Genomic DNA, 144,179 nt, shown 5'->3' with positions numbered 1-144,179 from the left:
TCGAAAACCTATGAAAGTGGTCTTAAGTCAGAAATTTGGAAAGTGGCGTATAGATCAAAATAGCACTCAGCCGATGATATGTCAACGCAAACTTATAAATGAACAGAACTCCTCCCTACATATAGTTCTGTTGCAATTATCATTTTCCATTTTGCTTTTTATCAACCGCATTGCATAGAATAAGGGAGGTTATGTGAGCTTTCGGTAGGAACGCACTTCTCCATAGTAGGGAAGCGTGAATAAACTATTTTTAGAAAGGTGTCAGTCTGTTTGTCTGTATGTGCTTGCGTTTGAGATAGACGCGTATTGAGATTCGGCTGAACTGATTTTCATGAAATTTTATATGTGAGTTTTTACATTTTTACCGACCGTATTGTGTAAACAAAAGGTAGGTTATGTGATGGCAACAAATTTTGCATATCGAGTTTTCGGTGGGAACGTACTTCTCCATAGTAGGGAAGTGTAAATAAACTATTTTTAGCAACCTGTCGGTCTGTCGGTCTGTCGGTCTGTCCGTCTGTCGGTCTGTCGGTCTGTGTGTGCACGCGTGTATCTCAAGTTCGGCTGAACCGATTTTGATGAAATTTTATATGTAAGTTTGTTTCCACCATGGCACGGATCGATCAACTTTTGGTATATATCAGGCCTCGGGAACTGCACTCTTTAGCGGGCCTGTTTTACATTTTTGAACATTTTGAAGAAAATATTCAACCGATTTACTTGAAATTTTATATATAAGCTCAGCTCGACCGTCCGCACAAATTCGTATGTTTTGGAAGAAATCAGGCATCGGCAACTAGACGTTTTCTACGGGCCAAATATACATTTTTGTGTATATAAAGAGAAATAATCAACCGATTTCATTGAAATTTAATATATGAACTCTTCGTATTAAAACAATGAACATATAAATTTTTTTGAAAGATCAGGGCTCGAAAACGGATTTGCGGGCCGATTTTACATTTTTCACCATTTTGAAGAAAGTATTCAACCGATTTACTTGAAATTTCATATATAAGCTTTGCTCGATCATACGCAAAATTCCTAACTTTTGGAAGAAATCAGGCATCAGCTACTGGGCGTTTACTACGGGCCAAATATAAATTTTTGCGTATATAAAGAGAAATAATCAACCGATTTCATTGAAATTTAATATATGAATTCCCCGTATTAAAACAATGAACATGTAAATTTTTTAGAAAGATCAGGCATCGGCAACTAGACGTTTACTACGGGCCAAACATACACTTTTGTGTATATAAAGAGAAATAATCAACCGATTTCATTGAAATTTAATATATGAATTCCTCATATTAAAGCAATGAACATATAACTTTTTTGGAAAGATCAGGGCTCGAGAACTGATTTGCGGGCCGATTTTACATTTTTCACCATATCCACAGAACAAATTGATGGAATTTCTTGAAATTTGATATTTGAGTTCTGGTTGTTACCGAAACTAACTGGCGAGCATTTCAGGGAATTCGGGTAGCACAAAGCGAAACTCTACTAAGAGCCAAATTTACATTTTTCTAAGTATGTTAACTATAAGCTTACTAATGTCCTAAAAATTGGAAAGAAGTATTTAACAGACATTTTTATAATATTCTGTAACACTTTCATTTAACTAGACAATACACAATGCGGTCGGTTATGTGCTGACCACATCAGATTTTTTACCATATCTACGGAACGGATTAATGAAATTCCCTCAAATTTGATATTTCAGCTCTGGTTGTTACCGAAGCGAATTACCGAGCTTTTCAGGCAATTCGGGAGGTGCAAAGCTAAATTCCACTAAATGTCAAATTAACACTATTCTAGGTATGTTAACTTAAAGCTTGCTACCTTCTTCAAAATTGAAAGAAAGTGTTAAAATGAATTTACATAACCTTTTTCAGCATTTTCGCTAAACTGGCTAATATAAATTGTGGTCAATTATATGCTTACGACATCAGGCTTTTTTATTAATAATTGTTGCAAAGTACGATATTATAACATGTTGGTAAGATTTAAATTGAAAACAGAACAAGAGAGCTTCCATATGCAAAATACTGACGTTTGATTTTCCCGGATTATATAGAATATAACGTACATATGACGAGTATTTTACTTCGATAAAAATGTATTTTACAGAGCGTTAGTATATTTGTACGACATGACATACAGAACTGCAACAACTTTGTAAAATTTAAGTTCATGTTCATATAAAATTGTTGCTCATCGATTGATTACTGTTGGTATACGAATGCCATTTTTTATATTTTGCCAATTAACAACTTTTTACCTAATCTAATTTTTAATTTTCTTTTCTTCATTAAATTGTATATTTATGCACATAATTTTAACATGATGACAACGTATCAGTCTATGCTCAAGAGTGAGAGTTTAAATAAACTAGAATATATTTTCTGCAATAAAGTGCTAGTTAATAAATTTTATTTTCTAAAGTGCAGCATAAAAATGCTATGTTTTTAATGATGTAGTAAAGTTTTTTAAAAATTAACACTTACACAGAACTTTCAATTGAAATTTTTAAAGAAACGTCAAAGTATGTTAATACATATTGTAAAAATTGTATTCCAAAATGTATCAAAAGCTTTAGCAGTTCTTTTTACAGTGTAAGGGTATTGAAAGCTCTTAGACGGTACTACAATCGTATTAATACCGTACTTAAACTTTTTATAAAGCATTATTGAAGTCACGGTATATATACATATAAATTTACATTTTTCTATTATAATTTACATTTTATAAAGTATTTATATGTCGTTTATATCATTATATTGGTATTTTTATAATAAAATTAGGGAACAAAAAGTTTTCTCAATGTAAATCTGAAAATCTGGATGTCCAGCATCCTGCTAGTCCCCAAAAGAGATGTCTCGCCATCTCTTTTGGGGCCTAGCAGGTAGTCTGCGGCTGTTTGGATTGCTTGTCATGACCCAAAGTATATCTACTAATAAGTAGTTCGACTTTCCGTTTACATCACACTAATTCAATCACTCACCAATATTTGTATGCAAATATACAATATATAAGCATTTTTGGGAGAGGGAAAGAGTACGCAATAGATGTCTACCTGTTTTTTTATAATGTATTTTTAAAAGCGGGAGTTATTTATTTTCCCCTATATAAAGTATAGAAAAAAATATTAAGAATTTTAAAGGCGGGAGTTTTATTTTTGTAACTTATATAGCGAAGCGGAAAAAAAGTGTTTAAAAGAATTTATTATAATTTATATAATATAATTTTGAAATATAATAAAAATAAATTTTAAAAAGGCGTATAATATTTAAAAAAAAATTTAAATAGTTGTGAAAAAAAAAAAATTTTCAGTTTTTAGCACAAAAAAAGTGCTTATTAGTTTCACTCTGTCCGTCCGTCCGTCTGTCCGTGTGTCTGTTAACAAAACTTCCACACCCTTGAAGGTAGAAACCTGAAATTTTATATGTACATAGATCTTTACTAGAAACTCATTTCCGCAGAACAAAATTTTTACTTATCTCTTCCCCTCTAGAAGTTATACCCCCCCAAAACCCTAAAAATGCTATTTTTTAACTATTTAGTGCAGTGAAACCATAAGCATTTTTGAAATTTTGCAAACGCAGAAAGGCAGTGGCTTTCTTCCCCTGGCGCGGTGTACTATAGTTAAACTTTAGAAAAACAAAATGGACGTTCAAATTTACCGTTATCTAAAGTTCGTTTTTTCCAAATTTTTGATGTTGTTTTTTTTCTAGACCCCAGCCTGTAGAAGCTTGAAATTTTAGGGGCTTTTAGACATTAACAAATGCTTCATTTCTTTAGGAGAAAAATTTTTTTCCATCTCCACCCCCTCTCAAGTTATTGCCTCTTGAAATGTGTAAAATTTGAATTTTTGACACCCTATATTTTCGAAACCGCAAGCTTTTTCAAATTTCTATAAGTGCAAAAAGCTAACGGTAAATTCCATGACATTAAAAAATATAATTATTTTTCTTAACTCACGCAATTAACCCTTAAAATCGAGCATTATATTAACCCCACTTTATATTAATTTTTGCTTTATTTCAAAGACTGCATAAATCGTTCATCCTAAATATATCCAATCCTAAAAATAGTTTCGCTTATGATTGAAGATAATTTTAATAGTGTGGTGGATATACGTAGACTGGAATAACAGCATTGTCACTTGTTGAAAGGAAAAGTGCTACAACACAATCCATTGGTTTGATTCAACTATTGTATATACCCGTATTGTATATACAATAGGTAGGTTATGTGATGGCAACAAATTTTGCATATCGAGTTTTCGGTGGGAATGCACTTCTCCAGGGAAGTGTAAGTATACTATTTTTAGCAACCTGTCGGTCCGTCGGTCTGTCGGTCTGTGTGTGGACGTGTGTATCTCGAGTTTTACTGAACCGATTTTGATGAAATTTTATATGTAAGTTTATTTCGACCATGGCATGGATTGATCAACTTTAAGAATATATCAGGTCTCGGGAACTGCACTTTTTAGCAGGACTGCACTCTTCGCTTATATCGCGGAACCTCCTAACTTTTGGAAGAAATCAGGCGTCAGCATTCTCTTTATATACATTTTTGCGTATATAAAGAGAAATAATCAACCGATTTCATTGAAATTTAATATTTGAATTATTCGTATTAAAACAATGAATATATAAATTGTTTGGAAAGATCAGGGCTCGAAAACTGATCTGCGGGCCGATTTTACATTTTGCACCATATCTACGGAACGAATTGATGGAATTTCTTGAAATTTCATATTTGAGTTCTGGTTGTTGCCGAAACTAACTGGCGAGCATGTCAGGGAAATCGGGTAGCACAAAGCAAAATTCTACTAAGAGCCAAATTTACATTTTTCTAGGTATGTTAACTATAAGCTTACTAATGTCCTAAAAATTGGAAAGAAATATTTAACAGACATTTATAATATTCTGTAACACTTTCACTTAACTAGACAATACACATTGCGGTCGGTTATGTGCTGACCACATCAGATTTTTTATGTTGTATATGGCAATATTTGTTCTGTTTCTTACTACCTTATACTCGTTATATGATATTTGCTAACGCTTGAATTTTAAATATGCTTCGAGTATATTTGTTTTTAATTTATTCCAGGCATTATTTACATAATCTTCATTGTCTATTTGTTTGTTTGTATTTTTGAGTTGATTCTGGTTTGGTATAAATATTTTGTATACGGATTTGCAAATGATTCTGTGTCAAACTTTTCAAGAATTTGGCTGATTTGGTTAACTCCAGCTTGAAATTTAAAGTTCAGCTTCATCAAGATTATGATCAGTTCCCACATTTGCTGATGATAAGACTCTTACATCAATTATTTTGGTCGGGCGAATATTGATGTGTAATGGGTTATATCTGCATTTTGTATGTCAGGGTATGCACGAATTTTTTTAATTTTCCACAATCTTAGAAAAAGTTTCAAACTCTTAGAATACAAGCTCTTACATACAAGTTCTTAAAAAAAGTTATAGGGAAATATGCGATTTCACTAAGGTGTTTAACTATGGTTTAACAACCAGAAAATTCGATATAGAGTATCACCCAGGGATTAAATACATTTAAATACAGATATGTTATGTTGGACATACCGGTTACAACAAATTAATTTATTAGTGAAAGACTTGAATTATATTATAATCAAATTATTTAAATTATAATAAATATATATGTATTTATTTATAGTATAATTTTCTATATGGATTATAGTATGATTTTATCAAACATTGTACATAATAATAGTTTTATTGCAATATTTGATATATTGATGTTTTATGCCTTTCAAGGAAAAGTCGAAAAAATTTTCTTAAAAATTTAAATTTAGGACATCAACACATAATAAATGTAGGTATAATTTTAAAACGAGAAAAAATAGAGTTCACCATGTCAACTTTGTGATACCCGTACGAATTTGTTATCTTATGTGCGAATAAGTGACTATGAGACAGACTATGACTTTAAGTTGTCGTATTACCATACTAATTTATGCAAAATTTCAGTACCGTGTTTTCAATATTTTCTGATATAAGCAAACTACTATTAAAGTTATGTGGCACTTACCAGAAGGAGCCAAGCGATTTCAACGACTCTTATAAAATACATTGGTCCTACTAATACATTCCCTTGTGTTGAATTTCAATACCACGACTTTTATAGTTTCTAAGATATAGTCATCTACCCGAACCAGTACCCTGATCATACCCAATTTAAATAGGATCCTGGCGTTTACTATAATAAATCATTTGTAAAAATTTGGTGAATTTAGCTCAATTAGTTTTTGAGTTATCGTTAGGACGGACGAACAGAAGGACGGGCGGACAGACAAAGCTAGATCGACTCAGAATTCGACGCTGATCAAAAGCATAAACTTGAGCACATATCTCAGACCATTATTTCCTAGCCTTACAACCGGTAAGGCAAATTTAGTATACCCTTCGAACATAAGTTCGTACGGCTATAAAAAGCTTGTTTCTTTATATATTTTTTGTTAACTTATTATGTTAGTTTTTATGAATGCATTTTTAAAATAAAAACGTACTTTTTAAAATGTTTTTTTTACTTGTTTTATTTATATTTATTCATTGCTTTCGTATAAAATATACAAATAAACATCCAACATTTTCCAAGCAAAATGTAACCTAAATTACATGATGATAATTTGCAATTATCATCAGTAAAGTTAAAATTAGAGATTTTAGCTTAAAGGATGATAATTGCAAATGCATTTCAAGCTGAAATAGTTTAGTCAAATTACCTAAGACCTGGAATTAAAAACTCATCTGGTAAGATGCTAAAATCATGCCTTCTCACAGTTCTGTTAAATTATTATCTGAGCCCATTCGGAAAGTATTTCATGAAAGTAAACAAAACTTTAATTCTATAATTATGTATATAATTGTGAGATCTTTTTTTTCATTTTATGAAATAAAAAGAAAGGTATTGTATACACGTTGTTTTGTTAAAAAAATTGTAATAAAACATACATATTTACATATAAATTAAATTTATTTATGTAGATACACGTCTGCGGACATAATACTTTTAGAAATAGCACATTTTTATACTAATTTAAATTGGCCGATAAAAGTTAACTGATTTCCCTGCATGTTCTACAAAATTCTAGCGATTACAAGAACAAGGATGAAAAAAAATTATGTCTAACTATACAATATTAATTTAATAAATGTTATTAACCAAATAGAAAATTAAATACAACCAACATTAAGATTAGGCTACAACAATTACTTAAATACATAGTAACACATAGTAACTAAAAATATTTTGATATAATTCACACTCCGAAAGACATTCACACCACTTGTTACTCTCACAAAATACTCCTTTCATACATGCCTTATATTAGAAGATTATCATCAAAAAACCAAAATTCAGTCAAATAACAGTAATATAATGTATAAAGTATAGTAGTAAGTAAAGTACGATGGCAAATATAATTTACACTGCCTTTTATATACATATCAACATATTATTATTTTCTTTTTATACAAATACGTATTTATCCATTTCTTGTTGTTTTCTTTGTTTTTTTATTCCTTTATTCGCACTTTATATGTATATTTTCCGAGTAGACATTTTTGTCTTGTTTCAACATAAACGAAAGTTCGTCTAATAATACAAAATTAGTACTCGTACCTACAACAAACCTCAACTTTATTTTGCATTGTTGAACCAATTTTTAAACCAATTTTGTTTAAAATTTGAAGTACAAAAAATTTTTGTGTATATAGCATAGCTATAATATGTATATGTAATAATCCTATTAAACTTTGATAATAAAATCCCCCAAGGAAAATTTTTAATGAAAAACTGAGAGCAAACCTTCTAAAAAAATGGAAAAAAGCTCAAATTTAGATTTTCTCTCGAGATAATAAAATTTTTAAAAAGAAGAGCAGAAAAAAATTAGTTTTTTAACTACTTGTTTGAGAGGTTTTTACACATTTAAAACAAAAAATAAAAATTACAATATTCAATATTTACGTGTATACATTATATTAACATACATACATATTCATGAATTTTAGCATTGTACCGAAAAATTTTCCCAATAACTTCGAAAGTGATTGGATATTTTTCAAATGAAGAACGTAAGTAAAAGAAATCATACCGGTGGTTAAATAAATTAATCGATATTTAATGCTATTTTATTCCTAGGTTTGAAAACTATCTTGTTAATTTTTTCCATTTAAATTTTTTTTAAACATGTCGAGTAACATGTCAAGTAACATGTCGATTCTAATATTACTAAAAATATAGCAGAAACTTTCAATTTGAATATATTTTCTTGAAATGCGTTCAAATTTGTAAATTTTATATTTTTTTAAATCTTCAATAAAATTATATTGCACTTGAGTTTATATAAAGTAGCAACTTTAAAAAAAAATTGGATGTTATCGATTTATTTACATTTCAGTGGGGTTGTACTTATTAGTTTCCACAATAAAACTTTTTCTGGTTTTCGTCGACAATTTTTATTAATTTTCCACAAAATTTTACATTTACATTTTATACTATACACAGGAGTATCTTCACTTTAATTGATGCGTATAAACGTAACACCAAGAAGAAAGTAGTTGCATCTCTATAAGTGATATGTATATATTTTTCGTGAGTATTCAGGAATCTGGAGAGCTAACATGAAAGCGGCAAGATTATGCAATTTGAAATGGTTGCTAAGATAATTTTACTTCATTGAGATCGGTTTTGCAAATGAGTGAAATTTGTCCATGTGAGTGTCCTGATAAAAACTTTGAAAACATTGAACAAATATATGGTCATAGTTTATTCATACCGTTGTAAAGGATCTTGTAAATTTGTAAAACAGTTTTTCTCAAACGAGTTTTTTTAAAATCAGTCCCGCAAGGTGAGAAATCATAATACAAATTTAATTAAATACTGTTACACGTTATATTATTAAAGACAACTTTAGTGAAACGTTTTAACATGTGAGAAAATTAAACCAATTAACCGGCGTATTTGTACAAAAGCTCATAAACTTTTTATCTTCAAGGTCTTTTATGGGTCAGTTCAGTTGATGTCAGTTGATGGGTATTTTAATTTTGGCAACAACCAAAATTTACCTTTTTATTTGAAAACTCATTCCATCTTTATAAAAATAATAATTTTCTGCAACCCAATCCTTCACAATTTAGGGATGGAATGAATTAATTTGTTCTTCTCACAATACATAAATCCATAAAATAAATCTTACGAGACTTACTTAAATTAATATATTATCAAATAAGTAACTAATTATTAGAAAAAATCATTGGCTTGAGATGGATGTTGAACTAAAGTAGTTCATTGTACATATTAAATTAAAAATTTTATTTTATATGTAGAACAGTTATGTACAATAGTTGTAGAGCTCGTCAATTACTTTTTGAAATTTGCAGAAAACTCATGGCCTTTTCACTGATATCTCAAATGATTGTATTTGGTCACTTTCAATTAGAAACTTGGAGAACTCTTCCGAACACGAAAAGTTCCAAAGCAAAAGTTATATAGGACTCCCCAAATTAAATTCTATCAAATGGCTATTATTTCAAGTTTCTTGCTTCTTAAGTTTACTCTTGTTAGACTGCTTATACGGTATTCTGAATAGGAAAAATAGACGAAACTAGGAAAGTAATATTTTATTAATAAGTAAGTATATTGAACATTTATTTACTAAGCATATTATTAAATACGGCTAACATTTGTCATGACTTTTTTTTTCTTAAGTGGTGTCTATAATATATAAGAGTTTTACTGAGAAGAAGGATGCATTTTACAAGAGTTAACGTTAGTAATACGAACAATGTCACTAAAAGTATATGAATTTATTGAAAATTACAGAGACAATATATAGTGATTTACCAAATAATTACTTATATAAAACATCATTTCAAACAAAATTTTTCGAACAGATAGCAGTTACAAATTCTAATTTATAATTTTACAAATTTAAAAGGTAGCTTCTTTTATAAAAGAATTTTAATTAGGGCAAATTTTCGAATTGTTTAGAATTCTAATGCCTTTTATTTACATGAAATAAATTTGCGAGCTTAAAAAATTGTTTAATTTGTACTTAAAAAAACTTTTTCCGAAATATATTTTTGTAATGCTTTAGAAAATTGATAAGTTGGTGTTGATTTTCATACTTAAACTGTGCAAAAAAAAGCTTTTTTAAAAAAAATAAATTGGTAAAGTTAATTTTTAAAAATTTAATATAAAATGTTTAGCTTAATAAAAATACAAAAATATGTTAAAAAAATAAATTCGGAACTTATACTAATCAATATAATTAATATTAACGGTAATTAATATTTTAATTTTTAGTGTTATATATAATAATTTTATTTAAATATTTAAAGTTGTATGTGCTTCCTCGTGTTACGTATACTGAAGGTATACCGGATAGGATACACTCAGGATACATTCAGTATACGTATACGAAGTAGTACACGATCAGCAACAACCTGTATAAAACCTGTAGATAAATGTGTTTTTTTTTGTGAAATTGTGAATATAAATTTAGTAAAATAAATTAATAAAGTGTATTTGCCTTACCTGAAATTGTTTAAATAAAAACCATATTTGAATCGCTTTTTTGTTTTTGAAATGGCAGGATGCAGTGCTTGTATCACATATAGTATTTATAAGATATTAAAAAAAATTTTTAATCTATAGTGACGAGAATCAAGAAGAATGCATTCTTAATTTTTTATTTATAAATTATATTATACAGTTATTTATTATATAGTTTTTATATTTATATAAATTAGGAACACACATGTTTTATGTATAATAACAGAGTAACAAAATGGTGCAAATATGTACATAATGTACAAATATAAACATACATTTAAAAATTTTATTATATTTATTTAATACATACATTAAACATATATATGAGTGGTTTATTATCGTATAAAATTTTCATTTTTTTTTTAATTTTGTTTTATATATTTCATGAAAATTTACTTACCACATTTTTTTACCCTTTTTTAATAGTTTTTGCATGTTTGCCTACCTTTCTTGGTTTTGGATCAAAAATTCTGTATGCCACTAACAATTCTTTTAAAAAGCGTTTTTAGAATGTTTTATGTGTATAACGGTTAATATTGTATCTATAATATATTTGAGTGATGATACTATTTCTGTTAATTCTTTCATATACACACTATCTTTTAAACCTAATCTTTTATTTAACATTTCCGGAGAGCAGACGACAGGGCACACGGATTATATCTTTTGTTTTAATAAAACAAAATGAAAAACAAGATAGACATTTTTTTATTCAACGATTCATTTCTTCGGCCTTGTTATCCTTGCTTGGTATCTTGGAGCATAGCTCTACGGCACTAAATAACGTATATGTATGTATTACAATATAGTTAGTTTTTATACACACATTTATTAGAACACAATATTACAAAGCATTTTGTATAAAATTAAATATACGAAAAATGGGAACGGACATATACGCCGTATATTGTATCTATTTCATGGCAACATGTGCTGCAAAGCACAATAAGCGAATTATTTTGTTTTTTTTTTACTTTTCCTTTTTGTCTTTTAATAATAAACTTTAGTTTTATAAAACAGCAGAGTGTTTATGTAGATGCATAAATGTACACATACATATATATGCATATACACACATATGTATATCTATAAATTTGTTATTATATTTATGTACACATATTTTGTTAAAGGCTAGCATGTAAACGAGTTTATGTGCTTTATACAAATTGTCTCGTTCTGATATTTGAAAATTTAGCACTGTATAGCATAGATATACATATAAGATTGTATTTAATATGTAAGTATCACATTAAATATTTGCAAAAAGCTATTAATATTATATTAAATACCAAATCTAATATTCATTCTATTGCCATGAGAACTCATAATTAAGTGTACAAAAATACATATACTTTTATGTGGATACCTACACATGTGAAATATAAATTTAGCTACAGTCCTACTGTATGACAACATTAAGAGCACGTAAAAGTATCGATATCATTTTGATAAAAGTTAAAATCTATAAAATATATATTTTTCAAGGCTAATGTTCAAAGTATTATTTTTAAAAAAATTTGAGGGAAATATTTGCTTTAGATTTTTAAAAACTTCCTCATTAGTTGTTCTATAATTATTATTCAGTAACTATCAAAAAAGTTTATTTTACGATGAGACATTTAAAGTTTTGATATTTTAATAATTAAAGACATTCAAAGTAGATGGAATAAGAATGAAAGCAAAATGAAGAAACATTAACCATGGAACAAGAAAACTATAAGCATACACCTTTTTAGAAAAATTCTAGTTGCTCGCATGCAAATACTGAAATTACAAATTAATGTAACGCATATAAATATGATTATTAAAAATTTTATCACACTTTGCAGCATCTTTACAAGTAATTCAAAATTTACAAAATGCGAGTACGAAAAGCATACCAACACACAAACCAAAACCTTTTTTTTTCTTAAATTTCCATTTATATTGCTTGTTGAGAAAATTGGAAACATTGCGCATGATCCAATTAACGTTATATTTACTTTGCAATTGGAAATTATAAATTTTTGGATGTAATTTGTTTTAATAATGTACGGTGGAAAAAAATAGATTTTTTTTCCTAAATATTTTCTTTGTTTTTTTTGTAGCCGATTTTTTGGTTACTTTTAAAATTTAATATGAAATTTAAATGAGTTTTATACAACAAATTAAAGGGGAATTGGATATCATACATTGAAAGTATCGTATTTAAAACCTCTCTTTATTAATTGACTAAACAGAATTAACGTATGTACATCATTCCTAACATTTATCTTTTTCATTAAGGCATAAGTATTATAAATATTTAAATTGTAAGTTCTTTAAAAGTTAAAATAAAGGATTTCATTATACAAAATATGAAATAGCATAAAAAACGTGTCTGCTTCTTTGCAAATTTTGCTCGAAATTTTTGTTTGTAATTTACATTTTTAAATATATTCAATTTCAAAATAAAATTGAAATTTTGATTAATAAGTATTTTATATATATACATATATATATATATATATATATATATATACATGTATATATATATATATATATATTAAATATGCAAATGAACGTGGTATTATCGCCATTGTGCAAAAAATATTGAAATTTTAGAACCATTTTGTAGCTGAATTCTTTAAAATGGATTTGGTATAAAAAAATCAATAATATAAAAAGTAGTTAATATCAGAAATATTGGGGTCATTACTCTTGAAATCGAATGTGACGTATTTTTATTATTACTGAGTTTTCTATCTGTACTATGGTATTCCCTTTTAGATAAGATAAAAAAGATAATAATGCTTGTTCTCGCCTTGTGAATAATGAATATCCAAATTTTTTTTTATCTTTTTGTTATTTTATTGTGAATTTACACATTTCTTTTCTGCTTATATTGTAGATGTATGTGTTCATTCATGATTTATAGCTGTTATACAGAATATTTTATTCTCGGTTTCGCAGCAGTAACTAAATAAATATACATCTATATGTAGTTATTCACAATCTTACGTTTTAACCTATGAATTACTTATTTCGATGTAGAAGGATACGTCCATATGAACATGTATATAGTAGATAAAAAAAGGGAAACAAAAATAAATCAAAAAATAAAAAATATATAAAATAAAAAGAGCTGTACATCATTTTTTGAACTTTTTTTCTGTTTTTTTACTTATATATTTTTAAAAGAAAAGAATAATGAGGCAAAAATATTACAGACATTTTTGTGTTACATCTGGTAGTTATATTACCCCTTCTAATATGTTTTTCATTGAATAAGGTTATGGTTATATTAGAAAATAAAACAAAAATATAATATTTTCGCAAACATAACTTGAAAAAATCAAAAATAATGCAGAATTTTTATAGTTTTTAGCTGTAGCTTGTTAATATTTTTAAAATACTCTAATACTCTAACTTCACTATTTTGCATGTTAAATTAAAGGCTACCCAAAGTTGATTAAATGGTGTAATAATTCACTGAGGTTTTAAAGTATATTTGAACTCTGACTAAAAATAACAATTGCTAATGTTTAATTTTGTAAACTAGGGAGATATACTCATTAATGTATCTATTTTGAAAAATAAAGAACATATAAAACAAAACAAAATTTTAAAGTTTTACAACTATTTAATTATAGATTGCATCAGATAAATCAAATTTATAACATTTTAATAAGTATAAAAACTACAAACATAAACAAAACTAAAATATTTTTAATATAAAATTTCCAAAAATTACCTTTTGCTTATCCAATATATTGACTTTGCACAAATATATAGAATATGGTGGTTTTACAAAATCTCCCAGACAAAACTCTCTCAAAATGCGTCTAGAATAAAAATAGTATACATATGAAAAAATGCAATTTTTAATATAAAAATTTCAACTTTTAATACTTTATCGTTAATTCGATTGTTTCTATAACCTTAATTTCAAAACACATATGTATGTGCTTATTCATAAAAATGGAGTTACACATAGCAAATAAAACAAAATTCATAAAAATTGTAAAAGCATAAAGTATACAAAGTTTATATAATACAAATATAATTTTTTATTGGTTTAATTTATTAGTTAAAATGTAAGAGTAGCGTAAGTTAATATAACAAAAAGTATTTATTGCAATACAAAATGAATTCGGCAAAAATTAATTTAAAATTTTTTTTTTGCCATATAATCAACGTACTTTAAGTACAAGATTTTAAATCTTATGCGTTTTGTACATAATTTCTCATTTAATACGATAATATAAATTTATATAAAAAAACTCACATTTATAAAAATACAATTTTTTATGCATATGTATATACATGCGTGTGTATATTTATATACATATGTAGTTTAGTCAAAAAAATTAATATTGCAAGCACATATTTTTAAAGTTCTAATAAAAAATTATGGTAAAATATTAGTAAATTAATACTTAAAATTAGTAAATATATATTTTATAAGATTTATTAATTATTCAATTTTTTATTATAAAACTTTTCATGTGTTAGATAACTTTTGTTAATTTTTAAAATATTAATTTTCAAATAAATCAAAATACTTGTGAAAAAAAAAGTTTTTTTTTTTCTCTTTCCTTCTTTTATTTTGGAATAAATGATGTTTTCGTATCAACGTTTGTCGACGCTTTGATGTTTGTTCGTCATGTCGCATACGAATTTTCATATATTTTTCATTTTTCATTGTACATTCACAATAAGATGAAGGTGTATATGTTTAGAGCATAAAATATTTGCTTGAAACATTCATATAAATACGATAAATGTATTAAGACCAAAAGTATTTAATAGAGAAATATAAATATGTAGCAGTGTACAAATACGAATCTAAATATGTCCACACATATGAAATTCATAAATTATATGAAATCTTTACATTGCAGTACACATAAGTAAAGTTTTTCATGTATATGAATAAGTGTTTTATGGAAAGGTTTTTCCTTTTTTGAACCACCACAATCATAGTAAAGATTATACAAGTTATAATATGTACGATGAAAAATATGTTTCCATATCCGAATTAAACACTACAGTTTCAATAAAAGGAAATTTGTTCATTGTAATTGTGTATAAAATACAGCATTTGGCATTTTATAATACTATAACATCATTTTTATTCTTTCAAGTTACATTTAAACAAAAAAGTTCATAATTATACGAATAAAACTGTCGGTGTTTATTATGCGAAGAAACAAGATACCGAAATTTCTAAAAGCTTTATTAAAAGGGAAATTTTTAGAACCTTCTGATATGAACTGGAATACACATATTATGTGTTTTAATTAAACGGTCTGAGTGTCATGAAAAAATAAAACGCTTTTTTAGGCAGTTTTATACTGCGGTGTATAATTTGTTATTTTAAAAGCTTTTTCTCATTTTTTTTCAAAAAAATTCTTTATCAATTATAAAGATTTAAGAAATATGGTAAGTAAAACATGATTAACTTATTTTTTTAATTATTTACATATGTAAATATTATATTGCACGCCATATTTACTCCGAGGCTAAATATTAATTAATATATGTTCCAATTAATTAAAACACAAATTATTTTATTTCAACTTTTTAACAAAAAAAATTTTTCTAATTACAATGTGAATTAAAAAAAAGGAGACATTTAATTTGCATTTAACTTTTTCTTCGTTTTCATACTAGATATAATTGATATTACGAAAAACCATAGAACAAAATATATACATACATACAAACACTCATACTTATAATATCTTTTAAAAACCCCTTTTATTTTAAATATTATGGTCTTCAAACGCTCAAACGTGTTAAATTTTCTTGATTTTCATCTCCATTTTACCGTTTTCATACACATTTTTCTTTTATTTTGCGTTCCAAATTTTGCAAAACGAATAGATATACAAATAAACGTAAGCAGAAGATGAGATGTGTGTACATTGTGCAATGCGATGTGTTGTGTTTGTTTGTCAAGGCCTGAGGGGTGTGAAACGACTAAATGATAAAAAATAAATACACAAATAAAGTTAAATATATAGTAAATTAAATAACAATTGAAGTAGAGAGACCTAACTTTAATGAAAAATGAAACAATATTCTCACTCTCAGTTTTTATCCCAACATAAAACAAATTATTACTCGTTTTTGTTTTTAAAATTCACAATTGTTCTCTCGTTCATTAGAAGAGAATCATATTGTTAGAATGAAACATAGTTATGGCGATCATAAAATAGTTTTTATTCTTTCTAATATATTAACAAAATTAAATGCCGACTCTTTTGATTACAGACATGAGTATAAAAATATATTTTATTTCAATATTAAATGCTTTTAAAATTATAGAGGGCGTGTCAAATTATTGATACACAAAAACAATATTATAAGAAAAATTTGTTTTTCTTTTTTTTCGTTTGAGAGAAAAAGATAAATATAGTTTATTCATATTGAAATGACTGAAAGAGATGCGAAAGTCTATAAAAAATGGTTTCACCTAAAGAAAGGCAATATTTTGAAAATTTGTTTGTTGGGTAAATCAAACCACCAACAATGATTCAATCTTCCATGTTCGCATATTTGACAATAAGATATTTATCTACATATAATACTTCTGAAACCATTTTGAGAGCAAAGGAAAGAGATAACAATTGAGATTTTTGTTTTTCTATATTTGATTAATTATCCTCTCTTTTGATTCTAAGCATAAAAATATTTACATTATTGTGCATGTATGTATGTATATATACAAAAATTTATAAATAGATCTTATTGTTTTTTAATGTTAAGAGTTTCAATAACAATTTCAAAAATATAATTTTATTGTAATTATTAATTAAATATATTTTTATTCTTTTACAAATTGATTTTTTGTTAAGCACAAGAATAATTTTGTTACTAATTATTGAACAAAACGTACATATGCATGTTGTATAAATAATTAAACTACAAATCAGAATAAGTAGTTTTAAAATGTCTAAATGAATTGGTTGTAATCGATTTTTGATTAAGCGCATAATTTATTTTAATAATAGATACAATAAATATATGTATACCACCTCAACCTAATTTACTATTTTAGAACTGCATATTTTAGGAGAAAAATCCGTCGGTAGTAGGAAGTATTTGAGAGAAAAATCATTTTAACCATTTGATTTGAAAATGTGGTGACTTTCCGTCGTAATATTGTTACAAAAACTTTAACCGAATTAAAAACTAAATTTTGATTAACTTTCAATTGTTGTTGACATTATTGAAAAATAACTGGTGTCATTAAAAATTTAGAACCTGATTAAAAAATTTTTAGCCTTGTTTGCATTGAATATAATATTTTTTCAAATATTTCTAACTTTCTGATTATTGCTTATAAAATTTATATATGTGCATATAAATAAACTTTCATGAAATGTTTAATCAAAATTGATTTATATGAATATAAAAAACCATGAATGACAATTAGGTTTGCAAGTGCAATTATTATTATTTAAACTAGAAATCGCTAGTTAAAAAAATTTACTTTTTTCAGCTTATACTTAGTTTGTTTTAGTATAGTTGCTTTACAGTGACTTTTAAAGTCGCAAAGAAAATTCACAAAGTTCGTATTAGATTAAATAATAAAATTTTCAGATCAATGTCTAAATTTTATATTGCAACACAACCTGATTTTAGTTTTTAACTATACCAAAAGAAATTAAAAAGTAACTTAACAAATATTTTATTTTTATTAAGAAGTACTATAGTAATTAAATGCATGAAAGTTACAGAATTTTCAATAAAATTTTATTGCAAATTTATTGCATATCTTATTTTAAGATTAACGCATATATATCACTATGCGTATATCCTTATGCATGTTTAAATTATGAGAAATGTTAAGAAATGTACATATATGAAGATTTATTGTTGCGTAAGTGTATTGAAATTGTTTTATATTACAAATACATGTAACATGGCTAAACTAAGGTTAAGGCTGATATGTCTAAGGTTACGATTAGGATACATCTACAACAAAAAATTATTTAAAACAGCTGCAATAAAAGAAGAGATTTAGGAAAATCATGCCATAGTTATTATTAATTTTTCCAAATATTATACTGACTTCATCTTAGGTTTAAAATTAAAAATTTTAAGTTACTTATTACATAATTGATCAAGTTTTGTTCCATATGAAGTTAAATGCAAATTTCGAAAACTAAAATTTTTAAGATTTTTCTAATATTAAAATTTTTCAATCAAACCAGAAAAAAATGTTGAAATTTCATGACTCACAATAAACTTCTTAATAATATTCTAGAAAACTCTAACTACTTAATAAAACAGAAGCAACAACCAAGTAAATTTCGTTAAAGAAAATTTAAAACATTATAAAGAAATTAATTTTTTATTAAACATTTTACTAATTCTTTGAGTTCATAAGAGTTATTATTGCTATTCATAAATTAAAGTATTAATTATAATGGGAAGAATTAATTTTAAGTTAATTAATGTAAGAAAAATTTTAATTTCATATATTTTTCAAAAAAGCATTAAACATAGAATTCAAATATCTAAATTAATAAGTGCTGACAAGTTTCGCTGTGCGACTGTTAAATTGCGTATTGCACTATATCCTAGCGCTTATCTTAATGCACCGTTACATCTGAATCTATCAAAGTTATAATCTACTTTATAAAGACAACCAAAAAACAATATTTTCCCTTTAAAAGTTTTTACCTATAATCGGTTGGGGCAGAGGTCTGTGGTTTAAAAATATCTTTTTCTTGTGAGTAAAAATCTGCACACTGCCAATATGTAAACGCATTGCTATATATGGAACACCCTTTATATAAAAATATTAAGTCAGAAAAATAGTACAAACGCGCCAATAAAACAATAGTTATTCACGACCTTCAGAATTAATAAATTATTTTATAAAAAAATCTAATTGTTGTGCCATTAAATGAGTTTTACAAGATTTGAATTTCTCGTCTACAAGTCTTTGTATGGATAACGTGGATAATGTACGGAACTCTATTTTTTATTTAGAAACTTTGATTTTTAATAATTGTTTCCTTAAGTCGTCTGTTATTAAGATATTGATTAAACATAATGTATTAGTCACAAATAAAGCCCTACTATACTAATTCTAATAACATTTCAATATACTTTTTTAATCAGTTTATAATATTTTTGGTTGTGATAAAATTATTTATCCGCGTGTATTAACATCATTAAATAAATATAATAAATATAAAATATGAAACATTATGGACATTTTCAAAAAATAAATAAAATTTGAATAATATTTAGAAAATTATGAAGAAATGTAAAAATAAATAAAAATATGTCAAACAATAATTTAATGTAATTCAAATAATTCAGTTCAGAATAAATGTTATCGAACATTTCATTTGAAATAAAGTTGATTTTTGTGATACTTTTCAAAAAAAATTGAAAATATTTGTTGTACAATTATAACTTTTTTTGGCCAAATATTAGCAACACTTTGGTTTAGAATTATAATATAATTCTATATTATATATTATATATTATTATGTAGCAAAAAAATAAGATATTCAAATTTAATCGAAATTTTATTCTGAACATTACATACATATGTATTTGTTATCTTGAAAACTATTATATTTTTATATAAATTTTTAATTAGAGTCAAGCTACAAAATTTGTTTTTATATATACATAAATTTGTTTTTTATAAACAGATACTTTCTATTGAATATTATGTACATTTCCAATTTGAAATATGGTAGAAAATTTATATAAAAATCATTAGTCTCTGAAAATAGTTAACTAAAATTATAATTGTAAAAGTAGATCTTAAGATTATACATATTCTGCACATATGATGAATAATATCTCGTTAAAGTTCAACACTGCAATATATTAGATAGCAATGTCTGAGTAGTTAAATTTAACATTATATGAAAATTATTCACATAATAAACAACAATATCAGTGTTGAATGCATTGAAACTACAAAATTCAAATATAAAGTTTATATACGATATTTTTGAAAATAGATTGGAAGTTAGCTTTAAATGTATGAAAAAATACAGCAACAGAAAAAATATTACATGTAAAAAAGCTGATCTTATATGACTATTATAAATTTTTGCATTATTGTTGTAGACAATCGGTCAGTAACAGTTTAAATATAAATTTTATAACTTTATGTATTGAATGTATTTTTACTTTTTAATCTAAAGAATAAATTTCAGTAATGAATTCAAAAGTTTATATCGAATATTTTTATTTACATTCTTGTTTTTGCTTTTTTTAACAATTATAAAATTTTTGTAATATTATTAAATTTTTTTTTTTCATAACATTCTTTTTATTGTATTTATGTTCTTTTCTTTGGTCTTCAGAAGAAATCAAAAATTTAAAAGATGAGGAACGAAAGCACTTTGTGTTGTTTTTTTACTGTTTTTGCAAGAAAAAAAAGGAGCGTACCAGGACGTATAAATTTCAACATTTTATAACCTTCTATTTTGAATTAAGACGAAGAAAGAACGAAAAGAAAAGAGGATAATTTATTATCGCAAAGAAAAATCGATTTTTATGTTTCATTTTCATGTTTCAATTCAACTCGCCTTTTGTTGCTATCATCACTGATATCCTCTTTACATATGTATATACATAATATAAAGTATAATTAGGTACAAAGTTATATTTATTTATTTACTAACGAAAATAATAGTAAAAACCTAGATATCTATTTGAAAAAAATTCAGCCGTATCAAGTAAAATCATTAAAATATTTTTTATTCGTAAAATTTTCACTTTAAACAAAAGCATAAGTATATTACGAGTAACATATACATACATAAAATAACAAATAAGTATTACTAAAAGAACATTCATAGTTATTATTTCAAGCCAAAGGTTAGGAAAGAAACATAAACATAAAAAGTTTGTAATTGAACGTTTCTTGAAACATAAGCCATAACTATAACAAACAATTATAATTGTAATAGACTAATAACTCGTAATCGAAGCAAACAGCGAAAACAGTAATAAAATCGGAGTAAACCGACAGCAATAAGGAGCTGTATTTAAAAATGAAAATTATTACAAATAATTTTTAATCGCTTTTCATGACTGAATTAGTGCACCCATAGCATTAAAATTATTTCTGTCAAAACCTTTGGTTTTTAGTCACTTGAAATTATGAATTCAATTTCTCTATTTTGTTATACGATAGTTCTCGACTTTTTTCTTGAGGATAGTCCCCATATATCTTAAATATTCTCTAACTTTTGAATTCTCAATATTCTCTGACAATAGTCAAACAAGTTGATATTCGTTCTCATAGAAACAAAATCTAACAAGTTTGATATACTCCACAAATCAATCTTTTCAGGGATGCTGTAAAATTGATTGTATTTCTAAAATTATATATTTTCTAAAAATTATATATTTTCTAATTAAATATTTTCTAAAATAGTCTTTATTAAAATACTATTTCAATCAAATGTGAATTATATTACTTAAAATTAGTGAAAATAAAGACAGACGTTTCAGTTCCAAAAATTCGAATGAAATTATCGGGCTGGATAAAACTAGAAAAATAAAGGAAAAATTAGATTTTTTCAAAAATTAGTTTATTTGGCATTTCGAAAATCAAATAATATGTTGATTTTAGATTTGGATTAGCTATTACTTTTAAAAATTCTCGATAAGTAAAAATTTCGTGAAAATGCCTTAAAATCTAATGGCATATGCTAAAGTACTGATAACATAATCTAATACATATACAATGTACATATGAAATATATAACATATGTATAAAATAGTGTTGACGACTTTGCTTCATTGAATGGAAATATAATGAAAATTTGATGTGTAAACATCCAATCTAATCAAGTAAAGTCGTATGAAAAAAATTGAGCTTTGTGCAATTCTCATCAAACTTTTTGAGAGAAATAAAAGATAAATTGGCGAGAATAGTTTTTTTTTATTTCATAACGTCTAAAAAAATTATTTAAATTCTCTAAGACTATTTCGTAATGTATGTATAAAGAAGTACAATAAGGAAGTACAACGCAATAAATGTAATAAATGTAAAACCAAAAGTTTTAAAAAAAATTTAAATTTCAATATCACGGAATTCAAAAATTATTAGTAAAGTAATAAAAATTATTTGAATTAAAAATTGAGCAGGTAGATATGTATAAAAAAATTAAATTTTGTAAATGATAACGTAAAATTTGTATGCATATCAAACTTAACAAAAATTTATATTATTTTTTTTTTTATTTTTTTAACATCAAAAGTATTAATATTATGGAGATGAAAGAAATAATAGGAAAGTTTTAGTCTTTAAGAGCGCGGTGATCAGCTGTTTACTGTGGAATACTGTGATATTTTTAAAGTTTTTTTATATGATGTGGTTGAAAATGGCTCAAAAAATTGCAAGTGGCAGAAAATATCTTGATTACATATATGATATACTCGTATATGGACATAAATTCGATGAAAACTATATGTTTACATTTTACCTTATTAACTTTTGCGTTGATTCAAATTATTTTTCCTTTGGTTATTAATTATTTTTTTTGCTTCAAATTTAAATTATTTACGTTTTCTTAAATTATTTATTTTTCACTTATTTTTAATTATCACACAAATCACTCTATACTTTGCTATGTATTATGGATATGCTCCGATATGGATAAAAAAATTAAATTTGACACAAGACTTGATCAAATAATGCTTTTCGTGTAAACAGAATTTCTCATGCATTTTCATAGTTGTCAAATTTAATCGTCAAACTCTTCTCAATGTGTAAATGTTGTTTAAGACTACGTATGTATTGTATAGTTGACGTAATCAATAGCAATTACAATACCTTAAAGTGAAATATAGGCAATATGTTTCCAGAGTTAAATCGTTTACACTGTTATTATACAATTTGACGAAATAAGACGTATCATATATTCGATATGATATAATATATGTAAGTGTTTTTGAAATAATTTTACTAAATATTTTTCTTATGTATTATATGTAATCAATTTGGAACTTTAAATAACGCTTTTTGATATATTTACATGACATGTATAAAATAAACTGTATATAAATATTTTATTCCACTATATCTTCATATTAAATTTACGTTATATAAAAGTTAACAATAATTTTTATGAGAACTTAAGTGTCTTTTTATTTAGTTTAAAATCTTTTACTAATAATAAATTTTTGGGAAAAAATTTCTGAAAGTTTTCCTTTTTTTTACTATGTTAATCAGTTTTTCTGTTTGTCATTTTTTTATTATGTGCATATACAATATGTTACACACGCTATAAACAATACAGAAATTGGAGTCAAATTAAAATTTTTCTTGACAAACTTACGTACATATGTATCTGTGTTCGTACATTCTTATATGTGGGAAGTAAGGTGCTTGTATGAAATGATTAAGCTTTCAAAATGAATGAATAACAACAATTTATAAAAGTGAAATCAATGTATTTATGTCTTATTTCCAAATATTTAAATTAAATTTTAACTTAGCGAATTTAAACTTAGCGAATATGAATAATGTGAAAGTACAATATTGTCTAACCATGTTGTCTTTTAATATAAAATTACTAAAAAAAATTTCCAAACCTCTAGTGGTTGTTATTGGGCAGCTTTTTTTTTTCTTTTAATTAAGGTTATTAAAATTTGTTTCCAGGTCCTTAAAGAATATGTTTGAAGAAAGTTCATTGTTTAACGATTTTGAAACATCTAATGTCTTTCTGGATACTGAGAAACAAATAAAAAATCAGACCTTTAAAATATTAACAATGGTATATTTGACAGATGAGAATGCGAATTAAACATATATCCGCATATATATTTATATTATTTGCGCCATATACTTTGAACTTTTAATAAGATGATTTGTTTTAGCATGTAATTTCAAACTAAATTTTTATTGTGACCGCAGTGTAAACATTTCGTATATAATTTATTTTATTTTGTTGTACTGTGAGACAATCAAAACTTATTATAATCTTTCAAATTTATTTTCAGGCACTCAAAACGTATATCTTTCTAATAATATAATCTTTCGTATAATCTTTCAAATTTATTTTTAATCAAAAACCATAATGTCATTGATATAATGGGAAAATATGTGCATATGTATATATATGTATGTATGTTTGTACATATTTTAAATGTAAAATTTGTAACATTTCACTACATGTACATATATTATATTCTATTTATATTTTGAATTTATTTAAAATAAAACACAAAATCTCAAAATGAGTGCCTATTAACATGTAATATGTACACGTCTATACATATTTATGTTCATATCAATACTGTGCTCGCATACAAAGTGCAGTTCGAGTAACTGCTTTGTGGAAAGAAAGGGTTGGTTACCAGATAAACTAGATGTCATGGAATATGTAAGAGTGAATTGATTTTTTTTTCTATATATTCTATACATACGTATACAATATCATATTTTAGTTTAAATGTAAGAGATACATACAATATTTTTACATTTAATATGGACATAAACCTAAGGTTATTATTTAAAAAAAATATGTGATACCAAGTTATCTTTTTGTTTGTGACTTTATTTTTATTTTTCACTTTGTAAAAACAAAAATGTTTTTTGATGATGCCAGTATATTTTAAATTTGTACCCAAAGTATATAATATACATACATCTAATTACACATAATATGCAATATCCATACATAATTATATATATATATATATATGGATTCGATTCAACGTAAATTCATCTGTTCATGACGTGTATAGGTAGTATTATATTTTTAAATATGCAAGTATGTAAACATGAGACATACAAAATTTATAAAATTTGGCCTTTAAAGTTAAAAAGATAATTGCGGAAAGAAAGGGTTTTTTTCTGTCGTAAAAACAGCAGCATGATTGTACAGCATAAATGTATGTATATAAATATGACCAAGAGCAGATTTTGCTCAGCTCCGTAAATTTTATTATTGTATTATTATTATTATTTTTTTTTCAGTTCTTCTTTTCTTCCAAAGGGTAGTTACTTTATGATTTTTTTCGAACCATATTAAAATTTTATTGTTCATACTGTTCTGAAAAATATATTTAGTAAATATATCCCAGAGTAATTCTGTAGAATTTTTTATGCTCAGTTTTGTTCTTTTAAAAATATTTAACCTTCTAAAAAAATTCAAAAAGGGTTTTCAATGTTGTATAATTTTGATTTAAAACTTTAAATTCTTCTTGTTTTGGAATAAATAGCGAGTGAACAGAAATTGCATAAAAATGCAAATATATATTAAACACGAACAGAAAAAAAACTAAAAACTATGAAAGAAAAGAAATTGCGATTTACAAAAAATTTAAAATGTTCAAGTAAATCGTCCTTGATGGTGTATCTCTTTAGTTACAGATAATCAACAAATAACTCTGAATTCAGGTAGATTTTTTTTTATAAGAATTACTATTTACAAAGTGTAATACTAAAAACTGCTTATTACACCTTGCGGTGTCAACACAATTTCCTTTGATTTTAAAAGAGAAAAACTATGTTATAAAATTTTTTAAGATTTTAATTTACAATTCATTTATTATATAATTTACAATATACAAAAAGGTTCATAAAAATGAATTACTTGTTATTAGTATTTATTTTAATTTAAAGTAAATGAAAAAGCACTTACAATTCCTTAAGGGATAAGAATATGCATTCAAAGAAATTCGAACAATATTAATAACAAAGTGTGTGAAATATGTGTAATTGAATTTATTTTTTCAAGAAAATTCTGCTCGTTACAGTGTTCAAAAATTGTACTTATTGAAAAGAATTCTTAACAAAATCATATTAAAATACATGATACGTTTTCTGTTTGAGATTAGGTAGGTGGAAGGAGATATCATTGAATTTTTGCAAAATAACTTTATAAATTTTTTTTAATAATTTAGTAAAAAGTGTGAATAACCTGGAAAAGAGTTGTGAATATTCGTATAAAATTTGTTAAGTTTGAAAAAAACCGAAAAAACTTTAATTTTAAATTGAAAATATTGAAAGTGATTTATAAAAAAGTTACCTTATATCGTACTAATTCAGTAAATGTTTAAGAAACTATAGCAATTTAAATCGTAATCATAATTATAATAACTTTTGGTTTAATTATTGCTTTTAACTACCAAATATTAAAACATAACATTAATATGAGTAATAATCCAAAACAGTAACGTAAATTTGTTAAAATGTGTCAGTGAAATGTATTAATGTGTATGTACATATATAAATTTGTAGCTTTAATTTTTATCATTTGAATCCTGAATATTTTCTATTATTATTATTAATTATTTATTTCTCGTTCTAACAAGAAAACATCTAAAATTTCTACCATGCAATTTATAAATCTTTTTTTTGTGTTATAAAAACAAAAAACTAAAAAATTAGTTATAAAAACATACGAAATTAAAAAACATCTATATTGAAAACTGTGATGTAATATGAAATTCATTCTGGCAAATTGTGGAAAAAATTCACGATTTAACACATTTCTTTATTTAATTTCTGAATGCTTATTGTAGTTATACATAGTATGATATAAATATACGTTGACATTTACGTACTATACGTTGATATTTACAATATACTTACTTATTTGTGAATTATGCAGAATATAAATTTACATATTAGACAATATTTTATTACAATAAAAGTATGCGTTTATTTTTTATACATTGTTATAAAAATTGAAAATTGAAATTTGGTTCTGTTGACTATTTCGCAAACAAATCGTTAACTATCAATAAATTGATAAATGTTATTATATATGTATGTTACGAGTAATATAATAAATAATTGAATATTAATTGTAGCGCCAAGTGAGTTTAGTTTTCAGAGGAAGAAAAATGGGGAAAAAACAATAAGTTTCGAATAAATCAACACAAAAATAAACATCAATAGTTTTTTTTATAATAGGTCATTTCTTAATCTAATAATAAATTAAATGTAATGCAACACTGAAAACTGATATCTTATAATCTCATATCTAAATTGCTTTTTTAATTATGGTTTTTGAAATTTCTTCACAAAAGCACGTTTTTCAATTTATATTTTACTTCAACATTCAAATCGAATATAAATTTAGTAATGAATTCATAGGGTGCTTATGAAGTTTCAAAATTAATTTGATGAAATGTTATAAATACTTTTGTACTACAGTTTAGAATTTCACAAAAATTTTGATTAATAAATTAATATTTCAATTAAGAGATTCTTACATTCATACAATAATGTCGAAAGTATATTTTCATTAATTTCAAATTATTATTATTTGTGTTACAAATGTACTTATGTATTTAAAAATACATTCCAAGCAATTGTTATAAAAATTAAAAAAAGCTTTTTTTTCTAGAAATTGATGGAGAATACTTCTTAATTGCGTTACCTTTGGTAAAGTAGCCAAAAAATACTTTATTTATAGAAATATTTAGTAGCTCATTAAAAAATGAAGTCTTTATTAACATTTTTAAAAAGATTTGATTGAAATTTGCATTATATTTTATTTGCAATTTTTCCAATAATTATAAATTTTATATCATATTATTTTGTACTACAATATTAATCATATGTTTAGATATTATTGAAAAACAAATTGAAATTATAAATTACATTGAAATTACAAATTATATGAAATTGAAATTACAAATTGAAGTCTTTTGGACAAATTTCTATCAATTACCCTTCTTAGAATTTTTTATTCTTTGCACTTTTCTATTCAAAATATGATCAAAATGCATAATATTTTATTATACGGAAATGTGTTTGCTTCTCAATTGTTATTAATTAGTGATATATGGATATATACATTGTAATGAAAACACAGCCAATGTAAAAATAAAAATTCACGATATGTAATGTCATTGATAATAGAAAACAAATATTATGTAATCAGCGAAAAATATAATGCTACGCAAATATCATATGTACACACATTTATACGTTTATGCCTTTTTAAAACTTAAGAATAAAAATGAATCGTTTGGTTTGATTGGTTATTCAAAAATCTATGCGTAAGACTCTTTAGTCACGTTAAGTATCAATTTTTAGTGTTAATCATTAAGCGATCATAATTGCAAAAAATATCAATGCCATATATTAATTTATTAATTGTTGTATGTGTATTTTGTACCGTGATCTATTTTTCTTTTAAAATATAACCCAAACTCTTTAAGAGTAGACACAAGACATAAATTTGAAAGGTAAGTTCCAATATTTGGAAAAATTACTGAAACCTACTTATGTAATCCTTAAGTTACATTCGAAAAATAAAGTTTATGCAACACGTGCTTCCATTATTTACTGACAGCTAAACATGCATTTTAATTGCTTCCTGCAAATTGTTCTGAATGCATGAAGTGAATATTTCAATTTTTTTTCAATTTCACTATTTTATAACACAATAAAGAAACGACAACACGTTTCTACTTCAACAAAAGCGTACATTATTTTTTGGGTATTTTTTGATATATTTTGCTTATTCTAATAATAACACTGAGAAAAAATTTATGAACTATCATATTTTAACGTATTGTTTGATATATTTTGCATATTCTAATAATAACACTGAGAAAAAAATTATAAACTATCACAATATTGAGTAAATTGAATATTTTTCAATTCAAAAGGTAACATTTGAAAAACTGTGTACATATATAATTAAATAACTAGGTCACCTTAAAATTGGTCATTTAAACTAAATAAATATTTTTTGTTTTCAAAATTAATTGCCTTGTAAATTTCAATCAATAATTTTTTTTTATCGCAGACTAATGAAATTCATCTTTTGCGGGTCTAAAGCTTTTCTTAACATGTAGTACAAAAAAAGTACACTGTATAGAAATTATGGGTGAAAAAATTCACGACTTAATAAAAAATTTAAACATGAAACAAAAAGTATAATTAATAAAATTTATCTTAAAACAAGTTTTTTTGATGAAATTCTCAAATTATTTGGAATTTGGGGCAAATTATCTTCACACTGCTTATCAATTGTTTTGCTAAATTCGTGTGTTGAACCATCCACAGACTCAGCGAATTAGAAATTCAAATCAGAGTTATATTACACTGTGCGACTGAGGACGTGGCTGTCTGAGATCATGATTCGAAACAACTAACTCATAAAGGCCTGTGCTGGGACTCTTTTGTGAAATCGGTTTGAGTTCCGGAACTTGACAGATCGACTTGACAGTCGCAACTTTGAGAAAAATCAATGGAAAATAGGCACGCGTTTTTTGAAAGGGCATTCCCGAATTCGAAGAAATTTAGATCTGAAACACAAGGGCCCTGGCAGGTTCTATGACGTAACCGAGAACATACCCAAATTATTCAACACAATTGAGGAGATATTTTAGTTCCAATAAATAGATTCTCTAAACTTATTAAAAAATCTTTACATATTTGAAAACGTGACGAATTACTTAAAAACGAGTTTCTTTTTTTAATCGAAGTGTGTTATTAATGTATAACATACTGTAATAATTTATTAATATTTTTTTAATTACTCCTAGGACCCTGTAGCATTTCTTATTTCATTGAATACCATGCATAAGTACATTTTTCTACATTAACAATTGTGTTCATAAAGTAAAATAATAATGTTTTTTTTTTATGTAGCCTTTCTTAAATTTTTCTCTTGATTTATATAATCTTTGCAAGACCATTAAAAATACAAGATTAATTTGCAATAAAAATATGTTTATTTGGCGCTATTAAATTTGATAGCTGAAGTTATGTAAATTGAATTGTGAAACGAAAATCAAAATAAAAGCAAACATAAAACAATTCAAGATTACTAATGAATTTTTTAGTTTATTTAATTTTTAATGTACGTAAATTAAAATACAAATGTGTGTCTAGGTGTATATTTATTTTATGTACCCAGAACTCGAAATTATTATACATTTCAAGATAATACTACTTGTATGAACAAACCGTATTTGGTTACTAATGAACAAAAAAGATTAAATTTTTTTTTGTATTTAATTTGTCTGACGTTTTTATTTATATTATTTATGATTTTATGTATCATTATAAATTAATAAAATTTGCAATTTGCGCTCAATGTGATATTCAAAGAAAATTCAATTTAATTTAATATTTTGGTACACACAAAGTTTATTTTACTAAAATTTTTATTTTATTGGGTTTTCAGTGTTTTATAAATAAGGATGAAAAGGAATTTGAGGTAAAGAATAGAGAAATTCATCATATATAAAGGTAGTTATGTGTGTATGCTTAATGAAAGAAGTAAGAGGACTGAAATCTGCAAAAACCAAATTGAATGGTATGCATGTATTTATGAAAATAGATATAAAAATAATTTTTTATAGAATTTGATTGAATACTGCAAATATAAAAAGGGCCTACGTTTAAGCAGGTTGAAAAAATAATTGACGCAGAATATTAATTTAGACAAAACCGCAAGTGAGCGCAGAGCACGCAAATGCAAATTAAAGTTCTTTGTTCGAATATGAAATCAAGACTCTAGTCAGATATATTGCAAACTTTCGAACTACGAAACCGTAAACCCCATAAATTTGTCACAGCTCAACGGTATCTAAACAACGACAAAAAAAATTTAATAGAAATTCCTTGAATAATGAAAATGACAATCATTATCGAATTAAATTGAAATTATTGGTTTTTTTCGAACTTTTAATCAAATCAAAAAATTCTAGGAAAGTTTTAACGATATGAGTATGACTGCGTTTACACTACTTTTATCAGTTTTTTTTTAACAAATTCAAATGAAAATTTATGTTGTAATTTTGGAGAAAATACTCTAAGAAACTTTTTGTGAAATTGAGCTACAAAAGCAGCATTCTCACGCAAGTGTTATGCTTAGAAATATCTAAATAAATCATTAACAATTTCTAATTTTTAGTAATATTTAATAAATGTTCGAGTGGTTAATGTACTTGCCAAATGAAATTGCTCTTTTTTAATCGTCAATGATGCTTGTACAAAAGAAGTACAATTCAAACTTTAATGTCGCATAAAGCTAATGGCTAACGTACAGCGGCCTGGTTAACAGAACGCAATCTGCTTTAACATGGTCGGCTATTAATTGATTTATTGCAGATATTGAAGACAAGCTTTATAACTTTTGAATATAAAAATACCAATAATCATGTTTAAATGAATATAAAACGTGATTGCGCTCCAAAAAAAAATAAATATTGAAAACATAATCATTTGAAATGAAACTACATGCGATAGAACTTAATTTAATTCTACTAGATGTGTCTTTTAAGTAAAAACAAAAAGTTGTGCACAGCCAAACTAATTAGCAATTTTAGCCTCCAATTTTGCTAAAAATATGCCTAAATTCCAATTAAAAATAAAAGATTAATAAGTCTGTCTGAAAGACGGCTTCTTGTTAAATTATATTATAAGATTCATAGACTTTTAAAATTCTTTTTCAAATAGAATAATCTCAATTTTATTGCGAATTACAAATACAATTATTTACTAATATTTTTGAGTCTTTTTTCTGAGTTTATTATTTGATTTTAAACAAAAGGCAGACTTGAAAGTCCTAAGACTTGAAAATGAATCAAAACCGATTTACTATACAAACATTAGAAATGTGGAAATTTTAGATATAAATATTTTTGTTACAGGTACGTACTTACTCCTCACTATGCATACAAAAATATTTTTCTTTGATTTCGATGTTATACCTCAATGTAATATCCTCACTGTTTTTTCTTATTTAATGCATAACCACAAAATTTACCAATTGAAATATCTATCCTATATTTTATATTTCACTATCTTACACTCCATTTTATAGTTTTAGATTTATTTTCTTCTTTGTTCTTCACATCAATGGCCTTCAAATAATGACCCATTTAAGGTCTTTCATTTGTAATGTCACCTTCTAATGCTCTTTATCTTGCATTGTCATATCTCATTGAAAGATTTTCATATGGAATACATAATTTATTTCAACAATAGATATTTTAAATGGTTGCTTATATGTTAGTTTATAAGATGTATCTACTCGTATATATACATAATGCATGTGGTAGTACGTATTAGAATATATGGAATATTAAAAAGATCATATGTTTTACTTAATATTAAAATATGCAAGAAATGCAGAAAAAGAGGTGTATTGAAATAAAGTATTTATTTTTATTGTCAGAAAACTAAATATAAAAGAAGAAAATTTTTATAGGGCTATTGCTCTTTTGCTTTTGCTTGTGATTCTATTTTCATTAGGAGTTTGTTTTGATAACAGACAGGGTCTGTTTGACAGTTTTTAATATTATAAAGAAGTTCACAGTAAATTCTTTTTTTGCAATGGAAGTATTATTCTACTCATTTTGCATGCTTTATACGTAAATGACAGTCATTCTATATTTAGCAGTTTTTATTGATGACGAACCTTCCCTAGATAAAAAAGAAAATTTTGCATTTTAAAATTTTTGGATTTTAATTTAAATTTACTGGGTTTGTTTACAAAACTACTTTTCTAAGATAAAAAAAAATTGATTTTTATTTAAAAATTTTAACATAGTATAGATCCTTGCTAGATACTTATATCCAGAAGCAAAATTTTCTTGCCTTTCCCGTTCTATATGTTATACATCCTGAAAGTTCGAACAAACTTATTCTACCTCTTTCTCATTCGAAAGTACTGTTTCTTATTTTTACCGACCGCAATGCAAAATAAAGGTACATGAAAATGATGACGGATTTAATTTTATTTGTCCTGACAAATTATTACCTGTGCACTTACTCTTCAAATAAGATATGTAATAGAACAAGCATTATGTTATTCAACAAAATATCGAGCTTAAAAGTATTACTGGTTTTTTGTTTATTCCTATTCGCTATATTTAAATTCTATGATAACTTTTTGATCACATTTAGTAAAGTATTTATTGATGCTTCTATATTAACAATCCTTTTCTTATATTATGCTTGCAAATTATGTTACAATAAAGAAAAGTTGTTTTGAAAACAATATCAATGCTGTAATTTTTTGAAAGCTGAAATATAAAATGGTACAACCCAAAGAAGAAAGGCTAAAATAGTTCAATATTTAGTTGATTTGAATCAAACAATTATATTATTTCATATTTGCAATACTATATCATAAATTGTATATATAAAGTCCAATCAAAGAAGTGAAAGCTTTTTGCTTCGTAATAAACTTTGTAACAAGAAATTATGCATTATAAATTTAAAAAAATGTATTTTATTCGATAGAAAACAGCCCGCGAAAAAGTCGAGTAAAAAAAATTTATAGGCATGCTTAACAATTTAAGTGATGATGATTGAATGATTAGATTCGAAAACATGAAGCGGTACCCTGGTACAGGGGTTTAAAAATTAAAATAGTTTTTTATATAAGGTATGAATGTTAAAAGATAAAAAATTAAAAAAAAATGAATATTATTTCTTGTGCCTATTAAATATTATACCTTTTCGTTAACTGAGACAACACAGTTGTTAAACATGGCAACTGAATAAAAGTAATTGAGCTTCTGGAGATTACCTCAATAATATGACGTTATCATAAAAACATGTTCAACAAAATTTTTCAGACCCTTTGTAACAAGAGGGATCTTAATGTCACATCATATTCACATTAAGTCGAATTTTTCAAAGAACTGTTATTGTTTAAGGAAAAAATCACGAAATAGGTGTGCATTTACTTCCTAATATATAGTTTGCAAATATTTCACTAATATGTATTATTTTAAAATTATTATAACTTAATATAATAATTTATATAAATATTTTAAAATTATTATAACTTAATTTTTTGTCACTAGTATAGTACATATTTATTTAAATTTTAAAATTGAAAGCAGTGTTCAGTTATTTTGAATATCCTATACCTTATGAATTAGAGATCTTTTTATTTTTCTTTACGAAAATTGTTGTTTTGTAACTTTCAACTGATTCAAGAAAACAGAAACGATTTTTCGCTTTGCACATCATTCTTCCGCACATCTTATCTAATTGAAATTTTTTTTCATAGCAACCTATATGACAATAAACAAAATTATTCCCAACGTATATTTAAATAATATATCTCCAAAAAAAAAACCTATGTACATATACATATATTTCATGGGAAAGCATGTAAATTTTTGTGACTTTTTTACAGACATTTTATTTAATCTTTTTCATGTTATACCAACAGTTTAAACCAGGTAACTTTTAAATAACTAAAATAAGGTAAATACGAGTATCAAATCGTTTTAAATATTTTGAAAATGCTAATAACGAAAAATGAAATCGGTCACCTATACTATATAAGTGAAATATAATCTTTTATCATTGAAAATAAGTAATTTTCAACCAAATAAAGAAAATGACGGAAATTCTAAAAGCACCTATGTTTCTTTATACCTTGTTTCCTGTTTTGCATCAGACAACCATTAAAGAACCACAAAATTTATTTATTTGGTTTAAAAAATTCGTTACATATTGTCAAATTTTTATAAGTGAGGGTTTACTGAATTCATACAGTATTTAAGCGTATCAAAAACCAGTATTACCCCAATAAACACTTTAGTTTAAGCCTCACATTTTACAGGCATTCTTCTTGAAAATCGTGATATACACTTTTAAGTACACTTTCAAAAATGAACTGCTGCTTTAGCTGAGATTTTAGGATTTTTATGCATATTAACTAGTTTTTCTAATATTATAATATATCCCATATTATTTCACAGCTTATGTAATTAAAAAATCGTGATTACTTCTGAGTTTACATAATTAATAAGAAAAAGTTGCGATAGGGTAAAAATTTTTAGCTTTTTCATTTATTGTTTTTTTTTTCTTAACACTAATTGTTTACTAATGTACATTGTCAAATTATGTGACATATCGTATTATGTGAACATTTTAACCGAACCAGTTAAGTGTAAAACTTTGGCTCTTTGAAGATTTACATCAAGGATCCGGGATGTAGCATAGCTATTTTTTACACAGTTAACTCCAAATATTATTAAACGTCAGAAAGTGTCTGTCTGAAGTACCAATTAAAGGTAGAACATAATGTGCCAAAGTTATTTTCATAATATTTCTGGGTTATTTAATTGTAACCAACTGAAAAATTCGTGTTATAGAGCAAGAACGAAAAACACGAGTTTTAATTTTTTATTTAAAAATTAAGCTGATAATAAATTTTTGAAAAACTTTTTAATGTCTGATTTGCGAAAGACGTAATTATAAAAAAATACGATCAATGGTTACATAATGAAACCCTCCAAGATATTGAATATCTGTCCCAAACAAATAAGATTTATTAACGGAATGAAATAAGAAGAAGTAACAACTGAAAAAGAAGTAAATGAAGAGTACTTATATAATTTCCAGTTAAAATTTTATTTTGGCACTTAATTGCATAAATAATATTTCCTATTTTATACAGAATGAACCTGTAACGTGGTATAATCACCCGAGGGCAGAAAGATAAGAAAATTTTAGAAAAAAAATTACTCCATTGGGAGGAGGGAGCGGGCTCGAATGAATTTTTAACCCCCAAAATCCTACTTTAAAGTTTTTGGTTTCCACAAAAAAGAACTCAAAATAATTGAAATAATGAAAAAAAAAATTGAATACGGTAAATTTTTGAGTAATTGGTCAAGTTGTGAAGAATTTGACATTTTTAGCACTTTTTCTAAACATTTTTGAAATTTTGATGAGTCTGTTTTCAAAACTTCTACACCTTTGAATATAGAAACCTGAAATTTTATATGTACATTGATCTTTACTAGAAACTAATTTTCGTAGAACATAATTTTACCTATCTCTTCCCCTCTAAAAGTTATGCCCCCCAAAAACCCTAAAAATGCCATTTTTTAACTATTTACTGTAGTAGAACCAGATGCATTTTTCAAATTTTACAAACGCAGAAAAGCAATGGGTAGCTTCTTCAATCACGGCATACTTCAACTTCAAGAAAACAAAATGGCCGTTAAATTTTACCGTTACATAACATCCGTTTTTTTTCAAATTTTTTATGTTGTTTTTCTTCTAGACCGCAGGTTGTGGGAGCCTGAAATTTTAGTTTCTTTTAGGCACTAACAAATGGTTCATTTCGTTTGAAGAAAACTTTTTTCCATCTACACCCCCTCTCAACTTATCGCCTCTTGAAATTTGTAAAATTTGAATATTTGCCGCCATATATTCTCGAAACCGCAAGCTTGTTCAAATTTCTATAAACGCAGAAAGCTAACGGTATATTCCATGACATTAAAAATATAATTATTTTTCTTAACTCACACAATTAACCCTTAAAATCGAGCATTATGTGAACTCCGCTTTAAATTTTGTTTTATTTCAAAAACTGCATAAACTGTTCATCCTAAATATTTACAATCCTAGAAATAGTTTCGTATATGAATGGAAATAGTTTTAATAGTGTGGTAGGTATACATCGATTGTTTTTCAAAGCAGTATTTTTAGTTGCTGAAGGGAAAAGTACCATAATACAAACCATTAGTTTGACCCAACTTTATTTTAATTTGTTTCCTCAATAACTTTTTAAGTAATGCCTCAAATGACACACTGTTTTTTTTAATAAAGAATTACTTTACAGGTTTCCATTGCATATTAATTTTTAAATATTAAAAACCATCGACATCAACAAACAAAATGGAAATGTATCTTTTATGCGCCATTTATAATAATGTAGGGTGTTTTTTCGTATGACGACTTATATACTGACAAACTAGTTTTTACCTTAATAAATATTTCTTTCAATACACCCTTTTAATGCATCCAATTAACAATTAATTGCAATTAGCTGCATGAAATGACCATATCCCACATTTTTTTACAAAATTTAATCATATTATGGTTATAAGATAGATTCACATCTTACGTAATTCTCAAGCAGGGTTAAAACTTTTTAATTAAATTAAACTAGAGTGATTTTTGGGTTTCTTTATGCAATTTTTGGGCATTTTTCCAAAATCGGTATTTGTGATTTTTATTCTGTGTTATTGAGTATTCAAACGTTAATATATGAAACGGCATTTATAAATTCTGTCAGGTTGTTTAGGTGCATTAAACTAAATCTACTAAGGGGCTCAGCCAAAGATTATTGGCACAAAAGCTGTTTCTTAAAAAAAAAATAAAAAATAAAAAAATAAATTGTTTTGTTTTTATTGGGTTAAATGAGGAGAACTTCAAAAAATTTTGGCATTGGGCAATATTATGTCCGGAATACCTCTTAAGCCCTCATAATTCATTATCAAATTCCCCAAATACAACTTTTTTCAAAAAATCCTGATCAAGAGTATTTTGCCTGGTCTGAGAAAGTTTTCTATGAGACTCCGACCTAATGACCTATGACTAATATCATTAGTCTTCGATTGTCTCCAAAACTTTAACATGTTCTTCTTCTACCTTTAATAATTCTTGCTTCAAAAATAGGCTGTTGTGGTGAAAATCTTTTTTATTAAATTATTTTAGTATTTTTAATACAAAATTTTTGTTTCTTTGTATTATTAGTCAGACGTACTGTGTTGATGGATTATATGCATGTACGCAGAAAATCAACCTCAAAAACTGTAAAAAAATAATTTTGTACATGCACAAACTAAAAACACATAATGAACAAAAAAGACATCGTGGAAGAATTTTGTTTTAATACAGGTGTTACCAATCTTCGAAAGACAAAGATAGGCAGATTATATTATCAGACAATAGCGGAGGTGTCCAAGCCAAGCCAAAACGCACTCTTTTTTTTACTTAAAGAGCTTGAGAAAGTCGTTTTATTAACGTTTATTGAGTTTTCATACGGAGCTCTTCATACGTCTCATTCTTTTATTTGTGTACTTTTAAATAACGTATAGGGTTGGGATACCTACTTGGTGCAGGTTTGTGTTTAAAGAATCTGGCTGGTAGACGTAATTTTGGCATGGCTAATAGGCGTAACTTTTAACACAATTAGCCCAACTTCCTTTGGTCTTTGTTTTAGATTCTTCATTATTTCATATGGTGCCCTTAAATAAGCTAATACTACATCCTCTTGAATGATAACTAAGATGAGTTTTCTATAAACTAGTACATCTAAATCATTTTCTAAGTGTGTATCACATATCAAACATATTTTTTGGGAAATTTTTTGTTTTAAGCAAATTGTACAAATCATGTTTTCTACTTAAAACTCGAGCACAGTTCCACATAGTAATTCATATTTTATTTATTGATATATCTTGCATCGTTTGCATTATTGTCAGTTTCTTTAGTTTTCGGTAATTTTGGATGCTACTTTTGAGTCTGTAACTCCATTTCTTATTTTTTGACATTGAAATATTAATTCTTTTAGGGGAATTCTCATGATTACTCGTGTCGTATTAGCTACTAAAAAGCCTTTACAAATACAAGTAAACATCATGCTCACAAGGTGGGTGATAGGTTTGTAACCATTTCTTTAATTGGCTTTTTCAATTTATTTTCATATGTATTTGGCTTTTTTTATAGTTTAACCAATAGTATTTTTAACGGGTCATTACATAGTAAGGTTTTACCTTGACATTAATATCTTCGTCTCTGAAGATCTCTATCAATTTTGTGTAATTGATTGTGTTACTCGCTATTAATCGATAAGATTTTTTAAGTTTGACTTTTTCTTTTATGAAGATCTCTTTGCTGTGTTGTTCTCTACTTCCAACATTTCTTCATTTCTGGTGAATTTCTGTTTTTTTTTTTTGTTGAAGTTTCTTTTAGCAATTAAAATACAATTAGTTTCTCTTAAATATTCTTTTTCAACTATTTCGCACACCATATCATCAATTTTGTTATTCTCGGTGCTATTCAAAACTATATTCTGATGTCTTAAAAATCTTAAATTTTCTGAATACTGTTTGCTGATTTCATTTTGTATGTTTTGGAAATCGCTTAAACGTGAATTGATTTTGTTTTACTATTTTGATGTATGGATCAGTATGTTTGTAATTTTTTAGTCTTCCTAATTTTTTTAATTTGTTTATTTTAATATTGTTTAATATCTACACTATAAAATGATAGCAAAGATGATAAGTATGTTATGTGTAATCAAATATTTTTAGTTAATTATTATCTGCTACGGACATTTAAATAAATTTAAGACCTTTTCTTTATAACAGAAATTCAACAAAAAAAAAACCATATCGAGCAGAAAATCAAACTCTGTAGAAGCTATTTTAAGCTTCATATAAATTCACTGTCCGTTCTATTTTACGATATCAATAATAATTACGCTTTTTATGGAAATTTTTTTATTCAATTTTATTATCACAAAAAGAAATAAAATCACGTCAATTACCATTTTATAGGGATTTTTATGTAGTTTCTCACGGTTTAACGACTACCATTAAATGTAGATTTTATTATGTGTATACAAGTACGGCTGCATATCTTAACGTGTTTGACTGCATATTTTTTATACCTACACCAATAAACACAGCTATTCATAGATTATATTATACCTACAATGTCTAAATTATAATTTTTGTATCACTAAAAATTATAAAGAAATTGTCTATGCTTGTATATTTTTATTGAGCAACTTAATGAATAGTATATAAGGAACCATAATTATACTTAAATAATAAATAAAAATATAATAAACAAAATAGTCCATATATTCATAATATAAAATACAAGTCATGAAAAGATTTTAAATATGCTATTATTTCTATTGAACTATTGAATAATATGCAAACAGTATGAGATAACTTTTAATTACGAGTAGAGGTTTATCGTAGAATAATGTAAATAAAATCAAAAAACAAATTCACGAAAATAATAGTTCTAAAGGAAAATAGGCACATGTGCATTAAATTTAAAAATGGTCGTTTTATTACATTTCAATGTACATATTGCTATTCGAATAAAATTGTTTTTGTTATAAAGTGGAATTAATATATAAAAAAGAACGTATATTTTAGAATATACGCAAGCATTGCCGCTTTAACATTGCTTTGATACATTGGCGGTTCTTTTTCATATTTTATAAAATAATTTTCCTTATAAATCTTTTGCAGAATGAAGAGAAATGAAATTTAAAATGTCTTTTATGTTGAAAAAACCTTCTACATTTTTGCTTATTTTTGTATGACTTTTGACATACACACTTTGTCAAAGCTGACTTTCTTTCTCAAAACTCATTTTCTTTCACGGAAATTCTATAGAATAAAGATATCAAAATACATCTCTGCTTATGAAAATTGCTATTACACCTTTGAAGTCCTTTTTATACTTTTATACTTTTTATATTTGTCATCGCTGTAGGAATATTTGAAAAACCGTTTCTCGAGTAAGTTGTATTTTACGGTAAAATCGAAAGTAAGTTTTTAATGCTTTTTTTTGCCAACCGCATTGCATACAATAAGGAAGGTGATGGGATAGCGTAAATAAACTATTTTTAGAGTGATGACCTGTCGGTCTGTGTGTAAACATGTATCTGAAGTTCGACTAAACCTTTTGATGAAAATTTTTATATGGATTAACTTCGGCTATGGAACGGATTGATAAATTTTTGGGATTGTCAGACCTCTGGAATTAAACCATTTTTTGGGCTGATTTTAAATTTTTGATCATTTTTTAGAAAGTCTTCAGCCGATTAGCTTGAAGTTTTAAATATAAGCTTCGTCTAACTTTGAAATTTAAAGGGAGTTGTTATTTTCAACATCTTGCAAAGTTTTCGCTAAATTATACAATACATCTTGCGGTGGTTATTTTCTGACATCAGACTTTTTTTATGTCCAAGCATATGTCATTTTTTTGCGGCACAATGGAAGGATACCAAATGCTTGGACATAATTTTTTGACTAATGATATTTTGTGAAATCATAGTCCACACATTAACAAAATACATTTAAACGTGACGGTTCTGGAGTATAACAAAACGAAAGAAGAAAATTTAAAATATATGATAAATAGTAGGACTTTATATTTTCCTTCTGAATAGGAATAACAAAAATTTTTTTAATTTCTGTTCTCCTTGTGTGTTTTCCTGCAATTTTAATGTCAAAAAATTTAAACCGCGCATTTTTCTATGTTATAGCATTTTGAGTCAAATAAATTTAAAGAAGAATAGAAAGATATTTTATCAGTTATTTTTATTCTCTTTAATTTATTATTCTATTTTATTCTTTTTAGTTTTTATATTACATGCTATATCTATAATTAGATGTCTATCCAAACATACTCCAGCTATAGAAAAACACAAGCACAATATGAAAAAGCATAAAAATCAAATATGAATAAACTAAAATGTTCTGATTTTTTTTAGACTTTAAAAATGAAAATCAAAACCATGTCGACATATAAGCATTAAAGAGACTTGTCTTAAAATTTTACAGTTTTCTAAAATGGACGAGCAATACTTTCAAAAAAGAGTAATGCGTTGAATTACAAGAAATATTAGAATTCATCAAAGAAATGTTTTAGGAGATTGCCACCATTATTCTATACTGTCATTAATACTTGCACTTCTCTAGCTATCGTGTCAAATTTTCTTGTGAAACTCATATGCATTTGTGAAAATAATGTCCATTATATGTCTGAAAAATTTTAAAGCTAATTATGATAATCTTCTAGGATGACTTTACTCTAATTTGAAAGATGGCCGATTTTTTCTTACATTCAAGTAAAAAATGAGCAAACAAATTTTCTATAAAATATTCCTATTTACATTTAATTAAAATTTTATTAAGCATTTTAGCACATTTTAGCAAAGAGTATCAAAGAAAAAGTTGAAAATATTCTGAATAATGTAAAAATTTTGATTTTAAATTTTACGACCTTTAATATTAAGGTTTTTCATACAATGGTAACACTTTTAAAATCAATTCAATTGAACCCATGCACTTTCAAAATTATGTTACTTAACGTAATGGGGTGGACTTTTTAAGAATTTATTATTTTTACCGACCGCATTGCTTATACAACAGGTGATAGCGATGGCAACAAATTTTGCATATCGAGTTATCGGTGGAACGCACTTCTCCATAGCATGGAAGTGGAATAAACTATTTCGAGCAACCTGTCGGTCCGCGGTCTGTTTGTTAGCGTTTGCACGCGCTCAAGTTCGGCTGAACCGATTTTGGTGAAATTTATTTAAACCTCTTAACTTTTGGAAGAAATGATGTGTCAGCAACTGAACGTTTACTATTTGATATTTGAGAATTCGGATAGCACAAAGCCAAATTAACATTTTTCTAGGTATGTTGACTTACTAATGCCCTAAAAATTAGAAAGAAATATTTAATAATTTCGTGTTGATTCTGTAACACTTTCACTTAACTAGACAATACACATTGCGGTTGGTTATGTGCTGACCACATCAATTTTTTTTTTGAAAGTTGTTCTAACATTCAAAACTCTTGCCAGATGATTTGAATTGATTGCCCTTTCATTAAGTGGATTAATTGTCCTTAGTTTTTATTCAAATTTTGAAATCATAATAATAATAAGTGATAATAAGAGTAATATTTAAATTAAGATGAATAATAGGTCGTCTTAGTATAAAACTTGAAAAAACTTTAAAAAGAGAAAAAAATGACGTCACTTGTCGCAAAAAAGTTTGATATAAAAAGAAAATCAAACCAGACGGAAAACTTAAAAAACTTTCAAGAACTTTATAAATATAATAATAAACTTTAAATTTCAAAATATTTTTCCAACATAAAGAGTACATACAGAAAGAAAAACATATGTTTTTGCATGTTTATGATTCTAAAAATTTTTAAAACACTAAATTTTGCTTCACAAAACTTGAAAAAACTTTAAATATTGAGAAAACGATGACGTAATTTTTTTTCCTTATTTTTTCTCAAAAAATATTATACTAAACACTTTGCATGCTAAAATTTTATGAAGTTTTTTCAGGTGAAAAAAAACTTTCTTATACTAGCAGACCTAATATTAACTATAAGGAAAAAGAATCTTCTTTAAGAAAAAAAATTTGAAAAAAAGTGTTTATTAGTTTCACTCTTTATTTTATACACACTTAATTTTATACACAAGTAGATATTCAGAAAAAACTTATTTCCGTAAAAGAAAATTTTTACCTACCCTTTTTAAACATTATGAAGTCTAAAGTAACAGCCTTTTAATGTCCAAAAATTGCCATTTTTTGACTATTTATTGTGACACAACCACAAACATTTTCGAAATTCTTCAATCACAGAAAGATAATGGCTTGTTTTCTATCTTGGTATAATATACTTGATCTTTAAAAACAAAATTCCCATTATAATTACCCGTTATCTGAAATTCGTTCTTTTCAAGTTTTTGATACCGTTTTTCTTCTATACTGCAACATGTTGGAGCATAAAATTAGCAGCTTTTAGATATTAACAAATAGTTTATTTCGTTAGAAGAAAATTTTTCGCTACATCCATCTCTTCTGAAGTTATTGCCTCTCGAAATGTGTAAAATTTGAAATTTCGGCACCTTATATATCAGGAACCGCAAGATTTTCAAAATTTATGTAAATGCAAAAAGTGAATGGTAAATTCCGTGCCACCAAAAAATTTAACTATTTCACTTAACCCACACAACTAACCCTTGAATTCGAGCATTATACTAACTCCTCTTTAAATTTTTTTTGCTTTATTTCAAAGATTGCATACTTTGATAAATTTTTGAAATTCTTTGGTATATGAATGAAAGTAATATTAATAATGTTATATAGTTAAAAGTGCTTTTAAAAATAATCTTATGGCTAGCTTGTTTTTAAAAGCAGTATTTTCACTTGTTGAAGGGAAAACTGCTACTTTACACACCATTGGTTTGATTTAACTTTATTTAGTTTGTTCCTTCTTTATTCTTATTCTTCTGAATAATTTTCTTTAATTTGCCAGAATATCAAAACATTTTCCACTTCAACACGTGTTTATTTTTATTCTGAAATAACTAATAAAATTGAACCTGATAATGAAATCGCCTGATAACTTCCTTAGATTTTTTTGAACGCATATAGATACTCTCTCACGTCAAACTAAAAATAATTTCTGCAAAAAATCATAATTCTTCTTCTACGCATGTCCTCTCAAACTGCATCCTTAACCCAATTACACAAATACAAAGATAAAACCACAATGAAAAATTTCACCAACGTTGAATTTTTTTAATAATGAACAAGGATATTTCGTCCATATCATAGTAGTATGCACATAACTATGTATACACGTATAACATGTTTCATATTGTTGAAAATATTGTATCTAAAATGAGACATAAAATGTATTAAAGCATAAGCAAGAAATATAATATAATGAATATAAGAGCAAGGAAGATAGTAATATTGAAAATATTTCTGATTAGAATCTTCCTTTTTTACATTTTCATCTTGTTGAACTGAAACTTTTTACAATAAAAAACAGATGTCGCTATCGAGTTATTTTGATTAAGTGTGTATTTCTACACGTAAAGCAACAAAAAACTGAAATTTTACGAAATAAATCGAATTTTGCTGCTTTTATAGAGCTTAAATTTTGTTTTCATATTAAATTACACATCTTCAAAAATCTAATTGGACACCAGAAATTCTTCATTTCCCAAAATAAGTTTTAAGAATCTTTTTCTATATGTAATTTTATAAGCAAACTGCACGCAATAAAATTCAAGGAAAAAGAATTCTTTCTAAAATTTAGAAAGTTTTTGATACTTTAAAACTAAAAAAATAAGGAAGAGAAAATTTAAGAAAATGAAAAACAAATCGTAATATTTATTTTTGGTCATAAAAAGGGAATTTCAATATTACAAGGAACGCATTAAAGTAGACTCTTATGATGATCGTAAAATTTTTATAGCATTTTAATGGTCACTGCTTACAGCGCGCGATTGAACATTTTTTCATCTGAACTTATAGTTAAATTTCATTGAAAATAAAATTTGTTGAAAAAAAGAATGTGTATATCATAAGAGGAAAGAAAATTGCTGTGCTAGTTTTTTGGTATAAGAATATTAAAATAATTTTAATTTATCTATCGTTATACACACATATAAGCTATAATATGAGCCATTCTATATTGTACTTATATATAATTTTTTGTAAAAATATCATACATTTAATATTTATTAAATATTTTCGCAATTAAATTCTGAAATAGGTATGTGTGGACACACATACGTCATCAGTTAAATAGGATTCTAAACAAATTTTTTATGAAAATTTAATATAGATTTACACAAAAGAAAATAATGATATTATAAAGAAATTAATATTTTCAAAAAATAATCAATAAGGAATCAATTAGGAACTTTAAAGAAATAAGGAATTTAATAGATTCAAAACATAATCAGTAATACCAAAAACGACTGGAATAGTAAGTGGGACTGGTTATTTAGAATAATCAAGTATATTCAAGAAGGAAAAATAAGTGTGTTGACTTTCATAGTTGTAAAAAATGTAATTTATTTTTCCTTACTAATGACAAAATAAATGAACATAATATAATACATATCCATATTGTATTATTATTGTATAAGCTAGATATAAAAACTTAGAAATGCTAAATTCATTTTTATTAGCTTTCCAATGTTTTTCAAAATGTTTCTTACCTTTACATACACATATATTAGGTATAATGTATAAAAATCAACTCAAAAATTTTATATATAAGTCGTGTTTATTAAAAGACATTATAATTAGTAATGTGAAAAAATATTGATTAAATATTTTACTTTTTATATAACTTACTTTCTTTTTAATTTGAATATTTTTTCAGGTGCTTTTTATGCTTCAACTAATTAAAGTACGTTTGAATTTCGTTATCTTCAACTAAATATTGCATATTGGATAAAATAATTACGTCTAAAAACTAAACTATGTTCGAGAAATTATTCTATTACCTTTAAATGTAATTATACTTTAAGTTATTTGGCAATAAATATAGTCGCACAGAACAAAGTTATGAATAAATTATTAATATGGACCATAATTACGATTTCGTGAATCAAAAGAAGATGAAAAAAAATGAAAGGAATCACAAAAATAAGGTGCGTTACTTCACAATTAAAAATTAAAATAAATTTCACAATTCACAGATTTAACAATTATGCATTTAAGTACATACATATGTATATATAACATATTTTAGGTAAATTTGATGCCGTTTATAAAAAATAAGACGCTGGTGAAACACCAAGAATTTTGTTAAAAATCTGCAATATGCATGGAAACTACAAATTTAAGAAAATGAAAAAATCAAATTATTTTCAATTCAATATAAAAATTTATAATAAAATAGGCCTCTCTTGCCTCTATAAATAATAATTTGCACCAGTAGCTACTTTCTTTTTTGTTTTTTTTTTATATTCACAATGTTTTATATAATGATAAATTTTTGTTTAATCTTTTATAAATATATCAACCTGATAAGTATAAATTAAGAATAAAAATAATAGTTATAAGTAAATATATATAGGAACATTTGTAGTATATATATGAACATACACAAAATGTACTTTTATATTTTGTATGATCTTAAAAAATATCAAAAAATGGACCTGAAGGCTATTAAATTTACATACCTATTTTATTAAAAATATTTTTTTTGTTTGATATTTGAGAAATTCTAAATTTAATTTTATAAAAATATCATATATTTTTAATTATATTTTATTAAAAGTTTTAAAATTTAAATAATTTATTCATTTATGTTTTAAATTAATAGCATAATTGAGGTTTACCCACTTTATGAAAAATAATGTATGCCGATAAAGCAAGCAAGGAATAATTTCTTTAAAAAAATATTGTAAATAAAAAATTTTTATAAAATTTTTGAGCTATGTATAAATAAAGCACATACTTTTTTGATAATGTTATACAAATTAAATAATATATTTGCATAAAATTTGTAAATAAAGTATTAACCCTCTTTAAAATACATAAATAATATTTTCCATAATATTTAAAATCATATTATACAGAAAATTATTAATTTAAGACGAAAAATAAAATCTTAAAATGTGGAACAGCCTTAAAAAATTAAATGTATGTATTATTAATATTTTTGCTATAAATGTAATTAAATTTAATCCAATGTGGCAATTATTTACAAAATAAGTAAGCAGAAAGTATGTATTAACATAATATTTATATATACATATATACATACATAAACACATATAACTTATAAAAGTACGAGAGAAATCAAAAAATATGTATGTAAAAACAATAAAACGAATATATCTACCTTAAAATTAAAAATCAAAACAAAAATAAGTCCGCAACAATTTCTATTCCTTAACGCATACGTTAAAAAATAAATTTGCTACTTAGCTAAAATATAAAATATAAAATAAAATAAACGAGAAATATTATGAAAATTAAACAAGAAATAAACAAAAAATATAACAAAAATAGCATCAAGTAAAATATTCATACATTCCCATACAATGAAAATGAATGAAACTAAAATAAAATTGATGAGTACCAAAATAGGCGTGGATTACACATAAAACGGGTTTTAGGTGTAAATATAAAGAACAACCAACAATTAAATTATATCAAACTATAGACATTATTTTAGTATACACATTATTCCAATAATTTTAACGATAGAAAGAGACAAAATCACATCATTTAATGGCTGTTAGTATATGCTTTGTTCCTGTCATTGCTGCAATCATGGAACCAAAATCAACCATAAAAATGAAAAAACAAAACAAAAAAATAACTCAAATGCTATTACCTACACATTTATATAATCATAAAAAGCAAAGAGTATATTCCATTATAGCATATACGCATCTTTACAGAGATTCATTCACTACATGTAAAAATAATTTTATGAAACAAAGAGCAAAAAAAAACAAGAAAAAGAAAAACTTTAAGGCCAGAACAAAACGTGAAATAAAATACAAGTAATGAATAAAAAAGAATATAAAGTACATAATCGCTAAACATTGAAAAGGATATACGTAGGACACTTTAAAATAGATATAATAACGCGATAAAAAGAGATGAAATGATTATTATACATACTTTTCTATTAAAGATTTTATTATTTTTAGTGTGAGAAAAGCTTTTCTCTAATTTTTATTCCATTGTTTTTTTCTCGTAGTCCTTTCTCTCAAAATTTTTACCTTTTGAAATTTTCATTTTTAGTAGCAATCAAGCAAATATTAAAAACATCTATCACCCATACATATTTGTTCATACTCAAATAATACTATTATAAATTGTAAATACTGAGGATTTTTAGAAAAACATTTTTTTTTAATTTTTTATTTATCTGACAGTTTTATTTGTATTAATTTAATACTCCTACTTAAATTTTATGGGCAAATACATATAAATATGTACATATATACATAGGTAATCAAAAAAATCCTGTTTCAATTAATTTTTTTCAATGAAATTTGAAATAAAATGTTAATCAAAATATTGCAAATTTAATAAAAAAACATTTTTATCTACCTAGATTTTTTATTAATAGTAAATTTATCATGAGGTTTTGCATGTAATTTTGTAATAATTTATGTTCTTATAAATGTCCATTAAATAGTATAGTACATATTGTTTTATTTAACTTTAAAAAAAATATTTGACGAATTGTTTGTTGCTTTGATTTCAGATAAAGAGAGAGGTCATGCGTTATCATTTAATTTTTTTCTTTTGTAGATTGTGTTGTCTTGTCACATACAAAGCTCACGTTTCTTTTGAAAAAGTTCCAAAAATATTTACAACCACAATGAAAATGCACTTTTATTTTCTCTCATTTGCTCATTCTCGAATCCGAAGAAACGTATTTCATACTTTTATACACATATTAACATACATTTCCAAATATATATGCATGATAATTTTTACAAGTCCAATACTAACCTATTTACAAACTTAGTTTCTTTTGTACACCACTTTCAAAAAATTATTTTTTAAGGTAAATATGGTAGATACATTATAACAAATTACTATATGAACGAGTAATTGCGGAAAAGTTTACTCTATATCAAGCTCTATATATTATTCATCTCAATGTCATAGCTTTAGAGTACATAAAATTAACGAGAGAATAAAAATTATAGATAATACTAAAGAATAATATTCTACGACCGAAGAGTATTTTTCACACAATGAAAATAATAAAAAAAGTAACTTTCATTCTATATTTGTGGAGTTTATCATTATGTTATTTGCACCGATACTTTTGTACTATTATTATTAAATTGAAGCTAAAAAAATTCTTTCAATAGTAATATTATGTTGTAAATGAAAAGGATTATAGGAAGGTATTTAGAGGGGTTTTCTTTTTATTTCTTGTATTTTCTCCCATAATTTTTGTGTTTGTTTTTTTTTCCCCTGTTGTATTAAGTTTTTTTTTAACATAGAAGATAATATGTTCTATACTGTTATTGCATATATAAAAAAAAAAACAATAAAAAAGAAGCAGACGATAACAGCGGTGGAGCAAAGTTATAATTTGGAAACTAAACTGACGGAAATAATGTTTGTGTTACGTTTATATTATAAGGTAAAACGAATACCCATATGAGTAAGCGTGACAGAACGATACAATTTTGATAGACGCTAAAACAAAATATACTGATATATTAACGATTTTCGGCGTGTGGATTATATATTATTAAAAGTAATTTCTATAGTCTTTAGTTTTATTTTTATATTTATATTTATGTGTTTTTATACTTGTAATATCATTTGCGTTTATGATGTGAAATATTATTTCAAATATTTTATTTTAATTCTTTGTTCTCCTTTTTTTTAATTAGATCTTTTTTTCGTTTACTACAGATAATATAATTATAAATAAATACAACGCATACAGACATGATGTATGTGTACTTCATATTTATATGCACAAACATACCTACATATATGGAAAAAATACAATAAAAAATTATAGTTTTAATTCTGAGATGCTACTAATTGCTGTTTGGTGTTTTATTTTTTTTACCTAACATTTAACCAATATTTATATTTTATTATAATTCGGTTGTTTAATTTAATTTTAATCAATTATCTAATTAAATTAACATTAACATTTTAAATAATTACAATTTCATCTAAATTACATACGTATTGGTTTACGTTCAATATTGTGTTACTTACAATAACAGTTCTGGTGAGTCGTAAACCTTTTATAGAATTATAAAATAGTGTTTTCCACATTGTTTTCAAAACATATAATTCTATCACCTTTAAAAGTAATTTTAGTAATAGTTACGCAATTGAATTTGAATATACATATTTTATTTATGTATTATAATATTCTTTACATGATTTCAATAACACTTTGTAAATTTATATAGTAAGTCTAAGTAGTAAGTACTATACAAATAATTTTTAAAAATAGAACTAATCTTATAATTTGGAAATATACTGACGTAAATGTTAATAAATCATTAATTAAAATATTTGCATGAAATTTTTGTTTCAAAATTAGACACCTATTCAGTAAAATATGAATTTTTCGTTCCTAAAAAAATTTTCCGCAAAAACTAATACACAATTATTGTTCTTTTTATGGCTAATTCTATTATACCCTTTACAATGCCTTGTTAAAGTTTAAATGGTCTCTTTTAGTATTGTTTTTTATTTTCACCTCTAAAAATATAATGTAGCAGCTATTAGTTTGATTGCAATAATTGATAGTTTCATTTTTTTTTAACTTAAAATCCGGAATAAAATGAAAATATAATAACAATAATAATAATAACAATAATAATAAAAAAATTAAATATGTATTAAAATTTAATTTTTTCTCTTTGCTCTCTCACAAATCCAAAAAAAGTAAATAATGCAGTCACATATCTATGTAGAGACTTGAGTATTATACCAACCAACACTCACAAAAACAAAATTTTGATTTCAGCCCTCAAAATCCAAGTTTTCTTATGTTAAAAAAGCTTATATCAAAATTGTCAGGTACGCATGTATAAGAAATAGACAGCATGGTAAGTTTTTGCTGTGTTAGTATAAACTTATAATTTAAAAAGTAAAACATACATATTCATATATATTCTTGATGTGTGGGAGAATAAAATTGCTTATGATGTACTTATTTAATTTTTATTTTTCAATAAAATTTTTATTTTATTTGTGGAATATAAATTTGATACTTTTCGTTGTCTCAAAATATTCTGTTTATTGTTTTAATATGAACTGAAGTAATAATAATATAATACATATGTATACTTTGAGGTGAGAAAAATACTTTAGATTTTTTAAGGAGGAAATTTAGTTTTAGAATAGTTTTTAATAAAAATAAGAAATACAATTTTCATATTGTATGCAGTAAGTGCTGAAAAATTTTGTTTCAAAACTTTTAAATTCCGACCCCTGATCAAATAAAATATTTGTCCCAATATCAATTTTAAATGAACAAGAAAACTTACATACATATTTTTGTTTAAGTAACATGTACATGTATTGACGTCTTGTTGGATTGTTTTTTTTCTCAGGAATATGAATAAAGTTCAGTGTTTGTTTCTCAAAAATAAAAGATGAATATATGCATATATACATAACATATTCTATATGTATTCGTTTGTACGTAACGCTATTAATTTTCATAAGCAATTTACGAACTCTTTTTTATGTTTTGATGTGTACTTCTTTCGCTATAGAAAGTATAATATGTCAGAGCATAAAATGTGGAAGAAGAATAAGAAAAATGAGCATAAAACCAAATTCAACTTGACGTATTTGAACATCCAAAGCAACTATAGAAAAGCATCCAGTGAACAACAACAACAATATTGAAAATATACACAGTCATATAAATATTATGTGCTCCGTATTTTCTTATTTATTTTTATGATTTTTGTTTTTATTCTTCTTGTTTTTTTTATATACATTTTCGCCTTGTTTTTTGTATAATATTTTCTTTTATATTATAGTGAAATCGCGTAGCTTTTGTATTGTGCCATAAACGAAACACTTTTCATAACGCTAACAGCTTCGGACTAATACGATCGAAAGGCGAATCACAAAAAATTTGTATTTTATAGCCACTCATTTCAATTTTAATATAAATATACAAACTTTAATATACATTATATTAACTCTAAAGCTAACGTATAGGAAAACATAAGAAGTGAAATAAAATATTTTTTTATTATATTTATATTTTAATTCACAACCACCCGTCACTTATTTCGTTGTTTCCGTTTGTTGGGTGATGCAATGTGGAAATAATTTTCTATAATATAAAAAGAGAAAAACTTTTATTTTAAATGATGATATAAAAATTTAATAAGAAAAACATATGTAGTATATGTATATAAAATTATATGCACAATACAAATATAAGTAAGAAAATAAAATTTTTTAAAAATTAATAAAATTAAAAAAAAGCGTTTGTAAACAACTTATCTAAAATAAATTTAGACAACGAAATAAGACAGTTTCGAATATTTCAAATATAAAAAGCTAGAATGTTTTAATGATTTTCGGTTGTATTATCAATTTTGAACTTTGTAAACTGAAATTTATAAAAAGAACAAGAAGTAAACTAATTAAAAATTATTTTACGACCGGCTCGTAAAAATATCAAAAACATTTGATTTTTGGTAAAAAAATTAATACGTTGTACGTTTGCATAAATAAATAAAAATTTAATGCAATAAGAAAATAAGTGATTTTTAAATTATTATTAAAGGATTCGCTTGAGATTATGTAAAAAGATTTTTTTAATAAAAAAAAAGTAGTGTGTTACTTTTCTCTTGTATAATTATTATAGTAAACGGTAAAAAAATTGTGAAATACCATTGTTATTTAAAATTTAAAAATCTATTATGAAATCAGTTTGATACTGTAAGTGTGCTTATTTAAAGAAAAAGAAAAATTTTTAAATATTTAAGAATTGAAACAAAAGTATAACAAAATTAAAAAGCATGGCTTGAGTGTCACAAAAAAGTGTTAATTGTACAATAAAACAAAGAAATAAGCGTCCTAATATGTTTATTTAAATAAATAATTGGTAACTTATAACTTTATAGTCTTTTATAACCTAAGAACAAAATAAAAATTTACAAAAGATCAGTTTATAATAACTTAAACACGTGTTGTAAAACCATAAATATAGTTTTTATATATTTTTTATTTCTATTAATGAAGGTTAATTATAACGTTTATGACGGTTTTAAAATAACAAAAAATGTTAAAAAAAATTTAAGGTCATTGCATCTTCTTCATTTTAATATTTAAAAGAAAAAAATTGGGTTACTTTGAATAGCTTTTGTTTTAAAAGGAAGTTATATGCATGGTAAATTATAAAATAAAATTGAATGAATATTATAATTTAATATTTTGTAAAAACATAATTTTTATTCTTTAAAAATACTTTAATAAATTCAGAAAAAATAAAAGAACAAAGCTAAAATAAAAATGAATATTTGATCTCATTGTCGAAAAAATAAATTTGCTTATAACAAACGCAAATTTTTTTATATTGGTAAGAATTTTAATTTACTTATGAAATATCTTAATTTGTAACATTTAATAAGTAACTAAATACATATATACGTAATTGATATACCTAAATATTTTAAATAAAAAAAATTACATTTACTTATACATATAAAGAAATGCAAAAATTAAAATAAGTCACTTTGATAGTTTTTTTGTTTAAATTGTCAATCAAAACGTAATAAATATATTATAACATTAGATTTTAAAAAAAATTGTTCTTGCATCAAATTAACAAAGGAAATTAAAAGAGAAAAGTCGGAAAACGATTAAGCTTTATAAATTAATTTAAAAAAGAATTATGTGCAATGTCAAAATTTGTTTTTGATAGTATGCTACCAAAATATCCACAATTTCAACCATTTATAAGTTCGCACTTATCTACAACGCAAAATTCATCATCCGCCGCAGCAGCAGCTGCAGCAGTTGCAGCAGCAGTAGCATCATCATCATCGGCATCATCTTTATTGACAACAAGTATAAACGGTGGAATTTCATCGTTACACCACAATAATACACCTTCATCTGTATCATCCGTAATCAATAATTTAAATAATAGTAATAATAGCAATAACAACGGTAGTAATAGTAACAATCATCATAGTACAAATAACAATAATAACCATACCAGCAATAGCAATAGTTTAAATACATCTCATCATAGTGGTGGTACAACGACATCTAATTCAGAAGGTAGCCCATTAGCAAGTTCCGACGGTAGTCCGAATCCTCCGATTCCGACCAGTAAAATGTATCCATATGTTTCTAACCATCCAACTACGCATAGCAGCCTTTCAGGGATGCCTGGATTCTCTGGCTTAGAAGACAAATCTTGCAGGTAACGTTTTTTTCGTTTTTTGCAGTTATTAACTTTAATAGGGAATTCGGCATATATTTAACTAATTATAATTTTCATATCGAAAATTTAAAATAGGTATACAGACAGTGTAATGAACAGTTATCAGTCTATGGGAGTACCAGGTGGAGCTTCTAGTTTTGCACAATTTTATCACCAAGCTGCAGCGGCAACAGCGGCTGCTGGTGCCGTCGGCGTAGGTGTAGATGGTTTAGGTAATGCTTGTACACAACCTACATCTGGGGTTGTATCCACCGGCGGTACAGGATTAAGTAGTGCTGACTTACCTAGGTATCCTTGGATGGCATTAACGGGTAAGACAATTTTTTTTGTAATATTTTTCTTTGACATTGATCATAAGCATCGTGTAAAGAATTTGGGAAATTTTAAGAAATAATTTATTTATATGTAATTTTAAGAAATTATCTAATGTATTGAAAATTAACAGTTTAAAGCTATAATTCATGTTTTAAGAACTTCACTGACTGAGTTTTACTCACTAAAGTTTATTCATATAAATAAGAATACAGAAGAGGAATAGCCGAAAAGGAGTTTTTATCGTTTGTTCATTTTTCTTTTTTTGAGAAATGTTTATTTTGTTCAACTCGTAAACATAAAGATACTTCTTTTTTAAAGTAGATTTAACCCACACGTGTTTAATAAATTTTGGCATCACTGTTTATTGAATAGTTAAAAAAGTATAATTTTTATATAGAAACCATTTGAAGCTGATTCGTAAAGGTTTTCTTGTGTTACAACACCGTGCAATTAATATTTTTGCTATAATAACAGACCCGGCGTACGCCGTCTTGTCAAGTGAAAAAAAATGAGTAAATTAGGTAACATCTGTAAAAAACAACGTAGTTTTTATTGACATGTTTTGTTTTCTGGCGCGCAAATTCATAAGGTCAAATTGCATGATGTTTGGAACCCCATAGCGCTTTGACTTTGTACTGACCTTTCAAATCGTACGATATGTGGCCAAATGCGGTCTTGAATAATGACACCAATTTATTGTAGTGATTAAAATTGCTTGGAGCTGTTCAACATTTAGTCATTTTTCTAAATTTTTGTGGGCGCAACAGTGATCGTTTAGCAAGTTTAATTGTTCATTAAAGAAAATTAAAAAATTTGCAGTAACTATTTCATAATAAAATTTTTTATCCTGCATTTGCACATTTTAACAGATGTAATATAGATAATTCTTTATCAAAGTATTTCTATTGCCGTACAGCTAGCAAAATACCTTGGTCCTACTAAAAATATTTTATCATAAAAAAATAACGGAAAATATCAAAAGGTTTTAATAGATGCAATAAATTATTTACGCATATGAGTTAACAAATTATACCGTCTTTGGAAACTAAAAAATGATGTGGTGCGCTTTGCTTATTTATGCTGCAAAAGTATTAATAGCGACAATTTACTCTTCAACAATAGACACAACCGACAAACTTTCTTGTGACAAACTTTAACGATTTTCTGTCAATTCTAATCAGCTGTTAAGTTATTATAATTAAATACAGCTCGATGGGGATTAAATGCAACATTACTTTCAATAAATCTTTTTCGAGTTCTGTGGCCTTAGTTGACGAAAACATAATTTCATTGAAATAAGATTTAAATTTTCATTTATAAACAAAAAAAACATACTTTTTACGGTTTTTAATCCATTTAATAAAACGAAAATTTTTGAAATTTGTGACAATTTTCAAAATAAATACATAAGTATATACAAAGTTGTTAAAAAAATATTTAAGTATATACATACTTACATACATATGTAGATACATATATATATTAAGTTTTCTAAAATTTTAAATTCTACATCTATTTTCGTGAAACGACTTTCGTATTCGGAAAAATGGTAAGGTAGTAATCAATCAATTGGTATAAGGTACCCTTCCATTTCTGCAAAAACCAAAATCGTTTCACAAAAATCGAATTACATAGCAAATGCCCTGAATATTTTAATTATTTTTTCACTATAATTTGAGATATACATATATAATTTTTAAATATCATGTTCTTCAATATATAAGTTTATATACAACAAGTATGTTTATTACATATCTACACAAACTACGAAAAAAAAATCCGAAATAATAAAATATTAATATAAGTTAACATAGGTTTGGTTTAATTTAAGAAAGCTTAGATAATCGTTACTGGAATATACGTCTACGTTGTTCAGATGACAAATTTTGTTCGGCCTACAAAACGCAGAGCTATAATGCTTTGCAGAATAAAAAGTACTAATCAATTAAATTTGAAATATTATAAAAAACTACCTTCATTTTATGTATAATTACAATAGAATATCTCATTATGCTTATTCTAATAAAGTTATTTATAATTGATAATAAATGCCCAGTGAAGATTAAAAATGCTCTTATAAATATGTATTTTATAGATATTTTAAGTTCCAATTCTGTATTATGAAACGAAAAATTTTTTTTAGAATTTGTTTGGTAATTTTTAATATAAAAGTTTTTATTAAAAATAAATTTGAATGTTTCATTCAATTAATTGCTGATTACATATGTATAATAAAATGATAATAAATAATAATAAATAATTGATGAGTGTTTTTAACTTCATCAGAAAGAAATCAGAAGCTTGATATTGTTACAGAACATACTATCAAACTACAATAATAAAAATTCCGAAATACAGAAATAGATACTCGTATATATCTCTTAAACTTAATACAGTAGATATCGTATACGTTAATATTTATATAAAATAATAGTGTTAAAGTATTAAAATATAAATATAATGATGATCCGGCATACTCATTAAATCAACGTACGAAATTCGTTGGTTCAATATTGATTTTGTCGCAATCAGTTTTCTTTATGTTACAAAATCAATATCACATTGTATTTTTATACACCATAAAAATCGATGATCTATGGAAACTCTAAAATTATTTTGCATTGTTTTTCCATTAGTCATTATAGCATTTAACGGCATAAATTCCACAATTAGGAAAATTTGCTCTATCATTTGACCACACAAATTCCAGGGAATGAATATTTACATTACCGTTAGTGACGCTAAAAAAATGGTCTGAGATATAAACATCTCAGACCATTTAAATGTTATTAAGCCATAATATTAAAATTTCGAAGTAGTTGAAAGTTTTTGCACAAGCAAATATTTATTAAGGCTTTTGTGTTTGATAAAACTAATTGAAATTTCTTGACTTGTGGTGGTAGCTGCCATAAAACTGCGAAAGTCATTTGGTCATATATTATGAAAACTATTCAAATTACAGTGCTGTGCTGAAATTTTTCTTAAACAAATAAAACACAAGCATTACTTATGGCACAGTGTGGCAACCACTGTTGCTTATGGCAACAGGAGTTGATCTTGTCAACTGTACCTATTTTCGTCTTACTTACTTTTAAATTACACATAACTAATATAATTGGATTTTCAAAAATTATTTGTAATATTAATATAGGTATTTTTCAATATTATTAAAATGAAGTGACTATTATTAAAGAAAATTTTAAAATTTTTTTTTTGTAAAATGTACCACTCCTAATAAAATTAAATGTTTACATCTATTTAAAAAATTTAATTCAATTAGAATTTAATTTTTTAATGATGATCTAATCATAAAATTGTTATCTAGTAATGATTGCTATGAAACTTGATTATAGTGCCGAATAGAAAAACCCTTATCAAAAATCCCTCGCAACCGGATTTTCGGCAAATGAAACAATACACAGAGAACTCAGTTATCTGGCAGCTATTACTACGAAACTTGATTACAGTGCCCAACCGAAAAACCCTCACCAAAAACCCCACGCAGCCGGATTTTTGACTAATAAAACAATAAATAGACAAATCAAACAATTTTATACTATGGGTGGAAATATATTTTTAAAATAGTTTTCTTGTTTTCTTAATGGTTAATTTTGCATAATGAAAACAAACAAAATTGTTGCAGAATCTTTGTGACAACGTTAAAATGAGCCGAAAATAAACAGTAGCGTAGAGTGTTTATGAGTTCTATTATTTTTACGTTTGGCTTGATTTTTCAAAAATTTCATTTTATGCATTACCGTGTGTTTTTTTAAGGCAGATCAGTTTTGGTTTTACATCACATTGTTTATTTAAAAAAATACGTGCTTTACAAAAATTGTGCTTGTTTCATACTCATATTACAAATCATTATGATCATGGTTTGACTTTTTTTAATTTAAATGTGCTAGAAGCAAAATGAAATTTTGAAATTGAAAATTTGTCCCATTTTTTATAAATTTTGCACATGAAATTTTTTGAAAGCGCTAATCATAATGAAATTTTTAAAATATAAAATATTTTAAAAATTTCATTATGATGATTATTTAGGAAACGGAATTCTTTTGCAAAATATTTTTATATACGAATATGCATTATCCACATATGCATAGCATAGTGATGTCCTGAACTTATCAGATTGTCTTTGTTAAGTAAACACAATTTTTAAGGAACTTGAGGAAACAGTTCTTGTTTTCGTTGCAGCATTTCTAACCTAGTCACATCTGTTATGTGAAAAAATTCAATTAGCCGATTCTGTTGCATTCGATGATTTTTATATGTCGCGTTTTTAAAGAAAATGTATTTTTATATTCGTACGAACGTATATTCGAAGGGTATACTAAATTTGACTTACCGTTTGTAACTCCATGAAATAATTGTCTGAAATATAAATTCAAGCTTTTGATCAGCATCAAATTTTGAGAAGATTGAGCTTTGTATGTCCGTCCGTTCGTTCGTTCGTCTATCCATCCCAACAATAACTTAAAAACAAATTGAGCTAAGTTCACAAAATTTTCAAAAATTGACTTATTATAGTAAATGCCAGAACCCTATTTAAATTGGATGTGATCGGGCTACTGGTTCGGGTAGCTGCCACATAAAATCTAAATTTATTTGACTATATCTTAGAAACTATAAAAGCTGTTGTTTTGAAATTTCGCACAAGTAAATATATTAGTAAGTCAATTTGTTTGATAAAAGTCGTTGAAATTGCTTGGCTCCTTCTGGCAGCAGCCATACAACTTCAATAGTAGTTTGTCAATTTTACTACAACTGTAGTATTTTACTACATTTTGGATTCCATACTACCGTACTACTACAAAATCATTTTTACTACTTTTTGCCTTTATACTAGAAAATGTGATTATTTGTTTTTGTTTATAAAAAGTTCATTTGTTTTTTTTACAAAAATCATTTGTACAACAAAAAAAATAAAGTTTTTGTTTTTCTAAATTTCAAAATTATTTTTCAAAAAAAGTTTATATTGTTAATTTTTCAGCTCACGCTTTACATAATGTTATGTAAATTGACAGTAATCAGTTCAATTTGACAAAAAAAAATAACAAAACAGAAAAAAAAGTACCTACCGTTGCCAAAGGCGAATATATCGATACGCTGCTTAAGCGCGTAGCCGATTAAGGTAATCTGATTTAAAATGTACGGGTATAAAACAATTTTTGCACAAGTGCTTCCTGCTACGCATCGATTTAAACAGATGCCTTACTTTATATTTGGTATTAATGATAACCGCAAATTACTACGCTAAAGCTCTCCGTACTACTTTTTTTGAGACAAAATACTACTGAAAAACAAGTTGAAATGACACGGTCAACTCTATTTTTCTCGTTCTATTTACATTTATTATAAAAAAGGCTTAACATATTTTTCATTATTGAAATATTAACTTCTATGAGTCACTCTTAGATATTTAAAACATCAACCAAAAATAACAATTGCCACATTTTAAAGTTATATTTTGACTACTGGATTTAATAATTAATAAAGTATTTATATGTATGTACGTTTGTGTATGAAGAATCTAACGATCAATTCAGTGATCATATGATTTTAATTGTATTTTTTTTTCTTTTATAGTATAATAATTTTATTTTATGATAGTTTTTATGTAATATTTTTAACGCTATAAACATTGTTATTAACTAAATTATAATGATTTTTTATGGTAAAAAATTAGGTTAATTTACTTTCATTTTATAGTGCTTTAAATTCGTTCCCGCTGTGTATATACATACATATGTATGTATTTTAATTTTATAGATTATATAAAAAATGCTATAAAAATTATATGAGGTACAAAAAATACGTGACTATTATATTAATTTCCATTTTGTTTTGTTTCTATTATTTTATTTTTATACATGCATACATACATATGCATATATGTGTGTATATATGTATGTATATACACATGTAAATAAGATTTAAAATATGATATATTTTAAAAATTATAAATATAAAATTTTGTTTTGTTTTTTTACAGAATTATTTTTGTACATATATATTCGTATGTATATATGTATGTATATATTTATGCAATGTATTATACACACATATTATGTATGTATATGATTAATAAATTGAAGAAATGTCATCTATCTTAAAGTTGAAAAGATTAATGTGAATAAATAGATTACAAGCTCTTTTAAACATTCTTTAAAATTTATATATGTATATGTATAATCAAATGATATAAAATTCTTTATTGTTCTTTTAACAACAACTTCAAGGTCACTTGGACCCATTAAAATAAATTTTATTGCAACTAAAAAGTATGATATTGGAGCCCCATTTGTTGTTGTGCTACTTTTTTGTATGGTTTAGTTTTAAATCTTTCTGATCAAGTGTGCGTGCACTTATGCTTATTATGTCAACATATTCAATAGGTTAAAAAAGTACTAAAACACACTTTTATGCTTGCATGGTTATATGTATGATCATGAATTGATTATAATTATAAGTGTCAAAAGAACATGAATTTTAATTAGGTACTAAAGTAATTTTGTATAGCTTAAGCTTTCTTGAGATTGATAAGACTGGAAAGATCTCTGCTATTTACATAAAATGTATATGTATGTTTGTGTATATATGTGTGCAAGCATGTATGCATGTATGTATGTATGTATGTTGGTATGTATATGTGTATGTATGTATGTATGGATGTGTATGTATATATCTATGTTTATGTATGTATATTTTACATTTCTCTATTACTTATATTTAAGGTTCGTTGTTATGTGTATACAATAGGTAGGTTATTTGATGGCAACAAATTTCGCATATCAAGTTTTCGGTGGGAATGCACTTCTCCATATTAGGGAAGTGTAAATAAACTATTTTTAGCAACCTGTCGGTCTGTGTGTGCACGCGTATACCTCAAGTTCTGCTGAACCGATTTTGATGAAATTTTATATGTAAGTTTATTTCCACCATGGCACGGATTGATAAACTTTTGGGATATATCAGGTCTCTGCACTTTTTAGCGGGCCTGTTTTGCATTTTTGAACATTTTGAAGAAAATATTCAACCGATTTTCTTGAAATTTCATATATATAAGCTTTGCGGGACTGTCCGCAAAAAATCCTAACTTTTGGAAGAAATCATTCATCAGCAACTGGACGTTTACTACGGGCCAAATATACATTTTTGTGTATATATAGAGAAATAATCAACTGATTTCATTTAAATTTAATAGTTAAATTCCTCGTATTAAAACAATGAACATATAGATTTTTTGGAAAGATCAGGGCTGGAAAACTGATTTGCGGGCCGATTTTACATTTTTCACCATTTTGAAGAAAATATTCAACCGATTTTCTTGAAATTTCATATATAAGCTTAGCTCGACCGGACACGAAAATTTCTAACTTTTGAAGAAATCTGGCATCAGCAACTGGACGTTTACTACGGACCAAATATACATTTTTGCGTATATAAAGAGAAATAATCAACCGATTTTATTGAAATTTAATATTTTAATTCTTCGTACTGAAGCAATGAGCATATAAATTTTTTGGAAAGATGAGAGCTCGAAAACTGATTTGCGGGCCGATTTTACATTTTTCACCATATCTACGGAACGAATTGATGGAATTTCTTGAAATTTGACATTTGAGTTCTAGTTGTTACCGAAACTAACTGGTGAGCATTTTAGGGAATTCGGGTAGCACAAAGCGAAACTCTACTAAGAGCCAAATTTACATTTTTCTAGGTATGTTAACTATAAGCTTACTAATGTCCTAAAAATTGAAAAGAAATATTTAACAGACATTTATAATATTCTGTAACACTTTCACTTAACTAGACAATACACATTGCGGTCGGTTATGTGCTGATCACATCAGATTTTTTTAAATACATATGTACATATGAATTTGAATAAACTATTGTATTTTCGACACCTATGTGTATACGATATGGTATACACATAGCATACACATACATTCCAGTAATTGTATAATTGAAGAAAATATGTGTTGATTTTAGTTTTTAGTAGCAATATTTTCTTAATTTAATGTTATTGCTTTTCAAGAAAGGCCGTTTTAGTTAGAATTATTTAAAAATCTTGTACATTTTCAATGATTACGAGGGTCACTATTTATATTTCGGGTCCTGGCAATAATAGTGCTGCCAGGTGCAATCTGACACTTCCATTGGAAAGTTTGACATTTTTTAGGACAACTTCACTCAGAACGTTTTGTCATTCGAGCACAAGAGTGTCTCGATCAACTTGTTTCGACTTTTGGTGATGAAGCACCATCAAAAACCACTGTAAATCGCTGGTACCAAGAGTTTGGTTTCGGACGCCTTTCGCTCCAGGATGAATTTCGTGAAGGTCGGCCAATTTCGGTCGTTTTGCCGGAAACCATCGATGCTGTGCGCGAAATGATAATGATGGACCGGCATGTGACATACTGTGAGATTGAGGCATCCTTGGGCATTAGTTCCACCAGCGTACATAAGATATTGCATGAACATCTTGCCGTGAAAAAGGTGTGTTGTCGATGGATCCCAAAAAATTTGACGATTGCACAAAAGAAGGCTCGTGTCGATTGGAGCAAAGAAATGTTGAAAAAATTCAATCGCGGTGCGTCAAAAGACGTTTATAAGATAGTCACAGGTGATGAATCATGGATCTATGCATATGAGCCCGAAACGAAACAGCAATCGACCGTATGGGTGTTCCAAGACGAGCCAAATCCAACAAAAGTTGTTCGTGGAAGAAGCACATCGAAGCAAATGATCGCGTTTTTTTTTGGTATAACCGGTCATGTGGCCACAGTACTTTTAGTGGAACGTAGGACGGTCAATTCTGAATGGTACACCACCATCTGTTTGCCGAAAGTTTTCGAAGAAATAAGGAAAACAAACAAGCGCCGGCGAATCATTCTTCATCATGACAATGCAAGCTCTCACAAATCAGCTGAAACAATGGACTATTTGAGCACTCAAAATGTCGAATTGATGGGTCATCCGCCGTACAGTCCTGATTTAGCACCCAATGACTTCTTCTTATTCCCTCACATCAAAAAAAAAAATGCGTGGACAACGATTTTCAACACCTGAAGAAGCAGTCGATGCGTTCAAAAACCATGTTTTGGAGGTGTCTCAATCGGAGTGGAAAAAGTGCTACGAAAATTGGTTTCAGCGCATGCAAAAGTGTATTGATCTTCATGGGGAATATTTTGAAAAACAATAAAACCATTTCCAATGATAAATGTTTGTTTTTTATTGCTAGACCCGAAATATAAATAGTGACCCTCGTAACAACATTATTTCTCGCCTTTTTTATTTATTAACAATCTAAAAGAAAATATTTAGTTATTCCTATGTTTCTTTCTAATTTTCAACTAGACAAGAAAGGTGTTTAAAAAGCAAACAATTAAACAGGTGTTTAGGTTGTTTAAGCGCAATCGATCGTAAAGCATCTCTCAGTTGACATGGTCGACATTTTGTATTTTGATTTTTATATTTTTTTCTATTATAAGTCATCTCAATAAAATAAACAGTATACTGGAAAGTTTATAACAAAATATGTAACAAGAATTGAAAGCATAATAAAGTTTTTTTATTTATATGAACCAAATAATATATTAAATCATAGCATATAACAAGAATGGTCTTATGAAAAATCTAGAAAAATCATTGAATGTGATCTTGCGTATACCAAAACAAATATTTTTACTCATACTGTTCAACTTGTTAAAGAATCATAAACTGTGTTTAACTCTCAGAACTGTAGAATTAATTGCGCACTTATAAAAAATTTACAATATTAGAGTTAAAAGTGAAATTTCACAAAAAGGCAACATGTACATATGTTTACAAACCAAAAAAATAAACATTCCCCACTTGCAGTATATTATGCCGAAACCAAAACAAACAGCTATTTTAGATTTCATTTCATCTTGCAAGATAAATTTTTGAAGTAGCTCTTCACATACACTAAAAAAATTTAGAGAACTTTACCTCTTAATTCAAAGAAATACATAGAAAAAAAATCTGATGTGGCCAGCAATGTATACTGTATAGATTAGTAAAAGTATTCCAGAAGATTATGAAAATGCGTTTTAAACACTTCTTTACAATTTTAGGGACACTAATAAGCTTTTAGTTAAAATACCTACAAAAATGTGAATTTAGTTCTTAGTAGAGTTTCATTTTGTGCCGTCCAAATTATATGAAAAGTCAGTAACTTCTGGTGATAACCACAACTCAAACATTTAATTTCAAGAAATTTCATCAATTTGTTCCGTAGATATGGTAAAAAATGTAAAATCGGCTATCAGATTAGTTTCCGTGCCCTGCTCTTCCCAGTAGATTTATAAATTCATTGCTTTAACACCAGAAATTCAAATGTTAAATTTCAATGAAATCTTCAATCGTTAAATTTCAATAAAATAAGCAATAGTAAACGTCTGGTCCCCGACACCTGATTTCTTTTAAAAGTTAGGAATCAAATGAATTTCAAGTAAATCCGTTGGATATTTTCTTTAAAATAGGCAAAAATGTAAAATTTCATTTAAATCGGCCTAGCCCAACTTGAGATACACACGTGCACACACAGACTGACAGACCGAAAGGTTGCCAAAAATAGTTTATTTACACTTCCCTACTGTGCGTTCCCATCGAAAACTCGACATCCAAAATTTGTTGCTATCACATAATCATATTGTATATGCAATGTGGTCGGTAATTACAAACTTTTATTCAGTTTTTGTTAGAAAAGCTTATTGCAATCATGTTTTAGGATGCCTGTTCCAAGTTTTCAACTATAGGCAATTACAAATTCAAATTTTTTCCAAAACTATAATTAATATTGGATAGAAAAATATTAATAAGAGATTTCACCTATCTACAAAAGGGCAATGACAGGACCAAAAGGTTAAATTAGTTGCTGAACGAACATAATGTTCAATAAACCCATATGTAGTTGCATATGTAGTGTAGTCTTGCTAAAACTATTGGTGTGGTTCAGCTTTTAGTCGGTTGCTCTAGTGGGTGCAATAATATCGAGTTAAAGCAGAATTAATGATGTTGGAAAACTAAAATGCCGCGAAAAAATAAATACATGCTGTATATTACCATAAGATTGGTCATCAACTGTGAAATTAGGTAATCAAGTTATACTGGCTTGCTTATTGACTTGTTAAGCTATGACTTGCTTATTGACTTACTAAACTGTGTTGATCTTGAATTATCGACACGTGACAAATATATTTTTCACAAAAAAGTATTATTCTACTTAAATTTTTCAAATTTTAAAATGCGATTCTGAAATCTGAAAATATTATGACTAATGCGTTTTTTTGGCACAGAAACTGAATTATACTTAAAAGTTGAAAAAGCAAAAAAAAAGGTTCGAGATTAACTATAAGCATCTGACTTTCCGCATTTGTTAAGGTTTGAACATTATCACCATCTAAAACTTGAGGTCATATGTATTATTTATATTAACAATTGCTTCTATGAATAAATGGCCGTTAAAATTTACCACTATTTTCCAAATTTTTGATTAAAGTTGCAAAGTTTAAAGTAATTAAATTTAAAAATGAGCTTTAAAGTCTTATTTAAATTTTGCTTTCTGAACTTGTATAACTTCTATATTTGTACCCGTACGAACGTATGTTCGAAGGGTATATTAAATTTGCCTTACCGTTTGTAACTCTAAGAAATAATTGTCTGAGACATAGACTCGAGTATATGTTTTTGATGAGCGTCTAGTTCTGAGTCGATTTAGCTTGTCTGTTCGTTTGTCCGTCTGCCAGTCTGCCAGTCAATGAGTCAGTCCGTCCTAATGATTTAACAAAAACCAATTGAACTAAGTTCACCAAGTTTTCACTAATGACTTATTATAGTAAATACCAGAACCCTACTTAAATTGGTTATGATCATGGTACTGGTTCGAATAGCTGCATTTACTTCAAAATAACTTCAAAATTTATTTGACTATATCTTAGAAACTATAAAAGTGGTATTGAAATTTCGCACAAGTTTTTGTTATTGTTAGGTAAACAAAATGAGCTTGAAAATCATATATAGTATTTTACAGAAAGAACTGAGGCCGAGGATAAAAAGGAGCAAAGTAATAAAACGCAACTTGTTTCACTTTTGAAAAATCAGAATGTAGTTTTATATAAAATAAAACTTTAGTTTTTGTTTTACAACTTGCTCTTGCCTTTTTTGCAGCTTCTGGTTGCTTTCATTACTGCTGAAAAAAGTGATCGAAATTTTTCCTTAAGCAAAATATACCTTTCACATAAATTTAAATTCATTACAAACATTTTTAAACTATTGGATACGTAAAATATGAATTAAAAATTTGTAAATAACGCATTTCGTATTCTGGTAATAAAACATTATGAATGCTTTTCGTTTTTTTAATAAATAAATTGAAATATCTTTGTGATGGTAGTTTTTTTAAAACTACAGTTTAAACTATTGAAAGTCTATGAGAAACATTTTAATAAAAAATATATTGATGATATTCCTCTTGTTGAATACAAATTTGAAGTGGAAAATATTAAAACCTTTAATGTGGATTCAATATGCATAAAAACTTAGCCAGATCCATGAAGTCATATATTTTGTTTATACTAAATCTGATCATAGTCACTCATTTGTTTGATATTGATCAAAGTCATACATTTTGTTTATACTTCATTCAACCGACGGAATGGTGCAAGTTAAATAATTTGAAATAATTAATGCGTGGCTAACAAATTCTGAATTGACTTATTAATATTTTTTTAAAATAATTGTTACAAGTATATGCATTAATGCGTCATATACTATATGCATTATATACTTCATCATCACTATATTTAAAACATTTAAATAGTAAACTATAAGATGTACATAAATGCAATTATAAAATTTGTTGAAAATTTTAATTAGTTCGGGCATATAAAATTGAAAATATTAACAAAATTGCATTAAATACAAAATTAATATCATGAATACCGAAAAAATTCGTTTTATGTGATTCACTTAGGATTTCGTAGAAAATGGGATGTTAAAAAGAGCATTTTATTATGTTAAACATAAAGGGACATTTCATTTTAAATTGATAAAGCGACAGTAATATCCATTTGATTAGAGACAAATTAGACTGAAATCCACTAAATTAATGACTTAAACTCGTAAAAGTTATTACATTTATAATTTTTATATTTATTTATTTATTTATGTTCAGATCAAACATTTTACAAAAACTTAAATTAATATTATAAAACGAGATTTATAACAAATATAATAATATAATATATATATATAGTATATATATTATAAAACTTGTAGGTATTCCTTTTGTTTTGATAAAATGTTCAAGGATTTAGAAAAAAAATTTGACCAATGTGAGTTTTGGTGATATTCACATACATATATAATATGTCCACCTGTACGCAGTGCATTTACCTGTTTACAGAATTTTCATACATATAAAACAGAAAATTTCAAAATTTCGCATTAATAGAAAATGAAAAGAAAAGAAAGGAAAATATCACAGATATACAGAAAAGTACATGATTGAGACTGAAAATAGCACAAATTAACGCAAAAACTCAAATACATGTGCACAATGTTATTTATTGTTTGATACGAAATTAACAGGAGAAAAATACCTCTCAAATTTCAAAAAGAAAAAAATAATTTAAAGAATTTTTTTTAAATAAGTTATAAAATATTTAATTTTGCAATTAATTATATCATAACAATTAAGTTTGTGTTATATTTGGATGATTTTTAAGATAAAATTTCATTTGAATAAAAATTCAGCATACAACTGCCCGCAGGTTTAAAATATTGCGCAAGATTAATAAAATGCCCTTTAAAAGATTCTTTTTAATTTTAAAAACGCTAGTAAGTTTTTAGTTAATATACCTAGATGTAAATTGGATTCCCAATATAGTTTTATTTTATGTAATTTGAATTTCGTAAAAATTTCACTAGTCAGTTTCGGTAGCACTTAAATAATAAATATCAAGAAATGGCGCCAGTTAATTTCTTAGGTATGATAAAGAATGTAAAGTCGGGCCCCAGTTCGGTTTTTGATTTTGGATACTACCAAAAAAATTTAGTTCATGGTTTTAACACTCTGAATTTAAATATTACATTTCATATCGGTTAATTATTTATCTTTAAATGGATGAAAGGTTTAAATTTGGCCAACTGTAAAAATCTAAATACTAACGTCTGATTTCTTCCAAAAGCTCAAAATGTTCAGTTCCCGAGGCTTGATATATCTTAAAAGTGAATCAATTCGTGACATACCCAAAGTAAACTCATATATAAATTTTCTTATTTCCTATCATCATAATTTGTTTCCACCGACAATTTGATATACAGAATTTGGTGTCTTCGTAAATTTCTCTTATTGTATTTCATACGGTAAAAAAAATAAAAAATATTATAAGCCGTTTTGAAACAATGGCAAAAACAAAATTAGTTAACAATATATCGAACATCGGAAATGATGTGACAGTAGACCATATAATGTTATAAAGGTTGACAAACTCTTTTCTTATGGTAGTTAACAATTTGTTTCAACAATTTTCCGTAGATTTAAAGTTTATAGTTTTCCTATATGATAGGGCTTTTTTTTTAATAAACTAGTTTAATTAGAATTTCGATAATTAGAATCGACTTCAATACTTGTTCGGTAGGAAATTATGTTTTTTTATCCTACTTCGCTTCTTGGAGGAGCATAGGGCTGGTGCGCGATATTTTAGGTGACCATGAGCCAGTTTCTTACGTGATTGAGTTTATTAGGTGAGTGACAAGCCCACCGTAGTTTTTATATGAAATATTTAATGTTATTGATATTTATTGTTTTATTTTGCTGGTATTTTTTTTTCATTGAATATTATTGAAATATGGCAATTAGTTAATATTAATTTTTTATTTTTATATGTAATGTGAAAGCTATATAATATTGAATATAATTTTTATAGAGACCTGGGCTTTGAATCTGAGACCCTTCAGTTAAAGGACCAGTACAATAACCACTGCACTATTAGTTAGCTCATTACAGTCGTCAAAAATTACAAAATTTTATATTTTATATAACTTTATGTTTATTATGAATATATTTTTGAAGTTATCTTTTTACCTGAAAGTAATCCTGCTTCAACTAATATTTTAATTGAAGTAAAATTAAATTTCTTAAATCAAATTATGAAATTTCAAGTTATACATATATAAACTAAATCCAATAAACACCACTGTACAAACATGTTTCTCAACACCAATTTTTGAAATTCCGAAATATACGAGAAAATAAATATTCTAAAATAATTTAAATTTACAAAAGTTTGTTTTAATTATACATAAATAAATACTCTACGACACACAATAAGAACAAAAAACAAGCAATCTATTTGTTTATATTTCATGTGTGTTTCATTCTTTAAAATTATTTAAACATTTTACCTATGTATGTAACTATAACTGTTTTTTCTGTTACCAAAAAATATGATACAATGTAATAATATATGTAATTTTAAAAAATAACATTAAAATTAAGTAAACAAAATAATTTTCATTGCAATTCCATTAAAAATTAATCGTTTCCGTCAGATCATAAAAAACTTTAATGGTAGATAAAAATGTTTTGGAAAGACAAATTTTATTAAAATGTTTGAAAAAAAAATTATTTATTTTTCACACAACAATGTTCGAAGTTTTGTGCTGTTGAAATATTTTTGAACAATCACAAATAAGTGTGATTTTGAATATTAACAAATGACATAGGCGTCGAACATTCTACACTGATTGGAATATACATAATGCAGGTGCACAAATTCCGTAAGCAAATAATTTTTGAGAGAACTTATCTAATACCTTTAGAGTTTTTGTACATTCTTATGAGTTTTCTCCAGTTTTTTTTTAAGAAATAATATTTTTACTTCTCAATGTAAGTTTTTTTTTTTGACTAAGAAAAATTTGTTCTTAATTAATAAATAATATTTAAAAATGTCGAGTAGAAGTTTCAACTTTTTTACTGTGCTTCCTAGTTACATATAAGTTTTAAAGCGTAAACTTACAAAAATTGATACCAATCACGTCGAAAAATGAACTGCTGACTGAGGTCAGTTGGCGTCAGTAGCTCATATTTCAAAGTATAACGAACAGATTTGGAAAACTAAACGTTCACATTACATTTTTCTTTTTATGCCATACTTTTCAACTATATAATTTATTTTATATATACGTACGCACATGTTACTATTTATTACAAATATTAAATATATTTAACATGAAATATTTTCATTTTTCATACAATCCTAATTTAAATTAAAAATGTGATACTGATATTATCCAATTGATTTATGAGTAGATATAATATATTGTTTTTGTTTTAATTTCAGATTGGATGGGTAGTCCTTTTGAAAGAGTAGTTTGTGGTGACTTTAATGGTAAGTTTGATATTTATTTTTAAAAATTGTAAATTTAATTATATTTACTTTTATAATGTCCTGAATGACACATTTTGAGTAAATACATATAGTTAAATATGTTAGAAAATATATTGCTATTTAATAATCAATTACAATTTTATAATTATTGGTTATAAAATTGCAATCACCTGCATCGTATCTTTCATGAAATAAATTCATTTAAAAATAATTTCGAAACTGATAAAATAATAATTGAATTGAAAGCTTAAAAATGACAAAAAAAAAATAAATTTTGATTAATCTTAATAATCATCATATGTCCAAGAAAAGTAATTAATTATGAGGTCTTATAAGCAAAACATTGATTGAGACTGTTACATTAAAATGTAACAGCACAAAATTGAGAGAAATATTACGTGATCATTTCCTTTCAATTTATTTAATAATTTTAATGACAGAACAGAAAAATCGGGGAACCAGTTTAGGAATAAGGCTACTTTAAAGTACAACTTGTAACTTGAACAATATGAAACATTTTATTCCAAAGGAATAATGCTTTTACTAAGGTCTTTTTTCTAAAATTTTATAATTCTTTCTTGAGCTGTGTAGAAGTTTTGCAAACAACCAAAAGAATAAAAAAACGAATATGCGACCTTTTTTTGACATTTTTTTATATTTTTTCAACATTGCCAAAAGAAAATAAATTTTTAAAACTATTTTGCTAACAAGTTTTTACTTACTTTTAGTTGGGAGCTAGATGATTTTATATATTTTATTTTATTATCCACTTCTACACGGCCAGAAAATGAGGTAGCCTAACGTGTTGATTTGTTTTATTTCCTCTTAAAATGTGCTAATGCTCTTTATAGTAGTTTGCTATTAGAATTTATAAAATTGTTGTATGTATGTAGCTGATTTTAATAATCACTAGTGATAATGGTCAATTAATATTTAAAAATCCCGAATCAAATCATCTTATATGTGTTTGTTGATGTCTAAGTGAATCTTAAACTTAAAGATCAGCCTTTAAATAAAAATATTAAAAGAAATTTTAGTTACCATACTAAAAATTTTTCAACTTAAAATGAAGTGTCTAGTTGTGTGTGTGTGTGTTGTTATTTTCATATATATATCGATCTGTGTGCATGCATATTATATTGTATGTCTATGTCTATGTATTTATAATCATGTTACTAAAAATCTAATACTGACGTACTACATAGTCATCTTTTTATAAATAAAAAATTTGAGATAATATAAATCGAAAACCAAAATTTACTGCCCACACAAAATTAATTATTTCAAACCTGTATTCCGTTTATTACGATTTAAAACAGATAAATTTTCCAAATTGTAAGATGAAAACATACAGTAAAGAATTGAAATGTATACTGATCTTTCCCTAATTACATGGTCTTACATTTTGATGTGAGACAAAAGATAAGGTAATACATTTTAGCCTTTTCTGCTTTCACACTCTTGGTTTTCTGGGATCAGTGGTGGACTAGCTATTTGACTAATAAGAAAGACTTTCACCTCATAAAGATAATTTTTTATGTTGTTACATTCATGTATTAAGAACGTAAAAAAAATAATAATAACATAATAGTAAAAAGTAAAATTTTTGTATCCTTTCTTTTATACACTGTACTTGTATATTTTATATAAATAAGTATGTACTATGTATGTTTTTACATTGTGTATTGACACATGAGCAATGTACTCTATCTATTTTGGTCTTACACGTTCTTTTTTGTTTTCCTATTTTCAGTTAAAGGTGAGAATATCCCACCGCGTCTATGACTGAGCTGCTTTGATTTAAACAACAAAATGTTTACATGCAAACATTTTAGTTTCATTATTTCTAAAAAAAAACAATTGGAAGTCAGTCTGTTCAAGTTACGCAATTTAGAACGTGTTTTGTTTTTTATTTTGTAAAAAAATAAATTTATTGAACTTCGAGAAGCTTTTTTTTCTATTTACAAAGTTCAAACAATTATACTTCAATATTTTAGACCAAAATTATACTTTAATATTTACGAACATGTTTTCGTTTTCTGGACTAAAGTTTACACCTAACTGTTTCTACAATTCGAAACCAGCAAAAGCATAAGTAAAGAAATTCTGCATTTCTAAATATAATATAAAATGGCATTCAAAAAAGAGAAAATTCCGTCGATGTTTAGCATTATGTATATATTTTTACCAACCGCATTGTGTTTTTATTAACAAATTTTGCATATCGAGTTTCCATGGTAGGGATGTTTAAATAACCTATTTTAAGCAACCTGTCGGTCTGTCGGTCAGCGGTCCGTCTGTCTGTGTGTGCACACGTATATCTCAAGTTCGGCTGAACCGATTTTGATGAAATTTTATATGTAACTTTATTTCGACTATGGCACGGATTGATCAACTTTTGGGATTTATCAAACCTCGGGAACCGCTTTTTTAGCGGGACTGTTTTACATTTTTGATCATTATGAAGGAAATATTCAACAGATTTACTTAAAATTTTATATATAAGCTTCGCTCGACCGTCCGCGAAACTTTTCGAAGAAATCAGGCAAACTGGACGTTTGCTACGGACCAAACATACAATTTTGCGTATATAAAGAGAAATAATCAACCGATTTCATTGAAATGTAAAAATTAAATCCTTCGTATTAAAAGAATGAACATATAAATTTTTTGAAAAGATCAGGCCTCTGAAACTGATCTGAGGGCCAATTTTACATTTTTAGCACTTTTCCAAAAAATTTTTGAAAAAAAAGTGCTTATTAGTTTCACTCTGTCCGTCCGTCCGTCCGTCTGTCCGTCCGTCCGTCCGTCCGTCCGTCCGTCCGTCCGTCCGTCCGTCCGTCCGTGTGTCTGTTTACAAAACTTCTACACCCTTGAAGATAGAAAGCTGAAATTTTGTACGTACATAGATTTTTACTAGAAACTTATTTTCGTGGAACAAAATTTTTACCTATCTCCCCCCCTTTAGAAGTTATACCCCCCCAAAACTCTAAAAATGCCATTCTTTAACTATTTAGTGCAATGAAACCATAAGGATTTTTCAAATTTTGCAAACGCAGAAAGGCAGTGGCTTACTTCCCCTAGCGGGGTATACTAAAGGTTAACTTTAGAAAAACAAAATGGCCGCTCAAATTTACCGTTATCTAAAGTCCGTTTTTTCCAAATTTTTGATGTCGTTTATTTTCTAGACCCCAGCCTGTAGAAGCTTGAAATTTTATGGGCTTTTAGACATTAACAAATAGTTCATTTCGTTAGAAGAAAATTTTTTTCCATCTCCTTCCCCTCTCAAGTTATGGCCTCTTGAAATTTGTAAAATTTGAATTTTTGACACCTTATATTTCCGAAACCGCAAGCTTTTTCAAATTTCTATAAACACAAAAACCTAACGGTAAATTCCATGAAATTAAAAAATATAATTATTTTTCTTAACTCACATAATTAAACCTTAAAATCGAGCATTATGTTAACCCCTTTTTATATTAATTTTTGCTTTATTTCAAACACTGCATATATGCGTCATCCTAAATATATGCAATTCTAGAAATAGTTTTGTATATGAATGAAAATAATTTTAATAGTTTGATAGGTATACATAGACTGTATTTAAAAGCAGAATTTTCACTTGCTGAAGGGAAAAGTGCTACAATACAAACCATTGGTTTGACCCAACTTTATTTACCATATCTACGGAACGAATTGATAGAATTTCTTGAAATTTGATATTTGATCTCTGGTTGTTACCAAAACTAACTAGCGAGCATTTCAGGAAATTCGGGTAGCACAAAGCGAAACTTACTAAGAGCCACATTTACATTTTTCTAGGTATGTTAACTATAAGCTTACTAATGCCCTAAAAATTGGAAAGAAGTATTTAACAGGCATTTTTATAATCGTCTGTAATACTTTCACTTAACAAGGCAATACACATTGCGGTCGGATATGTGCTGATCACATCAAATATTTTATTATAAGTAATAATTTTAAAAATTTTTAAAAACCATACGAATTGACTTTTTTTTTAATTAAAATGCCGTGAAACTTCCTTCTTCAGAAACCTGCGGAAGAATCTTTTTTTTGTTTTGAAACTTCTTAATTACGATAGTATTATAATATCACTGTTTCATACAAATTATTAAATATTATGTTAAATAATAGAAATAACGGTTTAGAAAATTTGATTTAAATGTTAAAAATTTAATTTTTCTTGTTTTTTTTCCGATAGATTCTAATTGAAATTTTCTATAAAATATTGTTTTTATTTTTGTTCCTTAATTTTAATCAACCGATTTTTCATAACCAAACTCGCTTTACAGTACAAGTACTTATGTATTTATTACATTTTCTTTATATGGTTTCCTTTAGTTTTCTTTTTAATTTTTAAAATTTGGTAATACTGTTTTATTTTTTTTTACTCTTTTACTCGTCATATGAAACAAGCCTTTCCAACTCTAAAACAAAAAAATCTTAAGAAACGATAAGTCTATGAGGAGAGAATTAAAAAAGAAACGAATACATTTTGAAACCCTGTTTAAATTTAAGAATTATGTATGTATATAAAGTTTTGCTTTTTTTTAACAACAATAAATTTAGTTTTTCTTTGGTTTGTTTTCTTTCATGTTATTCAATCTGGTTTTGGAAATGGATCTCGTAAATTTTAATACAATGTAAATGTGTTTTATATTTTCTAATTTTTCTGCTTGTGTTTTTTTGTTGAAGAAAACTTATATGTTTGGGTATCGTAATTTTATGAAATTGATATAATAACTTTTGTTACATTTTATAAAAAGCATGAAATATTCAAGATTTATTGTTACGTCTTTATTAAAATAAGCAGAATAAATTATATAATTTCAAACTGGGCTTACGAAGAAAAAAGAACGAAAAGAACCTAAAAAATAAATGAACTCTTGAAGTATAAAAATCTTCTTTTTTTTAATTAAAAATTATTTTACAAACATTTTAGAGAAATCTGTACAAAATCTAACCATTCAAATCGCTTTTAAGAATAAAAAACAAAACAGCAAACACATAAACTTGATTATTTTCCAATATAATTTTCAATGATATTTAAATTATGAACTATACTAGTTAACCAATCCGTATGGAACTGTATGTACGATGAACTAATGAAACTCGAAAACATAATATAAAAAAATATGTTATATTCCAATAAACACTAACCCAAGAAGTTATGGAATAACTCCATAATTTGTTAATAAAATTTGGTCCTTTGATATAATGACATCTTTAATTTGTAACAATTTGAGATTTAACCAAATTTTCACTAGCTTCCTAGTCTTCTTTATTAAAACTTGGAACAAGTAAAAACGTTTCAGTCGGTATAAATCGACTGTATAACACTTTGTTTTTGAAATATCTAGAATTAGTTGTCATTGTTAAAGAGCAAATATACGAATCTATCAAACCACTAAATAGAAATATAGAAATATTATGTCTGACCTATAATTGGACACATGACTTCCAATTTTCATGAATCTAGCTTTAATATTTTTCCGAATATTTGAAATTTTCTTTTGGAGTTGTATGGCAGCTACCGGGACCAGTCAGCTCATCCCCCCAAAACTTCAAGGATATATGTGACTTATAACTGGACACCCGACAGCCAATTTCCATGAATCTAACTCTATTATTTTTTGAATATTTTAAATTAGCTTGTGGAGTTTTATTGCAGCCACACGAATCTGTCAAACCATTCCACCAAAACTTCAGAGTTTTATCTTAACTGAAATTTAGCACGCTACTGCCAAGTTTCATAAATCTTGTTTGTTTTTTCAAATATTGTTTTATTGTTTTTTCAAATATTTAAAATTAGTTTTCGGAGTTCTATGGCAGATACCCGAACCAGTGCAGCCATTTCATTAAAATTTTCAGAATAAATGTAAAACGTAATTGGGCATACTTAGAAAATTTGATATTAATATCTCTAATAATTGTTAAAATATTTAGAAAAAATTTCTTTGAGTTGACCCAAACCCGTTGTCAGAATTTATCTAATTACTGTAGCACCCGTCGCTGGCACAAAAGAAACAACTTGTAAAAGTTTGGTGTCGATTGCATTATTCGTTTTTGATTTACCGTGCGCACGGAGATATCTAAATAAACGCGAATTTTACGCTGAGCAGGAATATATATACAAGTCTATACCGGAGACGATTCCCTTCAAGATTGTGCAGGGTTTAAAAATTTATTTTAACATACTTTAATTAAATAAAGTCAAATACATTGAATAAGGGTATGAGCTTTTCCCCTTGTAAGAGATATAAAAATTTTTTTAAACTCCAACGAACATTAAAATTACAAATTTAGTTTTAAGTTGTTAATATGTATTATATGTATGTTTATTCATATAAATTTAATTAATTTTAATATCTAAGGTTTTTGTTAGTTTTGTTCTATTTTAGTGTATAAAAAATATAAAATTTAATTCTCAAAAACATACATTCATATATACATATGTATATATACTGTGTAGGTATTAATTTATTTAAACTGCATTATTTCCTAATTTTAATTATAGAATAACATCCAAATTTCGGAATAATTTTGGATAAATACAGTTATATACAGGGTGATTCACAAAAGGTATACAACCGCATATACCATTGGTTAGAGGATCGAAAATGGGTAAAACTTTTGCTACGGACTACGTGGAAAATCTCAAGGGATTCGGAGTTACAGGAATTTCAACGAATTCCACGAAATTTTTATTTGTCCAAGTTTTTTTGATTATAACTTCCATTCCGAAAAAATATAGGAGCTTCAAACAATCAGCTTATGGAATGCCTAGTAAAGGACTTAAAATAGACAGATTGCTCGATTCTGTATTTTATGTACCTGAGCAATATCAAGCATTTCGAACTTTAGGAAAAATAAAATTTTTCACTTTTTTTTGTCAGTTATTTCTAACCAGATAACTTCGTAAGGTATTTTCTGACACCTTGAAATTTTTTTATAGAATTTTGCCCAGATGCTTAATTTTTTATGGTATAGAAGATATAGCACAAAAAACATTTCTATGTCAATATTTTAAAGACCCTTAAAGGCAAAGATTTTAAGCGTTGTAATTATCAATTTTCATTAATTTTTGATGACAAGAGTCACTCGAAAAAACACAGTTGACATTTTTGAAAACCGTTATTTTGATAAAAAATACACATTTTAATGTTTTTATCGAAATGAACAAATAAAAATAAAATTGAAATTTTATACAAACTTTTTAATTGAAAAGAAAAAATCAGAATTTTGTTTTAGGAAAAACAAAAAAAAACCTAGTAAACAAAAAAGTTTTTCGAAACTTTTCTTGGCAAAAAAAATTGATAGGTTTTTTATTTTTGCCAGTTTTTATAAGAAATGGTACCTATATGGTTTGAAAATTTTAAATGCTTTTTTGTCACATTGGGTGCAATTTAAAAATTTGAAAAAATAATTTTCGAAATCTAGACACCATTTAGCATCTGAAGTTATTAAAATTATCCAGCTGGAGCAAATTTTTAAGGACATGCCATACAAATGTTGACATTTATTCTAATAGAAATTTTTTTTTTGTAATAGGAAAATTTAATTTTTTCACAAAATGGAGTTTGTAAATGATATATATTTGACATTATTAAACTAATAAATAATTAATAAATAATTTAAGGGAATTAATAAATTTTTAACAAAATTTCGAAAACTAAAATTAATGTACGACGATGCAACTAAAGAGGTCTTCCATGTAAGAAAATAATTTCAAATATGCGATTGAATACAAATGGATTTGATAGAAGAAAAACATAAATTTTTGCCGAATTAGGTGAATTTTATAAGAAAATTTGGTCTTCGTTTTGAGAAATTTGTAAAATTTTTGGATAAGAATTCGTATTTTTTCAAAATTTTTTGATAAAGGAATTGGTATTAAATTGAATTTAATTTTAGCAATATCTGCTTGAATTAAGCAGATCTACTTGAATTTTAATTGAATTTGTGGCTGACAATATTTTTGGTTTTTATGCTATATCGTTTGTGCCATATAAAATTTTTTAATGCTTGACGACTTAAATTAAAGCTTAAACGGCTGGACAAAATTCTATAAAAAAGATTTTCAAGGTTTCAAAACATTTACGAAATTATCTAGTTAGAAAAACTGAAAATATAAAACAAAGGAAAAATTTGATTTTACCTAAAGTTCGAATGCTTGGTATTGCGCAGGTACATAAAATAAGAATTAAGCAGCATGTCTTTTTCAAGCCCTTTACTAGGCCTTTCAGAAAATGTTTGTTTGAAGTTCCTATCTTTTTCAGCACCGAAGTTATAATCAAAAAAACTAGGATAAGTAAAAATTCCGTTAAAATCCCTGTAACGCGAAAACCATTGACATTTCCCACCTAGCCCGGAGCAAAATTTTTACCCATTTTCGATCCTCCAACCAATGGTATATGTTGTTGTATACCTTTCTGAATCACCCTGTATATATGTGTTAACATAACCACGATCACATGAAAGTATATTTTATAATATCTTATTTATACATATACACACGTAATAAAGTTATTTTTAATTAAATGGTTATTTCATTCAAAGAAATCTCCGTTTTCATTTTTGCTCGTAATTGTGTAGTGCAAAGTCTAAGGATAATGACGAACACAATTTAACTTTTAATAATGTTATATGTATAAAAATAAATGAAAATTGTATAATTTAATATAATCGTAACATATTTCGCTATATACATATATACATATGCATTGTACAGCAAGTGACGCTAAGGAAGTACTCTTCATAAGACAAAAGTACTGCTTAAAGATATAATAATAATATTTGTAATAACAATAATAATAATAATATTAAAAAAATAATAATAACAATAATAATAATAATATTAATAATAATAATAATAATAATAATAATAATAATAATAATAATAATAATAATATAATAATAATTATAATAGTAATAATATCAGTAGGAAAATTAAGAAATTTATAAAATTATTTCTATTATGAAAATTTATGTTAACATTTATTTTTATATATATTTTTATTAAACACAAAAAAAAACAAAACAAAAAGGCAAAATAAAGGAAATTTAGGTAGGTATTTCAATGCTCTGCAACGTCAAATATTCAAATGAAATTTAATTTGGTTTAAACAAAAAGAATACTAAAAATTCTTAAAGGCTATTTTTCTCTCCCCCATGTATGTATAAGTACGCATATTAGGGTGGCAATTTTTACACAAAATAACTTCAGGCTATAATACGTTTTTTAACGATATTATTCTTGCATACTGTAAATATACCTATAGCAATTTTATAAAATGATAGCTATGAGTAAAATAAAACAAACGCATAAACAAAGGTACAGATTAAGAATGTAGATATATATACATATATATATATATATATATATATATATATATATATATATATATATATATTTAAATGACTATATGCAATTGTATATATAAAAATGCTATTATGTAACTTTCCACACATGTCGACTTGTGTATATTTAAACATTTTGAGGAATAGATCCGGTGTTACGGCGGAACTTAAACATTTTGTATTGTTAGCAAAAATTCTTTGCATTCACTTTAATATTTTTTTTTTTAATTTTTTTTTCTTTTTCTTTTTTCTCGACAAGTTAAAATAAATTCCATGGAAAATTAAACTTTTAATTTGTTCCTTTGTTTGTAGATACATACACATATACATATGCTTCTAAACAATCAAGCAAAAATCCCACAATTTTTTACAAAATAAATTTACAAATATTTATGTATATAACGTATGTATGTATAAAATTATAGGTACAAACGTGTAGGTATAGGGATACATCTTTCTATGTAAATATATCTATTTGTATTAGAGTTAAATGATTACTAATGTACTTCTATATATGTGTGAATGTATGTATGAGAAAGGACTTGCAGATATCAAAAAAGATATAATATTTTATATATTTATAGACGTTTAGGTTTTGTTTTTTTGCAATCTTTAATTTGTATACATGCATATATTGCATTCTATTTGTAATTTCGAATGTTCAAAGATGCTTCAAAAATATCTAAATCAAATTAAAAGTGTGCAAAATTTATCGATCCATTTCTGCAAAAAATTGACATGCGCAGCATCGCTTTTCTTTCCATTTTTTTTTAAATATTTTTTATTTCAATATTTTTTATTTGACTTGTTGTTTTTTTGATTTTTTTTGTTATCAAACAAACACCAAACAATATTAAAAATTCTTTTTAATTTTCGTAATTTTTTCTTACTTGAATTTTCAAAAATTCTTATATATATAGTTCATCCCATTTCTCTATCTTTCTTTTCGTTATTCATCTTGTCTATATTCAAGGTATAACCTTAATACTAACATATATAATTAAAGATATATATAATGTATAAAACATGTACGTTATAATGTATGTAGAAATATCCTAAAAATTCGTTTTAATGTTCTAAAATACTGAATGTAAATATTAATGTTAAAATAAATTCAAATTCATTTCATAAATAAATATTTGTATATAAACATGTTTATTTGTGAAAAAATATTCGTATAAATATTTAAATTATGTATATATTTTACATGCACATAAGTATATAATATATTTATATCGTATGTGGATAAGCATGTTCAAAAAATATTCTATTTTTGTTTGTGGAATATTAAATTTATGTTTTAAGTAACCATTTAAAGAATATAACAATCTTGTTGTGAAAATTTTTAAATGTGTTTTTTTTTAATTTAACTTGTTGTGAAGCCCTCTTCATTGTCTATCCCCTTATTTTGATAATGACATTATTATAAATATATTATAATAGTTATTTTATAAGGCTTTAATTTCAGTAGACTCATATATTTTCATTACAGCATTTAACTTACATAGTCCGCGACGTTCTCTAAATCCTTTAAGTTGTAAATAAAGTTTAGGATGTATTTCAAACTTTTCTTCAAGAAGAACTTTCTTACAAGATAACAAAAAATATACTTCTTTATTTATTTATAATTTTTAAATAAATCACGAATCATTATTTTGTAACAATAATATCATAAGAGTTAATTTTAGTGAACTACTATTTATTACCAAAAAAAAAAATCTGATGTGGCGGCACATAATCGAAGGCATTATTAAGGTGTTGTATGAGATTATGAAAATGACCTTAATATTATTAAAAATATTAATTTCGAATTCTATCAAAGATAATTAGTCTTTTAGTAAATGTAATTAGAATAAAGTTGGGTCAAACCAATGGTTTGTATTGTAGCACTTTTCCCTTCAACAAGTGAAAATTCTGCTTTTAAATACAGTCTATGTATAGCTATCACACTATTAAAATTATTTTCATTCATATACAAAACTATTTCTAGGATTGCATATATTTAGGATGACGCATATATGCAGTCTTTGAAATAAAGCAAAAATTAACATAAAAAGGGGTTAACATAATGCTCGATTTTAAGGGTTAATTGTGTGAGTTAAGAAAAATAATTATATTTTTTAATTTCACGGAATTTACCGTTAGCTTTTTGCGTTTATAAAAATTTGGAAAAGTTTGCGGTTTCGGAAATATAAGGTGTCAAAAATTCAAATTTTACGAATTTCAAGAGGTGATAACTTGAGAGGGGGTGGAGATGGAAAAAAATTTTCTTCTAACAAAATGAACTATTTATTAATATCTAAAAGCTCCTAAAATTTCAACCTTTTACAGTCTGAGCTCTAGAAGAAAAACGACATCAAAAATTTGGAAAAAAAGGACTTTAAATAACGGTAAATTTGAGCGGCCATTTTGTTTTTCTTAAGTTGAACTATAGTATACCGCGCAAGGGGAAGCAAGCCTCTGCCTTTCTGCGTTTTCAAAATTTGAAAAATGCTTACGGTTTCATTGCAACAAATATTTAAAAAAGGCCATTTTTAGGGTTTTGGAAGGGTATAACTTCTAAAGGGGGGGATATACATAGGTAAAAATTTTGTTCTACGGAAATAAGTTTCTAGTGAAGATCTATGTACGTATTAAATTTCAACTTTCTATCTTCAAAGGTGTAGAAGTTTTGTAAACAGACACACGGACAGACGGACGGACGGACGGACGGACAGACGGACGGACGGACGGACAGACGGACGGACGGACAGACAGAGTGAAACTAATAAGCACTTTTTTCAAAAAATTTTTTGGAAAAGTGCTAAAAATGTAAGGTTAATCCTTACTAGAGGTACAATTTGTAATCGATTTTTGTGCAAAGTTTGTTAGTTAAATTCCATGACAACTAGAATTTAAATACTGAATTTCAACAAAAATTTCCTAAATTAGACCTTTAGATATGAGAAATTTAAAATTGATCCCTATAGAATTGATTTTGTTTCCTATTTCTGATGTTCTCGAAAAATTACCTGGTTCGTTATTTGAATAATAAAAATTGAAATATTAAATTGTAAGGAAGGTTTATTATTTGCTTGTGTATCTGAGGGAAATGAGGAAATATAAAAATATCAATTTGGATGTTTCAGCTTAAAGTTACAAAAAATCATAAAAGGGTTTGAATTACTCGTATATTTTTATTAAAGAAGAACAAATGGATATAAAATTGATCAAAATCCTCCATATGTTTTCCCCATCAAATGTTGTTTTTAGATTTCAATTAAGATTAATCGTATACCAAATATCATAGACATGATATAAAATTCTTATGATTTGTCTTGACATGAAATTGAAGGACCTATTGAACATGCATTTGGCCATGTTCACCGATTAATAGGATCATCAACTACATAATATAAAAATTTTGTCGAAAATGTACAGAACATAATCAAACAAAATGTAAAAAAAAAAGTAGCCTCCACATGGTAAATTCTTAAACGTCAAATTTTACAAAATCTGAGCTGTCTGAGTTTACGAATACTCTACTGCGTTTTTACTTTCAGTCAAAGTTTAAATTCTTAAACGTTTAAAAAAAGTCAATTAAGCGTCAAAATTGTAGATTTTTTTTTTTACATGCAGACAGTCTGACGTAAAAGAAAATGACAGTTGAGTGACTATCATTACGTTAAAAATAATATAAAAAATATTTTTTTTGGTAATTTTTAATATGTAAGTATAAAATTATTTTAAATCTAAAAAACATTTTTTTTTTGTTTTGACTTTTACGGATGATCAAAATTCAAAGTCAATTACGAGTAAAAAGTTTACTACATTTCTGTCCGTACGTTTAAGTTTTATACGTCAGAAAGTTTGCAGACTGAAAACAAAATTTTGACGTTAAAGAATTTGCGGACACTCTTATTTGAATTGCTTTGAAGAACAACTATGTATCATTGAAATAATTTTACTGCAAATTTTAAATTTTATTTTTCAGTAAGTTGATATTTTCATTTGATTTAAATCGATAATTCTAACAGAGTTAAAGCAATCAAAACTTGAGCCTAATTATTATTTAAGTAGGTAATTTCTTCTTTATTTTTAAATTACAGTAAAACTTTAAAAGCTTATTATCTCAATACTTCTTAAATAAATTTTAAGTAAATCACGTATAGAAACTTCATTTAAAATAAATCATAAAACAATAGTATTGTAATCTTTGTCTTTTAACTAGGCAGTAGTTTTCGTAGCATTTATGTATAAAAAAATTAAAAATCAATTTATAGTACATAACGTACATTCAATTAAATTTATTTTCCTGCCCAATTTACATACCAAAAAATAGAAAAGAATAAAAATAAAATCAAAGCAAAAAAGAGTAAAAAAAAAATGAAATGAACCCTTCTAAACCTCACTGAATTTAAAATGCTTTTGAACAGGCGACATATTGAAAAATCGTTTGTTAAACCACAAAATCGAAAATTTCTTTATGCTTAGTCACGCTCCAAACCTATTGTGAGAGTATTAAGCGAAACAAAAAAATACAAAACAAAGGATAATGAAACTGACATTATTCAGAAATAAAACTTATCAACAGAGAAGAAGGTTTGGTCAAAAAATATATGTATAAATGTACTCGCATAATGAATACGGGGGTATAACATAATATGCATTTAAATAAAAACAAAGTTGTTGTGTTAAGATCATATGTCGAAAAGCATTCACGAAAGCGAAAGAAATAGATTAATTTCCCTGCTTATAAAATAAAAGCTATTTAAATGAACTGGTACTCTCTATTGTTATTATCGAGAAGAATCGCGTTTTCAAAACTAAATGAATGACTCTTATCATATTCTTTTTTATACCTTAAATGGAAATTTATGTACTTTTTTTATAAAGCCTTTATATGAGACTTGTCTCCTTGTGTATTTTTTCGGTTGAAATAATATATATTCTACAGTTTACAGAAGGGAGCATTAGCTTTTGTATTGAGTTTTTAATAATTTGAAGAAAACGTCTGCGATATGAACGCATACATACATTTTTATTAAGCGTAAACAACATTGATTTAGGCATGTTCCTTCTTTCGTCTGTCCGTCCGATAATCGCATGATAAGTAAAAAACTAACACCATCAAACTTTCCCTAATGCATGAAATTTCAAATATATCTCTCAAGTTTTAGTGGAAACAAACCTAAAAGCTAATTATAAATATTTAAAAATTTAATTTTTATTGGGAAATTGTTAAGGTGTAAGGTAACATATAGTTTTTTCTTGTTTTTCAATATTAACATTAATATTTCAATCTAATTTTTCTCAAAACGTAAAGAACGTGTATATTATGTACACTACACTGAGTTAACTTAGGCTTATAGATTAAAGTCAAATTTAGCTTGATAGCTATACCCTTTAACATTTATTTTTATCTTATTTATTCTATTCTTTAAATAATTTATATGATATTATATGTGTAAAACAAACAAATTTGCATATAAAATTGTTCAAAATCCAACAGCTTTTTTTCATATGAAATATAATTTTTTTATCTGATGTCAAAAATATTTATTTTTACAGAAAAGAAAAATAATGTTTGTATTTTTAACACAAATATTATGTTGTTATAAAGTAACAAAATATTTTGCTACTTCAAATTTCTTCAATTCTTGACTGATTAACCTTTTCGAGTTTTACCGTCGCTTTGCATAATAATCGAAGGGGGATCCTTTCGTCAACATGTTAGAAATGTGATACTCGTAAAATAAAAAAACTACATTTCAGTCTGATGTAGACGCATAATTTGGAACTTGAATAATTTTCGCCTTATAAGTTTACTCTTTCAAAATATTATAAAAAACAATTTTTGTTGTATTGAAAATGTAATTGTATTTAAATTACAAAAAGTTCAAATTGTGTTTATTATATTAACAGTTATTATTTTCGAGCAATTTTGTATTATTCTGAATTTAATTAATACTCAACAAAATTAGTACAAACTAATCAATTTCACAATATTTCAAAAAAAAAATTGAGTTGTGTATTGTTCGTATTCGATATTTGAACGTAATAAATGGACATATAAATCTACACACATATACATAAATGAGCGCACATAACAAAAGCTATTAATAATAAAATTAATGTGTTGTGTTCTTTGAAAAAAAATGGTGAGATTTTCATGGCCGATAATATCTATAGCTATACACAAAAAAAAATTATATGAAAATTTTAATTAAAAGTAAAATATTGTTTGTACGAAAGATATATAATCAAGTATTTAATTGCATTATGTAATATATGTATATACATACGTATGTGTTTGACAGTCCGTTTTGGAATACAATAATAAATAAGCTGTAAATTATTCATATACTATGGTATGGTATATTCATATAATAATCTACTTATATATTATGGTATTTTGAATAAAAGCGTTATGAATGTTTTATTAATTTCGAAATCTAAAATTTTGCCAACTATTATTTTATACTATTATATTTAGGTACATTTAATTTTATTGAAAAATAATATTATTAATTAAAAAAAAATGTAAGTCATGAGTTTATTGAATGGAAAGATTTTCTTAAAAAAAAAGTAAACATAAACTCTGGTTTCTTTTTTTTCTGGAAAAGATGTTTCTAGGCTCTCATTTAGCATAGACCACAACAACTGGAACCGTAACAATCATCACAAAATTTTAAAATACGATTTAACGAAATAAAACGGAAAAATAACTCTAATTGCATAACACAAAGACGCTCAATATTTTTTTGATGTTAACTATAAAAGAATTAATCAAATTGAGTTTTAAGGAATTTTACACAACGAAAAATTATTTCTCTTATAAAATCTGTATGAAAGTAAGTTACAATAAATTTTCACAAATTACATTTTTAAATTAATTAATGTCACGAGTTTTCCTACTAAGTTGTCACTTCACGTAGATGAGTTAAATTTAATGAAATGTGTAATTTAAATTTGGAAAGTTGAAGAAATTTATCTTACTTGTAATTAAATTTATTAAATGTAAATAATAAATCAATCGATTTATATCATAAAAATTATAGCAAGTATAGTGAAATTTTGAAATAAAATTTTGTACTAGCCTAGTTTCAACAATTATGAATCATTGAAAAATTCATTAAACTACTTGTACATATAAAAACATTTATTTTTATAAAAATACTTATTGAATTATTAAATTTACACAACTACATGCATGTTCTTATTATCGTATAAATAAGTCTTAATGAATTTCATTATATAAATTTATTAATTTTATAACCTTTGTTAAAACATCCAACATTAAAATTTATGTACTATTATTCTCACAATAATTAATTTTTTATTTCATAGTCTAGCGATTTAATTATATTATTAGTTTTTACTACGTCAAAATAAAACGTTTTTTATCGGATATGTAATATTATTACCAATGAAATTTTTTAAAATAAATTAATTATTTTAAGCATTGTATTTAAATTTGAATAGATATTTATTAGTAAGTGAATAGTTATTAAAGTGTTCTCTTAATTTTTAACGTATAATTTGCGACAAATTAAGAAACTGAAAAATTTAATTTTTATCGTAAGTTTTATGGGTCCATATTCTATCGCACTCATATTGGAAAAATGTATATGTATATAAAATATATGTATATGTAAATGCATAAACTTTTGTATAAATAATTCTGTGACGAAAATTTACTTGAATGAATTTATAACGATAAAATATTTACACCTAAATATTATAAGTTTTGGTAACAAATAATTGAAAAAGCATTTGTCGTATGATAATGAAATATGTTTTTGTAAACACGATATTAAATGAACTTCTTATCAAATTAACTTTATTTATATTGATGCAATTAGAGTATTGATTTTCAAAATAATTTTAGAAAAAAATTTAGATCAATTTTTTTAGGTAAAATTTAGAAGAAATTCATTTTGTATAAAAATTGACTGATTAGTCGCTTTAATCGTGTTCGGTCAAAGTTTTAATAAAAAATGATTTCATCGCTATAATTAGACATAGTACTTTGGTTAACGAATAGTTTATAAAATGAAGATATAACAGTCTTAGAAAATGATCTTAAAAACTACAGTTATATGTATTTTTGTTTATGTGTACTGCATTAGACAAAGCAATAAAACAACTCTCCGCAACAACCGGATCTATATACCGTAGTGACGATACCATCAGCTAAAAGCCAGTTATTGCCAATTCGTTCTTGTTGGGTACACAAAGGTTAATAACAGCGCTAAAACAACAAAAACAAAGCACAAAACTGAAAACCATATACCATACTATCAAAGGAAAAGTAATACCATATGTATCTATCAGACCAGCAAGTTGAAGTTATTTTCCAAAATATTATGAACTCCGAATAGCACAAAAACAATTCTAAGGCTGTTTCTGAACATGTCGCACTTCGCACTAAAATATAGTTCATCACACTGCTTTTTTTTTTGACAGCTCCAAATAGTGTTTAGGGTGTCTGAACCTCATCGCATTTCGCACTAGATTATTTGTTAAAAATTCAGTGTTGTTAAACCCACATTAGGTGATCCCACTTCGCCCTAAATTTAAAGCTAATAAACAAGTTGAAGTAAATAATAAAGTTAATGAAATATTTTAAATGCAATAATTCTTGTTTTTTCTTAATATTCACATACTTTAAGAAAAGTGTGAATATTGAAAAAAAAACAAAATGAGTAATTTAATAGATCATAATATAATAGAAAAAAATATGACAACTTATATTATTTAAACAATATAAATTAAAAACATAATAATTTTCCCCGCTCACTTCGCCTTTTATTTGTTTATTTAAAAAAAACATGATATATCATAGTCATAGAAATGCTGTCACACCATTTAAAGCTAAATTAAGAGGTTTCGCTCACTTCAGTCTCTTTGCCCAAATTCTCGACATGTAGGCGCTGTTCCAAATGCACCCTATGTTTCATAGCATAGTTCTTTATTTCCTCACTTATCGAGGGACCCTCAGATCCCCATGAGTGTTTCTTTATTGCTATATTACGAATGTTACCATAGTACGAAGGACCTTGTCTTGCAAAGTTTGAATTTGTTTGATGCGTGTTTGCTTAGCATAACCCCATACCGCCAAGCTATACGTCCATATACGCTTTATAATTTGGTTATATGCCATGTATGTTGTCAATCTAAACTTACGACCTAGTAGCCAATATTTTTCTCTATACATGTTTGTTTTTAATTTCTATTATTTTTTTCATTTGTTGTTACATTCTAATATTTGTTGTTTCCATCCGAGCTTGACATCCAAAATCATACCTAGGTATTTCGCTGTGTTTTGGATTGATATTTCACCACTATTTAAGTTCATTTATGGTGGGTTTCCTAAATTTTTGTTTGTGAAATTTATATTCACAGATTTCCTTTAATTAAGTTTTATTTTCCACGTATCTTTTCATTTACTTATAGTTTTTCTTGCTTTCTATAATTTTTTTGTCGATTTTTTAACATTAGATTCTATTGCCAATATTGCCGTATCGTCGGCGAATGTATCCACAGCAACACACCCCTAATCTATCAAAACGCTTGTATAAAGCACATTTAATATAGGAACCAGAATACTGCCTTGGGGCGCACAAGCCCTAATTTCGCTAAGCGCGGAATACTCTTCATCCTGTTTAATTTGTAAAAGCCTGTCAAACAAATATGATTCAAGTAAATCCACAAATTGCAAAGATATCAATTTCTTAAGTTTAAATAAGAAAACGTCGAACCAAACCTTAACAAACGCTTTGGCCATGTCCAGAAATATTGTCTAACATATTTGGCTTTCTTAAAACTTTTCCGCAATATTTGTTATTCTGTGTATTTGGTGAATTGCTGCATTCTTTGTTCTAAAACCAAACTGGTGGATTGGAATCAATTTTTTATTTTCTATTATTGGTACCGGCTTTGTTCGAAAAACAAGAATTTTTCGAAAAGTTTTGATATCATTTGTAACAGAGAAATCGGTCTAGGAAACTTTACCTCATTCAAGGGTTTAACCAGCTTTTTTATTATAATGTTTTCCGCTACTTTTCTAGCATTAGGAACACATCTCAGTTTCACTGCAGCAATTATCATTTTTTCAAAAATGTCAATGCCTTTTTAAGCAATTTAGTTAATATCAGCAGTAATGAGAAAACCTGGAGCCTAACTCGATTTAAATAGTCTTATTACTTGGCAAATTCTCTTTTATGGAAACAGAGCCATAGTGCTTTCATCCATAACAAAATCTTCTTCTAAAAAAATACTAGAATTCAGTTCATTTGGTTGAAAAATTCTTTCCAAGTGATCAGCAAATAGTCAGCTTCATCCCTATTGCTTTTTACCCATGATCCATCTGTTGGGGTGGACTCGTTTTATCGCTTTCTTAGTTCTCTTCATTGCTTTTCACAACAAATAATTCGTTTCCTATATATAATTCTCGTATGGTACTTATTTAAAATTTCTATTGTTCTTTTAAATGTTTAAGAAAGTCTATTCACAATCATTTTATCGTCTGGGTGACGCTACATTTACGTCTACCCTTTCTTTAACACTTACATTTAACTAAACAATATACATTGCAGTCGGTTATATGCTGACTACATCAGATTTTTGTACTATTAAATCAGTTATTGCCTTAATATAATTACTTAAAACCGGTTTGAGTTCAGAGAATCTTGTATTTTTCCTCCACTTCAGAATTTAGTTGGTCACTAGTCTGCATTATTTTTGAAGCCTACTCAATCTATGGCTTTGTTGGCAAAACTGGGCCCGCTCCTTTTGTTTCCTATTTTTTCACTAAGAATTAGTTCCAAGCTCAAAAAATTTAGAAGATGATTGCAGTAGGCCAATAAATTGGACTGCTAGTAAAACAATAATAATACCCCGAATCCTAACAATTATTTTGTTAGGAAATTCAAATTGTCAAACATTGAAATTCAATGTTTGACAATTATTTACTAAATAAACATTGAATTTCGGCTTAGTTGATTCAATTTTTACCATAAGTTCAACCATAACAAGTTGAAACTTCTCCATCGCTATTTTAGATTCTTAACTATGTTTTATGGTTTCCTTAATTGAAATAGCACTACCTTCTCTTGAATGGTTGCCAGGGTAAGTTGTTCCGTAGCATCTATAGCCCAGTACATCCGAATCCTTCCAAAGTGTGTTTCTGACAACAAGCATACGTCGATATTTTTAGCTCTAAGGATGCCATTTTCGTTCCCCCTACCAGTTCGTACTTTATTTATCGCAAATTTTCAGAAAAATCACTTCGGGTTACTAAATATAGGTTAGTATATCTTTTCCTTTCTTCTATATTAGTAGTTCTCTTCTTTTATATTAGTATTGAGATTTCGTCAGATCTTTGTAGCATGTCTTGTATCATTTGCATTACGCTACTATGTCAATTTATTTAGGTTTTTTCGTTATCAATTTCTTTAAGATTTTGCGTTGTCAAATTCTTTAGTTTTTACGCCTTTCTTAGCTTCTTTTATCTATATAATCTTTTGCAATTTTGGGAGCTACTTGTAAGTATGTACACAATTTTTTACTTTATTAGTCATTATTGGGGGTCCATTTATGATCGCCATGGACCCGTTTAGCCGATTCTTTTTCATTCTCCTTTTTGTAATTCCTTAGTGACTAAATAGCCTCGACAGGATGTACCTCGTTGCAGTTTGCACACCTGGCCTCAAAATTATTTTTTATTACATTCTGTCGTCAAAGAATTAACAGCACTTTTAACACATTTAGCCCCTCTTTGGCAAAATCCTTGTGTATTTCCGAACCTCTGGCATCTATTCCATTGCGGATTGGGCTCATTATTTCTAAGAGACTCAACCTTTACTCTGATGCACTGAAAATATTCTATTTTATATATTTAATTTAAATCTTCGGCCTAATCGAGAGAAAACACAATAAGAAGCAACTTTTGAATAGTATTCACGTCATTTCCTTTTATTTTTTAATTTTATTTATCTACACATTTTAATCCTCTTTATTTCACACTTAATACCCTGTGGCTCACATAATATTGATCCGGTCATTACTTTAAATGGCTTCGTTAATTTATTTTCATAAGTATGCCATTCGAATTTGGCTTTATTATTTGATCAATTTTCATCATGTTTACTTTCACGTTAATACTTTTTCTTATTATCTACGTGTAATAATTTATATTACTCACTGTTGTAGGCGGATGTTATATTTTTTTATGTGAGAGAGATGCCTTGGTAGAGGTTTCTCTACTTTAGTGCTATTTATTTCTAGTGCCGATTTCATTTCTGGTGAAGTCTTAGTTTTTCTCTTCTTTGAGCCGTTTCTTTCTTCGTTTGGTTTTAAGAATCTAGCGAACTCTTCCTCATCTGTTTCATACACCCCCACAAATATTTTGTCTTTTGAGTTTGCAGATCGCTTCTTTCAGCTCTTCACACAGGTTTCCCAAATCGCTTATACGTGAATTGATCATTGGTCAACTTTCTTGTTGGCTTTTTACATTACCTTCAGAAGTCCTACATTTTTTGTCTTCTTCAGATTTTCTTTCTTTGTAACATTCTATAGTTTTCCTTCTAACTTCTCCATAGGGGAACCTTGCAACCCTTGAACTCTTGCTAAATGGGTTCATTAATCTTCCTAAGTGAACTTTTTTCCACTGTTAACTTCTCTACATCTTCAATACATTCTGGATTAGATGAGCTTGGAGTTTAGTGGACTCGCCTGCTGTGGGTATTTCTAATCCGCAACACACCAGGGATATATTATTCCTTAAAAGTTAGTTATATTATTTCTTAGATGTGAATTAAAGGTACACACAGAAAGAAAGATTTGTTCCAGAATGTTCTTCATACTCATACTCGCATGCCAGAATTGTTTTTACAATTAAATTTCTTGATTTTGTAACCCCTGAAAATATAGATTGCACAATGGTTTTAATTTGTAGTATTATCAGTTTTACACCAAAGAGTAATAAAGCAATTTTCTATTTCTTTTTTAAAATTTAAGACTCTATCTTTTGAAAAAAATCAGAATAATATTTTTTTCATTCAGAATTGTCATAAAACTACTAATTTTGTTATCAAAAACCTTAAACAAACAGGCACCTTATAATTTAAAAAAAAAATCTAGAAAATAAGAACAAAAGCAAAGTGAAATATTAAAGTGGAATAAGAAGATAGGTAAAAGAATGGCAGGAAGCTACTTATTTTTATTCATTATTTTACATTAAAGAATTTTTTAGCACTTTTTGCTAAAGATGATATGTTATTTTCCTTTTCCATCTTAACAAAATAAGTGAAAAAGCGACAAAATTGTGTCATATTAGAATGGAAAAACCCAAAATGGCACAAAAACAATTTTCTTAGAATATATTTTTTTTCTTTTTGCAAAACATGAACAAATTATGGAGCAGAAAGAAGAAAGGAAAAAGACAGTCAAATGGGGGATTTTTCGACGTCTATATTGTTATTACAACTAAATTTTTTTCTATTTATAAGCAATTTTGGCGGGGCTTAGTTAAATTTGAGGCCTCTTAATACTACTAACATACTTTATTTTGATTTGTTTTCTTATGGTTATTTTTTTCTGCGAGTTCCTCAATTTTGTTTATTTTGTTTTTACTTATGCTTAAAAGAAGTAAAAGAGAATAAGTCTTTTTTAATAGAAGAACTGCGATGATGAGAAAATGTAAAATTATATCCTCTTTCTTTTAAGGATAACTTATACTTGTGTATAGTCATATAACAGAAGCATTCGACTCGATGATGTTTTATAGCAGCTACCGAAGATTTGCTTTGTTCTTCTTTTATTCTTGTGTTTTTAACTAAAACAGTTTTAGTACTATTTTTAGTATTATGCTTTAGTGGCAATAAGAGAGTATGTGTTGGGTACTTTAAAATAAATAAAATAAAACAAGGAAAAAGAAAGAGAGAAAGAAGTCTCGAAATTGCTTATAAAATTATTTTTTTATGAACATAAATGACTAATTTTATATTTATTTAAGCCGTTTGGTAGAACAAACTTGAACTATTTCACTACTTGTCAAATGATTATATTAAAATTTGAAACAAATTTGCCTTTATACTTTTCACTTATAATATCTTTATATTTCTACACTTAAGGTAAAAATTGTTTAAATAATGACAATATTTGCATTGGAATAATGGTTTATGGTGTAAAAATAGTCTTACCAGTAGTAAGCAAAATAGTTATTTTATTTTTTTACTGCATAGTTATTTTAAGTTCGATTTTTTAGTGAAAGAAAAATTAAACTTTTCGTGATTGCGATTTTTTCTACACATTCTTTTCAGTATAGCTTGCTTTGAAGTTGTTGTGGTTTTTGCAAACCAACGGAATTGGTTTTTATTTAATAAATCTTTTTCTCGACAGTACTGTAGGCATTGATGATCTTTTTAAATTGATCCATGTTACTGACAAGGGAGTACATTATTTTAAGTTACAAGTTTGTCTTTTAAAAACGATTTTCACCGACATTTCACTAAAAATATTCATCAAATATTTTCGTAGAGTTTTATTGAATGTATACGTTGAAATCCAGAATTTTATCAGTATACATACATGTACGGAATTCATAAGCTTTGTTCCATTCTCAACAAAAATTAAAAAATTGTGCTCATTAGATCATCTCGTTCACTTAAGATCGTCGGTCTGTTTGACTGTCAGTTTAAAAAATTTGTAAAAACTTATAAGTTGAAACTGAAAGAGATAATATCGTCGACCCAATGCTAATGTGATCCATAGTTTATTTCGTTAGAATACAATTTTTTTCCACCTTTACCCCTGAAGTTATCGCCTCTCAAAATTTGTAAAATTTGAATTTTTGGCACTTTATATTTCCGAAACTGCAAGCTTTTTCAAATTTCTATAAACGCATAAAGCCGGCGGTAAATTCCATTCCATTAAAAAACATTATTATTTTCCTTAACTCACGCAATTAACCCTTAAATTCGAAGATTATGCTAACGCCTCTTTAAATTTTATTTTTGTTTTATCTCAAAGATTGCGTACAATGCTCATACCAAATGTATGCAATTTTTTATATTCGTATATGAATGAAAGTAATTTTAATAATGTCGTACATCGCCATGTTGTTTTCAAAAACAGTTTTTTCGCTTGATGAAGGGAAAAGGGTTACATTACAAACCATTGGTTTGATCCAACTTTATTAGTATACATATTGCATATATTCTATAAATGAAACAGAATTAAGCGAGTTAGAGCTGAATTTATAAAAATGAAATAATGAAACTTCAAATTTTCGCAGTTTGTATGACGTAGACCAAATTGTTTGCGGATATAGCACATATAAGTACCGTTTACAAAAAAAAATTTATTAAATGGATTAAGAGAAGATTCGCAATAAAAAATATTTTTATTTCTGCTAATATAAATTTCGCGCGCTACATGCGCACATTTTCAAGCTTATCTTCTTCTACAAAACTAGAAGTAAATGGCCTTAAAAGCATTTTCGTACCAGCTGAGAAATTAGATTTTATTAAAGTAAAATAAAGTAAATCTCAGAAACTATAAAAGCTGTGGTATATGAAATTTCACACAAACGAATATATTAGTAGGGCCAAAGTGTGTCATAAAGTTCGTTGAAATTACTTGGCTCCTTCTGGTACCTGCCATACAACTTCAAAAATTATTTGACTATATCTCAGAAACTATAAAAGCTATGGTATTGAAATTTCACACAAGCTAATATATTAGTAGGGCCAATGTGTCTGTAAAAGTCGTTGAAATTGCTTGGCTCCTTCTGGTACTTGCCATACAACTTTAAAAGTTTTTTGGGTATATTTCAGAAACTATAAAAGCTATGGTATTGAAATTTCACACAAGCTAATATATTAGTAGAGCCAATGTGCTTGATAAAATTCGTTACAATTTTTTGGCTCTTTCTGGTAGCTGCCATACAACTTCAATAGTAGTTTGGTACACACAGTATTTTAAAAAACACAGTACTGTAATTTTACATAAATTAATATGGTAACACGGCAACTTAAAGTCATAGTCTGTCCCATAGATAACAAATTCGTACAGGTATCACAGAGTTGACAAGGTCAACTCTATTTTTTCTCGTTTGTAAGATAGTAACGTCCATTAATAATTGAATCGCTTTTAGATTTAGATTGTATAATTTGAATAACATAAATAAATAACATCCATTCGTTAGGTGTACTTTATAAAACTTGTACCCTGTGAAACAAAGCACGAAGAAAGTTGTTTGCTAAAAATTTATGAAAATATATTTAAAAATACATATGTTTATATTTTGTCTTGTACCGAAAAGCTTTTAAAGTCACTTACCTGCAATTTTGTAATATTTTTCTTCAGTTTTTCGCTGGACATATTTATCAAAAACCGAACCAAATGAAGATGGTTATAAACCCTCTTAAAAAATTTTTGGATCAGGTAAAAGTAGAATCAAATATTATATTGCCAAATTAAAAACTTGAGTCGCTGACAAAATTCACGTCTTGAATACTAAAATCTTAACGACGATTAAGGGAATTTTAATTTTTCAGGAAGCACGTATATATGTCAATAAATAAGTTACTGTTCAAAATTATATGGATATGATTCAATTTAGTATAAATATATTAATTTTCTAAACGATTTGATTATTTAAACTTTGATATGGATCAAAGTTGAAATAATCAAATTTTTATTATTCAGTAATCAGAAAAGATAAGGAAAAAGGGGTACATATTATGAAAGGGTGTCTTCCAAAACCTACGAAGGTATTTCCACCTCTAAAATTCTTAAAATGGCGTATGGATCACATCAACATTGGACCGACGGCTACTAAATTAGCAATACTTTCAGCCGTTTATCAATTTTTGTTCGGTAACAATTTATGCGCGTTTCATTTTCGGTGTGTTTTTTTTTGTTATGTCAATATAGATAAGCATTTTGTTTATAAAAATAAAATTTGTGAGAAGTAACGAAGAAGCTTTTGCAATATGGCAAAAAAAATTTTATGCGCAACAAATTGCTTAAAGTTTATTTTAAGCATTAACTGGGATAACCCTACATATTATATAAGAACTATTCTGTAATACTTAGATCGGTTAAAGTAAATCTAATAATTTTTTTAATAAAGACGAACCTTTTATGATAGTTGTTATAACATTGTTGATAAATTTTATTATTCTATTAGCCTAAACAACTACCAATTACATATCAATTAAGTTAACGCTATTAATAACTGGAGTGTAGATAATATAGATATGATTACAACTATAAAACTATTTAAATCAATCAATCAATAAAAAAAATGATCAATCTAAAATGTGTTTTTAATACACTTATAAAAAAGAAAATGAATAATTTTATGTTTCATAGCAAATTAATAACTATTTTTATTTTTTGTGAGCTCTGAAAATTGAATTTATGGTATACATACGCATATGTATAAAATATATTTTTATCCCTATCAATTTCAAATTATTTGATTTTTATAGTAGATTACTTTTTGTGGTGACTTTTGTTTACAACTTTATAACAAACTCTTATAGCACCGTCAAAATATTTTAATTTTAACTTTCAAAGAAATATTTGACACTTAAAAACATAAACCAAACTATTTTATGACGAAAATTAATGACTTTAATACAAGAACTGTGGTATTCCTCGCAACATACACTTGTATTTAACGCATAACATGATAATGATTTATAACCGGTATAATAATTTTTTATGGTTTAATTTTATTTGAATTTTATTATGTTTAATATCCGACGGTAATTTGAGAATAATTCAAATAATATACATTTTGCGTTATTTTTAAGACCTTTTAAATATTTTAACTTTTCTTTTAGTTTTTTTCTAAATTTGTACAAATTAAATTTTGAAAGTGTGAAACGTTTCCTTATACATGTGTGTGTATTTTTGCTAGTTTAATTAAGATTACTTAAATAGTTTCATTTTCAATAAGAGAATAACAAATGAATGGACATATTATAAAACTAGTAAAAATGAACAAAATTATTCAAAATTCACGCTCTTTTCTCCCTTTGGAAATGTTTTTTTAGTTTTTTATTACATAACTAAATATTTTAAATTATGAAATAAGAAGAGAGCTGTACTATAGAAGGGAGTTTAAATGTAATGAATAAAGTCATGAGCCACAACCATAAAAACGCATCATAAAAATTGTTTTTATTACTCCAGTTAATTGTTAGTATTTTAATCGTTTTGAATTTTTGCCCAAAAATATATAATAAATGTAAAAATATCAATAGAAATTTAGAGTTAAATGTTTGAAAATGTGTGAACAATGTTTTTATTGTAGTTTTTTTATCTTTAATTATAATGTAGCTATAATTTAGTTCTAATAATTTTTATATTCATTTTCTACATAATGTTATGCTTTATATATACATAATGTTGTGGCATATTTGCAACTTTGTTTGAATTATTAATGAAAAAAAATGTAAATGTCTCGCTATGCGCCTTTGCGTATATTTAGACTTTAGTAAACTTAGAATATAATGCGTTCATAAAAACGTATTTTTGGCGAAATGACATTTCTGAACAATCATTTTTTTTACCGATCGCATTGTGTATACAATAAGGTAGGTAATGTGATGGCAACATATTTTGCATATCGAGTTTTTGGTGGGAAGCACTTCTCCATAGTAGGGAAGTGTAAATAAACTATTTTTAGCAACCTGTCGGTCTGCGTTCGACTTAAGCTCTCTAATCAAGTTCGGCTCAACCGATTTAGATGAAATTTTATATGTAAGTTTATTTCGACTATGGCACGGATTGATCAACTTTTGGTACATATAAGGCCTCGAAACTGAACCTTTTAACGGGCCTGTTTTGCGTTTTTGATCATTTTGAAGATATAAGCTTCATTTGACTGTACGCGGAGGACTAACTGTTGGAAGAAATCAGGTGTCAGCAACTGGACGTTTACAACGAATCAAATTACATTTTTTCGTATATAAAGAGAAATAATCAACCGATTTCATTTAAATTTAATATTCAAATTCGAGGTGTTAAAACAATGATTCTATTAATTTTTTGGAAAGGTCAGAGTTCGAAAGCTGAGCTGGGGGCCGATTTTACATTTTTTGCCATATCCGCGGAACGAGTTGATGGATTTTTTAAAATTTAATATTTGAGCTCTGGTTGTTACCAGAAGTCACTGACGAACGTTTGTCATTAATGTTTGCTTATTAGTGTCTTTAAAATTGTAAAGAAGTGTTTAAAAATAATTTTCATAATCTTCTGGAATATTTTTACTAATCTAGATTTACCCATTTATGTGCTGACCACATCAGATTTTTTTTTGGAAAAATTAAGATTTTTCCCTATTCTCATTTCGAGTTTTCTTCACGAAAAGTTGAAAAAAACCTAAAAATTTTTCTACTAAAATTAAATTTAGAGTGTTTTGAACAACATGCCAAAATTATCACAAAAAGTGATAAAGTTGTTAATTTATTATTCTATTAGATAGACCCACTTTGTGAGAGTTGAGAAATTAAGTCAGATACATCTATGTAAGTAAAATAACACTTTATAAAAATCCTAACTATTCAAGAAATATTGGCCTTTATTATGAACAAATCCGATACACGATATGCGATAACAATATCGTATCGTTATCATTTCATCGTAGTATTATGAACCAATAAAACCCATAAATTAATGAAAAACGATAAAATAAAAAAAGCTTTATTGATGTGTATACTATTTTGTTTGACAGATTCAAAGATTTTAAATTCATGTGAACTCATACAGTCAATAGGAAAAATTTAAATATAAAGAAAAAGTCTGCCAGCCAAGTTTTGTTTTAAATAAAAAAAAATAATATAATATTGTCAACTGAATTTTTTTTTTTGGAGACAAAGAAGAAGAACTAAATCAAGAAATAAGGATCGCACGAAGAAAGATTAAAAATCTCTTGTGGGAGGTCATATACTATTTAATGCGTTAGAAATTTTGATCCAAGATTTTCTTGCACTATCTAAATTCTCCTCCATTATTTCAGTTATATACTCGTGCTATTTAGTTGAGATTTTTTACTGACAATTCTGTTCCTAAAAATACAAAATTAAATTGATTTTAACTTATAGTCCTCAATTTTGTTAATAATGAAATACTTACATTTTTGTAATTTTATTAACTGAAAAACTATTTGTAAAATCGCTATCGTGTGTAATCGTATACTAAAAATTAATAAATTTCTCATAATATGCTAGTAATATAAACGCTATATAACATACAAATGTGTAACAAAAAAAAAAAACTCTTGTGAAATACGATAAGCCGCCCGATACAATGCCGATAAATACATTTCATAATACTATTACTACAATAAATATCGTGTAAAGTACGATATATTTTTTTCATAATAAGGGCCATTGCCAAATAAATTAATCAAAATAAACATCATTTCATTCATTGAATTCTGACTTAGTCTACTTAAAATTACAAGAAGAAGTCTGTTATTTTTTCAACTAAATTTTATTGAAAAGAGTCTAGATATGACCACTTTTTACCCATCATTTCATAACAAATCACGTCCAAAATGGTGCACTATTTTGCATTTTATAGATGCTTTTAATAATTGTGATTTATGTATACATATGTAAAATATAAAATTCCATATATGTATGTATGTATATGAATCGATGACTACTTTCATATGGCAAAATGCAAATGAATACCATCATCCCCATATTTTTTTACATTCTTATCACAATGCAATTTTTACTAATTTATGAACATATACTATGAATTATGCGTGTGTGTACATACAAATATTGAACATAATGCAAATATTTTTTATATTAAGACCGTGATCGGAATAAAGAGAAAACCTTGAGATCAATAACTAGTTTTTAAATGAAATTGTTGCGCATAATATCTCAACAAATCAACTTCTGCATCAAGTTTATAATTTTTAGAATTATGAGTACATTAATGCTCTATACATGAATCCACATATAGCGATTTCAATAACTGGAAATAAAAAAAATTGGGTTCAAAATTCGTTTAAAAATTTTTAAAAGTAATGACGTTGACAAAATGCATTCAATTAACGGACAATTGAAATTACGTGCACATACAGATTTTTGTTGTTTGTTTTTAGATATATTATTACAACGCAAGTAATGTTTTATTTGTAATATGGTCGTTTAATACAATGAAATTTATATTAAATTTGTTTATTTTACGTATAATATGTATGTGATATAAATAAATTGATTAATTTTGTTCTGTTTATGGCAAAAATTTAGTATTAAAGCGTTCAAAATTAATAATTCTAGTTTATAAGTTTCTTTTATAAAAATTTGTATATCTTCTATGCAAACGACTTCTTATGATAAAAACAATTACTAATAAGATATTGTAACTAAATTATTTTCAGAAAACCGAAAATATTAAAAACTATGCTACATTACGAAAGATGAAAATTGTCTTAAATATTAATTATTTGAAAAACAATTTCTTTACTATATATTTATCACGTTATTCAAGGAAAATTTCTTTCGGAAATTACAAGTATTCCTTGCCTAGAAAGCTTCTTTACTTCCTACCATGCAGAAAAATTGCTCTAAATTTAAGATCATTCCCACATATTTCACATAAATTCTTTAATTTCTTTAAGAACCTTACGAATCCAAATCTTTCCACAAGGCCTTTCTTTTAAAATTATATATGATCATATATTTTCGAAAGAATTTCGAATTTTTAACCCACAAATATTCAATTTTAAGTTTGCTTAAATAATTTCTTACCATCTGCCTTTTATTTTAAGTTTCAACTTCCTAGTCTTTTTGTACAAAAATTACAAAAAATGTACAAAAATGGTTTTTATTATTTTGAAACTGCAATCATATGCGATATTTGCCATCCAATATTGTTTTATATGTAAATAAAATAGTGAACAATTTTATTTATTAGCAACGTTTTTAATAAAAATTTCTTGACGATTTGAAAGTATAATTAGAGTTACTTAACCAATTAAATAACATTTTAAAATAAAATATTTTCCGTGAAATGCAATATTTAAGCAAATACAATCAAAATCAAGTAGGAAGGGGTTTTTCGATATGCACTTAAAGTTCCCATTTAAATCTTAAAAAGCTTTTTTTACATCAGATCTGTAATAAACAGGAACCAACTGGTTTACTTTAATATGCTACAATTTTCTATGTGATTCTTTCTTAAACTTAAAATATTTTTGCAACATTTATAACAAATCTTTAAAAAGCATTAGAACTTTTAGTATGCTACGATTATCGAACGTTCTTCTTTTTAATAAAAAGATTTTAAAGATTTGATTTATCGAACATGCGTTATTTTAAAATCTAAGTAAGATCTGAATTTTGGTAAATCCGATCTTTTGATTAAATTTTCAAAATAAATATAGTTAAATTCTTGCACAAAATTCTTTGCGGTAAGACAATGAATCAATGTGATTTTTGTGAACTCCTGCGGATGGTAACAAAATAAGGGGCTTTAATTTTACATTGAAAATACTAGAAAATTTAGATTTTATGTTAAAAAATTGTTAAATATTTTATCTGTGCAGACTCGTTTTTCTAAATTTCTTAAAAAGTTTTTTATGACTCTAATCTCTATAACTTCAGTCAAGAATAATGGAGAAAGATTATAATTATACTGTCGCAATTATGAGTTAATGTTGAGAAATCGATTACGTTACTTACATCAGCTGATTTCGTGATTACTTTTTGATTATGTTGCTAATAACACTGCTGCAATATCCTCGCAGTGTTTAATTTTTAATTTCATCCTATGTTGAATTCGGTTCCCTGACATCTCATCATACGAGACATTTCATCATTGTAACATTTCATCATTGTAACATTTCATCATTATAGCAATTCATCATTGCACATTTCATCATTATAGCAATTCATCATTATTGTATTTCATCACCATTTCATCATTGCATAAAGTGCATTTTGCAAACATAAGTACATGTAGGTGTAATTAAGCAATTAACATACTGAGCAATTTTGGCAACATGTTGAAGCAGTTTGCAGTTTTGTTGCATAGTGCAACTAATGGAACAAAAATTTAAGAGGATTAGGATGTAAAGTAAATTTGTACAGGTAATTAAATTAAAGGACATATTGGTTTCACTAATTTTGGTTACTTATCCTTTTTGCCACGTAAAGGATTGTCCCACAAACAGGCAATTTTGTTTTTTGTTTTTTTTTGACTTTATTTCATATATCTATTATCCCACAACAGAATTCATTACAGTAAAACACAAAGACATTACACATGAAACAAATTTAATGTCGAAACACACAAAAATGTATCAAATCACTTCTTGAAAATATTTCCAACTTTCTGACTCGCCAGGTGCATAGACTCCTGTAAAAAAGGGTTAATAATAAAAAATAACATGACTGACTAGATTAAGTTTTGAGTTTATGGTCTGCTACTGCAAATTAATTAATATTCTCAAGTACTTCATTTTATCCTCTTCATTGTAATACCCCTGTACAGCTGCAATTATCTTATCATTTAATTCCCTATACTTCTTCTTTTTTGGTTGTGGGCGACCATCTTCAGTGATAAAATGTTATGGTGATGAAATACAATAATGATGAATTGCTATAATGATGAAATGTGCAATGATGAATTGCTATAATGATGAAATGTTACAATGATGAAATGTTACAATGATGAAATGTCTCGTATGATGAGGTGTCTGGTCACCGTTGCTATAATGATGAAATGTTACAATGATGAAATGTTACAATGATGAAATGTCTCGTATGATGAGGTGTCTGGTCACCGTTGAATTCATGGATGTACAATAAAATTTAAATAGCTAGTCTTATTTTATATTTATATTTTTTATAGAAAAACAGTGAATCTGAAATATAGAGAGTCACAGTGTCTTTGACAAGTAAAAATGTTGTTTTTCGTATTGCTATCTCTGAAAAATATTAAAATAGGGGGAAAAAAATTTATGTACATATATCTTAAAAAAACAATTGTATAAACTAAAATAAGAAGGTAAATGATTGTACTAAAGATTACATAAATTATTTAAATAAAAAAGGTATTAAAAGATAATAAAGTTAATTATACTATAGTTAATTGTATTACAGATTGTACAAACCAAATCATATTAAATGAAAGTACTCGTAAAAAGAAAGGTTGATTAAGCAGAAAAATGTATAAATTTCGTTTAATTTTGGTGAAAATTTTTTTCCCTATAGCTTCAATATAAATCTAACAATTTTTTTTAATCTAAGAATATTTATTACTTATATTTATTTGGCTTACACTTACGAGTATGTATGTATTTGGAAAATATTAAAAAAATTTTATTGACTGCAACGCATAATCAATATTTTTCTTTTAATTTTATATTATAACCACACTTTTTTAATTTAGAAAAGTAAACAAAACGTATACTTTTTCACTTACATACGTATAGTTTTACTGCACTTTTGCTACCAAAGATTATGTTTTTATTTAAAAAGCAATTTGTATTTTAAAAGACACCACGAGATAATTATTTGTTTAGAAAACAAAAACAAAATTTATTTTCAAATTTTGACAGTGTCTAACAAACATGAAAATTTTATGAAAATTATGAGTATCAAATTTTGAATATTATCTAGCAACCACAATCAAAGGAAATATTGAAGAATTTGCATAATTTGTGGAGAAATTTTTTTTTTAAAATTCAAATTTTTATTAAATTACTTAATGGATAAAATAAAAAATATCAGTTCTAACAAAATTTTAACAATGTTGCTGATACATTGATTATATTACTGTATAATATTTCACACAAAAATTTCACGCGGGGAAAAATATTATTACTTTCTAGTTTACTAGAAAGTAATAATAGCCGACTTCAAAAATTTTCTATTATTCTCTGTCCATATAGTACAATACGTCCATGTTTGAATTTGATGTTTTGTGTATTTGTAGTCACACATTATTCAAAACAAAACATACGGAAATTGAAAAGCACATAGACTCAAATAAGTTTTAAATAATTACTTTAATATGAAACAGTTTTCAATAGTAATCTTGCTTTGAAATAAATAAATTGCACTTTACCTTTCTCGCATCAGCTTTTTCAAAAAAAATTAAAACGTATCTAAGTATGTACGTTATAACCCGCAAATTTAAAAAAATAAGTAAACCAAACATGTTAATTAAATCAAAATTCACAATATCACTTTATTAGTTTTTTCAATATAACTACAAATATTTTAAATCAGAATTCTATTGCAGCTTTATTTAAATCAGGAAACTTTAGCCAAAATTATATCACAAATACATGTTAGCGTTTAATCAAAATTATTTTTCGCTTACAATTTACAAGTATCGACAATTATAATATGTATGTATGTGTTAATTATTTTATTAATTGTGTTGTATGTATACTTAAGTAATCAATAGCTATTGTGCTTATTATATCCATACGAACATAGTTCGGAGGATATAGTAAATTTGCCTTACCGTTTGTAACGCTAAGAAATAACGGTCTTAGATATAGACTCAAGGGTAGGTTTTTGATCAGCGTCGAATTCTGAGTTGATATAACTTTGCCTGTCCGTCCGTCAGTCCGCCCGTCCCAACGATAACTCAAAAACTAAATGAGCCAAGTTTACCACATTTTCACAAATGATTTATTATAGTAAATGCATATATTATAGAATGATTTATTATAGAATATGATCATGGTACTGGGTCAGGTAGCTGCCATACAACTTCAAAATTTATTTGACTATATCTTAGAAACTATAATAGCTATGGCATTGAAATTTTGCACAAGTAAATATATGTATAAGTAAGGCCGATGTGTTTGATAAAAATTGTTGAAATTGCTTGGTTCTTTCTGGGAGCAGCCATACAACTTAGTAGTTTTCCATATCTTAGAAAATATTGAAAACCCAATACTGAAAATAAAGTGATATTCGCACGGGTATCACAGAGTTGATAAGGTCAACTATATTTTTTCTCGTTGTTATATGTATTTAAATTTACAATTTAAATATAAAATGCCGCTAGTTTGCTAAAGAAACAAGTAATTATCATAAACCGTCATAATATAAATATGTTTGAGTAGGTAATAACAATAAAGACGTCGTGGTTATAAATTAATTTTTTAATGAAAATTTCAGAATATTTTATTTGAATTTTTGCATATTTTTCCTTTAATAATTTTATTTTTAGTATTTGGAAAGTATACAAGTGAATATGGCTATATAGTTAAATGTACATTTAGTATAATTTGACGCAACATGTGCATAAGCTCTTGTTGCATTTTATTAATAAAAACTTCAAAAAAATTCTGCACTTTATTTAAATAAAAAAGAAAAAAGTGAAACGCTAATTAAAATAAAACTAAGGAAAAACAGGTTTAATAATAAAAATACAATAAAGCCTGGTTTAAATAATTGCAAGCGTTAAAAACTTTTGCCGGAAATGATAAATTTTTTGCTTTTTTTCAGTTGTTTATATCAAAATTTTTTAATCATTTGAAATAACATTATCGATAAAATATTAAGCTGTATAATAAACAGTTATATTGCATATTAAGACCCAAAAGGGAAAAGTTTACGTATAAGTTTACAGCTATAAAGTACTATCATCGGAGGTATGGTCGGAAGTTTTCACTAACAGAATTAAAAAAAAAAAAACACATTTTTTTTAGCAAGTTTTAAAATTGAAGTAAATTTCAATAATAAACAATATAATATTTATTGTTAGATAATTATGAAAAATAAAACATATTACACATCGTAAGAGACTAGCGCGAATACAAAATTGATTCTACATCATTTTCAAATATGTATAGTATAACAATCGATACTAGATTTAAAGTAGAAAAATTTCTAAACAAGTTATGCAGCTATTATATTAAAAAATTGTAGAATGACGCTTTATATCGAAAACGGGAAACAAGGTCGGGAAGTCGTAATTTCGGTAAATGCAAATTAAAATTTATTAAATTTTTATAAAAAAATTAATAGATTTAAAATTACATTTGTTAGGAGTATTTATGTTCAATAATACTAACGAAATTTTGAAAATGACATTGAATGTTGCACTTTTGTTGCTCTAGATCTGGGGTTCCTTTAGAATTTTGAGGTTTTTTGACTATATTTCGAATGAAACAAAAATCCTTTTCAGCTAAGTGCTAAGCTTAAGTTTTTTTTATACTCAATAATAAAAATCCATTATAGCGTAATAAGCACTTTTCCTCATAACACCGAATTTTTCCTCATAATTACTAATATTTATTGGTAAAGAAGCAATTAGTGATATCTTTTAAGTTTGACTATAATAAATTTCTTCGAAATTTTTTTTATTAATAAATATTCCTTTTGTCGCAAAGTTTCTTCTTCTTCTTAAAATCGGATGGTATGAAGTGTACACAAGTTTGGCTTACAGATTGCTACCAAGTAAAAGATATTACATATCATTTATTCTTACTAATAAAAATTAATATTGTTATAATTTTATTGAAAATTTTCTTTCAAATAAATAAATTCAGCAAGGAAATACAATTCATAAGTTAATCATATAATTCATAATATATATGAAATAAAGTTATACTCAAAGATGAGAACAGAATGATTTTTTTTTCTTTTTTTAATGCTGTTTTTGTTCATGAACTTAAATATGTACTTAAGTTTTGAAAGCAAGAAAGTTTTGCAGAACTTCTCTCAGAAAAAAACAAAACATACATTTTTATAAACATGTATAATAATGTCAGCTAATGTATTATTACTATTCAAATCATTTACGGCCGAGGCTACAAATTCACAATTTTTTACCATTTCAAATAAGTTAATACAGCAGTTCGGTCCAAGTGTTAAAGCTCTCGGGAGGAGATTGGTTGCAGTTTTTTAGGAAAAAAATCTTATAGGGAGGGCTCCGGACGTCCGGATTAAAAAAAATCTGTCCGACGAATATCCATTACAACTTCGAAAGTGTAGAAGTTAGAGCAAAGTATTCGGAAACTTTTTTGTCATTTACAGAGGTGGTAAAGCAAAATGATCATGCGTACGAAGGTCAAGATCTCTATATATTGCGATATAAAATTCAAGATAATTTCAAATAAACTACAATGACCATTTCTGCCCCGATATAGAGATGTAAATATATATTTTGCAAAATAATGGCAATCGCAGATTTCATTTTGAGTTTATCTTGGTTCATTAAATTAATTATTTATGTAGGGTGATATATACATTCACATATTAATTTTATTTCATAATTTTGGAATGTATTTGAATTTAGTGCGATTCGCGCTAGAGATTTATAGAATAATTAAAAAGGCAAAATATCTTGTTTTTTAAAAAATCTGAAAAATATGCTGCATGATAATTTACCGAATAAAAAAAAAATTTGATTTAATTTGTAATTGATATTTTATTGTATTTGTATAAAAACCTGTTTCAAATGAGGTGACATTTAAATACAATGATTAAATTATTTCAGCAAATATTATTAAAATATTACAGCAAATAACAATACAGACGCGAAGGTGTATAGTATGTTTTTTAAGCACATTTAACACAAAGAGGAAAAAGTTGTATGGCTTAACTTTTAGCTCTCATTGTAGTGCATCAAAAAAAAAATAAAATAATAACACAAATAAAAATAAAAAATTTTACTTTGACGAGCTTTACTTCCAAAATATGGCTCAGATAAAACTGATTGTAAGACCGAAAATAAGGAGCAATCAATCACTTGCAAAATAGTTACTCTTTGTCGTATAGTTCCGAAACTATAAGCATTTACCTGTAAAGGCCACCTTATTGCTCGTTTGCCACTTTATGACAAATACCTTGTAACTCTACTTATGCATATGTAAATCAAAAGAAATATCCAGAGTTATTATCAATAAACATAATTCCATAACACAATATAAATTTCAATTGTGAATTCAATATTACAAATTTCATGCATAAAATAAAACTTTTAGAAAATTTGACATATACAGGGTGATTCTAAAAAGTATACAACAATATACTATATCCGTTAAAGAATCGAGAATTGGTAAAACTTTTGTTGCGGAGTGGGTGCCAATTTTCAACTGCTTCGGAGATACATATATGGATTTTATTGATTTTGCCCAAAGTTTTCATACTTCCCTAAGTTTCATATATTAATTTAATTTGTATTTTCTGTGCTTTTGGAATACCAAGTATTCTAATTTGAGAAAATTTTAAATTTTCTGTTTTCCCCCATTTTTTTTATTTTCTTTATCCCGGTAATTTCATATGTTTTTTGAAACTCTAAAATTTACAGAATTTTAACCAGTATCTTTAATCATTTATTAATTTGGTGGTATGGAAAAGCTTTAATTTACTTACAGCTTTATGTTAAAAAATCTTTTATAGTACAAGAGATATAGCAAAAAAAACAGTTAATTTCAATATTTTAAAGGCCTTAATAAAATGTATAACACCAAGAAATTGTCCCAAATTTTTGATTTTTACTAATTTTAAGTGCTATAATTATCTAATTAATTTTGATCAAAATAGTCCTTCTAGACAACAAATTACATTTTTACTTATTTCGATCGTCTAAGCATTGATATATACTATTGTATATACCTTTCAAAATCACCCTGTAGGATTCAGATCCTTAAAATTTAAAATGTGAGATGAAATACATTTTCAACCGAAAGCATTTTGTACGTACATAACAATCCCAAATTACCATATTTGACAATTTAAATGCCTTTTTCTTTTTTCCTAGAATTCTCAAAATAATTTTAATTTCGATCTTTAACATATTCAGTTTTTTTTTCCATTTAGATATAACCATTTTCTTTTGCTTTTTTTATTTCTTTAATATTAAGAGAATTATAAAACATACTTATTTTTGCTTTTCCTTTTTTTTATATAACAAAAGGGGGAAAAAGAAATTTTGAATGTTATAATGGATAAACTTGTAAATTATGTTTATATATTAATATTTTCCCTGCCATTGCACTTTTCTATTGTGTGTACAATGTAGTTAGAAAATAATATACAGTAATGTTAATATTGATATATAAATATATATATATATATATATTAGTATATTAACATATTATATATGTATATATATATTAGAATTTTTGTGTGTGCACACAGGGGCGACAAATTGAACTAATCCTTGAAATATTTAGTCTACCGATAAAATATATCAAATTATTAGTATTTTTTTGCTTTTCATTTTTTGGTTGTTTTGTTATACAATAGAATATCCTAATTTTATTATTAACAAAGCAATAATAAAAATAACTAGAACAACGAAAAAGAAAGACTGAGATCAAATAACACAACTGGCAAAAAAAAGAAATAAAAAATTAAAATTTTCTATAAAAACAATTCATGTACCTTAAAAAAGAAAGTAAAATATTAAAAAAAAAGAATGTTAATATTTCATTTGCAAACAAGTGTTAGTAATTTTTTCTATCCCCTTCTTTAATATTTTGATAAAAGATACCAAGAGGCGTACATCAACAAAAGGCGTACGACACAACACAAAAATAAATGCACGTAACAACACATATATATACGTATATATACTGTACGTATAAATCTATATAAATCGAACAGAACTTTCCGAAAAATTTATGCATATTAAATTTATTTAAATTTAATATTTCTTTAAATAAACAAAAGTGTTATTCATCCTTGCTCAAGCGATTCAGTTTATTTCAAGGCTTGGTATACTGTTTTAAGAATATCTTCCATTATTTTACATACTTATTTACTCCCTATTTATACATAAAATGTTATTTTTTCCCGTATACTCATATAAATAAATGCGAGTATTTGTAAAATAGAAACAACAACCCACAACATTTACTGCCATTGAACTTTTCTCTTTGTTGTTGTTTTTTTCTATTTGAATTAAGAATTTTCTTTAGGGAAAACATTACATGAGCAAAAAATTTATAAGGAAATGATATAGCATATATGTATATATGTACATAAAAAAAAGAAAGTGAATGAAAACAAAACATTAAAACGTGAAATTGCCCATCAAATGCAAACAAAATGCTAATCGTAGGTTTTTTGCCCTCCTTTTATGAATACTCATGACAACTTAGATTCTTTTTTTCTTTTTAACCACTTAGAAATAAAAATGAATCTGATTGCAGACTTATGGACATAGTTTAATACGTGAAAATGAACATCGTTTATGGAATTGTAAATTTTAGTAACTGCTTTTTTTTTAATTCTTTAACATTAATTTATTCTAGAATGAGTTATTATTCAATTAAGATTTTGACTAACTATGTAATATGCATAAAAAATAACATATAGTGTGATTTAACAAATTTCAAAGATTAGATGCACAAAAGATTTAAAGTAAGAGAAAATGTCCCATAATTTTCTACTCAAAAATATTTCTTTAAACATACACCGTGCCTTCCAAAATGCAGTAAGTACAAAAAGTTTTAATACCATGTAATACATTTTTACAATAAAGATTTGAAAAGGCCGCATTATATGTAAGCCTTAAGCGTGTTGACGACAAAAAACATTACACAACATATTTATGTGCATATTATATTTACGTTTTTTGTTTTTGAAACTTGCTTGTAATAAATCTTTGTTCTAAAAAAAATTATTTTTATATTTAAAGTTTTTGAAATAAATATAACCTTGTAAATAAATAATTATAATAAAAAAAATACTAAAAAATTTTTTAAAAGACTTTAAAAGTAATTTAATTTTAATAATTTGTTCTTGCCTTTGTGTTTAATCATTTCTTTGTTTCAAGAAATATTTTAAAACATTTTACTAAACTCAAAACTATTCTTACCAGAATATATTTTTCTGAAAAAAATTTAATAATATGGAAGTTAGTTATTGTGGCAATTAGTTTTATCACATGTTTACAAAAAACAACCTCGATTTTTTTGTTACATGCTTTGCTTTTGTTTTAGGTTTCGGCTGCGTATTCTATACATTTTAGAATAGTGTAGAATGTCAGTTTACTGCGTTTTGGAAGACAAAGAGATTTATACACACCTGTACGCGGCCATATCCTGACAAGTGTTGCCATATACTAAAGAAGAAAATATAAAAAATCTCTAATCTGATTAAAACAAGAATGATTAAAACAAGAATAACTGTTTGTGTTTATCATAGTTTTTGTAGATATGTCGGGTCTGCCCGAATATTAAAGTTTTATGAAACACCACAATTCTTGTATTTTTTTTGTAAATCAATAAGTTTTTTAATTATAAATTAACTATATTTCATAGTAGGGAGATTCAAATTCCAAATTCGGAAGGCACACACATACATGATATGTATATGATACTTATTCATAGTTCTATACATGCGTTTAATTGATTTAAATAGTTCAAGTTTTCACATACGTTAACAATAAATAATTATATAAGAAAAATCAGCCTGACAAAATTGCTAATATTTTTATTTTAAAAACAAAAACAAAATTATTATGCGAGTAAAGTGCAAAAAGAAATTGTTACGTACCCATTTAGTTGGATTTGTCGACCATATCTACGAATTTACCTTTATCACACCGTTAAATTTTACATAGTTATTTTGTTTTCATGTTTTTATCCCTCCAATCATCTTCTTTTTTGAAATGTGTGTAATATGAATTCACTCTGATAACAATGTTAATTTAAAAATGTACTCGTATAACATGAAAATACTTCGTACAAATTTAAACAGGCAAATGAAGAAATATGTACAAAATACGTGCAAACTTACATAAATATGTTTGTACCTATACCCTCATATAATAATAAGGCTATTGAAAATATCATTTTTGTTATCAATTTTAATATTGCAATTTCTCTTTGTAAAGAGTATTCTTTTGTCAACTCAAATCTCGCGGGGGTTGGGTAGAAACAATATTACAATTTTTTATTTTTTTTTATTTAATTTTTTCTTTTTGCACCCCATAACTTTAAGTATGAATGTAAGTTCAAACAGTTTTTTGCCCTACGATATGCATCATTGACCATTTTAAGAAAATTGTGAAAAATAGTAAAATCCCAAAGGAGAACGTTACGAAATCTTTCATACATACATAATGTATGTTCACATATTTAGTATGCCTATATATATTTACATACACATTTTTAGAACATATTTTTAATGTATTATAGCCGTTATTATATTGGAAAATTGTTATACATAATATATTATATATGCAAATATGTGGGTATATTGCGACACCTTTCGATATTAATTTTGCTGTTCATATATTTTATGGAATGGCAATAGCGTTTATGATAATGTGCATCGCGATAGTATTTATATGAAGGGCGTTATGAAAATTAACCGATTTTTATAAATGAATAAAAGCATTAAGTTAAGAAAATTTTTGTATTTTTTTTTTTTCAACGGCATAAGTATATAATTAAAATATTATAATTAAATATTATGAAGCCGAATGTTTCGTATTCGGGATTAAAATCCATTTGCATATTTTGAGCGATTTAAAAAAGGCCACATATTTGTCGTAAAACAATGATAGTTGAAAGTTCTGCAAATGCCAGTCAATTTAAAATCAAAATATATGTTATTTATTTTACAAAATTCAATATTCAATGCGTGATTGAAATACCTTAAATTAGATTAATAGATTAGGTATGTATACAATAATTTTTATAATGGGTTTGTACACATATAATAGATAATATAATACAATAATGATATTACATATAATTTATTTATATAAATAAATTTTGCTGTTATTTAGATACTTTCTTGTTAAAATTTTTGTACATAGCAAAGAAATGAACTTTTCACAGCATTTTTTGTTTTCAATTTTTAAAAGTGCAACATGCTAGTGGGGCGCTGCCATAAATAGAGATACTATTATAGTTTAATTTTTCATATAAAACTAAGGCAACATTGAAATTAATATTTCTTGAATTGTTCATTAACGAAATTTATATAAACCGTAGATTTTTCAATTATACCCAAATTTTTAACAGAATGGAGCAGAGCAAAGCAATATATGTAATATCTAAATTATCAATTAAATTTTTTAAGGTAAACACATACTTATAACATTCATATATAATTGTAATAAAGCAACTTCTTTTCTGATTGTAAATGTTTATGATATTTTGTAGTATTTTTTCATCATCAACCTATTAATGTATAAAAAGTATACAAAAATAATCTTCTGATAAATTAATTAAAATATTAATCTAATTTATTGATATTGTTATTATAAAAAAAATTGAAGAAGCAAATTAAGAAAAAATAAAACTCAATTAATTATAAAAAGTAGCAAAATATTTTTAAATGTTTTTATTATCGTCGAAGAAAAGTAATTACTTTCTTATATCACAAAAATGAATAGAAAAGAAAAACGAATCGATATTAAATGTAAATATATTCAAGAAAAAGTTTAAATTCTTTCTCTTTTTAAATTTCACGATTTTTATATTTTTATTGTTTTGTGTATAATAAAATTTAAAGATATTATACATACATATTTCTATATAAAATGTATACACATATACAAACTATTTCTATAAGCAATTATGTTAATTATACATACCCGTAGAACCACCGCACACTGAGAAAAATTAACTTTTTTTCTCCCCAGTTTTTCTTTTTTTTTTCAATAATTTTAGATGTAGTTTTATTACCCAGAAAAAACAGAAAAAAACAATATCAAAAACAAAAATGAAAATACAAAAATGTTCACTTTATACTTTATACTTAAGAATATCCAGTTTTTGTGAAAAATAAAAAAAAAAAACATGTTAGATGGAAGCCAAACGTTTACAGAATATTAAGGCTTGATTAAAAGAATTTTATACATCTAACGTTAAATCTTCTTGTTTATGATAAACCAAGAAAAAAAGTAAATAAAGGAACGAACGATACCTGGTGTGCGGTGTCATGGTGTAGACAGTGTTGGAAAAAATTGAAGCGTTTATGAACTTTATTTATCAAATTTATAAATACATGTATTAATATGCGTATGATGATGAAATTAAAGTTTAGTTTCTTCATAGAATTTTAGGTAAGATATGTTTATAAAATAAATATATAAAAATAATACTGTAATAAATAAATAAAAATAAGAAATGGAAAAGCAAAAAAATGGATTTTCGATGCACAATATCCTCATTTTACGTAACTTTTGTAGGTAAAAAATAACTCTTCTGACTTCTTTTCTAAAAGTTAATTTTTAAATTATTTTAAAGTTTTTTTCAATACATAATTATGTTCAATAAGCACATATAAATAAAACATTTAGTGTAATTTTGAGTTATAAGCGACTAGAGAAGGTCCCATGCGTACCACGTACTTATATATCAAAATAGTAATATATTCTGAGTAATTAAAATCTTAGATCTTAATACTGAAGTCAGGTCTTACATTTTGTAGTAGAGTTTTATAATACATTTCAAATACATATGTATAAAAGTGATACAAGTCAATTTAGAATGTGTTCAGTAAAAATTGATGTAATTAGAAAAGCAATCAGCAAACTTTAGTTTCTCCAGAAAAATTGAACTATTTTTTTAAACAATCATTTTATTGTCGTTTGGAATTTTTTAAAAGATGTAAATGTGTCCTGAGTGTTCAACGAATGATTAGAAAGAAGAGTTTTACCTTAATTTCATCAAAAAATTATGTTATGGTCTAAAGGGAAAATATCAACTATATTTTCAATTCCTTTTTTATACCACTCTTAACCTCTCTGTCAATATCTATATCGCGCTTTTGTTTTTTTCAATAGTATACTTTATAAAGCTTTTTAAAAATTTTGGTGTGCTTTAATTTATGAAATTTGGGGGATGTTCTAATATTAAAATATGTATAAACAAAAACAAAAACTTGATAGACGGTATATACATATTTCATAAATAATAAGACAATATCTTTTAGACTCTAGTAATCAGAGTATTGTTCTGTTTTACAAATTGCATTGTTAGAAATGTGCCAAATATTTTTAACAGAAAGCTGAAAACTTTATTTTTAAAAAAAATCGACGTATTCTGCATTAATTTTAAGTTGAAAATTAATGCAGAATACGTCGCAGAATTAATGAAGCAAATGGAAATCGTCAAAATAATACATTAAAACTGGGGAATTTTTATTTCTACCACATTGAATTTAATAAACAGCTATTTAAGCATACTAATTCAGTCGATCTACTTATCATTTCTCTCAACACTGTAATGCATAGAAAAATTTTATCTTTTTATTATGTGTAATAATAAAAAAATGTGTGTCTAATTTTTACTAATAATTATGTATATTAAAATCGATCATTTATTTCTAAGAAACTAACTTCCAATGCTCAAGTTAAGTATATGTGTTCATAAGTTTATCTGTTTGTTATTTTTTGCTAACATTAGAACTTGTTTTATTTTAAAATTTTAGAAATGCTTTAATTGGCTCTTTCTTTAAACGTTTTGCAACTGAAACGATAAATTTTGCCATACGAGAACATAAATGGTCACGAGGGTGATTGAATGTAACATTCTACAAATATTTAATTTTGCTTTAGAATAATTTTAATTATTATGAACTATATTAATAATAAATATGCATGCATATTTTGTAAACCACATTCGTTAATTCAATAGATTCTAAAATAGAAACAAGTGAAATTATTATTTTAGAATTTAAAATGTAGCACTTTATTATTTCGAAATGAAAAACTTATATTCCATCTGCTCATTTGCTTCCAATAACATGAATTTACCTTAAAATTCAAAGATAATTTAATATCAAGCAAAGTATTGTTTTTATTAAACGAATCCATTATAAAAGATTTAATTAAATTAAATTATTTTGTAACAAAAAAAATTTCATAAGATTTTTCCAATAACTCTAAAGAACGATAAGAGGTCATATTCCAAAGAACGCTCTATTTTGTGTTTATGTATGTAAATTTTATATTTGAACCATTTTTTGGTAAATTGATAAATATTTTAAGTTGCAAGAACCGAAACAATAGAGTCTTTTTAATTGACACAAATTTGGAAGGTGTTGTCTGACACATTCACGTTGTTATATGAATATTTTCTTTTTTACCTGAATATAATGAAAATTTTCTCCAGTTTTTGCACTTAAATATGTTTCAGAAAAATAAATAAAGCTTTGAATTAGAACCATAAAAAAGCTTGTAAAAGCAAAACATTTATAAAGATAAACCTGGCTCGTAATTAGATGAATCAATTCAAACACCTAAACCTAAACCATCTGAAAATTTATTATTAGTATTTCACACAATAAATTCCAGCTTTTTCATCTTATAACAAAAAATTATTCAATATTTTAAAAATGCTGTACACATAAAACCAAATAGTGTTTAAATTTATATATTTTATAAATATATTTTTAACATATAAATTTAAGAGCACAAATATGTATTGACTTAAAAATATTTAAAAGAACATTATTCCCATTTAAATGTTCAACTAAATGATAAGCTTAAATAAATTAATTAAATGAATAGCTTCATAAATTCTGCAGTAAATCAAAAAAGGAGAACAAATTTCTTAAATCCATTTAAGATTTTTCAAAGTTTATAAAATTTTAACTTTGCATACAGTTGTGATATAAATTTGGTAAATAAAAAGTCATATATGTACATGTATAGTATATAAATTCACTTAATTTGTTTTATTTTCTTTATAAATTTCACTTAATTTTCTCACAATCTTGAAAATCTTACAAAAATTTATTATAATAGATTATTCAAAATATTAATATATATTTTATGATATTCCAAAAATTTTGTACTTCTGGAGTTCAAGTCACGTACAATATCCTCATAATTTTTGTACTAAATAAAATAAGATTGGATTATTACGTAGGTTTTTTCTCTTTTTAAGTTTGTCAGTCATATTAGAAGCAATAAATTTAGTTCCATAACAATCCTCAAAAAGAAAAAAGAAAAAACAAAAGAAAAAAAAAATTAAAACGAAAAATAAAAAATGAAGACATTATAACAAAAAATTTTGTAAATAATTTCTATAAAAAAATGTTTTCAATAAGAGAACATTTGTTAAATTTTTTCAAATTGTTCAATATGAAACAAAAACCATGGTTTTGAAATCCTGATATGAATTAAATATTTTATCGCCATTGTATTACATATTATATTAATTGCAAAGTTTTTATTTAAATTTATCTTTGTCGGTATTACCACATCTAATTAAATTTTTGAATTACTTTCAACCGCATTTGCTTTTAAACTACTATATTCAAATTGCTGGATTTTAGACGGAAAAGGCCTTTTACAAAAAGTATTATTTGAATAATTGAAATAAGCAAATTAGTTTAGAAGCTAGACACAACATAACAATTTAGTTTTAATTTTAATGTAAACCTTCTATATTATTTAAACCGAAGATAGGTTTTACCAACAACAATTTAAAAATCACTTACTTACTAATTTTTCAACTTTTTTTGAGTTTTTTAAACGTTATAGTTTAAATTTTAAAGTTCCTTGATAATTAAAAAAATTAAATTCTAAAAACTAGAATATGATCAAATATTTAATTTTGTTTATTATAATAAACTGTGCTATTTACAGAGATATTGTTATTGAGAATGTCATTAACGTCTGTAGAAATGTATCTGTAAATATAAACGTCATTTATTAATAATTTTAACAACAGTTAATTTTTTAATATGTCATACTTTCCTTACCACACAGTGTCTTTTGAATTTTGAACATAAAAATTTTGATTTGATATACAATTTCAAGAAAGTGATCTTAAGTTTATTGGAAAATGTTTTATTTTGAATTTGGGTTACAATTAGACTTGCCATTCGCCCCGTTTTCGTCGGGACAAACCAGTTTCATCAGGACAGACCCGTGTCCCAATGAAACTGATGTTCCGTGCCCAGATGAAACTGATACACTGAATAAGGCGCCATTTATCCTGTTTTAAAAAATTCTAATTCCTTTGCATATATTCTTGAATTACTCTGCTACAATTTTTTTTTCCTTTATAGTAACACAGTAAATTTTTTTTCAAAAGCAACACTATAGTATATTTTGAGTTTTTTATGTTGTTTCTAGGACGCTTGTTCCTTTAGTTAAAGCTGAACTATTGCTCAATTTTAATTTCAGTTTAGAATGTGCCCAAGCTGATTATTGAATTTATTTCTCCAAATAAAGAACTAAAACAAGCTGCTAAAAGTGACAAAAAGTACAAATTAGAAATCAAAGACTTAAATAATTATTTTATAAAAAATGTTCCTTTTAAAGACAAATTAACATAAGTTTAGCACATAAAATATTTTTGTTAGTCTTTGTTAGTATTAAGTGGAGTAGATTCTATAAAATTGTTTTTAATTCTTGTATCATAGTTTGATAATATAGGGAGCAAATCAAGATTGTATGTATAGCCTTTTATTTTTGAATAAATAAAATTTTCGGATGCTTTTTTAAAGTTTTAGTATTTTATATATTCCTCATAATGCAAAAATTATATGTACATATATTGGATATTAGACTATTTTTTAGGGGTTCAAGCGAATTTTTATGATAACTTGTGATAATTTTATATTTTTGTTTTACTGTAAATATATTTGTTTGAAGAAAAATGTGTATATATCGTTTTAGGTTTGCGATATTTACTTATAGAAATTCTAGTGCATTTCCACTCACGTACATATATGTTTAATTAAGCTGAAACTAATGTTAAGCCAGATGGTTACAGCATGTTATATTAAAATCAGTCGTATCAGTTTTTTGTATGCGATTATTTTTATTCTTAGGATTTATCGCTCTGTTGAAAAATAGTCTTCTAGAGGCCATAAAGGCCTATTACGTTTAATAATTTAAATTGGGGTTGAGATGAACTCTTAGTTATTTAAGTATTTTTTTATGTTGTATTTACGCATTGTCTGCAATCTTTGTTGGAAAATTTTTCCAATTACTTTTGATATTGTCGCTAAGTTTACCTTTTGTGTAAAAAATCGTTTTTTTATTAGGTATATGACCATTATTTGCATTACTTATATGAATTTCTAGTCAAATGCCATGTTTGAAACCAAAATATATTGTTGATTATTTTAAATGCAACCACATACAATTATTTCTGTTTTAGGTGTTGTTAAAACAGCGATATAAATTTATATAGCTCGAGCATTATTTAATTTAGATAAGAACAGAAAATTCTATAAAGTATATTGGAAAAAATGGAATTTTTCAGTCGCTTCTGTGTAAAAAAAGATGGCGAAATTTTTTTAATAATATATTTTATGCGCTATTTCCATCATGCCTAAACTTCCATCATACCTAAATTGAAAGCTTTCACTTGTCAGTTTTTCAAAGGTATTATAGCAGTCTAAAAAATTTTATAAAATACATTTTAAACTAATATTGCAACTGATATCCCAAATGCAATACGTAAATTGGAAGCTTTAGATTCAAAATTTCATTTCTAATTTGATGAAATATAGCAGTTTTCGATTTTACCTTATTATATTATTTAATTTTAATTCTTATGAGAAAAAAAATTTGTATTTTTTCCAATAGATAAACTTAATGTTTTTAGCACTTTTCCAAAAAGAAAAATTGGGAAAAGTGTTCACAATTTTTAAAATAAAAAGCTGAAATATATATATACTTATAGGTCTTATACTAATAGAAAATTTCTAAAAATTAAAGCCCCTTCTTTTAATAATGACATCAAAGCTTTAATAACGACATTTTTTGACTATTGTTGTGACGAACTTCAAACATTTTTTAAATTGTGCAAATGCAAAATAGCAGCGACTGATTTCTTCTACATCGAAGCTAAATTAATATTTTTTTAATTTTATATCGGTTTTCTTCCAGACGGTAAGTTGATGAAATCTGAAATTTCAGCAATTTTTAGACATTAATAAATAGTTTGCTTCGTTAGGGATTTTTTTACCTCAATCATCTCCCAAGCTATTGCGTCTCCCATTTTGTAAAATTTGAATATTCAGCACCTTATATTTTCAAAACTGCAATCTTTAACAAATTCCTATAGAAATAAAAACCTAATGGTAGATAATATGCATTCAAAAAATATTATTTTTTATTTTAACTCATCTAAAAATAATTTGAACTAGACGATTAATTACAAAAAAAATTAAATAACTAGAACCTTCACTAGATAGTTTTTAAAAAAGGTACCTAGATACATATATTTTCATTTGTTTAAAAAAGCCCCTACTCTACAAACCATTGGTTTGATTTGAATTTATTTTTTCTTATTTAAATTTTAATGAATTTCTACAATATTAAAATTTATTTTGAGAATTTTAATTAGGAATTTTATTAAGAACTTTATTAGGAATTCCATTTTAGTGAAGCGACATTAATTTTTGGTATGAACTTTGAAAGCACTTTAGGATAGACTTTAAAACTAATGAAACAAAATACCAACATTGATCAAAAAGCACTACCACTATAATCGGTCTTCTCATGACACCATTAATGGCTGTTGCTTGTACCACCTGAATTCGAGCTAGCTAGAGCTAAGGAGCAACATTTTCTTCTGATAACAGCACTAAGGTTGTCAATCCCGAATCGTTCTAAAATGACCTTGGATGTGTTGTTGAACTTCAGTGAGATGTTTTCACCTGTTTTTATACGACGACAATTTTAAACTTGAAACTACTTTACAATTTAATGGCCTAAAAATTAAAAAAGACCCGCAGTTAACGCCTGACAATCAGGTAACATATCACCAGGTAACATAGCTCTGATCAGTTAACATATAGCTAATATTCGTCTCAAGTTTTGATTCGATTAGAAAAATGTTAAACTTAAATTGGAAGCTCCCGACACGTTTCAACGAGGTTTGTTATATTGTTGCTATTACAAACATATAAAACAATGTGATAAAACACTTGCTATTTGGACTTGTTTTATTTTTTTGTTTCTGTTTTTCTTGGAAATCTAAAAAAAATAGTTTAGAAATTTTGTCCAGAAATAGTAACACTTCGCGAATTTAAATAAAGTGGGGTTAATCTTTGATAAAAATAAAGAATAAAAAATACAAACTAAAACATATGTACTTATGTCAGTTTAAGAGTTTATTTAATTCTTTTTTTTTTAATTTATGAAATAAAATTGACTGTTAATCCAACCAAAATTTCTTAAAATTATTACATTATCTATGGCCCAGAACCTGAAAACAGCGCAATGATTTTTGAGTTAGTATTTAACCTTTTTGACCTTGAATCGAGGTTTAATAATGATTATGTTTCTTCTTTTTAATAGGTCTGACCTAATAAGATTTATAATTGAGAATAGTCGAATGAATCTTTTTAGTGTATTTTTGTTTTTATGACTATTACATCGAAAACATAAATAATTTCATTATCGAAATATTTGAAATTAAATTCGAAAACGAATTTTTCAAAATGATATTTCAGATTTTATTTGGTTCTTTTAAGCGGATTTCAAAGGATAATTCAAACAGCGAAACAAAATATTTTGTAAAAAATAAAATCTATTTTTGCAAACAATATCAATTCAATTTAAAATTTCAAGCGACAAATATTTTAAATTTAATATTAGTAAATTTGGAAATTTCCCGGGTTTCGGTTACAAAAAGGGTTCAAAACTAGGGTTAAATTGACGTTTCTAAATCTAAAACTACAAATATTAATAAAAAATAAAATTGATTCACTTTTTATATTTTAATTTGAAGGAATTTTACAATTATTGTGTCTTAATTTTCTATAGACATAATCTAACAAGTAAACAACGCTTTCCATATTTTGTCTATATTGCTTTGAGAAATACAATAGCATTTTTTCAAATACATACATATACTTTACAATAATGAAACATTAAAAAAAACTTGATAAATTTTTCAAAGATGTTTTTGAAAAAACTTGAAATTTTACCTTCACATGCAAGAAAATAAAAGCTTATATGTACATGTATGTATGTGTACATAAATTATTTTGTCTGATTAGTTTTTTATTATAGGAAACTCTAAAGTAAAAAACACAATTTTTAGACTCTAAAGAAAAAAATGAACAATTTTAGAGTGTTATTTCCCTGAGAATTCTTTTATTCATAAATTATATTAACTCCAGAAGTCCAGAACTTGATATATTCGTTATGTTAAGTTAATGAATGTATTATTACTTGATATAACTCGCAGTGTTGCTAATATTATTTTAGAACAGACATTGTTTTTTTTAGAAAATAGATCATATTAACTACCAATAGCTACACAGAATGAAAATATATACAATTATTTTTAAATGTGATGGGAAACAACGCAATTATTCGACATTTGGTGTTAAAATATGTAATTGGCATCTTTTATTAAAATTTGGAAAGTACTTGTTATCTTTTACTAAAATTTACGGAAAATACAAACTAAAGAAAGAAATTTCGTTTAAATAATCTGTTTATACACATGCACATATGTATGTATAGCAAATATAAAAAATATTAGTTAAATATTAAAAATTATCAGTTATAATTTATAATATGTATATTATTGAAAAAAAAACAAAAAAAAAGATATAGAAGAAATTTAAATCTCTTGAAGAGAATGAAGAGTTTTTATTCGAATTTTTTTTTCCCATTCTAGGTATGCCTTGTTTTAATTTTATATTTGTTTTATAAATGTACATACATATTACAAACATACATATGTATGTATAAACATTACATCTATTCATACATTCATATAAGTCAAAACATTTATTAAATTTTCTGCAATATAACCCCCTCTAAAAGGTCAAATCGATAATGTGAAAATAAAAAAATTTTATTCATGAAAAATCAAAAAAATAAAAAAAAAACAGAAAACCATTGTAGAGAATTTTCATACATACATATGTACATACATAAGTAAAATTACGACCTTAGAAAAATCATCAACTAGATTTTGGAAAAACGAGAACAAAATACTATGAAATAAAAAATTAAACGTTTATAAAGATAATTTGCTAAATAACATGCCAAAAATTTTTATTTTTATATTTTTCTTTGTACATACATATGTATGTATGTATTTATATATTTACTATTTATTATTTTCTCCGTAGGTACCTAGTCAAACATCATTTTGTATATTTCAAATGTTATATGAAAGCATGTGCATATAAACGTATGTACATATGTATAAATGTGTATGACTGGACTTATGTATGCACTTATTTGGTTCATGGCTGAAAACTGCCATATACACTTCCTTACGCATTCAAAGTATAAAGCTATCTGTTTTATGCACACATAAAATTCATTTTTACACACACATCCAAACGCATTTACACCTATGTTTGCGAAGAAGGCATTTATATCTACCTAATATCTACTTACATATATATATCAAACTATATTTACATTTAGGTATTTATTTTTATTTAATATCGTTTATAGAAAAAAGCACTCTGCATACTACAAAAACTTGAGAATCTGGTTTCCATGGCAGTGAGAAATGCACACAAATAAACATACACTCTTTTAGAAAAAAAAAAACAAAAAATAAACGAAGAAAGGGAAAAGATAGAATAAAAAACAATTTACGAAGCCATTTTTGATTTCTGCTTTTTCAAAAAAAATTTATGTAAAGAGTAGAATGGAAACCATAAAAAACCCAAACCTTCCATGACACTTACTATTTACCAAGCGATATGATGTCTGTTTTGCTTTATTGATCGATTTTTTTATTCGCTCTTACAATTGTATTTTGGGTTTTTTTTGCATTGTATTTTACTATAGAATGTGAATTCCGGACATACTTATGTATAAACAATCAGATATGCATGAATATAATATTATGTTTTTTGTATAAGTGGTATACATATATGCACGTTATGTATGCATATTTTATCCAGTACTGAAGTACATATGTACATATATTGAAATTGAGGTAAATTTCGAAAATGGTACATACATATATATGGTATTTGTTTGGATGTGTTTGAATATTTATTTTATGTGCTTAAATTATTATAAAACGTGTATCTATACAATAAGGTTTATAAATACATATATAAATGTATACGTACATATATACATACATATATGCATACATATATGCAAACGTATGTATACATACATTATGTTGATACTCGTCTAAAGGCTTCTAAAAAGTGAAATAATATTAACGATTGTATATATGTACATATGTATGTACCTATGTGTTTACGTACATATATACATACGTAAGTATGTATGAATGCAAGATCCAGGGTAAAAAACATTTTCAAAAGATTTTGTTTTATTTTTTTCAGATTTCGTTTTTTTGTCTTTTTGAGCAAAATGAGTTTAAAAACGAGAAAAATGAGTTGACGAATTTGTTATGTGCGAATAAATTTGCCATAGCAGATTATGGGCAGACCTTAAGTTGTCGTCTTTTTGAGCAAAATGAGTTTAAAAACGAGAAAAATGAGTTGACCGTGTCAACTCTGTGATACCCGTACGAATTTGTTATGTGCGAATAAATTTGCCATAGCAGATTATGGGAAAGACCTTAAGTTGTCGTACCACATTAATTTATGCAAAATTTCAGTACTATGTTTCCAATATTTTCTAAGATATGGCCAAACTACTACTGGAGTTGTATGGCTGCTACCAGAAGGAGCTAAGCAATTTCAACGATCAATTTTATCAAACGCATTGGTCTTACTATAATATATTCGCTTGTGTGAAATTTCAATACCACAGCTTTTATAGTGTCTGGGATATAGCCAAATAACTTTTGAAGTTGGGCAGTTACCCGAACCAGTACCCCGACCATATCCAATTTAAATAGGGTTCTGACATTTACTATAATAAATCATTTGTGAAGATTTGGTGAGCTTAGCTGAATTAGTTTTTGGGTTATCGTTGGGACAGAAAGACAGACAAAGCTAAATCGACTCAGAATTCGACGCTGATCAAAAACATACACTTGAGTCTATATCTAAGACCATTATTTCGAACACACGTTCGTACGGGTATAAAAAGTTGTAAACGATTTATTGATGAGCTAAATTCCATCAGCAAAGTTAAGAAATAGAAAAAAACGTGTTATACATATGTATGTATGTATTTTTTTGTAAAATATTGTATACACACATGTTTGAGCATCATACGTACATACTTATACGTATATTTGTTCCCATAAACCTATACATACCTATGTATAGATGAATAGAAGCATATAATGCAGTTTTTAATTACGAAAACAAAAGCAAAAAACATCGTCGACTATCCATATATAAAACAGTACGGGAATATTGAAGTGGAAGCAATATCGTAAGATAAACATAAATTTAGTTGAATTCTTCATTAAGTTGAAAAATTTTGTAATATTATGTTACTTGTCTGCATTTATATTCATACATATGTATGTATGTACTTATGCACTAATATTATTATTATATATTAAATAAAAACATCTATATATGTATATATACATATAATCTCTGTGAGCAATGTTTTTAGTGATTCTTTCTTGATATAGTGTTCCCGAATTTTTAAATGTTGTGCAGAAATAGACATAAATATAAAAAACTAAACACAAATTTTAGTCTGAATTTGAAAGTTAAAAAATAGAAAAAATTTTAATAAATCAATATTTAAAATAATACACATAATTTACACGAACATACACACATTTATTTATCTTAATCGGTGCGTGTATGTGGCGTTTGCAGCTCTTGTGCATACATATTTATGTATGAGTGAATAATTAGAATGATTACCTATACAGTATAAATAAATCTCTCCTCTGCGATTGAAGCGGTAATTTGAGTAATAGATATTCGTACATACGTAAAGAGACACCTAAAGACTTGAAATTCGGCGCAAATGCTTATTTTTATCATTTGCTAATCGCTATTGCTAATTAACAATGTCTGTCAACAGGAACAGATATCACCTTTACAATGTTCTAGCAAAGGCTTTAAAAATATTAAATAAATAAACGCTTAATCCTTTAAGATATTTTGAATGTCTCCATAAAATTTCATCGACGATGTTTTTGAATATCGATCTTGCAAGGTTTAAGTTGCGAAATAAATTGATAAACATTAATACTCTAACAACTCAATTTACGAAAAATATTTGGATATGTTTTAGAGAGCCTGTTTATGTATGTAAATCTATATGTATGTGTATATGTTTTTTAAAGCTTTATACATTTCAGAAAACATTCTTTAAAAATCATGCATTTAATAAATTAATAATACAATATTTGAGTAAAACTATTATAAAAATACTACATATTTTATTCAAGAGCTATTATGGGACAGTACTTAATTGAGGATATCAAATGCGAAATTGTAATAAGGATCTCTTTCAAATCGTTTAAGAGTAATCGGGATTTCAAAAGGCTTCTTTAATGGCCTTTCGTTTTAAGTCCGCTGTTTATTTCAACACAGTGATATATATATATATGTAAAAAAAATGAGCCTCATTTGAAAGTTGGTTTAGCAAGATATTATGGATCATAATTGAATCTCTTTCTTTAGTCCGAAATTCTAAATTTATAAAGAAGAAAAATAAAATTTATAATTTTTAAAGAATTTAAAATAATGTTATAAAATTCAGTAAAAATGCCATTTCCACGAAATACTTTAACTTAACAATTATATTCTTTCAAATTTTAAGAGAAGAAGAAAGATGTTTTTGCATACCTTTTCATAATTCATATTTTACATAATTTTCACTTGATTTGCATATGTTACTATTTTACTATTTTGTATGTTACATGTAAATATGAAAAGTTTAAAAATCAGAATAAAATGCTAATAAAAGAAAATTTTTCTCTTACCTTATGGCTTAATTCGCCAAAACAATATTTTTAGCTTTGCACCAAATGCCCAAGTTGAGATAAACTTTAAATATTTCCACAAATATTTGATGTCATTTGCTAAATAATAATAATAATATTTATTTATTTAATTTTTCGTTATTGATCTTATAATTGATCGCTCCACGCGCGCGGGTTGGGAAGAATGTATGGCCGTGAAACATTATTATTATTATTTTTATTATTATTATTATTATTATTACTATTTTTTTTTATTAAAAAAAAGTAACCTTTTATAAACATGATATAATCCGCTTCCTTGCTCAATTAGTAATTATGAAGTTAATTGTTAACTGTTACTTACCAGAATAGAAGCTAATTGCTTTTTTCCTAATTCAGTTTAAAGTTTCAAATGCTTGAAATACCCTAAACAAACTTAAGTCATTTGTGCTTGTTGCCTCAAAATTATAGACTGAAAGTTTGGTTTTACATTTTCCGTTATTGTATTTCTTTATTTTGTAGTGGATTTTCGATAATGGTGCTAACATTGTTTGAAACTCGAAGATTTCTTTCTCCTTTTCATAATATTAAAAAAAAGGCAATTGATCCTCCGACGTGATTTTATTGACTTGTACTAAGAGAACGGTGTACTATTTTTATAATATCTACCACAATTTTTATGAGAGTAGGTTAACTTTAGTTATAAAGTCATATTTATTATAAGTTTATATAAGTATGTTTTAGTTATAAATAAATTTATATACTTTAAACAATTAAAAATATTTTAATTATAAATAATTTTTCAAAAAAACAATTTTTTCTTCATCTTATATAAGAGTATCTTATATATTGTTTTAATGGTAATTCCATATCTTCTAATGTAGTATCACAGTAATTTTTATACTGTTTAAGTCTTTTTTTATTATGTTGTAATACATTTAAATTTTTATTTGTGTATTTCACTATCTCTGGCACAAGTTTTTCACTATCTCTGGCACAAATTCCCGTATTTGATGCCACCATTTTCCTAAGCAAGTTTTATATAAAAGTTAAGTTTATATTTAAATATGTTGAACTATCCTTAAAATTTTTTTCCACTAATTGTATAAAATTAGAGATAAAATATTTAGACATATTTTATAATGAAATCCACCGGTACTTTTTATAATAATTAATGCAGCTTAATGTTTTTTTCTGCGATAGTACAAATACATATTTTATTCCTTATTTTGAGATAGCTCAGTTATAAGAAACTTGTAATAGTAAGAAGTTTCAGAAATATGTAACTGCTTTTTGTTAAATTTCTGTTCAATATCTCCATTTAAACTCAATTATAGATTTGAAAATTTCTCAAAATCCTTTACGTAACCTTGACAGAAAAAAAGAAAATTCTTTGAATACTTTGCTTTTTTTAGCCTTTCCTTGAAGACACGATAATGTGAATTGCAGGTGATGAAATCAAATAAAAAATAAATTTCTAAAATATTGTTTATGATACTTTTTAACATTTACCTGCAGGGTGTGTAACGAATTTTTTAACTATTGTTTTTACTTGGAATTTTAAAATTAGAGAGAGTTAATCCTTTAAAACTTTCTAATGAGAAATTGAATACAATATCAAAATATAAAAAATGCAATAAAAAATGTGAAAGTTTGCAAACCTTTTTTATTTGTTACTAATAAAATAAACATAAAAGAAAGTAGAAAAAAAATATACTTTGCTTAAAAGGAAAAATATAATTATGGTTAAAAAATTAAAATGTTGTTCAATATTTAACTTTTAAATTTTTAATTCTTTCCTTTTTTAGGTCCAAATGGTTGTCCTAGACGAAGAGGTCGTCAAACATATACAAGATTTCAAACTCTTGAGTTAGAAAAAGAGTTTCATTTTAATCATTATTTAACACGAAGACGAAGGATTGAAATTGCGCATGCGTTATGTTTAACCGAACGACAGATAAAAATTTGGTTCCAGAATAGACGAATGAAATTAAAAAAAGAATTAAGAGCTGTTAAAGAAATTAATGAACAGGTATGTAAAAAATAGCAAAATATTTCTGCTTATAACGGATATCTATTAGATAGAAAATATTTTTAATAATTTTTATTTTGACAAATAGGATTTAGGACAAATAAGAGACCGAATAGGAGTAAATTTTAGTATTTAACAAAATATTCTTGAATTCAATAATTTGACAATATCAAACAAGTCAAAAAAATTTCATTGTTTACATTACGTGGTATTGTTGTAATTAGGATTACGTGTAGAAATGTAACCTCCAAGAAAAGTGGAGACTCAAAAACTGCATTTAAAATATTTGATTCAAAAATTGCATTTAAAATGTTGAAAAATTTTTAATTTTCAAACATTATGGCAACTTTAAAATTGTTTGTTTTGTAAAACAAAATATATTACTTCTTTGATAGGCTTTTTCGAGTCAGAAAGTCGAATTCAATTTTGTAGTAAAAATCTGTCAATTAAAATTGAACATGTAAAACTACAATATAACTATACACCATGAGAAATTGAAGACCGGTCGGCCAAAAAAAAAATATATATATATAATATATTTAATTCTTTTAAAATTTTCTTTCAAATTTGTCATCCATCGGTCATTTTTTGCTTTTGTTTTTACGAAACTCTGTCTATCTCCAAAATGATTAGAAATTATCATTAATACTTTTTCTTCAAATTGACTGAAAAAAGTAACAAATTTAGCAAAACAAATTTGAAACAATAGGTGTTAGATAAGATATAAGTTGGATGTATTTTAGTTGATTTTCGAAGAAAACGTAATATTAACCTTGAAAACAACGATATTTATAATATTTTTATAACAATAAAGTAATAATAAATAAAATAGGAAATATTTTATTTAATAGTTTAAATTACAAAAATGAAATAAATTAATCCAATATTCTTCCTTTATCTTAATTTGTAATCCCTCTTAAATATATACATTCAATCGGGTGGCTTCATATTTTACAACGGGAATAAAAGAGTATAAGAGAAAAGAAAGTTAACCGATTAAAAATATATAAAATATTGCTCAATCTCCTTAATTTATTCAACCAAATTCTTATCATTTTATATTTAATTTCCAGGTATATGCAATGACATTTAATGTCAAATAATGTTATATTAATTATTATTTAATATTAAAAAAGTAATACTTATTCGAAATTATTAAAATCATGAAAACTACCAGTCCAGTAATTTAAAATTATGAAAAAATTACTTACTTTGAAACTTACTATTTTATTTATAGCGCAATTTTTTTTTAGTTTTCTTTTGAAATTGTGCATTGATTATAATATTGTAACAAAATATAATAAATATTTATAATATTTTAAAATTTATTTTCAGGCACGACGGGATCGTGAAGAACAAGAAAAAATGAAAGCACAAGAAATGAAATCCGCCCAACATAAAGTCAATCAACATCATGATCATTCATCGATTGTATCATCACAAAATTTAGGTGGTAGTCACTTACATCATTCAGTTGTGCAAAATGATTTAAAATTGGGCTTGGGAATGGGTGTAGGAGTTTCGAGTAATTTAGGAATGATGGGTTCACTCGATAAAACCAATCACGATATATTGAAAGCAGTCAGTAAAGTTAATTCATAAATAAATAAATTTAATTAATTTAAATTATTATATATATATATATATATATATAAATACATATACATTTAAATACACAGATATATGAGTATAAAAATAATATTAATATTAAAATTAAATACACATTCATTGATTTATAAGACTAAATAAGTTTTAACAGAAAATAAGTTTTTTTTTATATTATATTTAAAAAACAAAAAGAAAAAAAAATAAGAAAAGAAAAACCATTTAAAAAAATTAAGGTGTGCGAAAAAAGTAAGTGTGGTTTAAACTAAAGGAATATTTCAATATAATTAATGAAATAATTTGAATTATAGTCTATAGTATTCAAAGAGAATTAATTTGGTTATATAAAAGAAAAGTATAACAAACAAAAGGTAAAATAAAAATGAATATCGTGGAGAAGGCAGAAACTCATTTCCGAATTTCATCATAAAATTACATTCAAATTCTGTAATATTAAACATAAAAAACTAAAAATTAAACGTTGAATTTTCATAGTAAAAAATATTAACGGCAAACCATTTTATTATTTCAATATTGTTTTAATAATGTGCGAAAAATGTGCAATTATTAGATATTTTTATTTCTTATTTCAAAAATCAATTTCGATAGAAACAAAAAAATCCTAAAATATTTAATTGTCGATATTCTGACCTAGCATTGAACTTGTTTGCGTTTATAGTAAATGAAATTCAATTATTTTGGGTTTCAATAAATGTTTGTTCTTTGCTAAATATTTTTTAAATTTATTAAAAAAAATGTGAATAACCAAGAAAAAACAAAAAAACAAAAATACGTAAATAGTTGCATTTTTTGTAACTACAAAAAAATAAACGTATATTTTTAAAAATTTAGATTATAATTATAAAAGTTATTATAATATAATATAGACATATATATATATATACATATACAAAATAATACAAAATATAAAATCATTAATACACTATTAAATATGTTCGTAAAGATTACTTAAAAACAAACTCTTTATATATTATAAGAACTCAAGGAAAAAGAAAAACAGATATTAAATTTATGTATGAAAAATTACCTAATTTTGTAAATAACTTTAAAAATGATAGAAATTACAAGAAAAAATACAATGCCATAGTTTTAACTGTATTTTTAATTTAATTTATAAATTAACTTTCATCACATTGTGTAAAATTATTTATGTACGTAATATACATATATGTATACATATAATATATGTAGATATGTATACTACATATATAATACATATATACATAAACAAATTTTAAATAAATCAAAATTTTTGTACTAAAAATTAAGAAAAAAACACAAAAATAAAAAAAATATTCTAACAGAATCACTTTAGAAGTAAAAATTTCTGTTAACAATGAAATATGAAATATTTTTACAATTTGCCAGTGAAAAAATAAAAAATTATCAAGTTAAAAAATAAATACAAGAGAAAAATGAGAAAAAAGGGAAAAATGGTTAAATTAGTAAATATTTTTATGCTACAGAAGAAACTTGCAAATACAATTTATTTTTTTTTTCAATTAATTACATGTAGATTTCTTTAAAATGAATAAGAGTTAGTCAGAAAATTTCTATAACTTATAACCCAGTACCTATACTTAAGTTTTTTTTTTGCTTAATTGTACCTACAACCCATATTACAAAAATAGTATTCCTTAAAACGAAAAAGGTTTAAAAAAATAAAATTAAAAGAATATTATAAGAAGTTCTTAAAAAAATTATCAAATAGTAGTTTTTAAAACAACTATATTCTCATATACGTATTAGAAATTAAGTGAATATTTTTTGAGCGCATGTATTTTAAAAGTAACTTTAACAAAAACTTATAAAATATTATAAAACAGAAACAAAACAAAAAAAAAATTAAAAACTTAAAAAATTAAAGTTAAATTAGTTATGTAACTTATACGTAAAACTTCCTAAAGATTTAATTTAAATATTAATAATATTGGTAAAATTCAATCTTAAAATTAAAAATAATTTTAAAATTATTTAAAATAAATCACAAAATTTAAAAAAATCTCTTTCCCTCTTATTTTTTTTCTGCATAGCTACGTAATAAATTTTTAATATCAATACATATACACTTAAATTTACAATTATCATATTATAATAACATATATATGTATATAATGTATATTTTGGAAGATGACTTTTAAAGATGAAAATTAAATGGATTCTATCTTTCTTTCTATCGTATGCATTTTATACATATATACCTATATTATAATGTATATAACTGCATATGTGTGCGTGTACGTATAATATTTATATATATATGAATTTACAAATTATAATATATATTATAAGAGGGCTCAGAAATGAGATTTCTATATTAATTGGTTGTTGAGCTTTTTATAAAAGCGACTCAAGGAAAACAAAACAAAAAAATAACAATAATAAAAAATGAAATAGTAAAAGGACAGGACGGAAGATTTAAAAGTTTAGAATTAAATAACTAAACACAAAATTATATGGAAAAGTATATAAAATATACGAAAATTGTTTGAATCTAATATTTGAAAATTAAAACTTGAACAGAAAAAATTTATTTAATTTACCATTTAGTTCATTTTGAAATCAGTTTCTTAATTTCATCAAACATAATTTGGTTCATATTGATGCCTACCTCTCAAAAATATCTTTCCAAGCTCCTTTTAATATTTAGAATTAAATTATTTACAATAATATAGAATGATTACCTATAGATATCCATATCTTGAACTTAGTTTTTCCGTTAATATTTTATATGATATGACAATACGCCATATTGCGCATATTACGCATGCATGTTTCTGTTATTACTGTTTCATATAACTTTTCATACTTTCAAAAATTTTACTAAATTTGGAATGAAATAAAAGTAAGCAAATGTAAAAAGTTTCTGAATTTCTTAAAAAATATTTTTCAAGTTATTTTTTCATATTAGATTCTTTCCACTGTTCTTTAATAGTTAAAAACACGACCACTTTTGTTTTCTATATAGTTACCTATTTTTTAATTTGAATTAATTTCGTTTTGTTTTTAAAAACAAAATTGAAATACATACTCTTGTTTATAAGTTTCTTATACAATTTTTTCTCTTTAAAATCCAAAATGCTTTAAATTTTAAATTTTATTTTCGTTATTAATTTTATTTTTATTTTTTAACTAATTTTTTGTTTTGGTCTTAGCATTGTATTTTATATATTTAAATGTTAAGTAAAAAAAAAAGATGTAAAATGATAACTTTTTTTAACTATCCCGCAATTGAACATATATTTCTGTTTTTTCTTGTCAATGTGCGGATTTTTGAATTATAGTTATTCCATTTTTAGTTTTTATATTTCTTTTAATGTATGTATGTATTTTAATATTAAATCAAATACTTTTAATATTGTTTTAGTCAGTTGAAATTTTTTTATTTGTAAAATTTTGTTTTAAAATTTTATTTAAAATTAATTGATTAATAAAAATGGATACTTAAAATGACTTGTGGATATTTTTATTTTTTTTCTTCTTTAATTTTTTTTAGTTTCTTTATAAATAATGAAAATATTGTTATTTTTCCAGAATATACTTTAATAAGTAAAATTAACAACATCCGTTACCGTTAAATTAACCGTTTACAAAATTTTTATTTCTGTTTATTGTTTTAGCACACAGCTTTTTGTAATATTTTTAAAGGAAATGTAACAAAAAACGTGTGCCATTATTCTTAACATAATCGAAATAATCAAAATAACTTTTTTTTAGGAATATTATTTAGAAATTAATTTTTTAGTTACAAAATAACTTATATATTGATCAAGTATACAAACAATTTCGTTACATAATTGAAACGTCATAATTAAACAAAACAGAATTTATTGAATGACAGTGCTCAAATATACATAGATGTATACATAGAGTCTTTAAATTACAATATTATTTCATATTTCATATAAATATTTAATATAACATTTTCTTTAAAGAGACATAATAATTGTATTTAAAATTAACCGTTTCCTAAAGTGAAAGCTGATCTAATCACATAGGAACTTGACTTAAATGAAAAAACCGTATTCGTAATTAGCAGTTTATAAATTAAATTAAATTCATTTAAAGTTATTTTCTCTACGCTTCCGTTTTAAATTTTGAATGATTATTTAGAATTTTCAATATTCATACATTTTCTTTCTTGCAACATCTGAAATATAATTTGAAGGTATTTAAAAATTTTTATTTTACGTGTCTTAAAACAAATAAATTTTGTGCCCTTTGCATATTTAATCATAAAAGAATAAAAAAAAATTGGAGGATTTTTTTTCTTCTAATAGAAGATTGTTTTCTTCTATACTCAATCCAAAACATAATTTCATATATGTATGTTTACATATATTTTTTAATAAACAAGACAAACAGCCCTATCATGAATTACGTTCGTAGCTCTGAAATTCGGAAAATAACGAATATAATATTATTATCAATTTCGAATTACTAAAATTTTTCTCCGAATCTTCGTAGTAAAGCAATCGTAAATTACGTTCATAGTAAAACTTACCCTCAAATTTGAAAGAAATATTCACAAAACTATTTAAAGAGAATAGTCGTAATAAATTATTGAAATTTTAATTTGTTTAAGTTACTCTAACACAGCTACTATGAAAGGAAATGACTTCATATTGCCAAAAACAATTTTTTTCCACTTTTCAAAAATACTCAAAAACTAAAAAAGCTGCAAAACTTTCATACAAAAGGAAATTTTAAAAAATATCCTTTTGCATGAAAGTGGTTTACTGAAACAGCAACCAAATTAGCAAATGAATTTTTTTTTTTACATAAGCTTTCGATCTTTTTTTTTTGCATTGTTGGCAGTAATTTTTAACTTCTTTTATAAAGGAACATAATGGTGTGAAGGAAAATTATTGACTTGGAAAATAAAATAAAATTATTTTGCGAATTTTTTATATGAGATCAAATCTCATATTCTCAAAAATGGCTGGGATACTATATTTTACATTTTATTCTTTATTTAAATTGTATTAATATGAGAAATCAATTGTTTTCAATTTATTAATCAAATATAACATAGAAAAACATCCAATTTATTTATCAAATATAACTTGATAGTTCTAAGTATTTTTCACAATGTAAACATATTTACCATAATATTATTGGAAAGAGATATTTACATACATAATAATAATAATTGAAAAACCAAATATACGTAATAATACAATGTTTTTTTAATACAACTTTTAAAATGGAAAGCTTATACATAAATATATTTACATAATTATAATTCAATTAACATAAGAAAACACCCGGCGAAAAATTGAATTATGTTCTAAATAATAATTATAAATATTATAATAAAACGAAGATTTGGTAATTAAAAATTTTTGCATTTTATAATACATAAAATAAATTAACTTCGTAATAAAATATAAACTGGATATACGTAAAATGTAAAAACACAAAAATAGTGCATATACAAACATACTTTATATGAAAAATAATTTTTTTAGTAGAAAATTAACGAATATTTACTTACTTTATTTTATGTAGGTTTGAGTTTTCATTCTGTGATATTTTTTTTAATTTTTAAATTAACTATAAATTAAAAAAATAGTAAACAGAATCTGTTTTTGCTAAAAAAAAAAAGAAATTTCCTAAAATTTTTAATATATAATAAAAAGTATTTAAAAACGAAATAAAAAAAATGCACGAAATGAGCAAGCTAAAAAAATTTAAACAAAAATCATATTTAATGAATACCCGCATATACGTAGATGATACCTTGTATCAAAAAACAAAAAAAAATAATTAAATCTTTGCCATATTTTAATTCAACAAGAGTTGTCGATATTTGTTAGATTTAAAAAAAGAGTGAAAATAAAAAAAAGAAATAAAAATAACAATAATAATAAAACTAACACTAACACTATGTTACATAAAAAGAATAATTTTTTTTCTCAAAAAACAAAAATAAGTTAAATAAATTAAAAAATGAAAATTAATTGTACATGAAATAATAATATATAAAATAAAATAAATTTAAATGATTAACCGAGTTTCTACCTAGATTAAAATAAAAAACAGCAACTTCTAATAAATATTATTAATAACATTTCTATATACATATACAAAGTGTAATAAAAGTACATGTAATACAACTATTGTATAGATAACCATTATTATAAATAAAAATAAATTACAAAATAAAAATGAAATAATGATTTAATCGTAAAAACTTAAAATAAATGCGTTTAAAATAAATAATTATATTAAGGCTTGATGTATTTATTAAGAGAAAACAAAAAAATTAAATAAAATATTAAAAAACAAAAAAGATAAAAATAAAATTATATATTAAAGGTAAAATGCTGTAATCCCATCATCTGTATTATAAATTACTTAATATGCAGATCAAATATAGTTATTAACACTTAAAAAAGAATTTTTGGATTTGCCTTTTAAAAATTTATTTAATTTTTGTTACGTAATTTTTTTTTCAGTTTATATTAATAATTTTTTCTTAATCTAGTGCATATTATTTAACACAGTCTTCATAAATTTGTCTTTTGAGAAATAATTTTCAATTTTTAATCGAGAAAACTGCATTTTACCTATTCTATGTAAACTTATCAGTATAATGTTAAATAAACAAAAAACTGTTGAAGAACTGAACCATTCAAGACTCTAGAACTATTAATACTCATTTTTAACAACCGCCTTGTGTATACAAAAGGTCTGTCTGTCGGTCTGTGTATGCACGCGACTATCTCTTCCTCAAGTTTATTTCGACTATGGCACGGATTGATCAACTTTTGTCATATATCACGCTTCGCACTTTTTAGTGGGCCTGTTTTACAGTTTTGATCACTATGAAGAAAATGTTCCACAGATTTACTTGAAATTTCATATAGAAGCTTTATTCGACCGTCCGCGAGACCTCTTAACTTTTACAAGAAATCAGGCGCCAGCAACTGGAAGTTTCCTACGGGCAAAATATACATTTTTGCGTATATAAAAAGAAATAATCAACCGATTTCATTGAAATTTAATATTTAGATACAAGGTGTTAAAACAATGAATCTATTAATTTTTTGGAAAGGTCAGAGCTCGAAAGCTGAGCTGGGGGCCGATTTTACATTTTTTGCCATATCCGCGGAACGAGTTGATGGATTTTTTAAAATTTAATATTTGAGCTCTGGTTGTTACCAGAAGTCACTGACGAACGTTTGTCATTAATGTTTGCTTATCAGTGTCTTTAAAATTGTAAAGAAGTGTTTAAAAAGGATTTTCTTAATGTTCTGGAATATTTTTACTAATCTAGATTTACCCATTTATGGCTGACCACATCAGATTTTTTTCGTATATCATTTATAAACGCAAAATACTTAAGAATTTGAACAGTTTCAATGTAAATGAAAATGTTGTTTCAAATATAATTGGGGACAATTTTATTTATTTCTGAAAATTTGTATTGCATTTATTGATATTGTGTAATAATATGTTAACAACAAAATACAACAACAAAATGACATTTTGCATTTGCTAACCCTGCCTGTACAAATTTTCTTATTTTTATATAAATATTTAATAGGGTGATTTAATAGGGGTTTAATAGAATGATTCAGTAACCAGTAACATAGCATAAAAAAGAAATACTATGGGAAGTTTGCTCTAAAATGGATTGAACTTCAATAAAATTTTTAAAATTCATTTTTTAGTAAATAATGTCGATTGCTTTTGAGAATGATTTATCTGATCAAAAACCAACAATAATTAATAGTTTTAGCACTTAAAATCAATTAAAATCAAAAATAATAGCTTTTTTTGATATTTTAAATTTTATTAGGGTTCTTAAAATCTTGACATAAAAATGGTTTTTTTCTTCTATCTTCTATAACATAAGATTTTTTAAGACTTAATGACTTGAAAGAAAGCTTGAGAATGTAGCCAAAATTCTTAACTAACTAGAAAACTTTGAACTTTCAAAAAATTTCGTACGAAATTATCAAGTTGGAGAAAAATAAAAAAATAAAAGAGGGAAAAATTAGATTTTTTCCAAAGTTCAAATGCCTGGTATTCTGAAAGTACATAAAATACAAATTACAAGTAAAATGTTGCTTTCGAACTCTATATTAGAACTCTATATCCCTGTCAAAAACTGTTTATTTTAAGCTTCTATCTTTATCGGAAGAGAAGTTATAAGCATAAAAATTTGGGCAAGTAGACATTTGTAAAAATTCTTTAAAATTCATGTACTTCGGAAACCGTTGAGATTTGGCAACTAGTTCTGAACAAAAATTTTGCTTATTTTTGATGCTCGAAATTATGGTATACTTTATGTTGATAGTAACGATAATGATTAAGAATATGTATATAAATGTTTCTATATACTCGAAATACTCATTATCTGCACATTTTATACGTATAAAAAAGAACATTAAACTTTGGAATTTGCATTTGGTGCATATAAAATATTATACTTTAACTTGGTAGTATCTCGGTATATCTAAACAATTCTGAAGTCACAATTATTCAATTAGAAATCTAGTTGTACTAAATTTTCTTTATTTAATTTCTTTCATATTTACAAACTTTTTCCAATATTTACGTTATAAGGAATTGAATTAAACCAACAAATTTGTGAACTGTCCCATTCTAAGAGGTCAAGTTTTTTGCAAGAGTTGTATTTTTTTTTATTTTTGTCTGAACATAATAATCTAGCTCAACTATTGAAGACTAATCATTAGAAAACTTATGTGCTAGATCTCGCAAGCATACAAGGTTAACATTAGTTAATCAGAAGAACCAGTTCACCACTTTCTTCACTCTTGATTATATTTCTGGCATTAAAATCACCCGTGATTGTGGATAGCCTCTAAATTTGTGAAAAGGTTACATATATATTCTTCTTTGTAAAATACAAGTTCAAGGTAATGATAAAAATTATAATGGACATATTGAAACCAAAAAAAAAACAAAAACTTCATAAGCAATCGGTTGCATGTTTGACATTATTTAATTTGCTATAACCAAACTTATTTCTTGTCAGAATGTCTAACTCTGCCGAAGAGATAACTTCAAATCAATACTTAAATAACAATTGCAATTAAAATCGAATTGTTAACTTTGTGTTTTTTTTTCTTTTCTATGCTTATGTTGATTGTAATCATTTTAATGTGATTTAATTAAAATCTTCTCATGTGATTTAATTAACATCTTCTAAAAACATAATTGGTAAAGTTAATGAAATTAATTCAATAGTTGGTGTTAAAATCAACTATTAATGGTGTTATTTTTATAGTTGGAATAAAGTTGCTGAGCCCACTTGGTAGTCAATTTATAATATTGTGAAAGATTTGATTATTATGTTATTAAAAAACGAACTTGGTTCATTGCTGTTATAATATTGAGAGGTTCTAAAGTAATTGAGCCAAAGTTTATGTTTGATTTCAGTCAATTTCAATTCGTACACTGTACATCGTGTACAAAGAACTTTCTTCTTGTTGAGTAACTTAACCAACATGATATGCTGGGATATAAATAACATATTTCTAATATGGAAGCTCTAAACTTAAGTATATATACTGAATTTCGTTTTCGATGTTCAAAATAAAAAACAATAATACTTTTGAGAGGAAAATAATCACTTATAGTTCCTAAAACAAGCCAAGTAGTAATTTTAGTTTACATATTCGCCAATACATTTTTTTATCATTATACACTGTTTGGCAAATCATATATAAATGTAAAAAATACTTTTAAATTTGTAAACTCTTATAAAAATCTTAACAATGCTTCAGAAAGCCTATATCATTCTTTATAAAGGAATAAGAGAAAATTTATGATGGTAATACTCCAAATCTAGCCACATGGCAGTATTGCGGACTTATAAAAGCAACAATGTTGAAAACTAATTATATTATATTATAAAAGGTTCATAAACTTTCTCATAAATCATTTTAACTCCATTTTTAATTTTAAAATAATGGACTCAATAACATTTTTTTCAAATACATTTTTATTATACGTGTAAATGGGAATACATTTACACGTATGGTAGAATTAAATGTTCACTCTTTATAATGATAAATACATGTCTTTACAATGTGCATACATATTGATATTAATTATTTGTCTATAATGTTTTATTTTATGCTATTTTATTTTGGTACCTTAGACTCATAACACTACTTAAAATAACGATATAAACACACATAAAAACATGTTAGTCTCATCCCAGTTGATTTTGTTTCGCTTTAAGTTCCTTGAAAACCCCTGCCTAAAAAATTCTAAACAGAATAATAATGCATAACAATAACAATTTTGAAAAAAATGGAATAAAATAAAAGAAAAATACCGTCAGAAAATCATAAATTATTGTGTGGTTTCAAGAAAAGATAAAACACAGAACAGTCATTAAAAAGGATGAAGAGTTTCAATGACAGCTATAGAAAAATATAAGAAATAAGAAAAACAAGAACTGAGTTTTACTTGTCAACCTGGCGATATCCAAAAATCGAGTAAAACATTTTTTACTAAAGTAGTCTTTTAACTGACTTACTTAAAATTTGAAAAAATTCGGATACATGGTTAAATTATTTTCAGTGGATTTTTTTATCCTATTATGTAAAATATATAACCCTTTATTATTTAAGTTGAAGCTGAGGGTCTTACCATTATATTATGAATTTTACTAATACAACATCATAGTTGTGAAATTAATAAGTATGTGCTTATTACACTAATAATTTAACTTAATGGAAATTTCTTCATGCAACTGCAGAACAGATGGATGACGTAATCATAGGAACGAGTTAAAGGCAGAATGGTCTCACCATTCTTAATCATGATAAACATAACGAAATACTGAGTCAGATCGACTCGAAATTTAAAACTGAACACGACTATGTATGTGTAGCTTAGAATGGTGTATGCCTTAAATTTTTAATGATTTTCAGCAATTCAAACTGTATTTCAGATTTACAATACCACTAAAACGCAATTCGAATGCGATAAGAAAATATGTTTTTTTAATGGTATCAAAAGAAAGCAGTCGAAACAGAAATAACCGATGAAAAAAGGGCTAAAAGTATTTCTCTTTTATATTTTATGGTTAAACCTTCCATTTTTTTTATTTAAAAGAGTCTCTTCGAAACTTTTTATAAAATAGAGAAATGAACATTGTACATCCTTTATAAATACATACATATCCTTTATAAATACGTACATACTCTATAAAATTTTTTATTTTTGCTTGGTTTTCTTTTGTTTTTTAATAAATTTCTTTTTCAAAGTGAACATATGGCTTTTGAAACAGAACTTTAAAATTTCCAAGATAAATAAATTACTTGCTAGACACTTGAAACAGGTAAACATCTGATAAAAAATACATTAAATACATAGAAATTTCTTCTTCAAGCGCCCATATTACCACCTTCGGATAAAAAATGTTGAAATTTTTCAATAGTTTTCTATTAAATATGGTTACAGAATCGATTTTTGTTTGTATTGAGCTTATTTTTTTATTTTGACAAAAGATAGGGCGGTTGTCAATAAAAATTAAATAATTCTTGATTGATATTGGCAGTTAGAAATGATGTTTTTCAGTGCAATGTTAAAATCTTAACATTAAGTTTAATTTTTTTGAGCTATGTTTGTCCAATTTTGGGTTTCCAAGGTACACAGCTTAGTTACAGAGTCTTAAGTGTAATAAGTAAGTAACATATTCGATTAGAGTTTTTCATCGATAATATGAGTTTTTTTTATCACAATTAAATTATTGCTAACAATTCTAACATAACTAAACAAAAAGCATCTATTTTCGATCACAACCGATCAAAAGAAAAAGAAAAAATTGTTTGAC

At 25.6% G+C, this 144,179-nt stretch overlaps 1 protein-coding gene across 1 annotated transcript; it reads left to right on the top strand.

Moving 5' to 3' along the window:
- The first annotated feature begins 54,186 nt into the window (after nt 1-54,186).
- On the top strand, nt 54,187-132,717 carry LOC129616385 (homeobox protein abdominal-A). Its single transcript, XM_055532008.1, has 5 exons — nt 54,187-54,828; nt 54,925-55,160; nt 71,547-71,594; nt 130,506-130,729; nt 132,065-132,717. The coding sequence occupies exons 1-5, from the start codon at nt 54,299-54,301 to the stop codon at nt 132,329-132,331; spliced, it is 1,305 nt and encodes a 434-aa protein (XP_055387983.1). The 5' UTR covers nt 54,187-54,298; the 3' UTR covers nt 132,332-132,717.
- The last annotated feature ends 11,462 nt before the right edge of the window (nt 132,718-144,179 follow it).

This window comes from Condylostylus longicornis, unplaced genomic scaffold, assembly GCF_029603195.1.
Source record: "Condylostylus longicornis isolate FDR11 unplaced genomic scaffold, ASM2960319v2 ptg000194l, whole genome shotgun sequence".
NCBI lineage: Eukaryota > Metazoa > Arthropoda > Insecta > Diptera > Dolichopodidae > Condylostylus > Condylostylus longicornis.
This window is presented reverse-complemented; position numbering and strand designations above follow the sequence as displayed.

Excerpts from the sequence above, each read along its gene's own strand:
- LOC129616385 (XM_055532008.1), top strand. The coding sequence starts at position 54,299 with ATGTCAAAATTTGTTTTTGATAGTATGCTACCAAAATATCCACAATTT. Across the intron at positions 55,161-71,546 it reads TCCTTGGATGGCATTAACGG|ATTGGATGGGTAGTCCTTTT; the intron begins GTAAGACAATTT and ends TTTTAATTTCAG. Across the intron at positions 130,730-132,064 it reads TTAAAGAAATTAATGAACAG|GCACGACGGGATCGTGAAGA; the intron begins GTATGTAAAAAA and ends ATTTATTTTCAG.